The following is a 144,179-nucleotide window of genomic DNA, read 5'->3' on the forward strand; positions in this document are numbered from 1 at the left end:
AGAAACGTGGATGTATTTTTGTCGTGCCCATGTCTAAACTATCAGATTGCCTATCTGTCTGCCTGTCTATCTATGGCCAGGCGCCACTTCCTGTGAGGACAGGCCTTGTCCCTACCAATGAATGATCTTCTTCCCAAGACACAGCACCCTCTGTAACACTCTTGTATTCCTTGATACACATTTTTCTCCCGACTCTGGGCATAGATTTAACAGTCCTTTTTCGAAGATAGAGCTCTCCTATTAGCCAGACACATTCACATGTCACGATACTGACACTAATGTTCATTGTCTATACATGCTAAACCGCTTTCATGCAGATCTGATGTGGTGGTGTTAGTAAGGGCGTTTGGGGGGACATATCGGTGGGTCGTGTGGAAGAAAACACGGCACTTTATCAGTTCGATCACCTCCTCCCAATTGTGAATCAAGCAGTGAGTAGAGATACGGATGACTGTGATCCTCTTTTCATGTGTTTTCAAATTTAAGTGGAACTGATCCATTTTCTGACTGAATATTAATGAAAAAGCGAAAATCGACGTTTCGATTGGAAAAAGTTATATTTAGTTTAATTTACCCCAACTCAGCAACATATACATTCCCTGTGACACCTCTCAATGCACCCTCATCCCTCACCAGGAAGACTCCACCTCTCCTCCCCATACATCACATTCTGATCACCAGTACTTGCACTCAGCAACACCTGGCGAACGGAACCCAAACTCGTTACAAATCATCTCTCCATTATTATCATCATAGAAAAGCAATCCTGACCAGTATAATCACGCTTCACGTACACAGATTACAAGAATGCAAACTGGGCAGAATTCGCTGAATAAACAAAGCAACACTTCAGCACACTAAACAAAACACCCATCATCAACATCAACGAGAATATTACGAAACTTCAACATCATACTCAGTGCAGACAAACATCACATTCCACAAGGCAACAGAAGACGTTACAACCCGAACTTTACACGGGATATTCTCCGCCTCATAAGACAACACGACATACTTAAATACAACCCACCTCTCCCATCCACACTACACCATCACATTGCTTCATGAACTAAAAAATGAGCTCAGTAACAAAACAGTACAAAGAGAACGGAAAACTGGATGGTCTTTGTAACAATAATTAATCTCTCCACAGACACCTCTCAGCTCTACAAAATACTTTCGGTATCACCAAAATACAAACATGCACTTCCAAGACCCACTCTACCATCACCTCCAACACCCAACACATTCCTTCCTAGAAAGAACAAGCAAACATACTCGTAAACAACTACGGAAACATAAGCCACTTAACAAAAAAAAACACTGTATCTGAAAAGCAATCCTCTCAACAAAGTCCATTCCTCTCGATCGCAATGCAACCTCCTTCACTCCAGAACATATTATACATAACATTCTCAAGAAAAAAAAAAATGTACAAGCACAGGGCTGGATGGTATCATCAACCTACATCTGGAACATTTAGGACCACAAGACGTCCAGGCCCTAACAATCATCAGCAACTACTCATATGTACACTAGCATTCCCAACACTTAATAACATGGAATAATTGTCACTATATTAATACTCTCTCCTTTGTTCAGATCCACAACACAACTTAGCACGCCATCCCAAAAAACTGAATGCCTCAATCTCTACAAAGTTATTTTCCATGACCCTCTTGCTCCTTCACATGAATTTACAGTACTGCACTATACAAAACGCTTACTGACATATCTCACACACCAAGCTTCGGATGACATCAACTCTGCTAAACCACAGTACAGCACACGCTTCTTACAATAGATATTAGTAAAGCCTGTGATGCTATCCCTCGATGGAAACTTATCATGATATACAACACTAACACGAAGAACAGCACCAAACGTTGGCTTGCCAGCTATTTGTCTGGCAGACAAGCACGTGCTACATTCCAGTGCAAGTCATCACGAACACGAAATTTCCCTAGCTAAGTTCCACTGGGCTGCTTTCATTCACCCACACTCTTCCCACACTTTAGCCACTAACAAATATTGCCACTTATGCAGATGAGATCACCATAACAACCACACACCACATTACAGACACAACCTGTACACTGCTGCAGAAATACCTCAATACACTGCAGATCTGAGTCTGGAACAATAGGCTGACTATCGCCCCAGTCAAATCCACCACTGCAATCAACACCAGTAGTAAGCATGAACACTAGTGCTCCCCTCCCTTAAAACTTAAAAATGTACGTGTGCCATATACCCCTTCCTTGGAGTGACAGATGACACCGGACTCACCTTCGAGGACTATATACAAGACACCAAGAGGCAATACACCACCAGATTCAGTGCACTCAAGACAAGTATTGGGCCAGACCTTGGGCAACAAAAGGAAACACTGTCTTTACAAACAATACATTAGATCACTGATGTTCTACATCTCCTTGCATTGGCCTCCCATCCTATCTTATACTCAGTACAACACCATGTAAACCATACAGAACAACACCCTACGTATCACCACTGGCTGGACCAAAACCATTCCCACAGCTTATATACAGTACACTATGAAACTAAAGTCCTCCCTATCAGGGACTACCTTGATCTGAATGGCCCACGGTTCTATGTAACGGTCTATGCCAATACACAACACCCTTGTCATCACTTGACAGAGGAACACAACGCACCTGGACACATAAAATAATCACCACAGAAACATTATCAAACCCTCTACTCAACAACATTCCATCTCCTGATATTCCAGCACTAGCAACGAAGAAACACCTACATACTCACTTCACGTGCAGGGTAATACAACTTCTTGATTACAGCACTAGCACTATAATGCAATCCCCTCCTCCTGATATCGACCCATCAAAGGTTTCCTAAAACTGAGATGACCGAGTTCATCTGGCAAGGCTTAGGCCAGGCCATCAGCCAGCCCTTCACAGGGTACCATCTTAGATTCGGGTTGGAGAGAGTCATGGATTACACCTTCCCTGCTTGTAGAGTAAGTCCACACAACATAAACACACATAATGGAGCACTCCACAGCATATGCCACTCGCAGACACATCAACGAAATAGGAAGTCTATGGGACAACCCTATAGGAGGAGTTGCTTGCCTGAGGTCGACAGGTCTACTCAGTCAGACAGACTGGGGTTATACAGTACATCCGTACCTTGGTGATTTTCCTCCTTTTGCAGCTTCTCCTTAGCTCAACTGCGTAATATGACAATACTACAGCTCAACTGCACGTTTTTGTCCACCTCACATCACTGTGACTATAGTCGCGGCGCACGACTATGACGTTGTCATTATCGTACAAAGGCAACCTACCTGTCAAAAGCGCGAACGATTTCGTATCATATTATACACGAATTGTATTATTATACACGAATATATTATGCACGCATATAATTATACAGAAACATAGTATGAACGAATTATGTATCATATTATACACGAAATCGGAAGCACAGTTGATGGGGAGGTTGCCAGGGCACGATAATGACAACCTCACAGTCGTGCGCCGCGACTATAATGCTACATTCTGGTGTTCTTCCACTGTTACAGCTCAGCAGTCAAGGAGGGATGGTAATTTGGGGGGGAAAGGTGAGGAGAATATAGTGACATCCACAAGTTAATATGAAACAGTGGATGGAGTGGAGAGGTTTACTAGTGAGGGGTTTGTGAACTGGAGAGAGAGCAGCCTGATAACAAAGAATAAAGTTATATGGAGGCGATTTGTTTGTGGCCTCTCCTTCGGGATTAAAATATCTAGCTACGGTCAAATAGATAGACTTGATACATTACGAACTTGCGGAATTTATCAGGAAACATGTTTCGAGACTTGAGGCGGATGAAGCCTCGTGTGGGGGTCCATGAGGTCACCTGCACCACCTGATCACCGGTGGGGGTGTATGGCAGGTGTGCAAATATTCCACATCTGTAATATGCAATAAAAGTTTAATAAAAGAAACATTAACATCATATTCCATTTATGAAATACACGATATTCCACATCCGTAATACACGATTCCACATCCGTAATACACAATAATGTTAAATAAAAGAACTTGTTATATTCCACATCTGCAGTACACGACAATTATGACATAAAGGAACATTAACGATAATCATCCTTCACTGAAATGTAAGCAGTAATTCAACAAGTAACTAACTATAACACTTTTACTCTAACTTGGCCCAGGTCCTTTGGCCATTGATTTCAAATAGCTTAGTGGCAAAAAATGGACTATGCTCAGTATGCTTTCCATAGCACTTCTTCGTGACTAGCACCATATTATAGTGTTCATATTTTGATAAAACTCAACGATCAGGATGGAGAGATAGCAATTTTAGGCCAAACTAGCGTAAAAAGGGTGATAACCATCCCCCATAACACTTTTCTTAAACACGCCACACCAGCATATTCCAAGTTACTCTGGTGATCCCGTAACACCTCATCCTTAGCGATTTATTTTGCATGTTTCACCTTAACGTTCTCTATGGTTTTTGTAGAGCTGTAATATTGACTTTGTATGCTTAACAAAAGGACGACCACGAAATCTCCAAACCAGCTTAGAATGTCGGTATCAAATCATGGAATGTTATTGTTCCTTCACTGCGGTTTAAGTGGTGATTCAGTAAATGTATAGATAAACCTAAGTGTAATATTTTTCCAAAAAATAATGCTTTCATCAAATGCTGCTTGTTTCACTTATAAACGTTCGTAGTACCCAATGCTCTCCTTAATGCCAAACAGATTTATATTTCAACTACATTCAGGTTGCTCATATCTACACAACATTCTCAAAAAACTTACTCTCCGAGTTCCTTTAGGAGGGTTGGGAAATAACTCTGTTGGGTGCCACCTTTTAAGAAACAGCAAAACGAGATGGCCAGGCGGTTTACTGGCTCATTTCTCATTAGTTACTTATGTGACTTTCCTTCTACACTGATCTCACTCGAACACTAACAATCCTCTTCTTATCTTCATCTTCAGTTTCTCACTTAAGCCCAGGTGTGATGCTCCTAGAGGTATTCCCTATCTCTATTCTCTCCCTTACCCAACACTCCTATTCAGCCCAAAAGTGGGTGTCGCATAGTTTAGAAAGGCCATACTTGCCATTGTATTCCCAGACTCTGCGCTCCCAATTTCCACATACATTAAAAAAATAAAAAATAAAAATACAAGCGACCATAATTAACGCCAGTTGAAGTCGTTGAATATGCTTCTTATATGTTTCATGGATTTTAATGGGGACTAGAAAAAGCATGATCTTTTACATTTACCGCTCTGGTTCGATTATACATGTTTGCTATCTTAACATAGCTGTTACCATATTGTGTTAAAGTTGTGCATCTTTCGCCACAAACTTAGGCGGGTGTACAGTATAAACTTACACGGGTGTTCGTGCAGACATATCGATACTGATGGCCATGGTGTTCATCATAGAGAATGTCCAGTGAGAGGCGAGCAAAGCCCCGAGGTCGTCCCTGGGCAGGCTAGTGAGCACCAGCAGTCTGGTGGACCAAACCAGGAGGCGGCCTTTGAGGGACCAATGGGCGAAGGCGGCGAGGAAGGCTGGGTCGTCACTCACCACCACCACCGTCACGCACCATGACACCTGCCGCAGCTGATGACGTCACCAAAGGTACACTTTATCTGTGTAACCTACCCACTTCAGCATTATAACAGCGATCTACCCACTTCAGCAGTAATGTGACAGTGACCTACCCACCTCAGCAGTAATGTGACAGTGACCTACCTGCCTCAGCAGTAATGTGACAGTGACCTACCTGCCTCAGCAGTAATGTGACAGTGACCTACCTGCCTCAGCAGTAATGTGACAATGACCTACCCACCTCAGCAGTAATGTGACAGTGACCTACCTGCCTCAGCAGTAATGTGACAATGACCTACCCGCCTCAGCAGTAATGTGACAGTGACCTACCCGCCTCAGCAGTAATGTGACAATGACCTACCCGCCTCAGCAGTAATGTGACAGTGACCTACCCGCCTCAGCAGTAATGTGACAATGACCTACCCGCCTCAGCAGTAATGTGACAGTGACCTACCCGCCTCAGCAGTAATGTGACAATGACCTACCCGCCTCAGCAGTAATGTGACAGTGACCTACCCGCCTCAGCAGTAATATAACAGTGACCTACCCGCCTCAGCAGTAATGTGACAGTGACCTACCCTGCGAGCCTGGCCGACCACCCAGGAGAGCTGTGCCTGCGTCACGTTATCGTCCTGGCCGCCCACACCCACACCAAACACACCCACACCCAACCACGCTCCAGCATCACCCATGTACTGTAACACAACATAAAGCTATTACAATCCACGAATGCTGGACAACAGTAAAGAGTCACACTGTACACTGGAACATACAAGCTTCATTAGGGTTGTAAGAATTGCCTAGAATATTTACTAAATATGGAATTCAATCACAAAGACTGAAAACATGAAGATTTGTGTATAAATTTCTTTCTGACTGTGTTTGGGTTATTATTAAAAAAAAAAAAAAATACATACTCCTTTTAGTAAGAGAGAGAGAGAGAGAGAGAGAGAGAGAGAAGGTTGATGAGTCTGATACTGTAAGTATGAGGTACTTTATTTCTGACGACAAGTGTGGGTACTGATGTGACGCCATCTGACAGGAAGATAGGGAAACACTTGTCCAGTTCTGTTTCCCTGAGCATTGCCTCCATTGCCTCACTTGTATACTCTGCCATCGCCCAGATGTCTGTGAAGGCAAAATAGGAATCAGCACTATGACGCGGTTCATTAGTGAGGGAGATAGAGAGAGAGAGAGAGAGAGAGAGAGAGAGAGAGAGAGAGAGAGAGAGAGAGAGAGAGTGTGTGTGTGTGTGTGTGTGTGTGTGTGTGTGTGTGTTCTTACCTTACCTAATTGTATCTTTACAGGAATGAGTCAAGCTCGTACTGTCCAGTGTCTTAAGCCATATTTATCGTAATATCCTTAAATTTGTGAATTGTTTTGGCACACACTATTTCATTCGGTAGTGCATTCCACTGATCAATTACTCTGTTTGGGAAACTGAATTTCCTCACGTCTTTATCACCTCTCTTCTTATACAGTTTTTTGCAGTGTCCTCTTGCTGATGCTTCCCCATATGTTAAGTAATCATTTATGTCTATTTTCTCCTTCCCTGATATGCATTTATATAGCATTATCATGTCACTTCTTTTCCTTCTCTCCTGTAGTGTTGGTAGATTCAGTTTATTTAGTCTTTCTTCGTAGCTTAGATCCCTTAAGCTTGGTATTCATCTTGTAGCGGCCCTTTGAACTTTTTCAATCTTGTCTATGTGTTTTTTGAGATGAGGACTCCAGCCTACTGATGCATACTCCAGGGTTGGTCTGATGAATGATGTTATTATCCTTCTTAGCATGTCTTCATTTATGTATGTGAATGCTATTCTCATATTTGCAAGCAGTGTATACATGTTCTGTACCTTCTCACTGATGTGGTCAGCCGGAGATAGTCTGTTATTGATAATCACACCTAGGTCCTTCTCTCTTTCTGATGTGTGTAGGGTTTTATTTCCTATCGTATAATCCCAATCAGGTCTTTTTCCACTTTTACCAAACTTGATTACATGACTTTTGTCCACATTGAATTCCATTTGCCATGTATTACTCCATTCATGAAGTTTATTTCATTCTTCATGTAGCTCTTTACAAGAGTCTGTATCAGTAATTCTCCTTTGTATTTTTGCATCATCTGCAAACATATTTAGATAGCTTTCATTTCCAGTGTTACTGTCTATATCATTTATATACACTAAAAACATGATTGGTGCCAGCATTGAGCCCTGTGGTACTCCACTAGTCACTTCTTTCCATGATGAGTAGTTTCCCCTTAGTACTGTTCTCATTTCTCTTTTTATGAGAAAATCTTGCATCCAACAAAACAGTTTGCCTCGAATTCCTCTTTGATGGTACAGTTTCCATAAAAGTCTTTGGTGTGGTTCTGTGTCAAATGCTTTCTTGAAATCTAAATAGATACTGTCCACCCATCCTTCTCTTTCCTGTATTGTGTCTGTTACTCTGTCATAGTAGCTCAACAGATTAGTAACACATGATTTTCCTTTTCTGAAACCAAACTTTCTTTCTGTTATCATATTGTGTTCTTCTAGATGATTTACCCAAGCTTTTCTTATAAGCTTTTTTAATACCTTGCTTACAACACTGGTCAGTGATACAGGTCGGTAGTTCAGTGGATTTTGTCTGTTCTCTTTCTTGAATAAGGGGACAATATTGGCTTTCTTCCAAATATCAGGTACTTTACCTTGACTCAAGGATTTCTTGAATATTAAAAATAATGGTTTACTTAACTCCTCTGCACATTCTCGTAGCACCCAACATGAAATTTCATCAAGACCATTTGCTTTTCCTCTGTCTAATTTACTTAACTCCTCCTGTATTACTTTTTCTGATATTTGTATATCTGGTAGTATGTGTGGACATGCATGTTCCACATAGTCCCTCTCAATTTTTTTTCTTCTTCTGTAAAAACTGATTGAAAATTCTTATTCAGCGCTTCACAAATATCTTTCTCTTGTGTATAGGTGATTCCCTCGTCTGTAATGGATTGTATTATAAATTTTACTTTGGTTTTGCTTCTGATGTAGCTGTAAAATAGCTTCGGTTGATCACTACTTTTATTTATTATATCCTCCTCAAACCGTTTTTGGGCTTCCCTCCTTATTCTTGTATAATTGTTTCTTCCCTGTTTGTAATTATTATATGCCCTTTCACTATTGTGTCTTCTGTATCATTCCACAACAAATCTCTTCTTTCTTTTGATTTTTTACATTCTGTATTGAATCATTTCTGTATTTTCTTATCTGCTTCTTTGTGTTGTGGGATGTACTTTTGGACTTCTATTTCATAAAATTCACAGAATTTTTTATATACAGCATTTAAATCTTGTCCTCTAAGCTCATTTTCCCAATCAACTTATAAGAAATACTTCTTTAGATCGTGATAGTTTCCCTTTTTATAGTTTAGGCTCTTTTTGTAAGTTTCATTGCTGTTAACTATGACATATGCCATCCTGAAGTTGCAATTTAGTACTGCATGGTTGCTTTTGCCGAGTGAAGGGTGATATATTAAACTGTCAATATCATTTTCTTGCCTAGTAAATATGAGATCTAGCATTAAAGGTACATCGAGTCCTCTTTTTCTGGTGGTTTCCCTCGCATGTTGTGTTAGGAAAAACTCTTGCACGAGATCCAGGAGCTTTTGGTCCGAACAGCTTTCTTGGCTTATTATATCTAGTGTATTCCAATTATATTTGTATTAAAATCTCCAGTTAGTATAATTCTTTCCGATTTCTCTTCCATTTTATGTAGTAATGCTCATAAACTCTGAATTGTACTCTCTGCCAGGTCCTCATATTCGTCTCTTTCCCATGTGTTTGATCTGGGTGGCATGTACAAATTGGCTACAATTACTTTCCCTTCAGATGTGTTGATCTCTACTGCAATCACTTCTACTTGTGAGGGTATATCTAGTTTTATTTCATTGACTTTTAGATTTTTCTTAGTTAATATTATAATTCCTCCTCTTTTTTTTTTAAGTTCCTATCTCTTCTCCATATATTATATCCCTCTAAGCTTAGGATGTCATTTGATATCCTTGGTGTTAATTTTGTTTCAGTTAAGCATATTATATGTGGTTCATTTTCTCCGACATAATCATTCATCTCTAATAATTTAGATACCATTCCATCCACATTTTAGTACATCAACTTTATCATCTTGTTTGTATTCTTGTCATGACTTGGTTCTACTGCCTTCCTCCTTTTTATTCCCTCCTATTTATGTACCACTTTCATACCTGCAATCCTATTACTTTGTAAAAAAAAAAAAAATGTGTTCTTCTCCTCTTCTGATCTTCCCTCATATTTTGTTTTTGCTTCCTTCCTCTTCTCTTCAGTAATTCCAGTTCCTCTTGTGTTAGGCATCTTTTTATCCATACATTTTTTTTTGTGTGTGTATGTATGTGTGCGTGTGTGTGTGTGTGTGTGTGGGTGGGTGGGTGGGTGGGTGTGGGTGTTTTAGTCCAATGGTTAAAACAAAAAGCTGCCAAACTCGATTACTTACATATATCCTCCATTAATCCCCTAACCCCTCTACACAATGAGATGTTATACGACCTGGTCAGGAAGAGCTAGACGAAGGAAGCTCTATATGTACAATCAAAGACGTAAGTCGTGTCGTGAAATCTGGTGAAAATATCACTGACAAAACAGTGGGCAAAGATAACCCACTCTAAGCGGGCCAATCGAATTTTAGCCTCTCCTGTTCAACCTGCATACACAAAAGAGGGCTCTTATCTGGTTAGAATCTAATAATACCATCTCTCACCATGCTTTGGACACAAATTAAATTACCCAGACAATAGAAATAACTCGATACTAGCGCAAGCATAATAAAAAAAATGTGAAAAAATCATATTTCCTTGTGAAACCTCGAAAATCATATTTTCTTATTAAACGTCATAGTATGTAATGATTTTGTTCGTCATACACATATTTAGTCATTTCAAACCATTTCACCACCACTGAAATTATGGGGGGGTGAAAATCAGGATATTTATTAGTGCTGTGTTTTTTCTCTCCTTTGCTTATTTTTCATCAGTGTGTACTGTTACATAGCCTATGATTTCATCATCCTTTGTGTAATTCTAACGTACAGTGTGCTGCCTGTTTGATCACGAGCGTGTTCTGCCTCAGTCCCCCCCTTCTACCGTTATAGTAGAGTAAGTCGTCCTTTCTGTTGTTCAGAGCGGGATTGTCAACTCTTTGTCCCCATGGCTTCATTTGCGCGTCCTTCTTACAAGTTGTATCAAGCTCTGCTGGCCCCTATATAATGAGCTCAGTCTCTGCATCATTGCAACTTAGATCTACTCCTCATTTTGTTCACATCTCTGTCCTCCCCTGTACAGTTATTATTGTGAGTGCTCCGGAAGTCTCCAACCATCTAGCAGCTGTGTAATTTGAGTATAACTGTTATTGCATTTTTTCCTTGTACTGTATAGCATAAGGTGTTGATTTGTAGGCCTAGCGAATTTTTTTTTGTAATTTATGTAGAATTCATTTTGTCAGCCAGTTTTAATATTATTTTGTATCTGTAATAATTCATCTTGCATTAACTGAGCATTACCCAGTGTATTTTCATTTTATCAGGGCTGACTTAGGTAAATTTACTCTTGCTAATTTCATGTTAATAGAGGCTATTGCAGTTAACCATATATTTAACCTGTTTTTTGCCATTACATTATCCTTATGAGTCCTGAATGTTTTGATGTTAGTTTGAGCATTAAACTTTAACTTGTAATTTTACCTAACTCTTTGTTTTGAACCTGGAACTTTACGGGACAGTAGTGATTTTTAGTATTCTCACTTAAAGTGTACATTATCTTTCTCTGTTCCGTAACATAAATTTGGCGACCTCATATCAGGATATTCAGGATATTATCATAAGGATATTGCCTGATATTTTGTGACTGTTACTTATTCATGATGTCTACTATTACTACACTTCATGAAGCCAAAGATTTTTTGTCAAATGTGCAAACAGTGTTGGATGTAGAAAACAGAACAAAGAATGAACTTAAGCTTGTTGCTCAACAATTGGGAATTGCAGTTCACTCTCATCATTCTAAAGATCAAATTGTTGACATGATTAATGAAAGCTTGTTTAATGTAACTCCTCCAAATGAGCGAACGCAGATTGAATTAGCTAAGTTACAGCTAGCCCTGCAGGAGGCTCAGGCTAAGGAGGCGGAGTCTCGTGTTAAGGAGGCTGAATTTCAAGCAAATGCTAAGGAGGCTGAATCTCAGGCTCGGATTCAGGAGGCACAGATACAGGCACAAGTTGAACTTGCCAGGATTCAGGCAGACCATGAGTATCGCATGAAACAAGGTGGAACTGGATCATCTAGCTCTGATGATTTTGATGTGGCTAAAAATGTTAAACTTGTCCCTCCTTTTAATGAATCTGATTTAACAAAGTATTTTCAGTTGTTTGAGAGGGTAGCTACAGGTTTTAATTGGCCCAAGGAGTATTGGCCAGTACTCCTTCAAACTGTCCTCACAGGTAAAGCTCAAATAACTTATGCATCTATGCCTCAGGATCAATGTGATAATTATGATGTAGTTAAGAGCTTGATTCTTAAGGCCTATGAGCTTGTTCCTGAAGCCTATAGAGTAAAATTTAGGACAACTTACAAGCAAGATAAGCAATCCCATGTTGAGTATGCAAAAATCAAAGAAGATCTGTTAGAGCAGTGGTTAAATTCTAAGAATGTGGATTCTGATTTTGGTAAATTTAAGCAGATGATTTTGCTGGAGGACTTCAAGAGGTGTATTTATAAAGATGTAAGCCTATATCTTGATGAGAATAGAATAGATAATTTGTCTGATGCTGCAGTTTTAGCTGATGAATATGTTCTCACTCACAAGAGATATTCTAAAGAAAAAGGGAAAGCTGAGAGTAAGTACGTTGCCTCTACTCAGAGTACAGGTAACAGGAAAGAGAATAAAGATGATGTTTCTCAGGAAGTAAATACCAGCTTCACCTCTAGATTTCAGAAAAGTAAATGTACTTATTGTAGTAAGCTTGGTCATACTACGGAGAAATGTTTCAGGAGACAGCGTCATGTGAACAAAAAGGAGTCTTTAAATATTCAGTCAATTGGTCTAGTGTCCACTCTTGAGAGTTCCCAGAATTCTTTAACTGAGTTAACTGAACCTGCTTTGAGGGGTAACTTAAATTCTCAGGATGGAGCTCCTCTTTTGAGCAGTAACGTGGGTGACACTCTCAAGAGTTCATGTGCTAATTTCCTGTCTGATGGTTTTGTCAGTCCTCTGGACAGTAATGACAGGAAATCAGTTAAAATATATCGTGATTCAGGTGCTTGCCAATCCCTTATGCTGACCAGTGTTCTAGGCTCTAATGTTAATTCCTCTGATGAAACTGTAATCTTACAAGGTGTAGGGAAAATTACTTCTCTGTCCCTCTGTGCAGAGTGAATTTAGGGTCTGGTTTTGTTAATGGTTCCGTTATGGTTGGGTTGGTTGAGACACTCCCAATGTCAGGTGTAACTTTCTTACTTGGAAATGATATTGGTGGAAGTCAAGTGTGTCCAGCTCCTCAGTTGTCTAGTGAGCCAATGGCTGCGACCCAGGATTGTGATGTCCCTGATGTGTTCCCTGCATGTGCTGTCACTAGGGCTAAGTCTAAAGTTACTGGTGATTTAGAGGATAATGATGATGATGATGTTATCCTAGCTGACACTTTTCTTGCTAATTTGGACCACTCACCAGATGAGGCAGTACCCCGTAGTGTTGATAATTTGTCTCGTCAAGAGTTGGTTGAGTTGCAGGTTGCTGACCCTGAGTTGAAAGGTCTAGCTAACTCTGCTTGCGGTGAGGAAGAGTCAGCTGGTGCTTCTACTTGTTATATAAAGTCAGGAGTACTTATGAGGAAGTGGAGACTCCCAACAGCATCAGCCGACTGTGAATGGGAGGTTGTACATCAAGTTGTCATCCCTCGTGTTTGTAGGCAGGATATCATTAGAGTGGCTCATGATTCCAGTTTGGCAGGACACCTTGGAGTGAGGAAGACTGTGGCACGCATTTTGAAACACTACTACTGGCCAGGTATCTTCAGGGATGTTTCCTGGTATTGTAGGTCTTGTCACACCTGTCAAGTTGTGGGGAAGTGTAATCAGACCGAAAAGGTTGCACCTCTAGTTCCCATTCCTCCTTTTGAGGCGCCTTTCACCCGTGTGTTGGTGGATATTGTGGGCCCTCTTCCTAAGACTTCTTCAGGATTTTCTTGTGTTGACCCTGATTGATATGGCTACTCGTTATCCTGAAGCCATTCCACTTAGAAATATCTCAGCAAAGAACGTGGTTAAGGAAATGCTAGGGTTCTTCATAAAGTTTGGTCTACCCAAGGAGGTACAGTCAGACTGGGGAAGTAATTTCATGTCAAACGTTTTCAAGCAGTCTCTGAAAGAGTTGGGCATCACCCAGATCACGTCTTCAGCTTACCATCCCCAGACCCAAGGAGCGTTGGAGAGATATCATCAAACACTCAAATCGATGCTCAAGAAATACTGTTTGGAACATCAGAAAGACTGGGATAAAGGTCTTCCATTCGTTGTATTTGCTGCAAGAGAATCTCCAAATGAATCACTGGGCTTCTCACCTTTTGAACTACTGTTTGGCCATGAAGTAAGAGGACCCCTTAAGCTACTCAAGGAATGCTGGCTGTCTGAGGAAAATGACGTCAACCCGCTGGAGTATGTGATGAAGTTCAAAGAACGGCTGTCCACTGCTTTACAGCTGGAAAGAGAGAATTTAGGAGCTGCTCAGGAGAAGATGAAGACTTGGTATGATAAGAAGTCCAGGTTACGCCACTTTCAGCCAGGAGATCAGGTTTTGATTCTGCTACCAGTTCATGGGCAACCTCTTCAAGCCAAGTTTAGTGGTCCTTATTTCGTGGAGAAGAAACTCAGTGATGTCAACTATGTCATCGCCACACCAGATCGTAGAAAGAACAAGCAACTTTGTCACATCAACATGCTAAAGTTATATCACAGGCGGGACGAAAATAATCCAGTCTGCACTGTAGCTGTTCCACCCGAGTCTGCAAGTGAAGCTCTCCCATGTAGTATGAGCCTGAGTGATAGTTTGGGGAAGAATCCTGATATCATGAATGATCTCCAGACTAAGCTTTCTCATCTACCTCCCGAGGAAAGGCAGGAGTTTTCGGCATTACTGCAGGAGTACCCGCAAGTGTTCCGTGCCACTCCAGGAAGAACTACTGTGTTGATGCATGATGTCAATGTTGGAGACGCAAAGCCAATTAAACTGCCTCCTTACCGTGTGAACCCAGTGAAAGTTCCTCTCATCCAGAAGGAGCTTGGCTACCTGTTGGACCACAAGATGATTCAGCCCTGTCAGAGCGAGTGGAGTTCTCCTGTCACTCTGGTCCCTAAGCCAGGGGGGTCACAGCGGCTTTGCATCGACTACAGACGTGTTAATCAGATAACCAAAACAGACACTTACCCTCTCCCTCGCGTGGAAGATTGCATAGACAAGATCGGAAAGGCTAGGTACATAAGTAAGTTTGATTTGTTAAAGGGATACTGGCAAGTACCTATGACTGAACGTGCTAGGGAGATCTCATGTTTTGTAACACTAGGAAAGACTTTTGCATGTTCGGTAATGCCATATGGTATGAAGAATGCACCAGCCACATTTCAGAAGCTCATGAATGTTGTAACAGAGGGTTTGGCAGGGTGTGTTGTTTATATTGATGATGTATTAATCTTCAGTGACAACTGGAAAGATCACCTATGCCATGTCAGTAAATTTCTTGAGCGTTTAGTTCAGGCTAATCTTGTAGCTAATTTATCAAAGTGTGAGATTGGTCAAGCTAAAGTTCAGTACCTCGGGTACGTAATTGGTGATGGGCATGTTGCACCACCAGCAGCTAAGGTTCAGGTTATAAGTGATCTTCCCAGACCTAAAAGTAGGAAAGAGCTACAAAGATTTTTGGGAATGGTAGGTTATTACCGGAGATTTGTTCTTAACTTTTCAATTCTTGTGTCACCACTTACAGACCTACTGAAAAAGGGAGTTAAATTTGTCTGGACCGATAACTGTGAATCCTCTTTCAACAAACTTAAAGCTATTCTATTAAGTCAGCCAGTGCTCTCTACTCCAAATTTTGCTAAGCCTTTTAAGATGGCTGTTGATGCAAGTGATACAGGAGCTGGGGCTGTTTTGCTGCAAGAGGATGATCAGGGTATTGAACACCCTGTATCTTATTACAGTAAGAAGCTCACTCCACCTCAAAAGAACTATTCAACTATTGAGAAAGAGCTTTTGGCCTTGATTTTGGGTTTACAGCAGTTTTCATTTTATTTGTGTTCTGGTTTTGACCCCATAGTCATTTATACCGATCATAACCCACTGAAATTCCTTAGTAAGTTTAAAGATAAAAATCAGAGATTGACAAGATTGAGTCTACTTCTTCAGGAGTATTCATTAGACATACAACATGTCAAGGGGAAAGAAAATGTTATTGCAAATTGCTTATCTAGACTTTAGACAGATTGTTTTAGAGTAATAAGAAATTTCCTTTGTAAATTTGTTTTTCTTTGTGGGGAGGTGTTACATAGCCTATGATTTCATCATCCTTTGTGTAATTCTAACGTACAGTGTGCTGCCTGTTTGATCACGAGCGTGTTCTGCCTCAGTCCCCCCCTTCTACCGTTATAGTAGAGTAAGTCGTCCTTTCTGTTGTTCAAAGTGGGATTGTCAACTCTTTGTCCCCATGGCTTCATTTGCGCATCCTTCTTACAAGTTGTATCAAGCTCTGTTGGCCCCTATATAATGAGCTCAGTCTCTGCATCATTGCCACTTAGATCTACTCCTCATTTTGTTCACATCTCTGTCCTCCCCTGTACAGTTATTATTGTGAGTGCTCCGTAAGTCTCCAACCATCTAGCAGCTGTGTAATTTGAGTATAACTGTTATTGCATTTTTTCCTTGTACTGTATAGCATAAGGTGTTGATTTGTAGGCCTAGTGAGTTTTTTTTTGTAATTTATGTAAGATTCATTTTGTCAGCCAGTTTTAATATTATTTTGTATCTGTAATAATTTATCTTGCATTAACTGAGCATTACCCAGTGTATTTTCATTTTATCAGGGCTGACTTAGGTAAATTTACTCTTGCTAATTTCATTTTAATAGAGGCTATTGCAGTTAACCATATATTTAACCTGTTTTTTGCCATTACATTATCCTTATGAGTCCTGAATGTTTTGTTGTTAGTTTGAGCATTAAACTTTAACTTGTAATTTTACCTAACTCTTTGTTTTGAACCTGGAACTTTACGGGACAGTAGTGATTTTTAGTATTCTCACTTAAAGTGTACATTATCTTTCTCTGTTCCGTAACAGTACGCAATCATTTTGCAAAATTTGGGGGGCTTCATTGCGAAGCATATGATGGAGTTAGCAAGGAAAAAATTACACTGGCAGGTGCGCCAGACGTTTCTCTTTAATTTTTTTTTTTTTTTTTTTATAAATAAATTTTCGAAATTTGAAAAAAATAGTGCCAGTGCCGGCCAATGGGTCCCGACAATTTCTGGATCAACGGCCACGGGGGGCTAAAGGGGCCATTGCCAGGTAACGAGTAATTGGCTAGCATCCCAAAAACGTACAGACACAACTAGGTCAGAGGCTAGTCATTGTGTCTAGATGTGGTCAGAATTGGTTAATTCAGAAGGGTAAAAGTGCCTGCCACAATTGAACAAAACTGCTACGAACGCTGAGCCAATCTTCATAGGGTTGCGACTCAAAAACTAAAGAAGAGAGGGGAAAAAATCGTTGTAAGACTTCTGATGGGGAATGGCCTCAAGAGAATGGCCTCAAGATTATGCCTAAAAAAGTCATAGCTTTCTATCCCCAGTAGTAACGCTTCTACAGCTCAAAACGTGAAAAGTACAAAAAAGCGTTTTTCGGTTGTTGCTAAGCAATGAGTAGTTGTCTTGCAACCAAAACCTTCTGGACACAACTAGGTCATAGGCTGGTCATTGTGTCCAGGCTTGGTCAGAATCGGTTAATTCTAAGGGGTAGACGTGCCTACTAAAATTAAAAAAGAAAAAATAAACGGTTCTTCGGCCATGGCAAGGCAACGAGTAGTTTCTTTTTTTATGCAAGGAAGAAGGAACCAAAGGCCACAAGCCTGCAAGCTGTTCCTTCAAAGAAAAAAAAATACAAAAGAGCCAAATCAAGATCCATTCATTTCGAGATGCCTGGACACACTGCATTTGAAAGACTGGAGACCATAGGAAGTAGGAAATACAGACAGAGGGAGATAGTTCCGGAGTTGACCTGTTGCATAAATGAAAGACTGGGAGTAACGGTTAACTCTTGCATTAGAGAGTTGGACAGAAATGGGATGAGAGTTTGTTGCTAGACGGGTGGTATGCGCCCGTCATAGAGGTGCAGGGATGCTCAGACAGTTCAGAGGAACAATGACCATTGAAGTAGTGAAAGAAGAGAGATAAAGATGCAAGAGGTTTGGTAGGAATCGGTTGATTTTAAAGGGTAAATGTGCCTGCCACAACTAAATAAGCCTACAAGAAAGAAAGAAAATGTGACTAACAATCAGGGCAAGATGGAGCTGGCCAAAAGACAATAGTTTTGGTGCAGCCTGGTTTATGTCGAATGGACGGTTGGTAGCAATGACTTGAGTTGCCATTTGCTCCAGGTGACCGGCCCGTGGATGCCAGCATATTTTTAGTAACTAAACGAAACTAATCTACATATTAAGTCTTTCTTACTTGTTTTTACTTAGTATATGGATGCATTTCTCTTCTTTTTATTACCAAACCCGGAATGTTACTGTTCAGTTACCTAAATAAGTGTTCGAAAGTCAGTTCTCCATCTTTGTTAACTGTAAATAAGCTAATCAAGTTGACTGTTGTATCCTGGGACTGACACCGTTTAATACTGTTGTAAAACAAAATTGACAATAGTGTTCAATGCATGGGAACTAAGTTATTGTATTATGATCATCAATTATTTATTTATTTATTTGTTTATTTTAGAATGGCTGGCAAACTTCATCCCACAGACGAGTTCTAACACATAAACCAGACCACCGAAGTCTATACACGACTGTTCGTGTCCTTTGTTGTAGGTGCAGTTCTCTGGGAAATATTTTGCCCCAGAGTGGTTCTGCTCTTTACTTTAATATAGTCATCCCTGGTTAGAAGCAGAGGAAAACCTGGAGATCGTTAATAACTATTCAAGTGGTTTTTATAACCCAGAAATTACGTTCTCTTTAATAATTCATCTTATTAATCAATTAAATGCTACTTTGTTTAACCCTCGTGGACAACTATATTGTAAATACATGTAATGATTTGGAAAGTTCCATTGACCTAAATTGCGTCTGCATGGTAGATGACGTGTTCTGAGGACGAAAAGCCCTCATATAAAAGGCAGATGTAGGTTTAAAATCTTTACATAGATAAAGGGAATATTTGGTTTGGCTTTAGTTTAGTTAAAACTAAGATTAATTAGTTAGATTCACCTTGTATATATCATGATGTAATCTAACTGTATTTAGCATTGTAATTAAATAATAGCTGGCACCTCTACAATTCTATAAGGAACTAGAGGCTCATGATGTTTACTCACTCTGCTCTTAGACAAGGTTCAAGTGGCATGCTGTACATATGCACCTCAATGACGGTTGGCAACCCAGGCAACCGACCTAAAGATCGGGCTCATCATCTGCTGTCCAACTCTTTCTAGCTAAGTAACCTTTACGAATTGGCCAATTCAATGGGGAATTAGCTGGGAGATAGGAGAATAATAATTAGGTGAGTTAGAGTATCAGTTACAGTACACCTAAACCTTCTAAGAGACTTATGTGAATTTACTTATGGACATATTTTTTGATGTCCTATGACTGAGGACCTACAATCTGTTTACTAGAAATTTTTTCCTACATTTTTTGCTGTCCTACAAGTGAGGATACCGACTTGTATAAATAAATATTTCTGACATTTTTTGGTGCCCCGAGTGAGGATACCGACTTGAATAAATAAATTTCTGACATTTTTGGTGCCCCGAGTGAGGACAGCAGATATGTGCAGAAGCACTGAATGTTTTTAAAGTTGCGTTCGTTGGGCATAGCCTACTACCACGTTCAGTTCAAGTGGGTGACGTGGAAACACGTATATACCGCGCTTCGGGTGGAAGGGCAAATTCCTTTTCCGACGATGGAAGGCTAAACGCCGTATTAGATTGGGTTCATGACCGCACTATCCTTTTCCTGGGAGGAAACGATATTCATAAGGATGTGGAAGTTAATGATATTGTCGAAACCTTTCTAGCCATGGTAGAAGCCATAGAAAGTTCATGTAAATCTTTGGTAACCATAACCGTTCTTGAGCCTAGAAACCTACCATATGGTTTTTCAGTCTGCTATGGTACGTATAAATTAATTAGCAGAGCTGTGAACAGGAAGTTGCAACGAATTAGGAAGAGAATGGATTTTATCCACTCTAATGCAAAGCTTAGTCGGTAGAGAGGTGGCCTGCAGTCCTACCGGACCCAGGTTCAAATTCCCGCTGGGGCAGGGAACAGTTTAAGGATTTGAATTTAATAAAAAGCAGTCTTGACTCATCTACCAGAAGACCCGCCAACATGTCGTAAAACTACCCCCGCTAATACCAATACACCAGTCCTGTATGAGACAACCCTAGCATGTATTTAATACGGACGGTGGGTGTTAGCGCCGAAGTGGTGACATGCAGAGGTGTATGGTATGTAGGAGGACTACTGGGCCTTGAGCGCAGGCTGTGAAGCCTATGCCCAGTGTCGGATACATAAAAAAAAAAAAAAAAAAGCAACATTAAAAGCCGATGGTATACACTAGAATCATCATGACAAAGACGCGGTTCTGCAGAAATTTATAAATTATATAGAACTGAAGAAAGGACAGTTCTATGCTACACAAGCTATGGGTGGGCCTATGGTATACGAGGAGATAAATATTTCTGAGCTCAGGGCATATGGGTATTTTGGAACTTGAGGGTGGGGGTAAGATATAACCCTAGAGGTTTAACAACCCAGGGGGATAGGTTTGATATTGCAGACCTAATCCCTACACTCTTCAAAATGTAAAATAATTAGATAATTACTAAGCTGGGGTAAATTGTGGTTGAAATTCTTGGTTAAATTATTAAATTAGAAATCAGTTCAACACGTCTGTTTCCTTGTTGCAAAGATATGCTAGTAGTAAGGCAGGATGGGTTAACAAGAGCCATAAACGATTGCAAACAATCGTTAGACAAAATACCCCTGTCCAGGGAGAAATCAAATAGTCTCCTGAATATACTGAAGGACCGATGGACTAAGTATGAACGTTATGTAAATTTAGAAGTGGCCATAGTAAAAGCTGATGATAAAGATCTCCTAGAGTCGAAGACTACTAAATTTGAAGGTAAATTAGAAGAATATTTAACCGTAGTGAAGTTATTAGGGTCAAAATTGGCTGAGACTGCAGCGGAAATACAAGTTGTGGAACAGCAGAGTAAGGCTGTACTACCACGAACTACGCTTCCGGAGTCTGATGGGGAGCAAAATTGGAAATCCTTTTGGGATCCATTCAAATACTTAGTTCATGATAAAACAGATCTCCCTAATGCAAGCAAACTCACTTATCTGTTAGGACAGGTCAAGAGAACGCCTTACAAGCTCATAAACAAATTACCAGTGGAAGAAAACAATTATGAGGTGGCCTTGACTATCCTTAGACAAAACTACGAAGACAGGAAGCAGGTTATTACCTAATTACTGAAGGCTCTAACTGAATTATTCATACCTAAACAGGATTTTGATTCCTTGCAAAATTTTAGAATTGCAATGAGTTGCAATTTAAAGGCTTTAGGTACATACAAAAATATTAAGGCGTCAGATTGGGTGCGTTCTAGAATTGTGTCCTTAAAGCTTCTACCAAAAACCAAGAATGCCTTGTATGGTGGGTACCAAAAGGATAATTTCTCCTGCGAAGAGATTGAGGAAGGCTTGATGCAACTCTGTAAAAATTTGCAAGGAACAGTAAAACCCACTGAGATTACACAGAAGACTGAAATAAAGAAAAAAATCACTAACCAACTGGTTGGAAAACCTAAGTCCGAGAAGGCTAAGTATGTGCCTAAAGAAGAGATAGGTACTTTCCTTAGCTCTTTAAAAACTGAGCATAAAATATTAAAGACAAGGAATAGACAAGCTGATGAAAATAAGGAAGTAAAACCTTCCAAGGTAAAGAACAGGAAAGTTTGTACGTTTTGTGGTGAACAACATTCCAGTGCATCTTGTCAACGTTATCCTAATTATGCTTCTAGAGTAGGAAAGCTTCAGAAACTGGGCTGTTGTATAATATGTATGAATTCCGAACACACTTCCGCGGACTGCAAGACAAAATTAAATCTATGTTTTAAATGCAAAAAGGATCATCATCATAATGCTTTATGCCCAAGGATGAAAAATGAGGTTCCTAAACCCGCAAGTGTCAATATGACAATTGCAAAGGGGAATACTCCAGTAGTAATTCCAGCTGCAGTTCCAGTAGCAGATGTGAAGGTAGTGATTGAGAATAGAAACCTGTTAGTATGTGCTCTTTTAGATACGGGTGCTCAGAAAACCTTCATTTCTGGAGATATTGTGAAGAAATTAAAGTAACCTCTTATTGGCAAGGTAAATCTAGCCATTACAGGATTCTTAACAACTAAGGAAGCTCAGTCTTTTGATTTAGTTAGGCCTGTAATACAATTAGGCAGATAAATATGCCGCATAGACAAGTATATACAAAAAAAGGACTAAAGGAAACCTCTGATCATTTAGAAAGCTTTGGGATAAAGTTGGCTAAACGGAATGTAGAATCAGATACTGTGGGTCCCATAAAAATGATAATTGGTTCTGATTACTGTGGAGGATTCTTACATAGGATTTTCAAGAAGAATAAGGTACAGCTGTTCAGGAGTCCAGGAGGTAACCTTTATAATGGGTCAGTTGCCTTTTCCAAAACAGGTTAAAGGAAAGGCTAAACTAGTAGACTCAGTCTTTGTTACCCCCACACAGTCGTTGATGGTAGCTAGAATAGGTGCAGAACTAGAACTTACTCAGATAAATGACTTGTTGGATGAAAATATTGAACCTGTACACATATTGTGGGACCTAGACAGTGCAGGAATACACTCTGAAGAGCCAATCCCTGAAGATAAAATAACTTTGGATTTGTATAATCAATCTATGGTATTTAAGGATGGACAGTATTGGGTAGGTTTACCATGAAACTAAACCATTCGGAGTTACCAACAAATTACCACGCAGCTAAGGCTCAGTTAAATTCTGTTCTAAGAAAGTTGAGAGATTAACCAGAACATCTAACCATATATGATAGTATTATAAAAGATCAATTAAAGAATAAATATATAGAAGAGGTAGAATTCCCTGTTAACCACAAGGAAGGACATTATTTACCACATCACGATGTAAACAAGAACTCAGTAACTACTCCCATGAGGATAGTTTTCAATTGTAGTAGTAATGCGTCCAAGGGATCAACTAGCTTGAACGACTGCCTATACTCTGGACCTACACTAACAGAGAAGCTAGGGAATGTGTTACTAAGATTTACAGAGAAACCTTATGCTTATGCAGCAGACATTATAGTCGCGACGCACGACTCTGAGGTTGTCATTATCGTACCCTGGCAACCTACCATTCAAAAGTGCGTCCGATTTCTTATCATATTATACACGAATATATAATACACGAATCATATTATTATACACGAATATTATATACACGAATATTATATACACGAACATAATATACACCAGTCACATGCGTCTCATTTTATACATGAAATCAGACGCACTTTTGAATGGTAGGTTGCCAGGGCACGATAATAACAACATCAGAGTCGCGCGCCGCGACTATACCAAGGCTTTTCTCAGAATAGCACTGAGAGAGGAGGATAGGAAATGTACAAAACTCCTCTGGCTTCATGATCCTCATAATGAGGATGGTCCATTGAAGACTTACTGTTTCCGATCAGTGCTTTTTGACTCTTGTGCTATTCCTTTCCTACTTTGCAACACTGTAAAGTATTATTTTGAAGATGTCAAATGCCCAGAAATAGGGCAGGCTTTTTATATGGATAATTTGCAAGGTGTTGCTGATACAAAGTCGGAAGCATTGAAGGGTTATGAAGTAGCCAATTCCGTGTGTGGGATGGCAAATTTGCCGTTACAGAGCTGGAATACAAATTCACCGATTTTGAAGAATAAAATACAAAAGGCCTATCCAAATAATTACATTCTCAAAATTCAAAATGTGTTAGGTCTTAACTGGGATACAATCGCTGATGAAATAAGTTTGAAACCAATTAAGTTCTCTGATGTCACTCTCACCAAGAGGTCTTGTTAAGTCAGGTCTCCATGTTATTTGACCCATTAGGTTTGGTTAGTCCTATAGTTATTAGGGGCAAATGTTTAGTGCAGGAGGCTTGGGGGGGAAAAGTTAGACTGGGACACAGAATTAGGTGAGACATATGTGGAACAATGGAAACAGATTAGAAAGGAGTTTGAAACATCAAGCATATGTATACCCAGGAAAATGAACAGTAATGAGAAGTCACACTTACGCATATTATGTGATGCTTCTCAAAGGGCATGTGGAACAGTAGCTTACTGCGCAACAGGACAGGATGGTAAGATTATTATGTCCAAAGCCAGAGCTGCGCCAATTAAAAGAAGAACCCTACCTGAAGTGGAACTGGCTTCCATAGAAGTAGGAACTAAACTGGTCAGGTATTTGACCACTACTCTTGATACTCAGTTTGAGGATATGGCCTGACAGTGAGAGTTGTCTTTACTGGATAAGGAAGGAGGACAGTAAAATTCCTTTCGTCCACAATAAGTGAAGACTATTAAAGAGCTGTCTTCCAAGTTTAAACTCATGCATGTATCCTCTAAATAAAACTCGGCTGATCTGCTCTTGGGAGGTTCGACTGTAAAGAGACTGATCAAAGAGAGCTTGTGGTTTAAAGGTCCTAAATGGTTACTCACTAAAGACTGGCCTGAGGTTGGTGTAGTAAACTTGGAACCTGTATTACCTGAGCAAGGAGTAATTGACATTAGTAGATTCTCATCAATAAGACAACTTATTAACATTACTAAATTAGTTGTTGAATTTTTGAATAAGAAAGTGGGGTTTCAGAAGTTAGATCTCATGGAATATTGGCTGAGAAGGATACAAGGAAATTATTACAGAGAGATATATGACCTTTTTGGCCATGGCAATGGGAACAAGAATAAGCTGATATGAGATTTAGGATTGTTCTTAGATGGAAAGGGTCTAATTAGATGCCAGGGCCGAATAATAAAGGCTAATTTGCCTCTCCAAACTAAACATCCCATTATTATTATCCAAGAGTGGATATTTTGTACAGTTAATTGTAAAGGAAGCCAATGATTTGACTTCACGGAGGTGTGCCGCAGACTTTGGCCCGAATCCGGGAAAGGTATTGGATCCCTAAAGGTAGACAGGTAATAAAGAAGTATCTCAAAGGTTGTATTACATGTAGGAGGTATGAACAACGACCAAATGACTATCCAGGACCACCAGCCTTACCAAGGGATTGGGCAAAAATAAGTCAGCCCTTCAAAGTAACTAGAGTTGATTACAAAGGGGCTATAACTGTTATGGGTGAGGGATCTCCCCATAAGGTTTATATGCGTCGGTTTACTTGCACCTACACAAAGGCAGTCCATCTAGAAATGGCAGAAGATCTGAGTTCAGAGACATTCCTGAACGTATTTCGAAGATTTGCCGCTAGAAGGTCTTGTCCTAATATATTAATAAGAGACAATGGAACCATTTTAGTTGGAGCAGCACCTCTACTTTTAAATATAATGAATGACCCAAAGGTTAAGTCGGTGCTGGGAACCCGAAATTGTACCTGTCAGTTCATAGCTCCAAGAGCACCATGGCAAAATGGATTTACTGAATGAATGGTTGGTATTGTGAAGAACTGCCTAAGGAAAACTATACACAGAACTAAGATCACAAGAGAAGAGTTAAGAACAGTGATAAATGAAATTGAAACTAGGATTAATGACAGACCCCTAACCTATTTACATGACACTAACATTTCGATTGAGGCATTGACCGGCTAAGCCCCATCCAGTGCCTTGTGTGGATATCCAGATGATCCTACCAAAGAAAATAATGAATTAGGACAACATCTGCGGGAGGGATATCAGTTACGTCCGAAAAGGGTATTAGATACTTGGAATTGACATTGGAGCGAAGAATATCTTTTGAGCCTACGAGAAAGATTTTATGGGGCTCAGGCTGCCAGTAACAAGTCTGTTACAAAAAATAGGTGATGTGGTCTTAGTGAAAACAGAACAACCAAGATCCCAGTTGCCATTAGCTAAAGTGATCTCCACGCACCCAGATTCAGAGGGGGTGCTGAGACTCATAAAAATAAAATGTAGGGGACATACCAGCAAAAAAACTATTGAAAAGCTGGTACCCCTTGAGTTAGCGGCTACCTCAGGTACAGGGGATGGTGGAGACCAAACGGGTCAAGATGCCCGACCTAGAAGGGCCGCAGCACAGGGTTCTCGAGACCTATGAAGAGAACTCCTGGCTAAGGGTCACATTACATGATACAGCATATCATTTTTCGCCCCGGCCCCAAAACTGTGGGAAATATTTTCTCCCAGAGCAGTTGCACTCTTTACTTTAAAATAGTCATCCCTGGTTAGAAACAGAGGAAAACCTGGATATCGTTAATAACTATCCAAGCGGTTTTTATAACCCAGAAATTACGTTCTCTTTAATAATTCTTCATATTAATAAATTAAATGCTATTGCATTTATCCCTAGTGGACAACTATATTGTAAATACATGTAATTATTTGGGAAGTTCCATTGACCTAATGTACATAAACTTTTACCCGGTCGTGGTGTAGTGGTATGCTCCCTGGCTGTCACCTGAGAGTTCCGGGTTCGATTCCCGGCATATTGGTAATATGTTGGATGATCTTTCCTGTGTACAGTACAGGTTTCTCTCTTCATTCTGACTTGCCGTAAGAGCTTGGGAAAAGCATCTACTTGCCCGAGTGCCAGGGGGTTAACTCATCCTCTTCAGGCCCACAGTGGGGGTGGAGGGACATTGGTTACAAGATTGTGACAATGTGAGTTAACTTTTACCTGGTCGTGGTGTAATGGTATGCTGCTTGGCTCTCACCTGAGAGTCCCGCGTTCGATTCCCAGCATACTGGTAATATGTTGGAGGAGCACCTCACTAGATTTCGAAAATTATTGTTCACTCTTACGTTATTTATCGCAATGAAGTTGTTTGATAGTGTTTGCAATAGTACGTTCAGAATTTTCGCGTTTGAAGTCTTTTATTATTATTATTATTATTATTATTATTATATAAGCAGTTGATTCTTTCTTCCCTTTAAAGTTATCGAGCCCCAGTCTGCCACTTGTCAGCCATAAGCACTTGGGGATTTACGAAAAGCACACCTACCCTATTTGAGCTCATTCGTTAACTACATTACCAGTACTAAGATCATACGGAGAGGATGGAGGGTGATATACTAACAAGGAAAGTATGTGAGAGAGGTGGAGGGGGGGAGAGGGAAGGGTAGATGGAGGATGAGATGGAGTGATGGAGTAGAAAGGTACACACACTCAAAAATATCGTTACACCTTCTGCTGGAAACAAACTGACACCACAAATGAAACATTTGATAACCTTCCTCCAACCCTACTGAGACAGCTGGATCATTCAACAGGAAACTCGTCGGTGTCCCCCGTAACGATGCTTTTTTGAGTGTGTGTACTGTACACCCAGTAAAAAAAAAATATCGGCACTCTTTTAGTGTGATAAAATATGACACCGGATGAGAGCTCTGAAAATAAATTCCTGTATTAATGTGCCTGGTTGGTAACCCTTATCTGCTGTTCCTTAGGTCGTATTCATCGGAGGCTCCGTACCACTGTGTAGTAATCTGTCTATAAGTCTTTTACCTTACTTAGAGAGTTTGAGTAGCAACATATTCTTCATAAAAATTATAAACGAGGATGTTACTCTGTAATGCGCAGAATAAATCGTTATACCAAAGGAGTTACGAAAGAACTTGAAGCCACTTTCAATCTGAGCTCTAGGCTTGAGCACTCCGTGGCGTGTAACTGGCAGCGTTGCAATTTTGGCGCGGTAATCCCAATTTCTAGCACACTGAAACATCATTTAGCGTATTTTACACATGTATGAAACTGCGGCAAGTGCACTATCTTGCACTATTATTTAAACTAATAACGTGCTTCTTAGTGAGCTGAATGCTAATTGAAAAAAGACTGCCGTACTGCATGCCATGTCCTTGTTACCGAATTGGGGGAGAAAATGCTGAGTTCGTATTTACAGCTGAAGTTCATTCATTTAATCTAGTAGCATTTTAATAATTTTGTTGGTTGCTTCCTTGATCTTACTGGCATAATTAATTGACAATTCTGCTAGGGTTGTCATACGTCCGGATTTTCCCGGACATGTCCTGCATTTAGGTGTCAAAATGTTCGTCTGGGAGGAATTTTAAAAATTCTCCAAAAGTCCGGAATTTCAGCTTCCATCACATTTTCTCGAAAATGTAATATATCATTAAACTCTGTAATGAAGAGAGAGAGAGAGAGAGAGAGAGAGAGAGAGAGAGAGACTTTCGTTGTTTTCGTCAGCTGGTAAGTGTTGCCAACTTGGCTGGTTTAGTGCTAGCAGCTAGCTAAAATGTTCTGCCTTTGCTTCTTGTTCAGCCACAATTTTTTTTTTTTTTCATACTTAGTGTTGTTATAGCCAAAAAATAAATGGTAACTGCACACAATTATTGGCTTAGTTTCCATTTTTACACTGTACCATTTGTTATTCTTATGATCTTGCATCTGCGGCGTTCTTGCATTTTACAGTCAAAATCTTGTCATTTCTGTAATTTGCCTGTTTTCCAATATATCGTAAAAAATTATAAAGGGCGCTCCAATCTGATTGTGCCTGTTCAGGTTTATATCAAAGGGATTGTTGGGGTTTATTGCTCACGTAATGCCACTCAGGGATGAGTGAGGCTGATCACACTTATCTTAAATGTCAGGATGATCGATCATGGATGGATTGATGCAATACAGTAGCACTGATGTATTTACACACACACACACACACACACACACACACACACACACATATATATATATATATATATATATATATATATATATATATATATTATCTATATATAAATTATATATAAATATATATATATATATATATATATATATATATATATATATTTTGCCAGATGCCTCAATCCCGTTTAGATTGGCCACAAACAAAACGCCTCCAAGTCGCCCTGTCCCCCGCCATTTCACTGCCCTGCTCCCAACTCACATCCCCGTCTCTCATATACCTCTCCACCCCATCCCTCCATCTCATTCTCGGCCTCCCCCTCCCTCTTCCCCCCTCCACCTCACTCACATACACTCTCTTCGTCAGTCTTTCACCCTCCATCCTCTCCACATGGCCAAACCACCTCAGTGTGTTCCTCATAACGCTTCCTATCGCATCCACATCCACACCACAACGCTCCTTTATATCCTCATTCGTCAGCCTGTCTCTCCATGTGACTCCATAGGCTCCTCTTAAATAACTCATTTCCACTGCTATCACTCTTGACTTGTGTCTTTCCAACAACGTCCAAGCTTTCACTTCCATACGTTAGAGTTGGTATCACAATACTGTCATGTAGTAACTTTTTCACATTCATGCTCACTTCCCTGTTTCTTATCACTGCTTTCAAAGAACCAGCAACCTTTCTTCCCTGCTGTACCCTTTCAAGCACTTCACCTTCCAAACGTCCATCCTTACTCATCGCACTACCCAAGTACTTAAATGTACTCACATTTTCCAATTCCTCACCATCCAACCTCGCTGTACATTCACTGACTTCACCTCCCTCGAAGACCATCACTTTACTATTCCCTATATTCAGCTTTAGATTCCGTTTCTTACACACTCTTCCAAACTCATCCACCAAGCCTTGCAGCTCCCCTTCGTCTTCACTCAACAACACAGTATCATCTGCAAACAACAGTACAGGGAGTTTCCAAACACTATCCTCTCTGACCAGGGCCACTCCAACATCCACTACCCTACCTTGTACCTTTTTTATTACCCCATCCATGTACAGATTGAACAACCATGGAGACATGACACATCCCTGTTTCAACCCAACCTTCAAAGAGAAAAATTCACTTAGTTCACCATACACACGCACTGCAGCCTTAGCACCATCATAGGCTACATACTCTTCACAACATTCAACAACTTCCCATCTACTCCATATATTCTTAATACTTTCCACAATCCTAGTCTATCCATCCTGTCATATGCTTTTTCCAAATCCATGAAAGCTGCATACAACTTCTTTCCTTTCTCTAGAAACTTTTCCACTAAAGAACTAAGAATGAATATCTGATTTACACAACCTCTTCCCTTCCTAAAGCCTCCCTGTTCTTCTCTAACTAATTCCTGTTCTTTCTCTAACTCTATCAATAAGTATCCTACCATACACTTTTCCTATTATACTAAGAATATAAATGCCTCTATGATTACCAGACACATCTTTTTCCCCTTTTCCTTTGTACAAGGGAATAATTATACCTGACTTCCAATCCCCCGGGACTCTACCTTCCTCCCAGGCCAATCTACACATCTTCCACATCCATTCTACTACATATTTCACCACACACTCCATCAATTCCTGGGGCTTTCCCCAATTTAACTTTCTTCATTGCTTCCACAACTTCTATCCTACTGATTTCTTCTTGTCTTTTCACCTCCCTCCTTCGCCCAGCCATTCCCCAGCCACTTATACTCACATTACTTCCATCTTGTATGTTCAACAATTCCTTAAAGTGTTCTCTCCATCTGCTCACTTTTTCTTCCTTCTCCACTAGTAATCTACCATTTTTATCTTTCACTCCCCTGCTAACCTCACTTCCACCCTGTCTTATTCTCTCCACCTCTTTCCAGAACACACACACACACACACACACACACACACACACATATATATATATATATATATATATATATATATATATATATATATATATATATATATATATATATATATAAGGGTTTCATAATACCAAAAGCCCAAAGTTTGTGTTGGGGGGGGAGGGGAACATGGCTTTCAGCGGAGGCATCCGCGGTATTTTGACTCTTCAGATATGGCAACCCTAAATACTGCAGCTGTCCATATTATCCAATACATTTCTTTGAGCCTAATACCAAACTGTAGTGGTGCTTTCTTGTCATAGCTTTATATTGATGGCTGAGAGATGTCCAGTCTGTCCCTGGTTAATGGCGTAGTATATTTGAAAAATAAAAACCTAGTGCTACAATAGGCTACGATACTGGATCATCAGTGTCAGTGAGGTTAAAGTTCACGGTTTTTTTTTTTTTTCCAAATAATTCCACTTAATGATTTCCAACTTCAATTCACTGTTCTCACAAGAACTGGAGCTGTACAAACTTTACTAACTGCTATTATACTTAATGCTTGACAATATTTCACTGTTATTACACTTAATGGTTGTCAACATTTCACTGATATTACACTTAATGCTTGACAACACTTCACTATCATCACACGTACTGAATATATACAATCTTCACTGACACTGGACTACACTCAAACTGAACCAAAAACTGACTGAAACGTGAAATAGTCTCCATTCCACCCCATCCTTATATAACCTTACATTTTTCGAGAAACTCCTAGATTCTACGAGAACAACAGTTGCCAACTCTGAGATATCAAAACATGCCAGAGTTTTCTAACATTACATAACACTCTAAATCATTTACCATTCGAACTTAAATCACATAATATAACAAGCAATCACTTAAAACATTATAAAGAAAAAGTGCAGAAAAATTTATGCATAACTTACAAAATAACTACGCTCACAAACAGCAGGCAAACTAGCAACTCGCTAGTACTGGAACCAGCCTACCATAAACACTGGGAAACATCGAGATGCTTCTCGAGCACCTAACTGGGAAATCTCGCATCTTAACAATATGATTGTGGTATGCAAGATCAAGCTGAGAGGAGCGAGGTGGATCAGGAGAGAGAGAAGCAGTCAGGGAGAAAGACTGAAAATTGAGAAGCTGAGGATCAAAGAAATGGCAGATGATTGCAGGACCAAAGTAGAGGAGGAGTTAGAATCAGTAAACTGAAATGAAATGGAACTGGACAGCTTGTGGAATGCATACAGAGATTGCTTAGTTAGGAATGCTAGAGCAGTGTGTGGTGTGGCAAGAGTAACAACAAAGAAGAAAGGTATGGCATGGCGGGATGATGACGTTAAGAAAGCAGTTGAGGAAAGAGGAAGAAGTGGCTAAAGTGGTTACAGGACAGGGGTTCAGTTGAAATAAGAACTGAATATACTGAGAGCAAGAAGCACATAAAGAGATTAGTGAACAGGAAAAAGAAGGAGGTAAATAATAATCTAGGATGAAAAATGAATGGTGACTACTCTGAAAATAGGAAGTTAGTTTGGAAAGAGATGTGGAAATATAGAAGTGAAAGTGGAAAGAAATGTGATTGTGTGAAGGATGTTGGTGTTATAGTAGATTATTAACCCACTGGGATGAAATAAGGACCAGATGTAAAGAATATTTTGAAAGCCTGATGAATGGGAATAGAGAGAGCAGAGTGCGTGTAAACATGATTGGTTTTGGAGGTATGCAGAGAAGGAATGGAGTGCCAGGAGACGTGACACTTGCACAGGTGAAAAGTGCTGTGGAGCGACTGAAAAATTGGAAAGAAGCTGGGGTTGATGGTGTAAGCAAAAATGATCAAATGTAGTGGAGAGAATGGAATGAAGTGCTTGCTGGAGACACGTAAGTAGGCATGGATGAGTGAAACTGTGCCAACAGAGAGGAAAAAGGCTATGATTGTACCCCTGCACAGAAATAAAGGTGAGTGAAGTGAGTGCAAGATATATCGTGGCATAAGTTTATTAAGTGAGATAGGGAAGGTATGTGGAAGAAATATTATAAATAAGAGAGATATCAGAAATCCAATGATTGATGAACAGGGTGGCTTTGGGAGTGGCAAAGGATGTGTGGATCAAATATTTGCAGTGAGACAGATAGCAGAGAAGGCATGTGAAAACGACCATAGTGTGTTTATGGCATTCATGTCTCTGGAAAGAACATACGACAACGTGGACAGAGGATTGTGGAAAGTTGTGCACATGTACAGTGTAGATGGTAAGCTGCCAGGTGCCGTCAAGAGTTTTTATGATGGCAGTGAAGCATGTGTAAGGGTTATTGGGCATCTAAGTGAATGGTTCACGATCGGTGTGGGCGTGTGACAAGGTTGTGTGATGTAACCATGGTTGTTCTCTCTCTCTCTCTCTCTCTCTAGATAGATAGATAGATAGATAGATAGATAGATGTATGGATGGATGGGGTGATGAAAGAAGTAAAAACACGAGTAATGGAGAGGAGGATGGCGTTGGTAATGAATGGTGATGGATGGAATATCTCAAATTTGTTGTATGCTGATGATGCAGTGCTACCAGCAGATACCAGCAAGAATTTTGTAGGCTAGTGCAGAGATTTGCCGATGTCCGTGAGCGTCGTGCCTTGAGAGTAAATGTAGAAACGAGTAAATTGATGGTTATTGAGAGAGCAGGTGACTCTCCGTGCGATGTTTACAGTGAATGCAGAGAGACTGGAATTGGTGAGAGAGTTCAAATACTTTGGTACAATGATAGAAAATAGAGGAAAATGTGCAAAAGAAGTGGAAAGTAGAGTGAGACAGGAAACAAAAGTAGCTGGTGCAATAAAGGCCTTGATAAGAAAAATAGGCTTCAGTGTTGCAGTTGCATGAGGCTTACAGTCATGAAGGAGCGTTAGTGCCAACTTTAACATATAGATGTGAGACTATGGTGTGGCATGAAAATGAAAAGTCATGAGTGGGAGCAGTGGAGATGGAACTGCTGGAGTACAGAGGTTGGATAGATACGAAATAATGTGATTCGTGAAAGATGTGGAATGAGGAAGTCGGTGGACACCAGAATCGAAGAGAGTGTACTGAGATGGAATGGTCAGGTGGAGAGAATAGATAATATTAGAGTGGTGAAATATTTATATCTGAGCGAATTTGGAGGAAGGAGGAGGCGAGGTAGGCCAAGGAGAAGGTGGAGAGATATGGTGGATGAGTGTGTGAGGAAGAGAGGTTTGGAAGTCGGTGAGGCTTGGGAACTGACAAGAGATCAAGCTGGCTGGGTGAATGTTGTGAGGAGCAGTGCATGATCAGGGATTTGGCACCTCTTTTTAACGTGGGAGCGTCCGGACTGATCGGACACGTTAATGTGAAATTACGGAATGTGGTGAATGTTTTTGGCGTATCCAATAGAGCCAGAATTCAGGCGGCTTAAATGATGAGTGAATGGAAGCGTGGCCCATTGGATTGGGCAAAATTGGGCTGTCTGGACACTGCTACTCCTCACCCTCCCCTAGGGTGGGAAAGGAGGTCCAGATGATGATGGTGATGATACATGTGTGTATATATATATATATATATATATATATATATATATATATATATATATATATATATATATATATATATATATATATATATATATATATATATATATATATATATATATATATATATATATATATATATATATATATATATATATATATATATATATATATATATATATATATATATATATATATATATATATATATATATATATATATATATATATATATTGTAGGTGGGGGCGCTCACCATCCACTCACTCGATGTAGTGCTGCTTTGGGTGTCTGCCCTCTCCTCTCTTCCATCCTTCCTCTTCTGTCTTCCTTTCCCTCACTCTTTCTTGTTTCTTCAGCCTACGGTGACTTTACACTCCCTCTCCTGTCTTTCTTTCCTTCATTCTATTCTCTTCCTTTTGCCTATGGGTGACTCTACACTGAGTGACAAAGCCAAATGGTTTCCTGTGCAGCATGAACCCATTTACCTGTATTATGCTGGGTGGTAACCATGTAACCAAATTATGGTGCCTGATGGTTTAGTGGGTAATTAACCCCTACACCACGGGGATGTTTTTGAGCTCCTTGCGCGTCCGGCGAGGATGTTCGCACTTCGACTGACTTTTTAAAAATATTTGCCAAAAATCAGTTATTAGTCCTAGAATATTAAAATTATATATGCATATGGCACATACGTGCAGCTTTCTCCTGGGATGTTTGTTGAGCCTTCGTCATCTACCCTAGGACTTTTGGAGACTTCTGAAGTTGAGTAACGAAGTCTCCACTTTACACTTCCCGATACCCTGTAAAATGGTTACCACTGCCTGATATTATAACTACAAACACTGTTCTATGAATTTCAAGTAGTTTGGAATCCATATTCCAAAAAAAAAACACACACACCGTGAAAGCAATGTGAATTACGAGCGCATACGAGCTTTCCTCCCGTGCTGGTTCCTCGATGGTATTTTGAGGCGGAGGTGTCGTTTATTATTTATAAACACACTCACACTTTATATTCCTAGTACTTTATTACACTTATTTATATATACAATATTTATCTATAAGTTTCTTTCAGTACTAGTAGTTTATTTTCACTCCAGGCATTCACTTTCACATTCTGTATACTAGCGTAGAGAGCAAAGCTGTCACTTTCACTTTCTTATTCCCAGTATTCATACATGCTAGAGCGAAACTTTCCCTTTCCCTTTCATTACTCCTAGTATATATACTTGTATTTTTATATTACTACTTATTTACATTTCTATTTACATTCTCTATTTTATTTACATCATTTACATTTCTATTTTATTTACACTATGTTGTGCACTGTCACTTGCAGTAATTAATATAACGATTTTCCACTGTTCAGTTATATTTACATTCACTGCTTTCACTTGCTGTTTACACATTATTTACATTTCCACTTGCACTGTTTTAGAGTCACCAGAAGGATCGTAGTCACTGTCCATCATTATCATTGATAAATTAGCCAGTTCACGTTCCACAGCAGTCACTTATCTCTTTACCCCTTTCCACACGAGGTTTAGTAGGGGTACGGGTCACAGGGTCCTTTGCATGGGGCTAAAAAGCGGCAGAAATAGACAGGCACGAATCCGACATGGTTTCACCTTGAAAGACAACAGTAAACTGAATGCTGTGGCCTAGGGGCAGTGAAGGGTTGCCAATGTCAGCGTGGTGACAGCTGCTAATATATATGCTATGAAATGATTGGCAGGAAATCTAGACAATACATAATAAATTAGGTAGTTCTAGGTGAATGTAAATATCACTTAGGCTTCTCCCTTCCTTTCTTATATATATTTTTATTATGAGAACAGGTCATACAGCATATTTCAAGGGGAAATAGACAGGGAAAATTAGCGAACGAGTGCACATGAGGTGTTCCCAGGTGATAATTAGCCCATTCCAGATGTATGGCAGTATCAATAACCTTTTCTCTTTCTTTTATATATTATTTTTTATAAGAATAGGGCAAAGGGCACATTTCAATGGATAAAATGAGTGGAAAAACCCATCCAGCATTAGTGTAGCACAGCGCAGCTGGTCAGGTGGGAGGAGAGGGTAATGGAGGGGAAGTAAGGAGGGGAGGAGTCAAGGACAGGAGAAAAATGGATAAATTGTCACCAGTGGATGGGAGTACAGATGACATTAGCATAACTGAGTATAGCTGGACACTGGTAGTACTGATAGATGATACAAGCCACCACTTGAAAGCCTGGGCGAATTCAAAATAACACAGAATCAGAAAGGTGACGCCCCGCGGTATGATCCCTTGCTCCCGAGTGTCACAAAAGTGACGCCCCGTGGTTAAGGGGTTAAAGGCAGGCCCTAAAAGCTTGGCTTCAGTTACAGATTTCCATTAAAAGTACGATGCTATATATAGTAGAAAACGACAGTACATTGAAAGAAAATGGCTGGTAAGGGAGAACGGATATTAAAGATTGGCACTAAGGAGAGAATAATAAATTCCTAAAGGGGAAGAATGTAGATGTAAAAAGGAACATGACATAGCTTAGAGATATAATGCTGTAGTATAGTTCTTTGAAAATGGACGTGTTTAGTTTAGTTTACCATCAATCCATTCTATAACTTCTGATAGTGGTTGTCACTGTGTCACAACATGCCAGATTATCCCAAAGTGGTAACCTCGGATATGATGGGCATCAAGAAGATTAATAGCACTTTGATTTCTATATTATCTAGTGGATAATGCACTGAGCCTTTCCTTCGAGCATTATGTTCATAGCTATGAATTATTCGTTATACACGACATGGAGCTACAGGAGTTACATCTGGAGAGAGAGAGAGAGAGAGAGAGAGAGAGACTCAAGTATACCAATCTGAAATGCACACGCGGCGGGGTGAACCCGACACCACCACCCCAGGAGGAGAGATTGAAGAGGTGATACACACCCCACTAAGAGACCACGGAGGGACTAATTTACCTGACCCGATGACTCGGCATCAACGACTTATGTCGCTCGTTTCTCGGCGCCCCTCTTTTGTGCAGCCAGACAACCCGGCAGTGTACAGGGAAAGTACACTACTCTCCAACAGAGGGAACACTCACCAGAATCGGGGTGGGACTTGCAGAGACAAGCTCCCAAGCACACCCTCGGATGCCGAGTCCTTTGGAACGGCCTCCTATTTGACTGAGGACTCAGGAGGAGCCTCTAGGGTTGCTATCCCCCTATGTCGACGGACGGAGGGCACGCTCCACTGGAGCTGTGGCAAAAGCCAAGAGACTACACCCGACCTCTTCCTCCCGATGATGCAAGTATAGAACCTTCCCCGATGGAAGGAGGGCACTCTCCACCTGAGCTGTGGCATAAGCCATGAGAGAACGTCCGACCTCATCCTTCTGACATCCCAGGGACAGGTGTCTCCTTCCCGATGAATGGAGGGCACGGTCCACCGGAGCTGTGGTGAAAGTTGAGAGAGTACGCCCAACCTCTTCCTCCCGACATCTCAGGGGAAGGAGACTCTAGCCCTATGGCAGGAGTGCAGACTCCGCCGGAGCCACAACGACCACAGGGACAGCCCTACACGTGCCTGCTCCCAATCGCCAGTACCGGTGGTGTCCAGGAGAGGCTCCCCCCCAACCTCTACCGCGTCCCTGACCCTCATAGGAGCGCAGGCAGTGCCCGACGGGGCTTTCTGACGGGGGGGGGGGCCACCTCTGGCTCGACCTGCCACCCCTGTGGTACAATGAGGCACCCCTCCCCTCGTCTCTCTCCCCGAGAGGTGGGAGTCTCTCCCCCTATAGGCTCCCCACCCGAGTCCGGACCCAGCAAGGCATCCCCGAGGCCCAGTGTCCAGTCCCTCCAGCCCCGTCCTCCCCTAGTGCTGACAGGCTCCGCCAGGACCAGAGGCAGCAGCTCACCTCTGGCAGCCTCCCTCTGCCACCGAGGCCGCAGCCCCCGGAGTCAATGGGCCACCCCAGGTGTCCACCACAGCAGCAGGGCTTCTCCCGGAGTTGGTGGCCGCAGTCCCTCCCTGTCGGCCACCCCTGACGGGCTTGAAGCCAACCCCTCCTGGATGCCGCCCTCTTCCCAGCCAACCTTAGGCCAGGCCTCCCTTGGTCCCTCCCCCAGACCCCAACAACGACGAATGGCCAACAATGTGCTGCTCATCTAATGGCCCTCTTCGGCCCCAGCCCAGAGAGTCCTGCCTCCCATAGGGCCAAATTGGCTGGAGAGCTGCCCCACACACCATCCTGCTCCCCTCAGACTAGTGGCAACTCCAAGGGCCACCTTTTCCTGTGCAGCTCCTCGGACGGCCTGCCTCCCACAAATGGCCGCCACCTTGAGCTCCCAACATAGGCCCCTCCACTTGTGGACCATGTTTTCCCCTCCAACTGAACTGTGAGTAATATGTCTCGTAACTTTCCACTCTCCCAGTGTGGTGATCCCAACCCCTAGTGAAGCAACCAGTGTGATGCTGTCCCCTATCCCCCCCGGAGCATCTCCCCAGTGCCTCCTTCCCCCGTACATCCCAACTACCCTCCCCTTGGTGTCCCCCCCCTGGTGAACCGTGTACCTGTGACTTACAAGCGGAGTATCTCACTCCATCCATGGGCTGGTTTCCCCCGGACAGTGCAAAACTCACCCTGTGTCACTCGCAGAAAACAACAACACCCCAGTGCATCCTTGTTCAGTGTTGTCGCCCCCCTTCTCTCCCCCTGTCCCCTGTCCCCATGGAAAACAGTCCCTCCATATCCTCACTAATACCCCCTCAGGTGTGACATACTGTATACTCTTGTCCTGTGTGACGTGGCATAGTCTAAGTCTAGCTACAGTCGTTCTATTTTATGAAGGCAGTTTGGGTGGGGTGATCTGGGACCTCACACTGTGAGCTCTCTTGCCACATCGCCGCTGACACACATGTAATTATTTGTGCTCACCTCTCTCTATCTCTCTCACTCTCCTATTTTAAGCTAGTAACTACTTATAAATGAATTTTAAACACTCTGTATAGATGTAATTCAGTAAAAAAGCTATAGTATAGCATAAATCTCAAGACTTGTCAGAGTCGCTTTTGTGACGTTGTCAGGTGGTGACATGAGGGATAGCCCTGCATGAGCGGGTCATACTCGGTCAGTCTCCCGCATTGGAAGCTATTAAAAAAAAAAAAAAAAAACGCATCTATAGACTTTTACCTCAGGGGTGGTGTGTTAAAAAAGTCGAAAACAAGAGAAAAAATTAAGAAAATACAATTAGTAGTAGTTAATAAATATGAGAGAGAGAGAGAGAGAGAGAGAGAGAGAGAGAGAGAGAGCACATGTGTGGCGACGATGTGGCAACGGAGCTAACAGAGTGAGGTCCCACAGCGTCCCACCCAAACTGCCTTCTTAAAATAGAACGACTGTAGGGTTTCCTTCTATGTCACGCGGATATATTATATTAGCTAGGACCTCGTCTATGTCCCGTGAACCCTTAGGGTTAAGGACCTGACTATATGAGCTGTCTCTGTGGATATACTGGATAGTTTTGTCTGTGAATATGCCGATGGTGCTATGCTTGATATATTTGTGAGATATTACCTGTGACACTGTGTGTATGCCAGTTAGACTCCAGGAAAGTGTAAACCCATATAAGAGACATGTGTGCTGAACTAGTTGGACAGTGATTGTCATAAACATTGGTGCAAGTTATTGTGTATTCCCAGCTTTGGCTATAGCATTGTGTGTGTAATTGTTCTCAGATAATGTAACAGTGTATCTTTTGACCCATGGTGTTTGTGTTTTTCCTGCCTTGTTGATATTGATCCAGTCAGGAACAAAGAAACCAGGGCTGCACCATGTCTGGGCCCGAGAAGTCGGGGCACAGAATACGCTGCATAACACTGGTGGCTAGCAGTGGTTCTTGACCCAGGAGTGGAACAGCAAGGATCGGAAAATCCGCAAACATTTTGGCCAAACCACATGTTCAGCTTCCTACGTTCGCCTCGAAACTTTATGATATACACACATGCATGGTTATGATCAAAGCTATATTAGACATAAATTTTGAGAATGACCGAGAAAAGATAGCAGTCACGCTCCCCCGCCTCAGAAAGTCTGTTTCAAATATTCCCACTAAAATAGTCCCGGAGCTGAAATGGGACCAATTTCAGCAGATCGTAACCCAAGATGTCACACCCTCGTTAGGGAAAGTTGCCACCTTCTCCCAGCTAGACGCACTCATTTACGATGGGAACCTTGATGACACCCTCATTCAAACGCGGTCTCGTCGCCACCGCCTACCCGGAGGTGGATCCACAAAACTGGGACCAACATGTATTTAATACCCTGCTAAGAATACTCCAGTGTGGTCTGGGAACATTTTACCATTTACGACCTGACTTGGAACGTTGACAGGGACATCCAGTTGGTGAGGCGCCTACTCGCAGCCCGCATGAACCCTCAGCAAATAGGTGCGGTAAGCAGAGTCCCCACCCGCAAGCCATCCCCCAACAAGCCACGAGCACCCACACCAAACCCACCGCCCCAGGAGCCACCAGCCCTACCCCGGGCTGACCCCACCAGAAAGCAACCTACTCCCAGGGAAACTTCCAACCTCATCTCCATTAATCCTGGGGTGTTCATGGCATGCAGCCACCACTGCCCCATAAATGACATTAGAGAGCAGCGGAAAGCTGCACGGTGGAGGGCTGCTAACCAGGGGCGCAGAAAGATGTTGGCCATCGAGGATGACCCATAAGATGAACCTTACCCCCCGTCGAGACCCACAACACCGAAGAGGCTGACATAGGCGGCGAGGGAGAGGCCACCTCACCCCAACTGGATTTTAAGGGCCTCCCCCGCACCTCCCCACAGTGGCGGGGGCCACCTCACACAAGTACTGCCCCCCAGCCTACGACAAGGCCAGGCTGAACGTGGTGAAGGCCCGACTGCTGGCTGATACGGGAGCAGCCAGGTCGTGCCTATACGACCATTTCTACTCCCGTCACGCCAAAGCTTTCAGCCCTCTCCTCCCCACCTCAGCCCACCTTGTGGACGCGGGGGACGGCCCCCTGCCAATCGGGGGACAGCCCCTGCCAATCTGTTGGGGGACACGGGCTCTCTGTGTCCAGACACACAAGAAAGCAACCGCCCAACACCAGTTTATCATATTTGACTCCTCTTGCTGTGTCTACAATGGTTACTTGGGGTTGGATCTGCTACAGAAACTCTGGGGCAACATCAATTGCCATGGAAGGTGGTTGCATTTCCACAAATCACCAGATCCACCCCCTCAACCTCTCTGCACGTGCCACACTGTAACACCTTTTTCTCCCCCCCTTCCCCCCTCCCCCCTCTCTCCCTCCTCCCCCCCCAGCCCATCCCCTACCCCGGCCACCCCACCCCCCACCTTTCCTGCCACACTCTCCTCTGCTGTAACTATTCCTTCCCACCATGAGGCGTGGCTCCCTTCGCACAGACCCGCAGGTACCCATGTAGTATTCTCCCCAGTTGCACCAGCAGGCGCCACCACCTTCTACCTTCTCTCCCCCACCTTCCTCCCCCTGCACCTCACGGTAGTCTGTGCGGGTAACCTCTCCACCTCACCTCCCCAAGGGCCTAGTAGTGGGCGAGATGGAAGAAGCAGAGCTCCGTGCCACACTCCCCTCCCCCACCTCCCAGGCCCTACCCCCACGCCCCGACTATCTTTCCCCACAACAAACCGCTGATCTGAGATGCCTCCTCCTGGACTTTCAGGACATCTTCTCGACGAGATCCATAGACATCATCCACACCACCATCCTGCCCCATGAGATACACACGATGGGCCCCCCCATCCGACAGCCTGCTCGCCAGAAGAACCCCACGCAATGGGCTGAGGAAGACCGGCAGGTCCAGGATATGTTAGATGCCAGTGTAATATCTCCATCAACCAGCCCTTGGTCCTCTTCTGTCGTCCTCATAAAGAAAAAAGACAGGACACTACAATTTTGCATGGACTACCGTCGCCTAATCGATGTCACTATCAAAAATGCCACTTCTCTGCCAAAGATCGAGATCTCCCTGGACTCTCTCTACGGGGCATCTTGGTTCTCCACCCTGGACCTGCAATCAGGGTACTGACAGGTCACCGTGCATCCAGAGGATCGAGGAAATACCGTCTTCTCCACCAGCAATGGGAGGCACTATGAATTTAATGTGCTCCCCTTCAGCCTCTGCAATGCCCCAGCGACATTTTATCACTTGATGGAGTCCAATGCTTAGTGGCCTCACCTGGGAGACCTGCCTCGCCTACCTCGATGATGTCATCATCTTCAGCAGAACTTAGGCCGACCATCTCTACTGCCTACGCCAGGATTTTTCCAGAATACAACACGCTGGGCTCAAACTACAGTATGCCCATCCAAGTGCGTCCTCGCCAAGAGGTCAGTTTCCTTCCTAGGACACATCATAATGAAGGAAGGCATCGCTCCCGACCCCGAGAAACTAAGACCCATAGCTGACCTCCCCCTACCCCGAAACGTGCACAAGAGCTGCACGTTCATAGGCCTGGCCTCTTACTACCGCAGTCTCATAAAGGGGTTCGCTACCATTGCCAAACCCCTACACGATCTCGCCAATAAAGGGGAACCATTTAGTTGGACAGAAGACTGCCTCCAAGCCTTTCGGACCCTCAAAGACAAACTCATCATGGCCCCTGTTGTGGTGCTCCCAGATTACACTCTCCCATTCCGCCTGTACACCAGCATCTCACTTTTAGCCATCGGTGCCATACTAGCACAGGTACAAGACAGCAGGGGACACATTATTGCCTGTGCCAGCCGCCCTCCTAACCAGGCCAAACGGAACTATGCAGCCACTAACCCATTGACTGCGGCTGTATCATATATGATATATGAGTCCAAATGGCTCTGACTGCGGCTGTATCATATATGATTTCCTGCTTTCAAAAATTCCACCATCAGAAATGGCATGAAGTAAATCAGCTAGCAACTCATGGGACCTATAGAATATTGCCATACATACATCATGCATTTTTACGGGGAGTAGAACTCAGCTCAGTTACCTACAAAATGAAGAAGGTAATGGTACGAAATCTTCTCCATGCCGCCGCTAGCAGTAGCCCATCCAAATATTGGATGAAATCTCTTGATGAGTGTAGTGATGATAGTGATACGTTGTTAGACGATGACAGTGATGGTTCAGATGCTGATTTACACCTTACCTGATCGCAAGATTGACACTGATGACACAATGCAACCATAATACATCGTTCGCCTGGCACCACCACACAGGGAATATTTATTACTTCACGGACCTGTTTCAGGGGTTATTTTTTTGTTTCCTGTATTGTGTTCTACACCATTGAACTCGGGATTTTTTTTTCTGTCTTTTGACAGTATTATTTTTTTTTCTAATATTGTTTTCTAAATAATTGAAAACTGCTGCACACGGGATGTACATGTAAACAAATACTGATGCAGTGAATGGGCTAAGCAGGAGTTCCTCAGTATCATCTGGGCACTCGAATACTTCTGCGTATACCTGGCGGGCACCCATGTTACCATCATTACAGATCACCAGTCTCTGTAATGGCTCTGCCAATCTGACGCCAAAAATGCACAGATGATCCCCTGGAGTTAGACCTTGGAAGAATTGACTTTGACATATCATACAAACCCGGCAAACTCCACACGAATGCAGACACCCTCTCCAGACTTCCTGTAAAAAACATCCAAGCTATGCCCACCCTCCTGCAATGTTTGTAGGCCAAGGATCGCCCTGACTGGATGCCTGACCACCTGTTCTCCAAGCTGCAACGGCACGGTGACCTCCTATACATCCCCTCCAGCCACATAGCTCTTGACCCCGAGGCCACCCTGGACACCCTCACCCCTCTCCACACCGACATCGGGATACACCTCGACGCAAAGAAATTGCTATGGGCATTCAATGACACCTTCTGGGCCCCACACCCCTCCAAACCAGTACAACAGGTAGTACAAGCCTGTTGAGCGTGCACCCTCGGAAAGAACACCACTCACACACCAGGCCCCTCTGGCCGTCTGTTGGCCAGCAAACTGTGGCAGCTATTGTCAGTCGATGCCGTCAGCATCCTTCAACCTAAATCATTTTTTTTTTTTTTTTTTATAACAGAACGGAGGAAGGAAAAACAAATGAGTAAAAAAAAATAATCCATACACCAGATTACTGGTGTCATCTGTTCATAAAATATCTGTAACAGTTAGACTTGAACAGTTGTGGGTTGAAATTTGGAGGGAAAAAACTCTAGGGCAGCGAATTCCAGAGAGATGCAGTTCGGGGAATGAAAGAATTCTGATAGGCAGAAGTTCTGCAATATGGCTGAATGACATTCCAGTCATGAGTGCTACCAGATGCCCGTGTAGCACAAGGGAAGGCATGGAGAGGTGGCATCATGGACACAACTTCGTCTGAGCATTTTCCAAAAAAATATCTGTATAATAATGCAAGGGATGCAACATTCCTTCTTACTTGCAGGGGAGGTAGTTTATATGTAATGGCAGGGTTGTTAATTATTCTAACAGCTTTATTCTGAATTTCGTCTAGTTGTGTTAATGCAACCTCTCCACAACCATTCCACAAGGGTGAGCAATATTCAAGCTGAGAGCGCACATGACTCTTATAAATTATAGCTAACTGCTCATCGGCGAAGAAGTTACATACTCCGTACAATAATCCAAGTTTCTTTGAGGCGGTTATAGCAAGCGATCTGACATGAGAGGCCCAGCTGAGGGCACTGTTAACCCCTTAACCGCGGGGCGTCACTTTCGTGACGCTTGGGAGCAAGGGATCATACCGCGGGGCATCGCTTTTGTGATTCTGTGTTATTTTGAATTCACCCGGGCTTTCAAGTGGGGGCTTGTATCATCTATCAGTACTGACAATGTCCAACACTAGTCAGCACTCCTAATCTCATCTGTACTCCCATCCATTGTTGACAATTTAGCCATTTCTCCCCGTTCTTGACTCCCCTCCCTACCCCCCCTCCATTACCCTATCCTCTCGCCTGCCCGGCCATGCTACGCTAAGTAAATCTTCCCTGGAATTTTTCACTGATTTCATCCATTGAAATAAGCCCTATGTCGTATTCTTATACCAAATAATATATACAAGAAAGAAATCAGGTAAGTGAGAGTGCCATACACCTGGAATTGGCTAATTATCACCTGACAACACCTCACGTGCACTCGTTCGCTAATTTTCGCTGTTTTTTTCCCCTTGAAATATGCCGTATAATCTATTTTCGTAATAAATATACATGTAAGGAGAGAAGGGAGAAGCCTAACTGATATTTACATTCACCTGGAACTACCTAATTTATAATGTATTGTCTAGATTTCCTGCCAATCATATCAGTGCTACACAAAGCTGTTTCAAGATTTAACATTGGTAGCTCTGATTATATATCTCCTAAGTAGGCCTCTAATCTATTTTCGTAATAAATATACATGTAAGGAGGGAAGGGAGAACCCTAAATGATATTTACATTCACCTGGAACTACCAAATTTATAATGTATTGTCTAGATTTCCTGCCAATCATATCAGTGCTAGACTTAGCTGTTTCAAGAAGTAATATTGGTAACTCTGAATAACCCCTAAAGCAGGCCTCTAGGCTAGCTGGCCTGGCCCCTGCGTTATCAGTGTAGTCTCATCTTCCGAAGTGAGAGGACGTATGTTTCATCTTGCTGACTTCAAGGCCTTTTTTCACCCCCATGCAAATGGCTCTGTGACCTTTACCCCCTACTAAACCTCGTGTGGAAAGGAGTAAAGGGCTGACAATTGATAAAAGAGTGACTACGATCTTTCTATTGAGTAAAACAGTGCAAGTGGAATTGTAAATAATGTGTAAATAATGTGTAAACAGCAAGTGAAAGTAATGAATGTAAATATACGTGAACAATGGAAAATAGTTTTATAAGTTATTTCAAGTGACAGTGCATAACACTGTAAATAAAATAGAAATGTAAATAACGTAAATAAAATAGAGAACGTAAATAGAAATGTAAATGAGTAGTATTATAAGAATACGAGTATATACCCTAGGAGTAATGAAAGTGAAAGTTTCACTCTAGCATGTCTGAATGCTATGAGTTATGAGAGTGAAGATGAAAGTGACATTCACTCTCAATGCCAGTATACAGGACGAGAAAGTGAATGCTACGTATTTTACTGAAAGAAATTGAATCCCTACAGTGACAATAAACTAATACTACTGAAGGAAACTTATGGATAAAGACTGTAGATATATATAAGTGTTATATAGTAATAGAAATATAAAGTGTGAGGGGTTTTATGAATAATAAATGACAGACTACCATGAGCGAACTAGTGCCAGTGCGACGATCAGACGCGCTCGTAATTTCCATTGCTTTCACAGTGTTTTTTTTTTTGAGTAAGGATCCCAAACTACTTGAAAATTGTAGAATAGTGTTTATAGTGTTTGTATCTGGCTGTGGTAATCATATTACGGGTTGTCGGGAAGTGTAAAGTGGAGACTTCGTTACCCTACTTCAGAGGTCTCCACAAGTCCTACGGTAACCGACGAAGGCTCAACAATCATTCCAGGAGAAAGCTGAAGGTATGTGCCATAAGTATATGTAATTTTATTATTCTAGGACTAATAACTGATTTTTGGCAAATATTTTTTGAGAGTCTGTCGGAGCCCAAATAACCCCGCGGCACACGCAAGTAATTGGTAAACAAGCCCGCGGTGTAGGGGTTAAGTGAGACGCCAAGAATTTCAATACTTTTCGAGATGGGAATATTAGTAGCACTGAAGGTAATGTACGAATCTGGCAATATCTGTCTATTAGTAAACTGTATATATTTAGTTTTACTAGCATTAAAAGAGACAAGGTTGTTTTGTCCCCATTCAGTGATTGTAGATAGATCTTGATTTATGGAGATGGCTGTACTGAGCTGAGAGGTAGAGATATTAGACTTTGTAAATGGGTGTCTGAGTGTGAATGAACTATGTAGTGTTGAGTCATCTGCATATGAGTGAATGGGATTGTGGGTGACAGATAAGAGATCATTAATATGAACCAGAAATAGGGTTGGCACCAGAACTGATCCCTGCGGCACGCTGGCATTAATTGAGTGGAAATTGGAATATACATCATCTACTTTTACTCTTATTTTCCTGTCACTAAAAAAATCAAAGGAACAAAAGACGTTAGTCCATAGCAAGGGAGTTTGGACAGCAGGGAACGGTGCCATACTCTGTTGAAAGCTTTAGAGATATCAAGAGCTACTGCATGAGTTTCTCCAAAAAGATTGATGGATGGTATGAGTTAAGAGACTGAGTATGTCAATGGTGGATCTTTCGTGGCGAAAACCATATTGTCTATCACTAATTAAGTTGTTGGATTCAAGATGTTTAACAATGTGCTTATTAATTAAATTTTCAAATACCTTACCAAGAGAAGATGTGACAGCTATTGGTCTGTAATTGGAGGGGTTAGACGAACTTCCTTTCTTCGGAACTGGGTGGATATTGGCTTCTTTCCATGAATTTGGGAATAAAGAAGTACGTATGCATAGTCTGAATAATTTAGCTAGGACAGCAGCAAGTTCAGGGGAACACTTTTTCAAAACAATTGACGGAATTCCATCTGGGCCTGGAGCTTTGTTGATAGGTAAATTGTCTAGGATGGATTTTACGTATCTTGTCTGTATTTTAAGTGGGGCAATTTCGGGAGAATCAAGTTCCAGTACTGGGACATTCTGGCTGGTATCGTCTATGGTAGAGTTTCTGGCAAAGGTACTGGCAAAGATATCTGCTTTCCCACGTGGGTCATTTGTAATGTCGCCATCTGAAGATTTTAGTGGGGGAATGGAAGATGACTTGTTAAAGTTATTATTGAAAGAATTAAGAGTTGACCAGAATATTCTATTGTCATTAGGGTTGCTAAGTAGTTTTGATGCTTGCTCTTGAAGAAAGTTTGATTTAGATAGATTTAATACAGCTTTTGCATGATTTCTATAAATTTTAAATTGGGAGAGTGATTCAGATGTTTTTGATTTTAAGTAAGAGTTATATGCTAATGACTTTTGGGCTGTTGCTCTGGCACAGTTGCCATCAAACCATTTTGGAGAGTTCGATCTTTTAGTGAACTGTTGACGTGGTATGAATAAATCCATACCAGCTAGTATTAAGTCGCAAATGTGGGACTGGATAGAACTGGGATCACTAGAGAAGAAAGACTGTCATGGAACATCAGCACGATAATTTCTAAATCCATCCCAGTCTGCCCTATCAAAGTGCCATTGGGCCACCCTGACAGGTTCAGAACGGGGAGGTGTGGGAGGGTTAACTAATGAGGCTTTGATGAGATTGTGGTCAGAGGATCCAAGTGGTGACAGTACCTCTATTCTGTATTGATCTGGATTATTTGTCAGGAATAAATCCAAGAGATGGGCATTATGGTCAGGGTTATCAGGTATTCTGGTTGGTTGCTTTACCAACTGGGTGAGATTAAACGATTCCGCACACAGCTCGCACTCTAGACCAGCGTTGTCAGTCCGGGCAGAATGCAATAACCATTCAACATTGTGTATGTTAAAATCACCCAAAATGGTAATTTCGGTGCCAAGGGCAAGGTCAAGGTTAGTCAACTGAGTGGACTTGGAATCAAATACTCTGGGTTCCGAAGAAGCATTGGGGGAACGATAAACTACGCAAATATATTTGGTAATGTTTTGACAATTTAATTTATATAATGAGTAATCAAAACTGGATAAAGTGAATTTTATAATAGTGTCAACTGCATAATGGGATTTGATATAACAACAGGTGCCGCCCTCGTTACGGAAGTTTGTAAGGAGATGGTAACCGGGAAAACAAAATGGAGATATATCGGTAAAGGGTGAGATTTGTGGTTCTGTGAGGAAAAGGGCCAAAGGGGATATGGACTGATGGAAGAAATGAACTGAGTTTAAATTTGTGGTAAGGCCGCGGATGTTGGTAAAGAATAAGGCCGCACTGTCACTTCTTCGTCGACGAGCATTCCCAGAGATAGCAACAGTTGCTGCCGGCACAGTCGCTTGATGGCGACCAGGAGGACCCTGTGCCGCCAGCCCTACCCTGCCGGTGGTGGCAATCCAAGGTACCACCTCATTTGATAGTATGATTGCAGTGGCCATTGCTAAAGACGTGAATAAAAGGTGTGATATGTTATGCACATGTAGTGCGGTGTAGACAGTTGAAGGTACAGGTATTATGAGAGCATGCTGGCCTATTCTCTGTGTAAGTGAATGCACTGAAAATGTTCAGCAAAGGGAGATAGTCAGCATCAAGTCCTGAGGGCTGGTGAAACGGGAGCTCCAGCTCTCCTTATCACCAGCTTGCCATCAACCTCGGGAGTACTGCCCTGTTCGACTGGTGCTACAGTCTACTCCGTTATATCATTATTTTTGTAGACACTTACTCTAAATTCCTGGTAGCCTGCCCGGCGAAAGAACATCACGCCCTTGCTGTCACAGATGCCCTGACTCACCACGTATTCCTGTACTTTGACATCCCTCATGCCCTCCATTCCGATAATGCACCCGAATTTACAGGAAAAATCTGGAAAGAACTATCTACCATTTTTGGATACAACATTTCCCATTCATCCCCATACTGGCCACAAGGGAATGGTATCTGTGAGCGTAGTCTTCGCACTCTGCTCAGTCAGGTACAGACCCGCATTCAAGCCACACAGAACGATGACTGGCCAGCGCATTTCAAAATCATACAGTGGGACATGAACACCTCCCCATGTGATGATGGCATCACGCCGCATGAACGGGTATTCAGCGAATCACCCCTACTGCTCCCCCTCTGCCACCACCTCCACCCTCCCCCCAACCCTACCTCATCCGACCCCCTGCTCCACCTTAAGCGGAAGCTCCAGCACCTACAGGCCAACCAAGACTTAGCCCCAGATACCACCCCTGCCAACCCCTACAAACCAGGTGATCTTGTCATGGTTGCCACTCTACCTACCCCACAAAAGCTCGCCTCTTGCTATACTGGCCCCTACAAAGTAATCAGCATCCCCAACCCTTACCAAGTCACCATCAACTACCACAACACCAACCGCACCTACAGAAACCAACACGTGCGTTGCTCTCCAGCACCAGACGCACCATCCCCTCAGCAACACAATCTACCGACCCCGCCTCCACCCCTCCCCCAAACACCGGAAAATTCCTATGCCTGCTACCTCTCCCCTTCTTTCTCCTCCACCAACACCCCCAGTGCATCCACCACCCCCACACCAGCCACCACTTCTCCATCGCCCACACCTGGCCCTTCGACTTCCTCCCCCTTCCCACTAGCCACCCCCACCCCACCCCTCCCCTCGGACCCTGCACCCTCTCCTCGCACACCCCTCTCTTCCTCTCCCCCTCCCAGTGCCGACCCCCATCACACCCCGAGCCTCACGTCCCCGCCTGCCCCCACCACCCAAGCCCACACCTCACCACAATAAATCTCATCACCACCATCACTTTCCACATTGCCTCCACCCCCATGCCCCCCATGCATCCTCCCTCCACCCATCCCTCACCACCCATGCCCATTCTAACAACCACCTGCACCCGATCTGGCCGCCTATCCCGCACACCCACCCGCTACACCCACACACCCTCCCTCTTCCACCCCCACCCCTAATACCACCACCCTCTTTCACAAATCATGCCGTCCCCTGGGAAATACCCTAATTGCCCGCCCCACTAAGCTGGTCCGAGATAGCCTCATAAAAGCACAACTACACCCGCCCTCTCCAAGTCTCTATCCAGACTTCCTCCTGCCCGCCCCACCACTACCACCTCAAATGAAAATCGTTCTCATCATCTGAACCCCACCCCAGAGGAGCAAACGCCGTATCCACGGCACGAACCAACTGCTCTGCCTCCTGTGACAAGCGCCGATGCCTTCGTCCCTCACCGTCATATACTCCCCGTACCAACCCAACCAGCAGACCACCCACTGGACCAACTTCCTCCATCACCTCACACGATCACATCGCACTGCCAACTCTGACACGTTCCAACTCCAGGCACGGGGACATGACGTTTTCACCCATGACGGTTGTGAAATGCATGCATGGTGGGGTGAACCCGACACCACCACCCCAGGAGGAGAGAGTGAGGAGGTGATAACCACCCCACTAGGAGACGACGGAGTTGTTAGTTTCCCTGACCCGATGTCCCAACATCAACGACATATATCGCTCGTGACTCAGCACCCCTCTTCCCTGCAGCCTGACCACCCAGCAGTGTACAGGGAAAGTACAACACTCTCCAGCAGAGAGAACGCTTACCAGATTCGGGGTGGGACTTGCAAAGACAAGGTCCTAAGCACATCCTCAGATGCCGAGTCCTTTGGATTGGCCTCCTATTTGACTGAGGACTCAGGAGGAGCCTCTAGGGTTGCTATCTCTCTACCTCGACGGACAGAGGGCACGCTTCATTGGAGCTGTGGCGAAAGCCGAGAGATTATGTCCGGCCTCTTCCTCCCAATGTTGCAGGTACAGAACCTTCCCCGATGGAAGGAGGATATGCTCCACCGGAGCTGTGGCGAAAGCTGAGAGAGTATGCCCGACCTCTTCCTCCTGACATCTCAGGGATAGGAGACTCTAACCCTACAGCAGGAGTGCACACTCTGCCGGAGCTGCGACGACCACGGGGACAGCTCTGTGGGTGACTGCTCTACATTGCCAGTACTGGCGGTGTCCAGTAGAGGCTCACCCGACCTCTCCCGCGTCCCTGACCTGCATAGGAGCACAGGCAGTGCCCGACGGGGCTGTCTGATGGAGGGGGCCACCTCTGGCTCTACCCGCCAGCACTGTGGTAGAGTGAGGCGCCCCTCCCCTCGTCTCTCTCCCCAAGAGATGGGAGACTCTCCCTCTACAGGCTCCCCACTCGAGTCCGGACCCAGCGAGGCATCCCCGAGGCTTGGTGTCCAGTCCCTCCAGCCCCGCCCTTCCCCAGTGCTGACGGGATCTGCCAGGACCAGAGGCCGCAGCCCACCACTGACAGCCTCCCTTTGCCACCGAGGCCGCAGCCCCCGGAGTCAGTGGGCCACCCCAGGTGTCCAACATGGCAGCAGGGCTTCTCCTGGAGTAGGTGACTGCAGTCCCTCCGTATCGGCCGCCCCTGACGGGCATGAAGCCAACCCCGCCTAGACACAACCCTCCTCCCGGCCAACCTTAGGCCTGGGCCTCCCTCGGTCCCTCCCCCAGACCTCGACAACAAAGAAGGACCGATGATGTGCTGCTCGTCTAATGGCCCTCTTCAGCCCCAGCCCAGAGAGCCCTGCCTCTCGTAGGCCCAACGTAGGTGGAGAGCGGCCCCACTCGGACTAGTGGCCACGCCAAGGGCCACCCTTTCCTGTGCAGCTCCCCAGATGGCCCACCTCCCATGCCTGGCCACCACGTGGAGCTCCCAACGTAAGCCCCTCCACCCATGGGCCGTATTCTCCCCTCTAACTGAACTGTAGGTAACAGGTCTCGTGACTTTCCACTCCCCTAGTGTGGTGATCCTGACCCCTAGTGAAGCAACCAGTGTGACATTGTCCTCCACCCCGAGCATCTCCCCAATGCCTCTCTCCCCCGTGCGTCCCTCTACCCTCCCCTTGGTGTCCCCCCCCTGGTGAACCGAGTACCTGTGACTTACAAGCGGAGTATCTCACCCCATCCATGGGCTGGTTTCCCCCGGACAGTGCAAAACCCATGTCACTCACAGAAAACAGCAACACCCCAGTGCATCCTTGTTCAGTGTTGTCCTCCCCCTTCTCTTCCCCTGTCCCCCATCCCCACAGAAAAGTCCTTCCATATCCTCACTAATACCTCCCCCCTTCCCCCCTCCGGTGTGACATACTGTATACTCTTGTCCTGTGTGATGCGGCTTAGTCTAAGTCTAGCTAGGGTTTCCGTCTATGTCATACGGATATATTATATTAGCTAGGACCTCGTCTATGTCCCGTGAACCCTTAAGCTTCAGGACCTGACCATACGAGCCGTCTCTGTGGATATACTAGATAGCGTTGTCTGTGAATATGCCGATGGTGATTTACTTGATATATTTGTGAAATATTACCTGTGACACTGTGTGTATGCCAGTTAGACTCCAGGAAAATGTAAACCCATATACGAGACATGTGTTTTGAACTAGGTGGACAGTGATTGTCATAAACATGGTTGTGTAATCTCAGCTTTGGCTATAGCATTGTGTGTGTAACCGCTCTCTGATATTGTAACAGTGATTGTCATAAACATCGGTGCAAGTTGCTGTGTATTATCAGCATTGGCTATAGCTTTGTGTGTGTAATTGTTCTCAGATAATATAGCAGTGTATCTTTTGACCCGTGGTGTTTGTGTTTTCCTTCCTTGTTGATACTGACCCGGTCAGGAACAAAGAACCCAGGGCTGCACCGTGTCTGGGCCCGAGAAGTCATGGCACAGAATACGCCGCATAACACAACCCACACCGCATATTCACAGCTTCTGTGCCAGTGATAGTTTGCAAAAAGAATCGAAGCATGGGGTGCTGATAATTGTTTTAGAGGGTGTACAGCCAGGAAAGTTCTGCATTATACACTCACTCACCACTTCGAAATAGTAAATGTGAGACAAGTGTTAGCGAAGCAGTAGCCAGCACTCATAAATCTGGTAACTGTGTGAGAAGGATGGGGATGGAAGAGGGAGGGGTAGGAACTATCAGCTCCCCCTATGCTTTCCTCCTCCCTTAACCCCTTAAGTCCTAATCGCATCAATTGATGCAAATTGAGTTTTATGCCAATGTGCCTAATCACATCAATTGAACGCGGTCTGTAAAAAACTGCAGAGAACTTGCTCCACCCCATTTATGACGTACATGGCTTCAGGCCAATGAAAACTCGCCCTTCATGTTGCGTGAGGGGGGATCGGACACCCCCTGGCGGTGGGGGGGCACCCTCCTCTTGGCCGCCTCCATGCCACCCACTACTCCACTCTCTCACGCCCTCCTTGTCCCCCATCACTCTCCCACCCCTCCACGCAACTGCATCGCTCCTCCCACAACAACCTGCGTCCCTTCACACCCTCTCTTGCTCCTTCTCCCTCCCTGCTAGCCTCGTTCCCCGCCCAAACCCCACCCCATCTCTCCCTTCTTGTCCCTCACTACCCTTCCAACCCCCAACAGGCCCCCGAGTGTCAGGCCTGATGAACGTACCTGTTTCCTGTTATTTCTACATCTTCCCAAGTTTTTTATGGGGATCTGTTGGGCGAGGTTCTTCACTTTTTGTACATATTAGGTAAATATATTATACCCTCTTGATTAAGTTGTCCTAATTAGGGACGACAGCTGACATATATGGAAATGTTCCTGACTCGTCTGGTTCCCTTTCATATACTGATGTCCCCTATATTAGGTTGTGCCTCAACTGACAGTCACCAGGTGATGAGTGCAGGTATGTAACGTAGAAAGGCATTACATATCTGCAGTCGATGGTGTTCTGTTAGTCGAGGTATTTTTACCATTAGTACAGGTCTAGCTATTTGTCTCTGTAGGATTTAGTATAGGTTAGCGATTTGTCTGTTAGGTGGTTAGTTTTAGATTAGGTATTTATGTTTATGAATAATGTAAGGTCAAAAAATTAAAAAAAAAAATAATAGAAATTAAAAAAAAAATAATAAAATAAAATAAAAAATATTATATATATATGTGTACGTGTGCATGAAAGTGCGTCTGTATATATGCATGGAAGTGTGTGTGTGTGTGTATATATATATATATATATATATATATATATGTATATATATAGCCCGACGCCCTAATCCCGCAAAGGGTGGCCGCAGACAAAACGCCTCCAAGTCACTCTGTCACCCACCATTTGACTCCCCTCCCCCCAACTCACCCCCCCTCCCTCATATACCTCTCAACTCCATCCCTCCACCTCATCCTCGGTCTACCCCTCCCTCTCCCTCCCTCCACCTCACCTACATACACCCTCTTAGTCAGTCTTTCATTCTCCATTCTCTCCATATATATATATATATATATATATATATATATATATATATATATATATATATATATATATATATATATATATATATATATATATATATATATATATATATATACTGTATGTGTATACGTATATATATATATATATATATATATATATATATATATATATATATATATATATATATATATATATATATATGGCCTTAATGACCAGGGGCTTTGGCCCCAATGGTTGATAGGCCAGAAAAAAAAAAAAAATCGCCTCATTCTGTTCATTTCTCACTTCGTACCTACCAGTTTCTGTACGTACGTAGTTGGAGAATGCTATATGTTGTACTACATACAACGCATCTTATTATTATTATTTTTCTCATTCTCCCTACCTGCCCAGATTAGCACGTCTGAGTAGTGTCCGTCTGTGTTAGTTTTCGAAAGACTATGAGGCCTTGTAGGGCTACTCCCCACACCTGTTCCATCTTCCCACACATACAAACACACCTGTTTTCATGGCTGGTGTGATAAATTCCAATGAAATGGAGAGTTTCCACAAGAGAATTTGGTTGTTGCCGAAACTGTAATGATAAGTGTGATGAAGTGTAATGATAATGTGATAATTGTAATGGTGTGATAAATGTGTAACGAGAAGTTGGGACAGTAAAAAGAGAAATAGGAAACAAATTATTGTTTTTTTTTTTTTCCTTTCTTTATGTCCTTGATGGTTATAAATAATTATATGCGTCTGTGCTAGTTTTGGAATGACTATGAGGCCTTGTAGGGCTACTCCCCACACCTGTTTTATCTCCCCACACCTACATACACACCTGTTTTTATGGCTGGTATGACAAATCCCATTGAAATGGAGGGTTTCCACAAGAGAATTTGGTTGTTGCCAAAATTTTTCTCCCCAAGTACCACCAAGGCCTTGTAGGCCTACTCCCCACACTAGTTATCTCCCCACACCTACATACACACCTGTTTTCATGGTAGATGTTACAGAACACAATGAAGTGCTTTCTTTTCATGCGAAAAGCTGGTTATTTCCAACCCCCGTACCTATAGGCCTACTCTCCACAGCCTACTTTATCTCCCCACAGTCTAGTAATCTCCCCACACCTACATACACCTGTTTTCATGGTTGGTGTGACAAAACACTTTGAAATGACCTGTTTCAATAAGAAAAATAGGTAGTTATCAAAATTTTCATGTTTTCGATTGTTTTCGAGGGGTAACTATCATAAACTTTTTTGAACTTTTGACGCGCGATTTTGCGGTAACCATTAGGCCTACGGGTTACGGATTGCGTTGTCAGGTGTGAAAATTCTTCCTCTTTAGCCAAAACACAGTCAATTTGCCCTTGGTGAAAGTCGCCAAAACACCCCCGAATTGCGGTTGTGAGGGGTACCCTGCCTGAAACAATTGCGGTCTTAAGGGGTTAACCTCTCCCCTCCCACACAGTGGTACCAGACGTTTGAGTGTCTAGCTACTGTTTCACTAGTGGTTGTCTCAGGCATAGAGGTCCGAACTGGCAGGCAAGTTTGGAAGTGGAACTTTCCCCGGGTGTACATGAAAGAGCAAGGTATATGTTGTGGGAAGGGAAAGTGAGGTGGAGGAGGGGAAAAGAGGGAGTAGAGATGGACTAGAGAGATATGAGTGAGGGGGGTATAAGCTGGGGGTAGAGAAGCGAAATGGCAGAGTACAGGTCGACAAGGAGGCGACAAGCATCTGGCTATAGACAGATAGAAAAGAAAAAAAAAAGTATGATAAATGACTGAACATATTCCGTCTTTGGACGGGGTCTATCTAACCTTTAACAGTGAAAAACTATACTCTTCTTGCTCTAGCTTGGCCCAATTTTTTTTTTTTTTTTTTTCAGCCATTTCTATGGCTTCTTTACTACCCTCATCATCTAGTGCCATTCTATTTTTCCAAGAATGCACACAAAATGGACATGGTAGTTTTAGGTCAGATTGAAGTTAAAAGAATATAATATTGAGTGAGACGGTACTTCGTTTCAATAACACTGTATCCCACACATATATAAAACCTCAGCTCTAGATAATATGAGCGTTTAATATAAAAAAAACTACCATGGGTTTCAGAGGCAGTGGAACACTGGTTTTCGGCATTAACTTGTTATCAAAGCGCTGGATTACGATGATATTTTACTAGGGTATGTTTCACACCCCGACCTAACTGGCGTCTTTATGGATTATTAGTAACTGTGGAGACTTAAGGGACTTATAAGAGTAAAATAAGCATGTGAGGTGACAGAATGAGCCATAGCTCGTGCGAGGCTAGCGTGACGTATAGTTATGATGTTATGTAGGCACTGGCGAGGTAACCACGTAAACACGAGCCCGTAAATCCCGTCATCATCGACATGGAATAAAAGTTACCGTGTGCTATGTTGTTTAGTTCATTTGTACACCTATCACAATATATCCAAATTCTGTCTCCAGTTACTGCAATGCATGCCTCTATTACATGCATATATGTATTATTGGATCAATGGCCGTAGGTTTCATATAAATGCTTTGTAGTTATATTATTACTGATTTTTCTTGACAGTTCATATTCAGATAACGTTATTAAACAGGTGCCTCCTTACTCTCCGCTGAACTAGATATTCCACTGTGACGATAACAAGGAACATGTCATGTGTGCAAAGTAAGGCAATCATGTTACTTATATATGACACGTTTCGTCACTTACACATTTGTAATGTTGGAAGTGTACTTCAATCAGGGGATATAGGGAGCTGTACACCTGAAGTGGATGGTATGTCCATATATGATGATAACATTACAATAATTCATATCCCTGTGTTAAAAATGGAAGCTTCCTTATAGGCCTATACGAAAATACCAGGCTTATTTTTCAAATATAGGCAACATTTCCATCTACCAAAGCAGGCACCCACCCTTTCCAGTATTTCACCCATACTATGATTAGGGGGCGGTGTCTATTATGGACAACGTCAAAGTGACGTCACGATATGAGAGAGTGGGCGGGGCATTTCCCTGTTAGCCTCGCTCCAGCAATGGGTAAAACAGTCGCCTCGCATGCTTATTTTCCTCTTATACGTGCCTTAAGTCTCCACAGTTGGTAATAAACCATACTGACACCAGTTAGGTCGGGGTCTGAAACATACCCTGGTAACATATCATTATAATCCAACGCTTTGATAAAAAGTTATTGTCGAAAAACACTGTTCCGCTGCCTCTGGAATCAACAGTAATACATAAGTAAACAAACAGATAAAAGTGACTGTGAACAGACCTGAGAGACGGGTAAGGAAGGTGGGAGCCTGGAATCCATCTACAGCGGTAGCCATGACCCCCATGACAAACAGGGCAGGGGAAGCAACCATCATTCGCCTTCACCCTCCTGACAAAATAAATTAGGTCAGAACAGCAACATATTTTCATCTGGCTACCAAACACGATATTCTGTATCGATTAACCCCTTCAGGCCGATGCTTCAGGGGCGTACCTAGAGATTTGGGGGCCCGGGGGGCTAGGGTCTTTGGGGGGCCCCCCTCCTGGAGGGGAGGCCCCGCAAAGAACCTAGCCCCCTTAATTCTCAAAACTTATCTAATATCTCAGCCGGGATTGTCAGGGTGATAAATATATATATTTCTAATTATTAATAAAAAAGCTGTAAAATTTTTAAGGCTTTTGGGTGCCCCCCTTAATCGGGGGTCCGGGGAGCAGTTTCAAACAGCCTCCCCCCCCCCTCCCCGCCCCCCTCAGGTACGCCACCGTGATGACTACTTGGTCCAGTTACATGATTTTATTTAACATATTTGCCTTCGTAGCATACAGTGGCAATACGCTCCCCCCTCCTGCCCCTTCCACAGAAGAAAAAAAAAAATCAAAAGCCCATACCTACAATTGCATCAATTTTAGCCTACCAGATGCTCTTAAAAGGATTCATCAAGGAACCTTCTAGTTGAGGGGTTTGAGTCTGACCACTACGGTTCACACTCTAATATGCTATAATTCCAGCCATGTATCTGTCTGTCTGTCTGGGAAGCCCAGACGAAACTGGAAAACGACTGCGAAGAAACTTGGCAGGATGGTTGCCGCTGGGTCACAGATGGGTCCATTTCAATTTCAAGTGAAATTTTCTAAAGGAGTTTTTGCCCCTTAAAAATTGCCCCTATTGGCTTTACATCGCACGGTACACGTAGAGCGGGGGTTGTTCTGAGCAGAGGCTGTTATTCGTCGGTCTCGTGCAGAGAAGGTGCGGTTGAAAAACGGCTGTCATTTGAGCTGTGAAATATTGCACAGAATCATGTTTTTCTCGACAAATTGCACATACTTGGCATTGTTATAAAATTCTTTGTGCAATAGTGCAAAAACTATTACAAGTAGATGCATCGTTTTTCAGCCAGTTGTGTATAATTGAAACAACTAACGCGTGAGAAAACAAAATTCGCTGAAAATTGTTCTTCACCACACAAATACATTTGAAATTTAAATAGAAGAATATAATTTGGTACCGTTTGCACACGTGCTATGTTGTGCATTCAGCTGTGTAAACATATTCCCCATACATTCAGCCATTCTGTTGCAACTGAAAAGTGACTGCAACGAACCCGCGTAGGGCAAACGACTGAGATTCGAGAGACAAGCCCGGGAGCCCTCCTCGTAAGGGGGACCACGGTGGTACTGGTAAGGGCAGAGGTAGGGTTGCCATACGTTCAGATTTTCCCGGACATGTCCTGCATTTAGGTGTCAAAATCTTTGTCCGGGAGGAATTTTGGAAATTCTCCAAAAGTCCAGAATTTCAGCTTCCATCACTTTTTCTCGAAAAATTCAATACACCATTAAACTCTGTAATGACAGAGAGAGAGAGAGAGAGAGAGAGAGAGAGAGAGAGAGAGAGAGAGAGAGAGAAATTTTCGTCAGCAGGTAGGCTAAGTGTTGTCAACTTGAATGGTTTAGCACTAGCAGCTAGCTAAAATGTCCTGCCTTTTCCTCTTGTTCAGCCCCGAGCATTTTTTTTTTCATACTTAGTGCAGTTATAGCCATAAAGCAAATGGTAATTGCACACAGTTCTTGGCTTAGTTTTCATTTTTACACTGTAGCATTTGTTATTATGATTTTATCGTGCATCTAAGACGCTTTAGTATTTTTGAGCCACAAACTAGTCAATTCCGTACTTTGCCTGTTGTCCATTACATTGTAAAAAAAAAAAATACTGTGGTACAGTACAGCAATACTGGTATGCGTGTGTGTATATATATATATATATATATATATATATATATATATATATATATATATATATATATATATATCGATTTCATAAGGCTAAAGGCCCAAAGAGTGTGCTGGAGGCGGAAGGGAGGGGAGCATGGGTTTTAGCGGAGGCGTCCTGTATTCTGACGGTTCACATATTGCAACCCCAGGCAGAGGGCTCAGGTGAGAGGATGGGGGAGGCTGGACTGGGGTAGCGGATGCAGTAATATGGGAGTGAGGAGATGGTGACTAGTTGCCATAACAGGAATTACAAGTTGATCATGATGATCGAATTTTGTTCTGGTAGTCACGACATGGATGATGATTTATACTTCTGCACGTGGCATTTTGATAAGGTTTTATAACATATCAAAATTTTCATGATCAATGTTTATGTGTGGAACATCAGGCAAACAAAAATCATTTTTAACTCGTCTGTGGATGTATGGCACTAATACAGTTTCGTATATTTTTAGATTAACTTTATTAGCAATGATATTTAATTGACAACCCTTTTTAGTAGCTGTTTCACTATGAATGGATGTCTGAATATTTATAAACCCGAGTAGCTGTGATCAAGGAACTTTTGACCATGATTACTATGTCATGTGGCCTCCCCTCAATAAAAGTTATCAATCGACATTAAATACCGTCATTATACCTGAGGATGCCAGCCATGTCAACACCTCGTTTCATGGTGAAATGATCACAAATGTGTATATACCATTTTACTAAGGTCACATCCTCATCATCCTTACTATAATACAGTCAGTAGGCTGTATATTCTTTCAAATGATAAATAAAATAATTCCTGGTATTGACAGTCATGCCACCTTTTTATCCCCAGATCACACCAATGTTCCACAAAGATATTCCATGCACGGGGTTCCAGCTCAAGCTCTCGGTCTGTATTCTTGTCAGTTAAGGAAGCTCCTTAACATCCCTTCCTTACCGGTTTATTTCTGGGTATGGCTGGTTAATTTCCTTTTATACGATATTTATGCAGAGTATGGATATATTAGAAAGTAACACATAAGAGGACGGTAAGTTATAATAAGGAAAATGAATCAATTAGGAGGAGGTATTAGGGAGCTTCTTAATCAACGGGAATACCGGCTCTGGTCAAGGAAGGGTATGGAACGCATCCCCTGCACAAAAATGTGAACTTCGTTGGTACTGTCTTTGGTGTCGCCCCTTAGCAATCAAAAAGGGAATAATTCTGTCTCGTCACAAACCATACCTACCAGTCTACCTAATTGTTACCAAGGACACTGAATAAACCGGACAGTGTCGACGTAAATCAGTATATGTGACGGTTATATGTGTTGTTACCTTAACACAGATATACAACCAACACCATACCTTTGGTTACCGCTGGCGATTTTGGCATAGCCGCCTTTGAGAGGCATTTTTACACCCAAAAATGAAAATGTTTTTCCAGTGTTTTTGATTAGTGTCATAAGTTTATGTATACATAAAGTTTTTGTATCTAACATTAGAACTACCGTACTTGAAAGTTGAAAGTTTTGTCATTCTTTTAACTAAATAAAATTGCATTTTAAAAATAATTAAAAATATTAATATTGGAGTATATGCGGTCTAAACCACACTAAAGACTGCAAATTATCCATGCTTTATCGTGGTACAGCTACAAAAGTATACTGCCAAGGTTTCCATGGAAAATAATGCTGTGATTTACCAAAAAATAAAATAATGACTTCTTGGCAAATCTAAACAATAAATTAGAATGGCATTCAGTAGAGCGCAAACCTTCGTCAACGCCCTATCTAGCAAAGTTAAAGTGAAAAAGAAATCCTGGATCCGCACCTTTATCCGAATCCGCGCCAAAATTTAACGCAGTGTATTCTGGACCAAAGCCCATTCTTCTACCAAGTTTCGTGGAAATCCGGCTAGTAGTTTTTGTGTAATCTTACTCAGAAACCAACCAACCAACCAACAAACATACGGACAAGGGTGAAAACATAACCTCCTTGGCGGAGATAAAAATTTAACTGTAATGGGACCACATTCTATCATGTTCCTTGATAAACAGAAATTATCCATTCTATATTGTGTTACAGCAACAAAAGTATACTGCCGACGTTTCCATGGAAAATAATAATGTGAGAGTCCAAAAAATTAAATGATGACATCGCGGCAAATCTGAAATATAAAATATATAGTTGCAATGGGATCAAATTAATAATGTCCCTGAAAAATAAAAATAATATAACTACAGTTTATCTACTGTATCTAACACTGACATACCCTGTTGTACACCTTCTGAGTGTGATATATCTTGAAACAGGGGATGAGGCACGGTGCAGGTTTATTGATACATTTATTGCAAAAGTATGAAGTTTGCTTTCTTTCACATTGTCCCTTACCTTTCAGGTTACATTTTGATGGCTCAGCACTGCACACAAAGCAGTTTGGCTCATGTTTCTTGTTTTCAGATTTGGATACAAAATCTATCTATCTATCTATTACCAGATGCCTTTATCCCATACTGGGTGGCCACAAACAAATCGCCTCCACGTCGCCCTGTCCCCCGCCATTTCACTGCCCTGCTTCCAGCTCACACACCCATCTCTCATATACCTCTCCACTCCATCCCTCCATCTCATCCTCGGCCTCCCCCTCCCTTTCTCCCCCTCCATCTCACTCACATACACTCTCATCGTCAGTCTCTCACTCTCCATCCTCTCCACATGGCCAAACCACGTCATTGTGTTTCTCCTAAACATCTTATCACATCCACATCAACACCACAACGCTTCTTTACATCCTCGTTTGTCAGTCTGTCTCGCCATGTGGCTCCACAGGCTCCTCTCAGATACGGTAACTCATTTCCACTGCTTTCACTCTTGACTTGTGTTCCTCCAACAACGTCCAAGTTTCACTTCCATAAGTTAGAGTTGGTATCACAATACTGTCATGTATTAACTTTTTCACTTCCATGCCCACTTCCCTGTTTCTTATCATTGCTTTCAAGGAACCAGCAACCTCTCTTCCTTGTTGTACCCTTTCAAGCACTTAACCCTCCAAACTTCCATCCTTACTCATCACACTACCCAAGTACTTAAACGTACTCACATTTTCCATTTCCTCATCATCCAACCCCACTGTACACTCGCTCCAGAAAGTATCGGTGCAAAATATGTGTTAAAGAGGAAACAGGAAATTGCTTTTCTGTCCTCCCACATGCAGGCATCCAAAACGATAGGTGACTGCTATATCAGATACCTCTTGTGTCCTTCATAATGAGTAGGGAATGGCCGTAAATGTTACAATTTATACGGGTATTAACGAGCTGTCACTGCCAAATGGTCGAATCATTCCGGATGGCAACGGACCCACAGTGCACCGATACTTTCTGGAGCGAGTGCACATCCACTGACTTCACTTCTTTCGAAGACCATAATTTTATGCTTCCCTACATTCACCTTTAGATTCTGTTTCTTACATACTCTCCCAAACTCACCTACCAAGCCTTGCAGCTCCTCTTCGTCTTCACTTAACAACACAATATGATCTGATAACAACGCTACAGGGAGCTTCCAAACACTGCCCTCTCTCATTAGGGCTGCTCCAACATCCACTGCCCTACCTTGTATCTCTTTTATAACCCCATCCATGTATAGATTAAACAACCCTGGAGACATGGGACATCCCTGTTTCAACCCAACTTTCAAATAGAAAAATTCACTCAATTCACAATCCACACGCATTGCAGCCTTAGCATCCTCATACATACTCTTCACAGCATTCAACAACTTCCCATCTACTCCATGCATTCCTAATACTTTCTACAATCCTTGCCTATCCACCCTGTCATATGCTTTCTTCAAATCCATGAAGGACGCATACAACTTCTTTCCCTTCTCTAGAAACTTTTCCACTGAAGATCTAAGAATGAATATCTGATATACACAACCTCTTCCCTTCCTAAAGCCTCCCTGTTCTTCGCCAACTAATATCTCTGTTATTTTCGTAACTCTGTCAATAAGTATCCTGCCATATACTTTTCGTATTACACTTAGAAGATAAAAGCCCCTATGATTACCACACACTTCTTTTTCCCTTTTCCCTTTGTGCAAGGAAATAATTATACCTGACTTCCAATCTTTCGGGACTCTACCTTCCTCCTAGGCCAATCTGCACATCTTCCACATGCTTCAGCATTTCACCACAGACTCCATCAATTCCTGGGGCTTTCCCCATTTTGACTTTCTTCAATGCTTCCACAACCTCCATCCTACTAATTTCTTCCTGTCTTCTCACCTCCCTCCTTCTCCCAGCCATGCCCCAGCCACTTATATTCGAATTACTTTCATTCTCTGTGTTCAACAACTCATTAAAGTGTTCTCTCCATCTGCTCACTTTTTCTCCCTTCTCCACTGGTAATCTACCATTTTTATCTTTCACTCCCTTACTAACTTCACTGCCACCCTGTCTCTCTCTTTACCTCTTTCTAGAACATTTTCCTACAGTCCCTCCACTTTACACTCAAATTCCTTCCAAATTCCTCATCCACTATTTTCTTTCTCTTACTAATCTTTTCACCTCCCTCTTCCTTTCTACACATATCTTTCTCTTCCGTCTCTTAACTTCTTCCATGCCCCTCTTTCTTATCCATTCATTATATGCTTTCTTCTTTTGTGCCACAGCCTGTCTCACCTCTTCATTCCACCATGCGTTCCTTTCACCCCATTTCATCTTCTGTTCACCCCACACACCACTTCACATCCTGCACATATTTCTTCTATGAAAATCCTTAGCTAATTTATCCAATCCTCCGATTTCTTGGGCATCATCACAGTGGTTTACCTCTAATCACACCTGAGAGACATGCATGACAGAGAGGAAAAAACACCGTTCTTCCCATGCTAGGCCTACGCCTAAAAACGATCTTTTCACAATAACTTTATCACCCACGTTTATCACCCAGGTATACATTTTTCTAATATAAATTCAAACAGGATGAGCTACAATAACTTGCATATATATACCTGTACTGTATACCTCCAACAGATAGATTATATGTGAAACACAGTGAGACAACGATAATGGATAGCAACACCTGATCAGATCCCAGCAGAAAACACTTATTTCGTATACTGGCACTTTATTCTGGCATTGCACGTATACTGACGGTTAGCTATGTGAATTGATCTTGATGTTATTTACATAACTAGCATAAATCTTACTTGAAGGAGGCTAAAAAAAAAAAAAAGGTCCAAGCTGGAAGAACTCGAGCGTGTGGGTGGTAGGGGTGGGCAGAAATCGAACCCAGAATCGATTCTGTCGAATCCACCTTAGCAATCCCGGATTCGATTCCAGTTACAGAGATTCGACTCTGCCTAACAGTGACTGCAGCCACCACTCGCTAGGCACGAGCCATGAGAGTCCCAGAGGGATCATGGATTCATGACTTGACGTGTCAGTTCTCAAGGGAGTCACAGGCAGCCGGGCACGCTCTCAGTCGAGTCACTACTCAGTATACTCGGACTCGCCTCACTGGTAGGCAACAGCCAGCTACTATTCATATTATCATTGTAACTGTATTATGTGATATTGATTTTAAGTCATTACTATGTGATATTGCTTTACTAAAATGTGCAATAAAGTTTTCTTATAAAAGGTTATTTCATTTCTATTCAGGGTACCGTAAGAATGTAGAACAGCCATAGAGATAAGGGTGAATGTTTTCCGAAAATGGACCAATTTTGTATTTAATTCAAATATTTTTTGTTATTTATATATAAGTATTATCGAACAGCCGTGGCTGATAAGCTGCTTAGTAAGCGCCTGAGGGCGAGTCTGACCAGTTTGGTGAACCTTGATCCCCTACTTCCTGTTTGGGATATGGCTGCACTCGGCGCACCGACTCCACTGAGCCACTTACCACCATATACTTCCTGGTAGGAGAAAGGTAGAATCTGGAATCGAATCCGGCGAATCTACTTCCTTAAAGAGTCGATGCTATCGAATCCAAAATTAGCGAATCTTCCCCAGGCCTAGTGGGTGGTGCGTGGGTGGCCAGACAGGGGTTGAGGCAGGTTGGATGTAAACACTACAAGTGCTGCCACCCGACACTGGTGACAGCCAGAGCAACTAGTGTCACGGCCACTGCACACTCAGGCGAGAATGGTAGATTAAAGTCGTGTAGGTTAAAAAAAAAAAATAATAATAAATAAAATGGAGAAAGTGGACTACAGTCGAGTCAAGGCATATGGACTTTTTTTTTTTTTTCCCCCGACTAAGAATGTGCAATGTAGCGAAAGAGGTAATGTAACTGATGAAACATTAAGCTGCCTTCCGGGTCCCCTGGTCATGAAACCAATATTTTTACTTACTTTTTTTTTTATATTTTTTATTTAACTTATTTTAATTCTTGTGAATTTTTTAATATCGTTGACTATAAAACAAGAGAAAAGGAATAATAAATGATAAACCGAACCTAACATCTTAATTCGGCTACACCAAAAAATCGCTACTCCACACTAACGCCTGAGACACAAATAGCAAAACCTAACTAGATATTCATTTCCGACGACTGATGTGTAATGCCTCTCTTCATTACATACTTGCACTCATCACCTGCTGACAGTCGAGGCACATGTATTAATGTAGGGGACATCAATATATGAAAGAGAACTAGAGGAGTCAGGAACTATGCCAAATACATCAACTGTTGACCACCCTTTGTCGTCCGCCGTGATGCGTGTAAACCACGGATGCAGGATACTTTCAAGCCCCCTCCCCCTCAAAAAAAAAAAAAAAAAAAAAAAAAAAAAAATATTTATTTCATTGCTAACCAAAGTAACATAGCTTAATTAGAACAGTTTTACATATATGTGGATGAAAATACTGTAATTGCTGTGTTGGATTCAGCATACTAGACCCTACCTCAACCCTACTCAGGGCAGGAAAATGAGGTAGGATGATAATGATATGTTGAAAACTTTATTCAGTCTGCTACAGTTCGTTCACCTTGAACTGACCCAGGTTTTCTTCATATCACAGCTTATTTCACGTGGCTCAGTGGCAGGAAAAAAAAAAAAAACAATACTACGGCTCTGCATTCTTTCCATAGCATTGCTTCGTGACTGGCATAATATTCTAGTGGTAATCTTTTATCAAAACTCAGTATTAAGAATAGAGTGATGGTGATTTTAGGTCAAGTTAAAGTGAACAGTGTATAACACTCTTCAAAATCATACGTACTTTGAATCTGTAATCATAAAAGTGATGAAATTCATCTTAGCATAACGCACACTAATTGTCATGGTCTTAATAAAGTCTAGGAGCGGCAATGTCCTTTCACAGTATATTAGATGAGAATAATACCTTTAAAATCCATAGGCTACATAAGAAATCACAGATGAAATAATCAGGAGTGTGTTGGGAAAATATCAACCTTAACATCTGAACCTGCCAACTCGTACTTAACGTGATTGTGTTCTTCTTACACCCATGATGACAAACAGAATAATGAGCTGCCAAAGAAAATGTCCTTAATCTTACACAAAGGTTGCTGACACACCGTCCTCCACCTACAAATTCTTCCACATTACAATTGATTCAAGGAGTTAAAAACCTGGAGATAAATTTACAGTAAACATACTGTCACAGCAGGCCTTGCTAAAGACAAAGGGATCCATCTCCTTCAACCCCCCACCTTTAGTCACCTTCCATGATACGCTGAGAATACGTGGGTAGGTCTGTATCTTCCCTTCTCACACCCACTTACCGTCGTGGAACCCGAGCCAAAAAATATACTGTTTCCAAACACTCACTGCACCACCCTGGACCCAGGCAAGTTATAACAAAGGCCCGTATCGTCGTCGGTTTAAGATGCTCCCTGACATCTTTTCCAAAGCGATTAATATTCCTTATAACACCTTAAATTTCCTCCTGTGTTTCGTGTATATCCATATAATATCGTCCTACTTTACATAAATATGGTACAGAATGATAATAACTAGCCATATATAAAAAGTAATAGCTAAGGAAGAGATGCTAAGCACCATCCTTAACTGACGATAATACGGACGTAAAACTCGATGGTGTGGTGCAGACGGACACATTCAATTTTGTGTGTCTGAGGAGCAATGCCCGGCTGCGAGAATTATGATACCTACAGACTGAAGATCTTTTCCTCGTGAATATACATCTGTTTTAGCCCAGTCTTGACCGTCTTCAGGGAAAACAATGGGATCTTCATAAAAAACACAGTTATGGTGTATAGATATAACTCTACCGTTTCATCCATTCACGGGATTGTGAAATGAAGATACAGTGTCTGGCTGGGTTCCGGTCTCATTTGGTCAGGAGGGACTGGATCGTGATGCACAAACACACTTAAGATCAATTCCCTGTCGTAGCTCAGGTTTTGATACGTAGGAGGGACAAGGAGGCTGTAAAATCATCTTTGTCCTGTTCTAACTTCATAAGTGAATCATAAGGTACGACACGAAAATTGGAGCAGGTTATAATTCTTTTCTGCAGGTAGGTCAAGAAAATGGGTGCAAAATCTTCCCTTGTATAGCTCTTCCTGTAAAAATATAGCTAAGTTACGCCCGGAAATCGATCGTAAATGTCTGAGAATCTCGCCCATGGGTCTCATAAACAGTGGTGTTGAGGAAGCTGTGGCCACATCCTTCTTGGTGCATAACTCACACCAGTCCTCGAGGAACCTGGCCTACGCAGTTTGACGAGGTAGCGACTTGTGAATGACGTTTGATCCTGCCATCGGTGGATCCAGCGGTAGATGGAGGACTCGCTGGCTCCGGTCGTCAGTGAGATATGTCGCACTGACGCCCCACCCAGCCACATCAACACGAGTATGGAACGATCACCCATAACCAAGCTGCTGTCGGACAGTCTTCGCTTCATTCTGATACTCTGCCAGACAAATTTTAATGGTACAGTTATTACATAAACGCATGAACGTAAAAGTTATATCATTTTCTGCAATCTTAAACTATAATTAACTGTTCTGTATAAGCCCCATTACGTAATCTGAAAACCAACTCCTCTCTTATTTAGAGAGTGAGAAACAAAAAGTTGGTTCATAACGAAATCCCATGGGCAAAGCTTAGGCTTAGAAATTTAAATTTTATCTAACCTTATTTTTTTTTATTCATTAATGTTCCTCCAAACTATGCAGTTCTGTTTTCATGGTTTCCTCATCCCACTCAATAAGCGTTATAGCTTACCTCATTCCCCTTCACGCATAACACTCTCTCTCTCTCTCTCTCTCTCTCTCTCTCTCTCTCTCTCTCTCTCTCTCTCTCTCTCTGTAAGTATTCAGAATAGTCGAAGTTCTCCGAATTAACCATCTTCAGTATGTCTCATGAACACTATTTTTCTCGCATCTTTTTTTCTTATTCATCTGTGTATCTTGCAGTGTAATGCCGCATCACCTCCGGCTAATATATGCCTTTCTGATGATACGCGTCAGTAACTCTTTTTGAGGGACTGACCTCGAGAAATCAGCATCCAAGTTTGTCCCTAGTAGCTGATTACTGACAGGAAAGGAGAACCAGCACTGACACCTAAGCAACAGTCCGAGTCAGAATGTAATGGCTCAAACGAAGACTGACAAATTCATCGCGATCAGAGAAAGGAAAAAAAAAAAAAAAAAACGCAGGTTGACGCTCAACCATGTAGGCAACGAATCAAGAAGAGTACTATTTGCCTACGTAGCTACGCAGGCATTTATTTATTCATTTGTATATTCACGGCTTAATTACAAACATTACTGGCACTGAAATACTTCTGAACTTGATACGTTGGACAGTTTCTTGGGAGCAGACTAGGGCACAGTCTTGGTGAGTTCTCGTTGCTGTTTTATAGCTCACAACAGCGTAAATATGGATGACATGTTGCTGTTGGTGCCAAAAAAGTAACTGTGTTGTTGTGTTCAGAGAGAAGATTCAGTCTACTACTCTTGCCGATATTAACTAGATTTATGAATATGAAACATTTGGGACAAAGGTGTCCCTCTACAGTGACACGACACGGAGAGCATAGCCACTTCACACCTGCGTACAAGTGTTATCATGAGCCTGTCACAAGGAAGCCATTAACTAAGAGGGAATGACTAACAAAGGTGTGAGGGGTGAATCCCCCGACGTAGCCACGGTTGGTAGTTCGAGCCCGCACCAGGGTGGCGTATTTCTGGTGAGTGACGTAGTGGTCTCTCCAAGGGTCTCTCCTTACCCTGCATAGTTATGGTCCATTGGCCTAGCGCTGGGGATTCACCCTTCAGCCCTGTGTTAGTCATTCCCCCATAGTCTGCAGCAAGGTGATGTGTTTGCATGAGCCTGTCCCTGCATGCATCCTATCACTGTTATTTACGGTGACGAAATTTTATTGTTTATTCTGGCTACAGGCAGATGTTTTATTCGGCTTCCGGAGCTTCTCCTGCAGTGGATGGGGTAATTAAGATTCAGAAGTCGAAAGAAAAATAATATTCTGAGGGTAACATTCAATCTGTTCCTTGTAGCTCAACGAAAAATTCAATCATTTCAATGTAAGAATATTAAGACTGTCATTGTTAATTATGCATAACGCCTGGTTACTTAAATGTAGGTACCGTAATACTATGATTATTTATGGTTATTTATTTTGATGTATGATGCGTTGACGTAGATGGCAGTACTGGCCACGTATAATTATCCAGTTAACTACTTTTAGCACGATGGCGACTTGTGTGTTTATTTTTATGGTTACAAACTTATTTTTGCCACCGATAGACATTTTATAATGATTAAAAGTTTTCCTCTGTAGTGAAGGTGATAATGAATGTTATTTATCATAGTTCTCCAGTGTTTAACTCAAATTCTCAACTCAGGACAATTATATATTTGTATTTCACAGTATCGTCTAATAACAGCAAAAGCCTCTCGAGATGAGACTAGTTATTATTCTTAAGAGATTCATTAGTAGAGAAGTTAACAAATCGCCTATAACCTCTCTAGTTCTAACAGAGTCTTCAAAGCCGAGCAAAGCAGTTGAGGGATAATACTAAAAAATAACAAGAACGAAGGAGAAAAATGAAACATTCGTATTAAAGAGATTATCAGAGTGATTACGTAAGTCTTAAGGCCGGTATTTTCGTCGTTTAAGGACGCTCCCTAACACCTTTTCCGAAGTGATTATTTGGTTTTCATTACACCTTCCTATCTTCTTCTGTTTAACATAAATCCTTCCAATATCGCCATACTCTGCATAAATAACGTACCAAATGATATTAACCCTAGAATGCTAACGTCAGCTTTGAAACGTTACTAACCATGGGAGAATTTTACCCAATTTTAGGAAATTAATTAAAAATACATTCAACCTTTTTTTAATCTAATAACACGGTAAGAAAACACAACCCTCACACTTCCTTTACATGCAAAAAAGAACACACAGTATCAAAAAATAAAGTGACAAGTAATTAAAAAAAAAAGTAAATAAAAGGACCATTATTTTACCTTCCAATCTATAACACGGGAAATATTGCCTCAAAGGACATTAGCTTTGGTCAAGATTATTATTGGTCCCTGGATATTCAAGCTGGGTGTGTCACTTCTCTTACAAATCATCCTGGCTTCAAAATGTCACGGGAAAAAAATATTGCCTGCATTCCTAACGTTGGGTAAAATTCCCTTCAATCCCCCCAAACGAGGGGAAATATGGGATAGAGAAAAGGCGCACTACCTGTCATGGCAAGAGGCTAGGATGACCTGAGCACTTGTGGAAGGACAGCTGCCTACCCTTCCTTATCATGCGGCAAACACAGAAAAGATAAGACGGTGGGGAAAATTTACCCGACGTTAGCATACTAGGGTTAACCAGACTTATCCAAAAATAAATCGCTAGAGAAGAGGCGTTAGGGAGCTTCCTTAAATGAAGACAATACAGGCCTAAGAGCACTGTTTTCGTCATCTTAGACCGTTTTATAGTTTTTTTTTGCTAAACTCTCTCTCTCTCTCTCTCTCTCTCTCTCTCTCTCTCTCTCTCTCTCTCTCTCTCTCCATAATGACACCTTGATATTACCCTCCATATTAATCCTGTAATACAGGCATAGACAAAAATATATATTAACAACAAAAATTATGAGATAATATTAACGACTCACGTGCGTAAATAAACCGATAAGGAGTGTGGCACGTATTCCCGTCAGGTAAGAAATCTCCCTAACACCTCCTCCTTCGCGATTTATGTTTGCATATGGCTGATTAATATCGTTTTGTACTTTATTTATGCAGAGTATGGTGATATCAGAGCAATTTAAGTAACAGAGAAGTGGACGACAAGGTGTAATGAAAGAATAAACAGCTTAGGAAAAGATGTTAGGGAGCTTCCTTAACTTGACATCTATATGTGAGAGCGCGTCAGACTAAGTACTCGTAGCAGGACGTATTTGCTATAGTTCGTTCGCTTTAGCTTGACCCAAATTTTACTCCTTGTGCAGAATATTTCGTCAAAGTCTCTGGCAGACAATGACATTAGAGTGACTATGCACCCTTTCCATAGCACTTCTTCGCTAGAGTCATGTTTTCTTGCGTCAGTCTGTTGCTACGAGTCAGCATTCAAGATGGAGATACGGCAATTTTAGGCGAAGGTAAAAGAAAGTATGTTCTCTCTCTCTCTCTCTCTCTCTCTCTCTCTCTCTCTCTCTCTCTCACACACACACACACACACACACACACACACTTACCTTCCTGTGTGCGTCTCTGCCAAATCTCGACTTTCCCTGTTGAAGCTGCTCCTCAGAGTGACTGGGGCTGCGTGCGACCTGTTATTTATACGATAGGCAGCGATACGTGGCTCTGCCCACCCACCCACCAGCGACACACACACAATGAGTCCATCCATCCCCACTTACAGATAAACACACACACACACACACACACACACACACACACACACACACACATCGACATTCTCCTGCGCCTGTCATATTACTGATGATCATGAAAGTGATGATAATGATGAAGCAGCGTGACGTCATCAGATATATCCCCAATGAAAGTCAACATTTGTAAATATCCCACGACTAAGAGAGAGAGAGAGAGAGAGAGAGAGAGAGAGAGAGAGAGAGAGAGAGAGAGAGATCAAAGTCCATGATTATCTCCGTTTTCTGTGCATATGCGCTACATTATAATCGTCTCTGCACTCCCTCCCTGTACCCCGAAATAAAGATGACGGATTACAGCCGTGAAAATGAAGTTGCAGTCCACCGGGATCCAGTCCAGATGAGCCCGGGTCCAACATCGCCAACAACAACAACGACGACGACGATGACGACGGCAACAGCAATAATAATAATAACAATAACAATAACAACAATAAAAATACAATAACAATAATAACACTAACGACAAAAGCAGTAACAATAACAGTAACACCAATAACAATAACAGCAATAACAAGAACAATAACAATAATAACAATAACTAGAACAACAATAACGATAACAACAGCAATAACAACAGTAACAACACTAATAACAACAACAATAACAATAGCAATCGTGGTAATAATAATAATAATAATAATAATAATAATAATAATAGCAACAACAGCAAAAACAGCAGCAGGAACAATTGGGGAGGCGGTGGCACAATCGGTAGAGAGTTGGCCTGCAGTCCTGACGGACCCGGGTTCAAATCCCGCTGAGGCAAGGAACAGTTTAAGGATTTGAATTTCATAAAATCAGACTTTACTGATCTACCAGAAGACCCGCCGACATGTCGTAAAAATACCCCCGCTAATACCAATACATCAGTCCTATATGAGACAGCCCTAGCATGTATTCAGTATGGACGATGGGTGTTAGCGCCGAAGTGGTGACATGTAGAGGTGTGCGGTACGTAGGAGGACTACTGGGCCTTGAAATCAGGCTGTAAAGCCTATGCCCAGAGTCGGTCACATAAAAAAAAAAACACCAACAGCAACAACAATAACTGCAACAAGAACAACAACAGCAACAATAACAACAGCAATAATAACAATAACAGCAATAACAACAATAACAATAACAGCAATAACAACAATAACAATAACAGCAGCAACACTAATAACAATAACAACCCTAACAATAATAATAACAATAACATCGAAAACAATACCATTATCAATAACAACAATAATAGCAATAACAACAATAATAACAAAAACAACAAGAATAACATAACAACAATATGAGCAATAACAATGATAATAACAGTAACAATAACAACTACATATAACAATAACACCAATAAAACAACAATAACAGTACCAGGATTAACATCAATAACAGTAATAACAGCATCAACAAAAACATCAGTAGCAATAGCAGCAGCAACAATACCTGCAACAATAACATCAACAAGAATAACAACTGTAACAACAATAACATCAACAATAAGAAAAACAACAACAACAATAATTAAATCTGCTAAAATCTGCTTAATTTCTGTTAACATCTTCACTTCCTTGATTATTATTATCATTTTTTTTACCATTTGGAAACTGCTTCATTCTTGCTACCTTCAGGCGATTTTCTTCAATATGGGGAAAATTTCTTGTGAGTAAAGTGCTGTTGATGACTCAAACAAACCACTCGTGATGAAATGGCCTCCTAAGATAAATAAAATCATGTGGCTATAGGAAAAATGCGGTTTTAAAAAATGATGGCAGAGACTGAATAAAGTAAAAGGTCATTTGTATTATTCCTTGATGTAGTGCAAGTACGAAATTAATGCATTTCCCCGTAAGAGATGAACTATACTTCTGCCGTGATTAATTCTGATCATTCATGTTTCTGTTAAAAAGATAAAATAAAAGATTAAATAAAAATCACATTAGTTTCTTTTACCTATTTTAATGCATCGTACTATTTTTCTTCTACATACGCATTAGTAAGTTTATGTACGGCACGAACAGGTGCGAAACGATAAATTTCAACTTAACAGAATTTAATGACATCCAGGGTTGTATTCTACTCAGCGTTGGCGGTTCAGTAGTATCGCTTTCCTTCCAGTATAGTGAATCACACATATACAGTATATATTAACATGTTATTATCCCAACTATGTCAGCAATGAAGAAGAAAAAATAAATACAAAACTATGTTATGGTACAGTTGCGGAAAGGAGTTTCTACACCCCCGCTACTACCTCTCTACCCTACCCCCTGACCAAATATGGCAGAGTGGCAGTAGTAGTGTAAGTTTCCATGAATGAATGGGCCTCGTCCTGTTACGTGGGACGGGAGTGGTGATTGGGTTTTGCTATTGTTGATGCCGTTAATAGTTTGCAGTATGGCCTTAAAAACAATTATGTGACTCCATGAATCATTACCATAATCAATAAATGCAAAGTGAATGCTAATACAAAAGGCTTGAAGTAATATAACTGTATGGTGCGCAGACAGTAGCCATCATACATCAGCCAACCTTATCACACCAACGTAGAGTCTGGTGAATTCGACCTGCTTCTTTGTGCAAGCGATTCGAAACGTCCATGGACGACACGTATGAAGATTGATTATAAGGTTAATGCAAAATATATGCCAAATTACTGGTTGCAGTCCATCTTCATCAATACAGATCAGACAATGATTATCCAGGTGACCGATAGGTGAGACCCGTGGTAGTGTAAGGAAATTTTGACAATATGATCAAATTATGATATGCAGTTTAAACCGATATGACACGCCTAGCAAATGCAAAGGAGACACATACACATCATGACAAGGAGTATAAGAAGCCCATTTGCAACGTTATTTCCAGTATAATGGACATCATTTTCTTAGGGTTAGACACATATACTTACTTACCCGCCATCGAACGTTGACATACCTGATATCCTGCGTCTACTCGTCCTGTATACAGCCTATATTTATCATCATCATCATCATCATCATCATTAACCATTTAGAGTCCACTACTGAACAAAGGCCTCCCTTTTCCTTTGCATGAATTCCTTATTAGGGCCAGTCTGTGCCAGGTTTTGCCTACAATCTTCTCTATTAACTCCATCTCTTATATGGTCGTTTTCTACTACGTTGCCCATCTCGTGGAATCCAGTCAGTCAATCTTTTACTCAACCGGGTTTCCTATACTGCTACGTGATCTGTGCATACATATATACAGTATATATATATATATATATATATATATATATATATATATATATATATATATATATATATATATATATATATATATATATATATATAATTCAATGATACTTATCATTATATATCCAAGTGCATCCCCCGAATGAAACAAAAACATAGGTATGCCATGATTAGTATTTTCACCTCCTCTTGTCTTGCGAAACTTACTTACGTGAATCTTAATTCACGACTGAAATTAAGATTATTTATAGGCTACTAATACAGTATTGTCTTTATAAGTATATGCAGTGCAGTCCCAGGCAACATATTTATCGATAAACTTAACGCGGGTTGCCATTGGTCAATCATTCCCCCCCCCCCAAACCTAGGAAACAACTCCGCTGCTACCTCATTCTTCACTCGAAATAGTTGTTTAACCCACCACCGCTTTAAACTCGTAAGCAGATAATATATACGGAAAGCATTAGTCAAATGTTCATAACGTCAGCATTAGCACACCCGTATATATAAATATCATTTATTTATCCATATCATGTTTCATGTATATATGACTGATTACATGTAGCACAATATGCTCAGGAGGTCATAACAATGTAACACATTAACCCATTATAATTTTATTAGATAATTATCTAATAAAATTATAATGGGTTAATGGGTTAATTATAATTATATAATGTTTTCCAGCGGAAGTCGCAAGGATTTATTGCCACATGGCATACTATTTTTTTTTCCTGCACACCTTTCTAAATACACTATACAATAGTTAATAAACAACTATCCTAACTGGTCAATGTTACCACAATATAACTCTGTTATCTATCTATCTAGCTATTGCCAGACACCTCAATCCCGTTCGGGGTTGCCACAAACAAATCGCCTCCACATCGCCCTGTCCCCCGCCATTTCACTGTCCTGCTCCCAACTCACACCCCCCTCTCTCATATATCTCTTCACCGCATCCCTTCATTTCATCCTCGGCCCTGTTATCAAAAGTAATAATATTTACATTGCTGATGCCCACGGCACCACATGACATTCATTCCCCCACATCCGACACCCCATTCACCACACCCACACAACCTGATCACACCATCCACCACACCCATACAACCTCACATCCCATCCCCCACACCACCACTACCACTTCATACCCCATCCCCCACACACACACTACCAGCACCTCACACCCACACCACCTGAAACACACAAACACACACCACAACCATCTCACATCAACATCACCATCACTTCATACGCCATCCCCCCCACACACAGTACCAGCACCTCAAACCCACACCACCTGATCACCCCATCCGCCACACCCAACCACCTCACATCCCATCCCCCACATAACCACCTCACACCCACACCACCACCACTTCATACCCCGTCTCTCACACACTCATTACCAACACCTCACATCCACACCACCTCTCACACAGACACACACACACACACACACACACACACACACACACACACACACACACACACACACACACACACACACACACACACACACACACACACACACACACACACACACACACACACCACAACCACCTCACATCCACATCACCGTCACTTCGCATCCCATCCCCCCCACACACACACTACCAGCACCTCACACCCACACCATCACCACTTGATATCCCATCTCTCACATACACACTACCAACACCTCACACCCACACCACCTCACACACACACACACACACACACACACACACACACACACACACACACACACACACACACACACACACCACAACCACCTCACATCCACATCACCGTCACTTCACATCCCATCCCCCCCACACACACACTACCAGCACCTCACACCCACACCATCACCACTTCATATCCCATCCCACCACCCAAACACACTACCAGCACCTCACACCCCATCCCCCCCACACATACCACCACCACTAATTTTATACTTAACACATAGTATATACTTCTTGTATATAGGTATTTGTGTATGTAAGCAGATTACATTTATTGGCAATGAACTTATAGGCCTACTCCTAACAAATGTTGCTGTGGATGGAAGAATAGATGCAGAAGTGAAGTTTAGAATAAATGAAGTAGGAAAGGTGCTGGGAGGAATGAAAAAAGTGTTTAGATGTCGTTCGCTTAGAATGGATGTAAAGAGAAGGCTGTATGAGGGTGTTGTGGTACTAACTGCATTATATGGGGCTGAAACATGGAATATGAGTGTATCAGAGAGGAAAAGTTTGAATGTAATGGAAATGAGGTGTCTGAGGAGTATGCGTGGAGTGACGCGTATGGATCGAGTGCGGAATGATGAAGTGCGAAGGAGAACTGGAGTTGTTCGGGAGATGGCTGGTAGAGTTGAGCAGAGGGTGTTGCGATGGTTTGGGCATATGGAGAGAATGGATAATGAGCGACTGGTGAAAAAGATAACTAGATCTGATGTGAGAGGTGTAAGGCTGAGAGGAAGACCACAAATAGGATGGATGGACAGTGTGAAGAGAGCGCTGGATGCGAGAGGGATGTCTGTTGAACAAGGAAGAGTGGCTGTGCGTGACAGAAATAAATGGAGAGAAATTGTGAATGAATAAGTGATGACGCGGCCCTGAGGGGATATTCTCCTGCATTTGGTCTGATCAGCTATTTCAGGTCAGGTGCGGGTAAGGGGATGAGTCTGTTATGATGTGGCAGGGGTAAACCAGCTCTGCTGTCGGGCCCTGCTGCGGATGTCACTGATTGCAATTTGATCATATTGTCAAAATTTCCTTACACTACCACGGGTCTCACCTATCGGTCACCTGGATAATCATTGTCTGATCTGTATTGATGAAGATGGACTGCAACCAGTAATTTGGCATATATTTTGCATTAACCTTATAATCAATCTTCATACGTGTCGTCCATGGACGTTTCGAATCGCTTGCACAAAGAAGCAGGTCGAATTCACCAGACTCTACGTTGGTGTGATAAGGTTGGCTGATGTATGATGGCTACTGTCTGCGCACCATACAGTTATATTACTTCAAGCCTTTTGTATTAGCATTCACTTTGCATTTATTGATTATGGTAATGATTCATGGAGTCACATAATTGTTTTTAAGGCCATACTGCAAGCTATTAACGGCATCAACAATAGCAAAACCCAATCACCACTCCCGTCCCACGTAACAGGACGAGGCCCATTCATTCATGGAAACTTACACTACTACTGCCACTCTGCCATATTTGGTCAGGGGGTTGGGTAGGGAGGTAGTAGCGGGGGTGTAGAAACTCCTTTCCGCAACTGTACAATAGGTGGAATATATGCATAAAACTCAAAGAATAAGACTTCAAACTGATGCGTTTTCTCATGGGGTATGGGACACTTCTGAATGTTTTGCCATCGCACCACAAATGCCGGATTTCCCAACAACAGAAGCAGCAGAGATCCCAGGATTTGGATGGTGTTTTGACTCCTAAATTCTGTGATGTTGTGTGGTGTAGTAGTAGTAGTTGTTCCCTAGGCAGTCTGGCCGAACAGCCCCGAGTCCCTTAGGAAGGCCTGTGGTAGGTCTCCATATTATAATTGCAAATCATAATAGATAGATAGATAAATAGATAGATAGAGAGACAGATAGAAGCAGGAAGTCAAATGATGAGAAGGTGTTGTGTTTGCGAGAAGCGAGCAGCGCTAAACATGCTTACACGGAGGAAAGCTGACGACAGCGGCCAGTAAGGAGATGATGCAGTTAGCTGTCAGCAGTCCTCTCGTGAGAAAGTTCTGTTGCCATGAGGAACATACGTGACACACACACCCTACTACACCAGATTTTAGGAAAGAGAGTTTAGAAGGAGACAAGCGACCCTAGAGAGAGGTCGAGACGGAGATTAGCCTTAGAACAGAGAGAGAGAGAGATAGCGAGACAGGGAGGTAGCTACCCAGGACTTATACTATTATACCTGTTTAATATTTCCAAGACAAATAAAAATAGTCCCATACTATTCTTTACCTCTCCCGTCACTACATGACATCTGGTGGGGAAACTACTACAAGATATAAAAGCCGCTCGACCACAAGTCTAAAATATACGCCTCTACAAGCAAATACAAAGTCTTTATGACATTTGGTAGCAGCGAACGTATACGAACCTCGTCTACGAATCAACATTAAATTCCTACAAAATATCAAGATTGAAAACAAGAATATCTCTCTTAACCAACAACATAACCGGCTCCTGACGCTTCTCTCCATCCCCCTCCGTCTCCCAGATCATTACGCTGATGCAGAGGTCAAGAGATCACTCGACGCCTTGCAAGTAGCTTAACGACAAACCAGCAAATCTGCGGACATCGTCTCCGAATTAAAAGCAAATTTCTACAAAAGCAACCGAGACTACAAGATTAGCTTCAGTTCTACAAAGTCTTTATGACATTTACAATCAACTACAGCCATCTACAATCAACTACAATTAACAACTCTACGTCGTCTGTATAATCTTCTACACGCACCTACAAGTAGCGGCAGTCTTCATCCCACAACGAGTAAATCACAAGAAAAAAGGACCAAGAATACATCAAGAAAGAAAGAAAACAAACAAACAAACGAAGAGTGAGAGACGACTCACAACTCATAACCACCAGACCTCACCCTCCTCTCTCTGCTACATCCACCAAACCCCCAACGCTTACGCAGGTGTGAAGAGGTCAATGCACGCAGCAAAACATCAAGTCCATATTCACAACTCGTCTTACTCACCCGTCTTCACTCAAGTTACTCATCGCTACTCATTCACTCACCACAGCTACCAGTGTGGGAAGTTGAGGTCATCATGCGTGCTTGCTGAACAGACGCCACGTCAGTCAACACACCACCTGCACCACCACTCACACCATTTCCCACCACGGTAAAAATTAGTGAGTTACATAGTTACTTCATTTATACAATACACAGTGATAGACAATAAGCTTCTGCACAAACATATAAAACGTGTTGTATAGTTACAGCTTAAATACACATACTTACTTCAGTTATCTGCATAACTCAAACACTAAATAATCACCAACAATAAATATTCTACACTGTATATATTCATTCATCTATTATAACATTTATTTACTACCAACGAGTGTTACCATTTATACCTACGTAAAATACGTGTTTCATACATACAACTATACATTAATTATATCTACAAAGTAATAAAGAAAATATACCATCACAGATACTCAGTGAGCAATTAAAAGAACTGTATTTAACATTTATTAATTAAAGCTACCTAGTGGAAACATACAAATTAAGTTACAAGGTAAACTAGAGAAAAGAAAAAAATGGCCAACACAAATGCCGTTAGCAAGAGTGAACATCTTCAACACAATCGTGAAGACAATGATTTCCACACAGTGCTGACACACATATTACCCACGATAGGTACAGGTGAACAACAAATCAGTGTGTATAGTTAATACTGTATATAGTGTATATATTTTTTATATAAAATAACAAAATATGGGACTATATAATATCATTTTCAGTAATATCTGTGCAATATAAACTAAACTTTAAAAAAGTATCTCAAGGAAATTAGTCAGCAATTATGTAACCATGAACAACATGGAAAAAGTGTACACAAGCAAAGAAAAACAAATACCACATAAACTACAAACAAAAAAGCAAATTGTGTCTCCACAAACAAGTGGCATGACACATCATCACTATCATCGACCGCAGCATATGTTAGGACTGCAGTTATTACAATTATGTTACTCCATATTATAATTAGGTAACTACAAACAATATGTACCAATTTATGTGACAGTTGCATTAACAAGATGTAACTTTTATGTAACTTTAACTACAATTATGTAACTACAAACGATAGGTAACAATTATGTAACGACAAACGATTGCATTATGTTACACTAACTACAATTATGTACCTACAAACGATATGTAACAAGTATGTAACGACAAACGATTGCATTATGTTACACTTTGCCAATTATGTAACAGTTGCATTAACAAGATGTAACTTTTATGTAACTTTAACTACAATTATGTACCTACAAACGATATGTAACAATTATGTAACGACAAACGATTGCATTATGTTACACTTTGCCAGTTATGTAACAGTTGCATTAACAAGATGTAACTTTTATGTAACTTTAACAACAATTATGTACCTACAAACGATATGTAACAATTATGTAACGACAAAACAGTTGCATTAACAAGATGTAACTTTTATGTAACTACAATTATAAGGCCAACACAGTTATGCATTAACACAATATTTGGTAACAATTCATAAAATGTTACAATTATGTAGTACCACAATGTTAGTACAATATTATAAGTCATACAATTATAGCACAATTCTATATTACCAGTATCATCATACAAGTTAGGTGAAATATTAGACATTACTAAAGTGATAACTCAAATATGTAATGTATAACCTAGCAGTATTACCATTGCACAATTATATGCGTACGTCTGTTGTACATGCACGTCTTACAAAGTGTTATACAACAATCATTGCATTTATTCCAATATGTATTCAATTTATTTAAAAATGTAATATTACTGAATAATCACTATTTACTATATTATATGTATACAATATTCATACAATTTACTTTTACAGTATTATGTATTTCACTTAATTAGCTTATAAGTTCATTATAATGTGTATGTAGTATGTATCAATATGTTATAACTATTAAATGTCGATGGTACGCCATTTTTGCGCGGCTGAGCAATGTGGTAGGTCTCCATATTATAATTGCAAATCATAATAGATAGATAGATAAATAGATAGATAGAGAGACAGATAGAAGCAGGAAGTCAAATGATGAGAAGGTGTTGTGTTTGCGAGAAGCGAGCAGCGCTAAACATGCTTACACGGAGGAAAGCTGATGACAGCGGCCAGTAAGGAGATGATGCAGTTAGCTGTCAGCAGTCCTCTCGTGAGAAAGTTCTGTTGCCATGAGGAACATACGTGACACACACACCCTAGTACACCAGATTTTAGGAAAGAGAGTTTAGAAGGAGACAAGCGACCCTAGAGAGAGGTCGAGACGGAGATTAGCCTTAGAACAGAGAGAGAGAGAGAGAGATAGCGAGACAGGGAGGTAGCTACCCAGGACTTATACTATTATACCTGTTTAATATTTCCAAGACAAATAAAAATAGTCCCATACTATTCTTTACCTCTCCCGTCACTACATGACATCTGGTGGGGAAACTACTACAAGATATAAAAGCCGCTCGACCACAAGTCTAAAATATACTTCTCTACAAGTAACTACAAAGTCTTTATGACAGGCCATGGCCGAGACCGGGCTTTCCCACAAAGCTCTCAAAGAGTGTATGTTGTGTTGTTGGCGTAGGTGATTGTGTGCAATGCATTCTTCTATAATGTGCTTAATAGTATGGGGTGCTGTGTTGCATCCTGGACAGGCATCAGCGACGGAGTCATCCAGCCTCTTCTGGTAGCTTAAGAGGGCTGGATGGTGCCCACATCTCAGCCTGGCCAGGTGGACCCTGCCCTCACGAGGAAGATGGGATTCAGAAGGGTGGATGTCAGGAGGCCGTGAATGCAACTGTGTGTTCTCTTTAAGTGACTGAATGGAGCGGCTAGTGATCTGAGTGTGGATATGCTTCTGGAAGCTGGTCTGAAGTGGGCGAGGGGGGAGAGATGACAGTATTTGTGTATGGTATCGTGTGCTGGGTGTTGTTTTGATGTTCCTTGGTGTGGGTGGATGTGCTGCCATGTACTGTAGTGGATGTTGTGGGTTTGTGGAGGCTGCAGCAAGAAACTGGGTGCCTCTCATGTCTAGGTGATCCTTGACTTTGAGGACTTTGGTTTCTTGATGTATGTGGTCTGTGGGTGTAGTAGCTGTGCAGCCCGTGATTATTTTTAGGGCCTTGTTCTGTATGGTCTGTAGAGTGTTGTAGTGTGTTTTGGTCAGGCTAGAAGCCCAGGCAGGGCTTACATAATTCATCACTGAACGTATGTGTTGTTTGTATACTGCGGTGGTGGTTTCTTTGTTGTGTCTGAATGTTGTATGGGCAAGTGACCTCAAAGCATTGAGTCTTGGTGTTGTTTTATTTTTAATGTTTGTGATGTGTTGTTTAAATGACATTGATGTATTGTATCCCTGCTTGTCGTAAAAGGCGACTAAAAGGGTTTGCGGAGGGTTAGTGCCCCTCCCCGGAAAACAACTAACTAAAAAAACAAAGAAGAAGCCTTGGACAAGGACTGACCAAACGATGACGACCCAGGACCGGACAAAGGACTTGGTAATGAGTACATGGAATGTAAGAGGAGCGAATGATGAGGTGAAAGAGAGAGAGATTGTCCAGGTGCTTGAGGGTGCGAAAGTGGATGTATGTGGAATAACTGAAACAAAATGGAGAGGAGAAAGTGTGAGAGAATGGGAGTATGGATGGAGTATATGTGCAGGAGTAGGTGAGAATGAGAGGGCAAAGGAAGGAGTATGTATAGTTGTGAGTAAAAGATGGAAGAGGAGCATAAGACAGTATGGATCAGTTGGGTCAAGGACTGTGTGGGTAAAGTTGAAAGTTGGAATACAAATGTGGGCGATTGTGTGTGTGTATGTGCCAACGCAAGATCGTGCTAGAAGAGTGAGAGAAGAGTTCTGGACAAATGTGGAAGTGTGCATGGAAAAGTTTGGAAGGAATGAGAGAGTGTTTTTGATTGGTGATATGAATGGTAAAATTGGGAATGTGAATGTGGATGGAATAGTTGGTGAGTGGGGTGTGCCTGCTGAGATAGATGAGAATGGGAGTGCGTTAGTGGACATTTGTGCTGGGAGGGGGTTGGTGATAGCCAATACCCTCTTCAGGCATAAAATGATCCACAGGTATACATGGCGAGTGATGAGAAGGGTGGGTGGTGAACTGAATGAAAGGAAGGCAATGATTGATTATGTGTGTGTGGATGAAAGGATGCGAAGATGTGTAAAGGATGCAAGAGTGTAAAGAGGTTGGGGGAGTGGACTTTCTGACCACTACTTGGTGGTGGCCAGAATTAGAATGCAAGTAAGATGGAGGAATAGAAGAAGGGAAAGAGGACAGGAAGGAGTAGTTGCAAGAAGAGTGGAAAGTTTACAAGAGGATGAGAAAAAGGCAGAGTATAAGAGAGAAGTGGAGGAACGATTGGGCAAATATGAATTGGAGCAGATGGGAGACGTGGAAGGTGTGTGTAAGATATTTACAGAAGAAATATGTGCAGCATGTGATGTGGTGTGTGGAAGGAAGAGAAGACGGAGGGGGGTGCAAGGAACAGCGTGGTGGACTGAAGAGGTGAAACAGGCTGTGGCACAAAGGAAGAAAGCATACAATGAATGGATGAGAAATAGGGGCGTGGAAGAAGTTGAGGGGCGGAAGAGAGAGTTATATGTGGAAAGAAAGAGAGAGGTGAAAAGATTAGTAAAAGAGAGTATGAAGAGAGTGGATGAGGAATTTGGAAGGAATTTGAGTGTAAAGTGGAGGGACTGTAAGAAAATGTTCTGGAGAGAAGTGAAAAGAGTAAGACAGGGTGGAAGTGAAGTTATCAGGGGAGTGAAAGATAAAAATGGTAGATTACTAGTGAAGAAGGGAGAAAAAATGAGCAGATGGAGAGAAAACTTTAAGGAATTGTTGAACGTAGATGATGGAAGTAATGCGAGTATAAGTGGCTGGGGAATGGCTGGGAGAAGGAGGGAGGTGAGAAGACAGGAAGAAATCAGTAGGATAGAAGTTGTGGAAGCAATGAAGAAAGTTAAATCGGGGAAAGCCCCAGGAATTGATGGAGTGTGTGGTGAAATGCTGAAGCATGGGGGAGAGATAGTAGTAGAATGGATGTGGAAGATGTGCAGATTGGCCTGGGAGGAAGGTAGAGTCCCGGAGGATTGGAAGTCAGGTATAATTATTCCCTTGTACAAAGGAAAAGGGGAAAAAGAAGTATGTGGTAATCATAGGGGCATTTGTCTTCTTAGTATAATAGGAAAAGTGTATGGTAGGATACTTATAGACAGAGTTAGAGAAAGAACAGAGAAATTAGTTGGAGAAGAACAGGGAGGCTTTAGGAAGGGAAGAGGTTGTGTAGATCAGATATTCATTCTTAGATCTTTAGTGGAAAAGTTTCTAGAGAAGGGAAAGAAGTTGTATGCGGCTTTCATGGATTTGGAGAAAGCATATGACAGGGTGGATAGACAAGGATTGTGGAAAGTGTTAAGAATATATGGAGTAGATGGGAAGTTGTTGAATGCTGTGAAGAGTATGTACGATGGTGCGAAGGCTGCAGTGAGTGTGGATGGTGAACTAAGTGAATTTTTCTCTTTGAAAGTTGGTTTGAAACAGGGATGTGTCATGTCTCCATGGTTGTTCAATCTGTACATGGATGGGGTAATAAAAGAGGTACAAGGTAGGGTAGTGGATGTTGGAGTGGCCCTGGTGAGAGAGGATAGTGTTTGGAAACTCCCTGTACTGTTGTTTGCAGATGATACTGTGTTGTTGAGTGAAGACGAAGGGGAGCTGCAAGGCTTGGTGGATGAGTTTGAGAGAGTGTGTAAGAAACGGAATCTAAAGGTGAATGTAGGGAAGAGTTAAGTGATTGTCTTTGAAAGAGGTGAAGTTAATGAATGTATAGCGAGGTTGGATGGTGAGGAATTGGAAAATGTGAGTACGTTTAAGAACTTGGGTAGTGTGATGAGTAAGGATGGAGGTTTGGAGGGTGAAGTGCTTGAAAGGGTACAGCAGGGAAGAAAGGTTGCTGGTTCTTTGAAAGCAGTGATAAGAAACAGGGAAGTGAGCATGGAAGTGAAAAAGTTACTACATGACAGTATTGTGATACCAACTCTAACGTACGGAAGTGAAGCTTGGACATCGGTGGAAGGACACAAGTCAAGAGTGAGAGCAGTGGAAATGAGTCATTTAAGAGGAGCCTGTGGAGTCACGTAGAGAGACAGGCTGACGAATGAGGATATAAAGGAGCGTTGTGGTGTGGATGTGGATGTGATAGGAAGCGTTATGAGGAACACACTGAGGTGGTTTGGCCATGTGAAGAGGATGGAGGGTGAAAGACTGACGAAGAGAGTGTATGTGAGTGAGGTGGAGGGGGGAAGAGGGAGGGGGAGGCCAAGGATGAGATGGAGGGATGGGGTGGAGAGGTATATGAGAGAGGGGGGTGTGAGTTGGGAGCAGGGGAGTGAAATGGCGGGGGACGGGGCGACTTGGAGGCGATTTGTTTGTGGCCACCCCAAACGGGATTGAGGCGTCTGGCAATAGATAGATAGATAGATAGTATGTTACACCAAGGATTTTGTGTGTGTGTGTGTGTGTGTGTGTGTGTGTGTGTGTGTGTGTGTGTGTGTGTGTGGTAGGGGAGTGTTCTTTATGGTGAGGTGTGAGATGTGACTGTGTTCTACTGTCCAGTTTGTGAGAAGAGTCAATGTAGATTTGGCTGGGGCTATTTTGAGTGTTGTGTGGTATGGTGTGGTGTGGTGTGCCTATCTGGTGTTTCTTAAGTACTCAGATATGCCAATGGAATGCTTTTGAATTCTGAAACAACTTTTCCAGCACAAAAGCAACAATTCCCAGAGCCCCACCCAACAACTGAAGCAACAGAAGACCTTGTATATGCGTGAGGGTAAAGCTGATGAATTTCCTGCTGTTGTTGTCTGTTGCATCCTCCTGAATATCTTTTTTCTGCATGTCCTCTCGCTGTCTGATTCGGCTTTCTCGAGCAACCGTTGTCAACGTCTCCTTTTTCCAGTGCTCGTACAAACCTGCCTGGGCATACTGAGGGCCACCTGATGGATTATAAAACGAAGAGGGAAACATCATCTTCATCATCATGCTTTTCAGCAAACACAATTTCATCTTCATCTTCATTTTCAACAACATCATGAACAAAAGCAAGAACATCTTTATCTGTAATATCATCATCAACAACTTCATGTCCATCGTTATCATCATCATCATGAACATCATCATCACCATCATCATGAACAACATCAACAACAACAACAACAACAACTTTATCTTCATCCTCCTCCTCCTCATCATCATCATCTGTACTTGAACCAATTTCACAAAAGATTTGAAGACTTAGCTTAGCAAATGCCTATCTCTATGGAGGCACAATATGAAATAGAAAACATGTAATAGGCGTCCACACTGAAGGTGTGGAACGTGTTCAAGCGAGCGAGCGAGCAAGTCGGGAAGTGCTGAGTATTGACTAATGTTGCTCATCATCTTTCTCTGAATTCCTGATCTGAAAATACTGAAAAGAATTTATTAGATTACACCAAAAATATTCCCTCACATTTCCTAAAACCAATACTCCTCTTGGATTAATTTTAGGTCTTGGGTTTGGTACCTGGCAGGTTAATAATGACTTTGCTTTTTGCTCACAAAAATTACTTACACCTAATCTGTCGGTGCACTCTGATTCAAATCAGGAATCAGAAATTCAGGGTTTCATTTGTCGATCAGGGTATTGTATTAGTTTGACTCGGATTCAGTCAAATATTTCCAACAAAAGATTATTATTATTTTTTTTTTAAATAACAGAACAGAGGAAGGAAAAACAAATGAATAAAAAAAAATCCATGCACCAGATTACTGGTGTCCGATGTTCATAAATTATCTGTGACAGTTAGACTTGAACAGCAGGAGGTTGAAGTCTGGAGGGAAACAACTCTGGGGAAGCGAGTTCCAGAGCGATGCAGTTCGGGGAATAAAAGAATTCTGATAGGCAGAAGTTCTGCAGTATGGCTGAGTGACATTCCAGTCATGAACGCTGCCAGCTGCCTGTGTAACACGAGGGAAGGCATGGAGAGGTGGCACCATGGACGCAACTTCGTCTGAGCATTTGCTGTAGAAATATCTGTAAAATAACGCAGGGGAGGCAACATTCCTTCTTACTTGTAGGGGAGGTAGTTTATTAGTAATAGCAGGGTTATTAATAATTCTAACAGCTTTGTTCTGAATTTTGTCTACTTGTTTTAATGCAACCTCTCCACATCCGCTCCACAAGGGTGAGCAGTATTCAAGCTGAGAGCGCACATGACTCTTATAAATTATAACTAACTGCTCGTCTCTTATAAATTATAACTAACTGCTCGTCAGTGAAGAAGTTACGGACTCTGTACATTAATCCAAGTTTCTTTGAGGCGGTTTTAGCAAGTGATCTGACATGAGAGGTCCAGCTGTGGGCATTGTTAAGCGAGATGTTGAGAATTTCAATACTTTTGGAAATGGGAATATTTGTAGCACTGAAGGTAATATACGATTCTGGCAATACCTGCCTATTAGTAAATTGTATATATTTAGTTTTACTAGCAATAAATGACACAAGGTTGTTTTGTCCCCATTCACTGATCGTGGATAAGTGTGTTTTGAAAAGGCAAAACCTCGTTGCTCTCAGCAATCGTCAGAAAATGCTGCTGCAAACTTAGTGTTACTTCTTGCACAGCCGGCTGTTACACTGATGTGCCTTATAAAAAATAGTTTCCTCGATATACGGAAAAACTAGTGGGAACTAGGGGTTGTCTATGAAATGAAAATAATTGAGGATTTTCATGCGATTTCCAAACTGGTGTCTGTCTTTCTTGTGACTTCAAAATTGGCTGAGATATCCAAAAAAGTTTGCTACTGTACTACAGTTTTCCTCTCGACCCCTACTCTCTTTTTTTTGCAGATGCAATAAATCTTTCGCTCGGGTTCATATGTCAGGGGTCCAAACTGTGACGAAATTTGGTGGTCTCACTGGTTTCCCTCACTTCAACTATAAATAGGATAATTCCTTGGATTTTGATGTACTGAAACTGATGCCTTACATTATGCAACAAGCTCTGTCCTGGCTTCCTTATTTTACACAGTTTCCAAAACCAAATATATATATATATATATATATATATATATATATATATATATATATATATATATATATATATATATATATATATTATTTAAGGATTTCCACTGTCCGACTATCATATGGGGTGGCCCATATGTAACGTTCCCCATGGCCTTTTTTGTGTGCTGGACAGACGGCTCACTCAACCTTATCAACCCTGCATCATTTATTCAATCCTACTTCCCACAGCCACTTTTATGCTATCTGTTTTGAGAACCCACTCCCACTGCTACACCCATGGCCACACAATCAGAACGAGATGTCCTCGCAGTGCAAGCTAACCCAGAGCGCTATCTCCATCCGTCAGAATCCAGGGACTGGTTAGCAGCTGGATTCTATTTACATTATCTACACTGCCATATACACAGTTGCTGGTGAGAAAGACTGCCATAGTTCATGCCCAGGTATTGACAGGGAGAGAGTGTGTTCAAGGTCACGCATTTTCAGACAACTTATAAACAATTGTATAACTTTATTATCATCATGTTTGCTTCAATGGCTGGCTTGTAGGGAGCGTCGTGAGGTATTGGCCAGGCTAAGAGGAGTTTCAGCAGACTCCCCCTTCCCAGATATAAGAGGGAAGTGCCGTCCAACCTCACAAAGTGCTGGGATACCGTCAGCTTCAAATTAAGGCACCCACCAACATGAGAACGCCTTTAAGTTGAAAGACAGACAGACAGACAGAGACTAGTATTTAAAATACCATCATTGCAGGACAATTACAAACTGAAAGCTATAACCTCTGAATGGCAGAAAAGATATTTATATTGTTGAGAAGTGGGATTTGCTAGATAGGAAGTACTGGAAGGTTCTCAGTATTTCTTGTATTTCTTGATTATGTGTTGGGCTAATGTTTTGCCCGGCGTGCACTATAGGTGCAGGAAATCTACGAACGAACGAACGGGGTTGCAAGTTAGCCTGCTGTTCGTGAGTGGAGGTAATTTGTAAAGTTAAACCTTATTTTTGTGCTCTTTATTATGTTTTATTTATCTGATTGTTTGTTAAACTATGTAAGTTTATCTCAGTTTGCATGCTAAATAATTTAGAGCATTACATTGTATGAGAAAGCTCTGGATATTTTGGATGACTTTGAGTTGGTTACTTGGTTCTCTGAGAATGTAGTAGATCATTCTAGTATAAAGGGAGTGTGTATAAGGATGGAGAAGGGACAAGGGGAGCCTCAGTTCAGTTTGAGTTTAGTTCAGTGTCAATGTAGTTAATGAAGATTGTATAGCTCTGATGCTTGTGATAACAGTGAAGTGAAGTTGGCAAGCATTAAGTGTAATTATTTTGAAAATAAAGACAGCAAACTTAAGAAGCCAGTGTTTATTTACCATGCCTGAAGTGACCTTGTTGCACACCGAAATGCTGACCATAAGAACAACTCACTGGGCAATGTCCTTCCTACACTGAACTAATGCTGTTGGAGCCTGTGGCAGTGTGGGTCAAGGATGTAATAGTGGTGTCAGGAGTGTGGATTATTAGAAAAGTGCTGCAGTGAGATAAACCTTCGACATGGAAGTAGAAGGTGTACAGACAAGAGGCCAAGCTAGGCAGGAGAAGGCTTGTCTGGCAGAAATTGTGAAGCTATTACAAGCACAAAGTGTACAACTACATGCACGAAATAAAGAACAGAAAGAACTCAAAGAACAGTTACAAGCACAAAGTGTACGTCTTCAGGCACAGAATGAAGGACAGAAAGGACTCAAAAAATATTATGCCACAAAATGAAGAACTGAAAGACCAATATGAACAGCTTCAAGACGCCTTACAGGAAGAAAAGACAGAATTACAATTGAGGATCCAAGGACAGCTAGATGCTTTCATGGGGGAAATGAAAGAACAGTAACAGTTTAAGTAGGAAGTTGATGCCAGGCTAGAGCAGCAGAAGTATGTGGAAAGAAATAATGTGATGGAGTGTAGACATCATGTAGATGACCAGCTGAAGCATGAAGACGACCATTTGAAGATAATTAGTGAGAGAATTGAGGCTGTAGAAATACTGTACTGCTAAGCCTCAGGATAGTGTATAGGGAGCACATGAAAAAAATAGACAGTGTATGGTGGATTTTGACAAATCCCAAGCATCAAAAGGTAGAAATAAAGGGTTGAATAAATACTGGTCAAGAGCCAAAATGGTTTTGACTTATTCTCACTTGTTTCTAACTTGTTACACCCACTATCTAAACTGACCCTAAAATATGGCTATCACGTAGCCTTGATGGACCACATCATAAGTGAGGGAAAATTCCATGAAACATGCAAATTCATCAAATGCGTCAGTAAGCCTATACAAATAATATACTTATTCTTTAATTTATATCATATACTAAGCACAAACCGATATATATATATATACAAAACATTATTACATGACCTTTGCACATTAGAAGTGCCTCTGTTTTTGCATTTGTAGGAGCAATTACTTTCACGCTGTAAAGTACAATAGTCGCTCGTCATGTCTGGATTGAATCAGCCTTGATATTGGCTCTCCATTATGACAATTTTGTGGTGAAACCTTTTACCACGTTCATCACTGATATTGCCAAGAATAAACAGAAAGAAGTCCAAGCGATAATGGAAGAAATTTATCTAGAGTGACATTCAAGCACCGAGTGCATAGTAACTCTTCACCATCTTGTCCACAAGCTCCTCATAATTCGATGCTCGAAAATTTCCTAGGTAATTCTTGGTAAGAACCATGAAGCTCTCCTATGCAGCACTTTTCAGCTCAGATAAACTCTTTACAAAATCCTGATCGTTGAGTAAAAGATGAATTTGAGGGACTACTAAAAAAAAAAAAATGTACTTTGGCCTCAAATACAGTGCCTTGGAATTTCGTTAGGAAGCAGTGAATGCCAGCACCATCTTGATCCATGGCCTTCACAAAGTTCTTCATCAAAGTTTCAAATGAAGTGGAGGCAACAATACCTTCTCCGGGTCAGCAAGAGGTTTGTTAAGACAGTTGAACCTTTCAGTCATATCTTTCGGTCACACTGGGCATTCCTTTTGTGTGTAACGCCTAACGTCTGCTCTGCTGTCCCATGAACAGAAAAACACACATGTCTATGTGTAACCTTGCTATAGTCCTAGAAGCAAACAGGTCACTTTCAGGTCCCCACAGATGCTCCAATGATGTGTTTTGTAGCCAGTAGAGGTCAGCAGAGTACTCATAGTTTCATAACTTGCATTCACTCCATGGGCATGCACAACTGGAACAGAAGGAAGCTCATTTCCATTATGGAGAAGGACTTCCTTCAGTACATTCTTCCGAGAATCTATGAACAACCGCCCTTTTTCTTTTTGATAAGGACAAGACTTACAAAGGGGCTGCATTAATGATACAACATCATAACAGTAACAAAGCATGTCATCTATCTTGAAGTACACTGAGAGATTTTCATGTCTATGATGGAAGGTGGTGGTACAAACTCCACCTTGTAGCATGTTCCATTGCTGGAGTTGAGATCCAAGGAAATCATTTTCCTCTTTGAGGGAGTTAAGGTCTCCTATAAGGTTATGCAGCTCTAGCTGACTGATGAGGTGTGGCTCCATACTCTCTAAATCTTCTTGAAAGTCAGCATCCATGCAGCACTCCTCCTTACTAGGTTCTGATTCACTTGTGGTGCATATTGGAGGATCTGGAACTGGATGCTCAGGGTGATGAGGTGCTTGCCATAGAGATGGTACGCAAGGATACCAGATCTTAGACCGAGTTTTCACTGAATTCCCTTTGGTGTTAGTGAGTTAAAAGTAGCAGTCAGGACAGTGATCATTTGGTTCCACCAAACCATTGCTGCAACAAAAGGGATAACCGATGGCCATTCCGCCAGGTTTACATCGACCCTGCATGTAATATGGGGTGCCCACATCTTGTCTTGATTATCATCAGAATATTTGAAGCAATGTTTGTAAGCACTTTTAACATTCCTTTTAATTGGTCTCTTCAGGCTTTCGGGTGTAAAGAACCCGGAGATGTAGCAGGAAGAGTCTGATGCATTCATACAGTTGCGGTGCTTCATTGCTTGCCAGCACAGATCAAGGCACTATAACAGTAAAGAAGCCTGAAATTAAATAATAGCAAATATAAGATTACCATTGCATACACTGCGGTAAAAAAAAAAAAAAAAAAACTGCTTGGTGGGAAAATTTTACCCGACTTTCGAATGTGGCTGATTCACTTTGAGTTGGTAAACATCTTGTGATTCAGGTACTTAACTGAAACTGATATAACTGCCACAATTACTAGCTGAATCCAATTTCGCAAGGCATGTCTATTTCTATGATTGGAGTCAAATCGGATTTTCCAACACACGAGCAGATTTTCCTATGGTATAATGGTTCTCGGGAACTGAACGTGCCAGCAAAAAATGTATATTATATTCAAAATTTTCAGGTTCACGTTGCCTAAAATCACCTACAAATATACTAGAACCATAGCACTTTTTAAATTTTGTCGACCAGTGATAATCAGAATGCAGAAGTTTTAAGTCTTGGGTTTCATTATGATGCCCCAGTTTTTAGGCCCTAGACCAGCGAAGTGCACGGTTATCATGGGAGTCCAAATAATAAGAAACCTCAGGAATTTGATGGTAGAGCATCTCGGGAAGCTTACCATGCGCAGTTTGAGTTACTTGCTGATCAGAATGGTTGGGATGATAGGCAGAGGGCAGTGTAACTTGCTACTATCCTCAAGGGTGCCAGAATGGAGATTCCTGGGTAGATGTCAGTGGAGGAGAGGAACAGTTAGCAGTCCTTAGTAGAAGTACTGGAGTGCAGATATGGGACCATGTATCAGACTGAGGTTTACAGAGCAAGATTCTAGAGCTGTATGTGGGCTCAAGGCAGAACCCTACAGCAGCTTGCTCATTACCTGGAGAATATGGCACAATACGCATACCCTGGAGCAGTACCTAACCTCATGGGGCCGATCTCATTAATGATCTTGATAATGCAGGGTTGAAAATGCAAGTGAAGGAAGCACGACCCAGAAACATGAAAGAAGCACTAGCTATGGCTCTAGAAGTCGAGTCCTACATCAGGTCCAGTACTTCCACTTTCCAGGCAGGTCATGAGGCGGGATTAAAGGCAAGGAAGGGGGAGGTACGTGAAATAGAAAAATTTGAAGGAAGTTGTTGATACTGTGAAAATCCAGGACATCGGAAAGGGGACTGCTGGAAGAGAGAACAGGAGATCAGAGGAGGTTGCTGGTTCTGCGAGAAGCCAGGACACAAGATGGTGGGTTGTTACAAATGGAAGAAGTAGCAAGAATGGAACAGTGTGAGGAATCTCGATAGTGTGGTCGTAAGTACTAGTAGGGAGATAGGGAAGTCGATTGTGGATCGTCAAGCACAGCCAGAATAAAGTCGTGAGACTTTGTGTCAAAGAGGTGAGTTACAACACTCTTGGGTTACGGAGTTTTATTTCACATTTATATCAATAGTGAGTTACAGCCTAAAGGAGCGTGACGGCCTAATGACCCTAGTGTCGGGCCTTTTCTCTAGCCCCTCTCTCCCCTTTCTGATCTGAAGGGAATCTCTCCGACATTACATACAGCTTGGAGAGGATGCGTGTGTGTGATGTAGTGTCTGGTAGATTTCCATTCACGTGGACTAACCAACTATGGCTGGTAACCCCAAGTGTTTGAATACGTCATGAAATTCTTGGTCTTCTGGACTACAAGGATGTTTGAAATACATCATATGGTTAACGATTCTTGATGGTCTGGGACAACAAAATTGCGGATTGACATTATGTGAATTGACATTCCTAGTAAGAAGCTGTGTACATCTCCAGCAGACACTATATCCTGTACATCGTGTCAATGAGATATTATACTAATGCCTATATAACGCCTGTATAATGTCTACATATCACTCGGTCACGTCCACTCTCATACCAACGACAGCAAATATTGTCATAACATATTAATGCATCCTATATACACATTATACTCAGTTTCTAAGTGAAATATATAATAATATAAAAGTTACATGATTGGGATAATGTAGTCATTGTAATTATAAAATTGTACATGTATAATATAATAGTAATATTAAAATAATACAATGGCAAGCCTACAGTAAATGTGAGAAGACTTGCTGTGTACATAAATGAGATGATAGTATAATTAAAGTAAACCTATATTATGTGTAACCCATATTTAGTTATTTTATATATATATATATATATATATATATATATATATATATATATATATATATATATATTTACACTATTTACTCAGTCTGTCCCACTTGTATAGAACAGTTCTTAAACACTGATTCCAGGTTAGCAATCCTTGCTTCCATTCTGTGCATTGCCAAAATTAATACAGCAAATATGATGGAGAAAATTACAAAGATGACTGGAGCTGGGCTGTATTCATAATATGGGTTGAACATAATCCTACTGTATTCTTCCCAAGGTTGTATTGCCTGATTTATTACTTGCATGGTTTCATACTTGGGTGAAGTCAATATGTGCACTTACATTTAAGTTCATCCTAGGTAATGGTTGTAAGTATTTGTATGTGTGGTTGAGAATGGGATAATGGTTTTTAGTGGGCAATGCGGATAATGTAGGTGTCAGAACTGCACAGTAATCTGGTGAGATGTATAAAATAGATTCTGATGTATGGGCTGGAGGTGTGTCTGGGCAAGTCACAAAAACTGATATATATATATATTTTGAGTGAAATAGAAGAACTGTGAATGTCCAATGCATTGATGATGGATGAGTTTATCTGGAGCAAATGTGAAGTTGCAATGATGAGGGATGTCATGATCTTTTATGATAGCCATTTCACAAGGGACTGTCTCAGCTGGCTGAAACGTGAAGATGTACGCAGGACAAAGATGAAATGCATGTAATGATGTGCGACATTTGTGTTCAATTGTTGTTTCACTAGTGAAAGTGACGGCGTCCTGTTTCTTGGAGACCATGTTGACTTCTGTTTTGATGTTGATGGTGACTAATGAGTCATCATTCTTAGAAGGAAAAGGGTATATTTGATAGACTGTGAAAAAATCATCTGTTACGAACGGTACATGAACTACTATTGATGTTGTTGTGAGTGTTGCTTCCAAATATGGATATTATAACATCAGATTTCTTTCCTCAAACAAATATTTCAAACAGTGCTAATGTATTCCTTGACTAATTATTTCTCGGAGGTTGTGAATGGGTAGTAAATTAATGGTGATCCTTCCGTTACCAGCATTAGCAATTCTTTTCATGAAAGATTGATACTAAGCTCTAGTATTAAGTAACTGTAGTATTATTATGTCAGTATGTTCTATCATCACACAGAGATGTTGGAATAGTGTATTATTACCTTCTAGTGCATTTATTTCTTCCATAATTCCTAGAGTTTGATGCTTCTGCCTTCCTTGGGTTCTTTACCATCGTCAGCAATGTGTTCTGAGTGTCAGCCAACTTATGTTGGTATGAGAGAATTTGTGCTATTTTGTCTATCTAACCCTCTATATATTACCAGATGCCTTCATCCCATACGGGGTGGCCACAAACAAATCGCCTCCACTTCCCCCTGTCCTCCACCATTTCACTGCCTTGCTCCCAGCTCACATCCCCCTCCCTCAATTACCTCTCCACTACTTCCCTTCATCTCATCCTTGGCCTCCCTCTCCCCCTCTCCAATCCCACCTCATTCACACAAACTCTCCTCGTTAGTTTCTCACTCTCCATCCTCTCCACATGGCCAAACCACCTCAGCATGTTTCTCCTAATGCTTCCTATCACATCCACATCCACACCACAAAGCTCCTTCACATCTTCATTTGTCAGTCTGTCTCTCCATGTGACTCCACATGCTCCTCTCAAATAACTCAATTCCAATGCTCTCACTCTTGACTTGTGTCCTTCCAACAAGGTCTAAGCTTCGCTTCTATCTGTTAGATTGGTATCACAATACTGTCATGTAGTAACTTTTTCACTTCCATGCTCACTTCCCTGTTTCTTATCACTGTTTTCAAGGAACCAGCAACCTCTCGTCCTTGTTGTACCCTTTCAAGCACTTTACCCTCCAAACTTCCATGCTTATCCATCACACTACCCAACTATTTAAACGTACTCACAATCTCCATTTCTTCCCCATCCAACCTCACTGTACATTCACTGACTTTACTTCTCTCGAAGACCATAACTATACTCTTCACTACATTCACTTTTTGATTCCTTTTCTTACACACACTCCTAAACTCATCCACCAAGCCTGTCAGTTCCCCTTCGTCTTCACTGAACAACACAGTATCATCTGCAAACAACAGTACAGGGAGTTTCCAAACACTGCCCTCTCTCATTAGGGCCACTCCAACATCCACTGCACTACCTTGTATCACTTCTATAACCCCATCCATATACAGATTGTACAACCATGGAGACATGACATCCCTGTTTCAACCCATCCTTCAAATAGAATAATTTGCCCAGTTCACTATCCACACGCACTGCAGTATTCAACAACTTCCCATCTACTCCATATATTCTTAATACTTTCTACAATCCTTGTCTATCCACCCTGTCTTTCTTCAAATCCATGAAGGCCGTATACAACTTCTTCCCCTTCTCTAGAAACTTTTCCACTAAAGATCTAAGAATGAATATCTGACTAACGCAACCTCCTTCCTTCCTAAAACCCCCTGTTCTTCTCCAACTAGTTCCTCTGTTGATTCCCTAACTCTGTCAATAAGTATCCTACCATATAGTTTTCCTATTACACTAAGAAGACAAATGCCCCTATGATTATCACACACTTCTTTTTCCCCCTTTCCTTTGTGCAAGGGAATAATTATACCTGACTTTCAATTCTCTGGGACTCTACCTTCCTCCCAGGCCAACCTGCACATCATCCACATCCATTCTACTACTATCTCTCCCCCATACTTCAGCATTCCACCACACACTCCATCAATTCCTGGGGCTTTCCCCATTTTGACTTTCTTCATTGCTTCTACAACTTCCATCCTACTGATTTATCCCTCTTTTCTCACATCCCTCCTTCTACAAGCCATTCCCCAGCCACTTATACTCGCATTACTTTCATTCTCTATGTTCAACAATTCATTAACCCGCTGCATGCCGGCTACTCCCAGCCCTAAGTGTCATCCCCATGCCAACCAATTTTTGATGTTTTTTTTTTGGCTAAAATATAGATTTTGATGTGAAAAAAACGAATATGACCATAAAAAAACTCAACAGAGGCTTGAAGTGCGTTTTTTGTAGTCTCCCTGGCTGCCCGCAGGTGTGAGCAGGTGGGGAGTCCCCAGCGGCTGTGAGAGAAAACCCGTTTTCTATCCAAGGTAAACTCAGGTATTCTTGCCAGCGCGACTCAGGGAAGGTATGGGAATGGTCTTAACACTTTTCTGTCCACATCTCACCCACAAAAAAAAAATCTTGTTTCATAAAAAAATCGTTTTGGGGGTATAAAAAATCACTTTCTCATGCAACATTATACGTATCACTGTGAATGCATTGTCTTGCAGTTACGAGAAAATATGCATAACTTGACTTCACAATGTACAGCCCTTTCACAGTAAATTATTTACAACATGCCTTCAGTATACACAGACATTACCAGAGTATTTTTGATCCTCTCACTGTGAATATATCGTCTAACACTTACGAGAACATACGTAAAACTTTACTCAACAACGTTCAGTCCTTACACTTACGAGAAAATATTTACATGTCATCACTGTATGCAGAACTTATAATAACACTTCCCGAGCATCTTTTTTCGTAGTTACAACACTTTTTGAGCTTCTTTTTATCGCTCGTCATTACCACACTATTGTTTCTCAGTAGTTAGCGAGACTGTGGTACTCCTCCAAGCATGGGTGTACACACAGTCCTACATCACACTTAGCACACATATACCTTGAGTCCTTCCTCTGAGTACGTGTATTTACATTGCTGTTTGCACACACGTGACACCTCCGCTGGGGATTCTGCCGTTTTGCACTTGGAGGGACGATTTTGGGGAAGTGTCTAGAGGTGAGGCAGAGAGGTGTGGCGGCGGTGTGGCAGTGGTGAGCAGCACTTCTATCTTCCCCATATTCCCCCATTATCTCCCGCACCAGCTCGCGAATATAGCCCTCGAATGTCTCTTGGATGCCAGTGGTCTGTGCGTGGAGATAGTGAGCGTTGAGGACGGTGATGTCGAGGAGATGGAAGAATAATATTTTATACCACTTCATCGTGGGCCAGGCACGGTCAACACTAGAAAACATTGGGTCTGATTGATCCACCTGTCACATATTCATGTTGTACTCCAAGACAGGTTCTGGTTTCCAGACGTGGTGCCGCCCTTCTGTCCTGTAATCTATACTATCTGTGCGGTGTACAAGGGGCCGATGAACAGACGAGAGGAGGAATACTTTGCGGTTGTGGTGCCATGCTGTTGCGAGGATATTATGTGCTTTGTAAAAAACAACCTCATTTTTCTGAAGCTTCCTCCCAACCTTCACCATGTGTCAATGGTTCTTCTTTACAGTGCCGCACAGACCAGTTTCGTGCAGGTGAAGGTACCTGGTGAGAAGAAGGCTTGTGTACCAATTATCGAGGTATAAGATGTGCCCATGATGAAGGTATTCCTCGATCATCGTTTTTACCACAGCCTCTGAGAGTCTCAAACTTCTATCTTCTGTGATGTCCGTCTGAACACCTGTGTACAGGACTATGTCCTGCACATACCCTGTCTTGCAGTCGCACATCACGAAGATTTTGAAGCCAAACCTGTCTTTTGCCGGGGATATACTGACAAAAAGCAATATTACCTTTCCATAGTACTAGACTCTCATCTATGTCGAGGTCTCAGTATGGAGAGAAGGAGGTACGGAATTTCTCTCGAAGGTGATAAAAAACCAGTCGTATCCTCCTCATTCTGTCCGTGTTGTTCGCGTTAGCAGGGTCAAGGGTGTCAAAAAAATGAAGACGGCTCAGGATGTACTGAAAACGATTCCTTCCCATCACCTTACCAAAAAATGGTGTCACCATTACTGGATCCACAGTCCAATATGAGGGAAGCTGATTTTTTTTTTCAATATCCCCATCAAAAGCACAAGTGCTAGGAACACATACATTTCACTCAGAGTCAAGTCAGGTTCAAACAATCAGCTGTGTCGTGTCTGTGTTGTTCCCCCACGTTCAAATGCAGCAAAGGTGTTGGTCAGGGCCACAATCTTCAAAACAAACTCCACAGGAAAGTAGTTCCTGAAAAAGTCAAGCCTACTGGAGGTATGGTGAAGTTCAGGGACACTACACCTGGCCTCATTTTCGTGGGTGAATGGGTGAATGTGGGGGACAAAGTCACTACCATCCTCCCACTCCCATGTCGTTTCCTCCTCCTCATCATCATCGCCTCCGTGTTCCTCGGGCTATGGGGAAACAAAGGGAAGTGTGGGGAATAGGGGAAGAGTTTCACATGAGGTGCTGGGTGTGGGGAAGGCAGGAAGACTTTGTCCTGAGGTGCTAGGTTGAGCTGGGTCACGGGGAAGCAATGGAAAGCAAGGGTGAGATGAATCACTCTCCCCCAACAATGGAACTTTCCCAAATCTTCCACAGTTCCTCCTCACACTTTCCTTCCCACATGATGAAATTCTTTTCCTCCCCAACCACCCCTCAACTGCAGGACTACCTTCCTCCTCCCTTTCCTCCTCATCGTCGTGATGTGAAAGGCGACGACGTGCAGGTGGCCTCCTACCACGTGTTGCCCTAGTGTAGCCCACATACCTGGATTTTCTAGGTGAGAGAATTTCGTCATTGCTACTACTTTCCTCCTCAGGCTGGATGTAGTCCTTATCCTGCATGTTGTCATCCTCCAGATCACTTTTCCCAGTGTAGGGAACCCTCAGGAGGTCCTGAATCTCCTCGTCAGAGAGACCGCTGCGAGACATCACTGCACTGCATGACTGACACAAGCAGAATGAGGCAGAGTGAGCGTGAGGCAGGAGCGCGTGGGTGTATGGGTCAGGCCGCCTGAGTGCAGATAGAGGAAGGGTTACCCTACAAGCATTCCAATTTTTGCGCACCTAGCTTGAAAATTGTGGTCACAATGAATTTTTGAAATCGATACCATTTTAAAACGGCACTGGCACAGAGCGCGCAATTACGTCAGACTGTTTTAAAACGGCACTGGCATGGGGTGGGTTAAAGTGTTCTCTCCATCTGCTCGCTTTTTCTCCCTTCTCCACTAGTAATCTAACGTTTTTATCTTTCACTGCCTGGCAAACTTCACTGCCACCCTGTCTAACTCTCTTTACCTATTTCCAGAACATATTCTTACATTCCCTCCACTTTACACCCAAATTCCTTCCAAATTCCTCATCCACTGTCTTATTACTCTCTCTTACTAATCTTTTCACCTCTTTCTTCCTCTCTACATATAACTCTCTCTTCCATCACTCAACTTCTTCCACACTCCTATTTCTCATTCACTCACTATATGCTTTCTTCTTTTGTGCCACAGCCTCTCTCCCCTCTTCATTCCACCATGCTGTTCCTTGCACTCCCTTTTGTCTTCTCTTCACCCCACACACCACCTCACATGCACATATTTCCTCTGAAAATATCTTGCACACACTTTCCACGTCCTTCTTCTGCTCCAGTCCATATTTACCCAATTGCTCCTGCACATCCCTCTTATATTCTGCCTTTTTCTCATCCTCTTGTAACTCTCCTTGCATCTACTCCTTCCTCCTGCCCTTCCCTTCTTCTATTTCACCATATTACTTGGACCTTGATTTTGACCACCACCAAGTGGTGATCAGAAAGTCCACTCCTCCAACCACTATATACTCTTGGATTCATTACACTCCTTTGCATCCTTTCATCCCCACACACATAATCAATCATTGCATTCCTTTCATTTAGTTCACCACCACCCTTCTCATCACTCGCCATGTATATCCTGTGGATCATTTTGTGTCTGAAGAGGGTATTGGCTATCACCAACCCCCTCCCGACACAAATGTCCACTAAAGTGCTGCTATTCTCATGTATCTCAGCAGTTACACCCCACTTACCAACTACTCCATTCACCTTCACATTCCCTACTTTACCATTCGTATCATCAGTCAAAAACACTCTCTCATTCCTTTCAAACTTTTCCATGCACACTTCCACATTTGTCCAGAACTCTTCTCTCACTCTGCTTGCATGACCTTGCATTGGCACATGCATACACACATTTGCCCACATTTGTAGTCCACCTTTCAATCTTACCCACACAATCCTTGAGCCAACTGATCCATACTCTCTTATACAGGGTGATCCAAAAAAAACTCCTACATTTCGAAAGGCTGTAGCACTGGCAGTAGTGAGGCGGGAGGGATGGGACTAGAGTCTGTTGTTAGCCCAACCCCAAACGTCCTCAGTAGCCAACATGTCGTGGTCAGGAGCACGCCGTGCGTTTGCTGTCAAAGCGTTCTTCACAAATAACTGTTCCGTGATCGCTGTTCAGAGGGCCTTTTGAAAACGTTTCAGTATTCCATTGAACCAAAACGTTCCAGATTGGAAAACCATGTTGCAGTGGGTTGAGAATTTCAGGGCAACAGGCTCAGCTTTGAAAACAAAATCACCTGGTCGACCTAGGAGCGCTCGTATGCCTGAGAATATTGAAGCATTAAGGTGATCTGTTGTGGAGTCTCTGAAACGTTCTGCGCAGAAGCATGCTTTAGCTGTATGGATATCCTGGGAAACTGCAAGAAAAATCTTACACAAAGACCTTCACTTCCATCCATACAAAATTATGGTTGTGCAAGAACTCAATGCGGGAGACTGGATAAGCCGCAGGGAGTTATGCAAGAACATTCTGCAATGTGTTCTGGAAGATGCTGTTCTCTTGTGCAGTGATGAAGCTCATTTTCACTTGAGTGGCTCTGTAAACAAACAAAATTTTCACTATTGGTCTGAAGAGAGCCCTCGCATGCTACACTAAAGACTGTTGCACTCCAATCGAGTGACTGTGTGATGCGCTGTTGCCGATGTTGGCATTGTGGGTCCTTATTTCTTTGAATAGGGTGGTGTAACTGTTACCATAACTTCTGACCATTACATTGATATGCTCGCAAACTTTTTAAGGCTACAACTCAAACACCTTGAGCTTGAAGAACTCGATGTGTGGTTTCAGCAAGATGGAACTACAGCACACACAGCTCAAAGATCATTGCAAGTGCTGAGGGAAATGTTTCCGGATCGAGTGATCTCGTTGCGTGGTGATGTTGGGTGGCTTGCCTGTTCCCCTGACCTCGTCCCTTGTGATTTTTTTTCTTTGGGGCTACCTTAAATCATGAGTGTATACTCATCGACCCCAAACTCATGAAGCTCTTAAGGTTCCTATTTAGCAGGAGATAGCCGTTGTTCCACCCGACATGACCCATCGAGCCATGGCAGCCTTCAGAAATCGCCTCCAAGCGTGTATAGACAATGACGGCCACCATTTGGAGGATGTCATCTTTAACCCATTGACTGCGGCTGTATCATATATGATATCTGAGGCCAAATGGCTCTCACTGCGGCTGTATCATATATGAATTCCTGCTTTCAAAAATTCTGCCGTCAGAAATGGCACAAAATAAATCAGCTAGTAGTTCATGGCACCCTATAGAATATTGATATACATACAGTACTCAACAAAAATATTGGGCGCCCGGTGCCCCCCCAAAAGAAAAAAAAATCACATGGAAAAAACAGGTAAATAATGCATTATAATTATCTTTGATGCTTGGTAGGGTGTTCTCTGCACCTCTTCACAGACAGGAGACGTTGTGGAAGTGAAAGGGCCAGGTTCCTCAGGTGCTGGGGTGATATATTATCCCAGGACTCACGAATGGCCACTTCAAGCTTAGGCAGAAAGCTCATGTCCTTCCCTTGCAGATCCTTTTTTACGAGGTACCACAGGTTCTCTATCGGGTTGAGGTCTGGGCTATTGCCTGGCCAGTCCTTCATGAAGGATACCGCGCAGTCCCAAAGCCAGTTGGTGACAGACTTCGCGGTGTGAGCAGGTGCACGGTCCTGCTGAAACACTTGTACACCTGTGAGCTCAAAGGGCTCAGGTAGATAATCACAAAGCAACTCCAGGTAAATGTTCCGATTCACTTTGTGGTTCCTGGGAAGCACAACAATCTTATCCAACCCCTTACCAGAAAAACAACCCCATACCATAAGCGAATCTGGGTAGTTAACTGTGCTTTCCACATAACGGGGGTCACCACCTCTGCGCCGGTACACTTGCACTCCTCCGATTAAAGGTAATGATAAACATTGCCTCGTCAGACCACAACACAGTCAACCACTGCTCCTCTCCCCAGTTAAGGTACCTGTTAGCAAAGGCAAGCCTATGAAGTGTCTAGCAATTGTAAGAAGAGGTTTGCCCACTGGCCTGTGGCTGGTGTAACCAAGTTCATGGACTCTTCGAGAAACAATGCGCACTAAGACCTCGCCAAACACTTCCGGGTTGCTCTTCTTAAGCCTTCTTGCAGTCACACGAGGATTAGACTCCACTGCACGTTTCAACACATTAACAGACCTCGGGGAGGTTTTCCTGGGCCTACCAGACCGTGGCTTCTTTGCAGGAATTTCACCACTGTTTTCCACTCTGTAATAGGCACACCACTTCTCCACTGTTACTCTTGCCACATCAACGAAATCAATAATTTCCTTCGTGGGGTGGCATGCCTCCTTTAGAACAATGATCTGTGATATTGTTTCACTCGACAATTCACGGGTAGGGGCCATATTAAAGTACTAAAAGCCAAAACACAGCGGTTCACTAGGTAAAGGAATTGCGCAATAAGAGAGGGAGATGCAGCCTCTTTAGCTAGCCCCAAAATGTTGCCTAAAATTGCTCCACCTAGGTCGAACAAACCTAGGTCCTGTGTTACTCTCAGCTGATGGGATATCCTGGATCATTGTTATCATTCCGTGCTTTGCCTGTTCTAGCTTCCAGTCAGTTAGAGTAATTACTTCGACTACTTCCTGTGTGGGGTGATCATATGAAGAAGGGCGTTTTAATACTGCTTCCAGAGTTCTAAGTGGTCCTGATATTTTCTGTAACATTACTGGTATGTTTTGCAATACATCCAGACTAATTTCGGTACATCCTGTACTATTGCTGTTGAGGCTGTCGGGGCGATCAGGCACCCTTGTCTGATTATACGTTGAGGGTGTAAGTGAGGTGATCCTCATGAATATCAGCAGGAACATGATCCACTGAATTATTCGCCTCATCTTTACCTACCGAAAGAACAATTGTATTAGATATCTAATCCACTGTTGTTAGCAAGTTTTGCTAAGGGTGATGATAGTGATGATGAATAATACAGATATCTTAACCTGTTTAATCCTATTACCTATAAAAGGAGTCTAAATCGATTCCTAAGTCATGTAAATGCCTTATTATGGTGAGAGCTGTATTGGCTGCACCTATGTTTGTCTGTTTGGTATGCGACCGCAGTTTATTTTGATGTGTTAATTGCTTCAGGCTTATTTTCACCGTGTGTACTAGGGTTTTCGGTCGTGTTCGGTGTTCTATATTTCCAAGCAAAATTTCTTGAGACTTTTTTCAGTGATCAATATGTATTTCTTTTTCTTCGTCGCTCGACAGTGACTTAATCACTACCTTATTAGCTCTTCTCATAATTACCCTGTATGGACCTTCAAATTTCTGTGACAGTTTGTTGTCTCTAGTGTGAATGAGGCTATGGACAATATCACCTATGCTGATGTTTGATTCTGTTGCCTTCTTATTAAATGATTCTGTCATTTCGTCCATGGACATCATTAACTGTTTCTTTATCTTTGTGTATTTCTTGAAATTCACGTAAGCGAAGTTGAGGGTAATCTTCATAATTATTTACGGGAATTGGAAGTCAGGTATAATTATTCCCTTGTACAAAGGAAAAGGGGAAAAAGAAGTGTGTGGTAATCACAGGGGCATTTGTCTTCTTAGTATAATAGGAAAAGTGTATGGTAGGATACTTATTGACAGAGTTAGAGAAAGAACAGAGAAATTAGTTGGAGAAGATCAGGGAGGCTTTAGGAAGGGAAGAGGTTGTGTAGATCAGATATTCATTCTTAGATCTTTAGTGGAAAAGTTTCTAGAGAAGGGAAAGAAGTTGTATGCAGCTTTCATGGATTTGGAGAAAGCACATGACAGGGTGGATAGACAAGGATTGTGGAAAGTATTAAGAATATATGGAGTAGATGGGAAGTTGTTGAGTGCTGTGAAGAGTATGTACGATGGTGCGAAGGCTGCAGTGAGTGTGGATGGTGAACTAAGTGAATTTTTCTATTTTAAGGTTGGGTTGAAAAAGGGATGTGTCATGTCACCATGGTTGTTCAATCTGTACATGGGTGGGGTAATAAAAGAGGTACAAGGTAGGGTAGTGGATGTTGGAGTGGCCCTGGTGAGAGAGGATAGTGTTTGGAAACTCCCTGTACTGTTGTTTGCGGATGATACTGTGTTGTTGAGTGAAGACGAAGGGGAGCTGGAAAGCTTGGTGGATGAGTTTGGGAGAGTGTGTAAGAAACGGAATATAAAGGTGAATGTAGGGAAGGGTAAAGTGATGGTCTTTGAGAGAGGTGAAGTTAATGAATGTATAGCGAGGTTGGATGGTGAGGAATTGGAAAATGTGAGTACGTTTAAGTACTTGGATAGTGTGATGAGTAAGGATGGAGGTTTGGAGGGTGAAGTGCTTGAAATGGTACAACAGGGAAGAAAGGTTGCTGGTTCTCTGAAAGCAGTGATAAGAAACAGGGAAGTGAGCATGGAAGTGAAAAAATTACTACATGACAGTATTGTGATACCAATTCTAACGTATGGAAGTGAAGCTTGGACATTGGTGGAAGGACACAAGTCAAGAGTGAGAGCAGTGGAAATGAGTTATTTAAGAGGAGCCTGTGGAGTCACATGGAGAGACAGGCTGACGGATGAGGATATAAAGGAGCGTTGTAGTGTGGATGTGGATGTGATAGGAAGCGTTATGAGGAACACACTGAGGTGGTTTGGCCATGTAGAGAGGATGGAGGGTGAAAGACTGACGAAGAGAGTGTATGTGAGTGAGGTGGAGGGGGGAAGACGGAGGGAGAGCCCGAGGATGAGATGGAGGGATGGGGTGGAGAGGTATATGAGAGAGTGGGGTGTGAGTTGGGAGCAGGGCAATGAAATGGCGGGGGACAGGGCGACTTGGAGGCGATTTGTTTGTGGCCACCCCAAACGGGATTGAGGCATCTGGCAATAGATAGATAGATAGATAGAATTTGCTCGTCTTCTAAATTCTCGTAAGGGAGACGTTTGTCTGACCCGTAAATGATGGAATGAGGTGTATCTCCTATTGATTTATTAATGGCACAGTTAAGTGATGATTAAACTGTGGGGATCCAGTAATCCCAGTCTGCGTAATGTTAATTGAGAATGTGCCGTAGTACATCTAATGTTTGTTTATTCTGACTTTCTACCAATCCATTCGAAGCTGGATGGTAGGCCAAGATATTAACCTTCTCTAAATTGTATTGTTTACATATTTCTTGCAAAATCTGAGTTAAATTCACCACCATTTTCGTTTATTAGCACCTTTGGTGTGGTAAACCTACAGATTACACTATGAATGAATACCCATGCGACTGTTTCTGCTGTCTGTCCTTAATTGGAACCAAGATCGCATATCGTGAGAAATGATCAGTGGCAACAAAAAATTATTGATTGGGATTGGTAGTCAAGGGTAATTTAAGTAAATCAACTGCGACAGTGTCCCACGGTTGTCTAGGTACAGGATATCGTCCTATAGGTGTCGGTGATAACGGGTAACCTTTATGTTTCGCACATGACTCACATTTGCCTATCTCATTATGTATGGCTTTGCATAACGTTGACCAATAATATGACATCCGGGCCTGCCTGACTGTCCTGTCCTTCCCAGGATGCCCTGCATGTGAACTATCGTGTATTACCCTTAAAATGTGAGGTATCATTGTACTAGGAATAACTAACTGCCTAATATTTTTTCTATGGTTTGTTTGTCCTGGATTTACCCTATATAACGCATTGTTTACCATTGTGAATTGTCTAAGTGGTACCTGTAACTTGGATGATGGTACATCATCGCCTGACTCGAGATAATATATTACTTTAGACGATAATGGGTCCTGTCTTTGTGCCTGTGAGATTTCTTGATTTGTGGGGATCGTTTCATCATTGTTGGAGAATGATTCACGTGGAATTATTGGAGAGACACTGGCTAGTGGATTCGTGATAATGCATCTGCTGACATATCTACTTTACCTTTTACGTAGTGAATATTTACATTGTAATTTTGGATTATTCATTTCCATCGTGTTCTCCCAGAGAGGAGTTTGTCTTGGAACATGCCCACGAGAGGCTTGTGGTCTGTGTATAGGTGAATTTCCTATCCGTACACGAGGTCAAGAAATTTATGTAGGGCAAATATTTCCGCATGGGTTTCCAAGTCTGATGTACAGTAATTTTCTGTACTCTTTTTATGTGTCTACCGGCAAAAGCAATGGGTTGGTATTTACCTCGTTTATCCTCCTGCATCGATACAGCATATAAACCTTTGAGGGAGGCATCTGTGCAAATTATGAATGGTTTTGCGAAGTTAGGATAGGCCAAGCAAGGTGTACAAGTAAGTTTATCTTTTAATTCATTAAATGCTAGTTTTTGTTCCTCTTGCTACTGGAATACAGCATTCTTTTTTTAGTAGAACGAATAGCTGTTGTGCTATATGAGAGAAGTGGTTAATAAAGGGGCGGTAATATCCCGCTAGCCCCCTAAATTGTCTTACTTCGTCTATATTTGTTGCTTCTGAGAAATCCCTTACGACTTGTATTTTGTCCCCACACGTGTGAATACCTTCGGCATCTAGTCTGTGGCCTAAGAATTTTATTTCCTTAAAGCAAGATTTGCATTTAGACAACTTAATTTTTAAGCCAGCTTCAGCAAGCTTTAGTAGGAGCTGGTCTAATTTCTCTAGATGATCATTAATAGCTTGAGTTGCTATAATAATGTCATCTAGAAAGACAAATGTTCCTTTTTTCAGCATTCCAGACAGTACGTTATTCATTAATCGTTCGTATGTGCCAGGTGCTGTCCTCAACCCCAGTGGCATTCTTTTATATTGGTAATGCCCTGTATTCGTGGAGAAAGCAGTGTATTTGCGTGATTCTTGTTCGAGGCTAATTTGGTAATAGTCGTTGAGCAAATCGACTGTGGAGAATACATTATTTTCTGGTCCAGCATTTTGTAAGACATCACTTAACAATGACATAGGAAACCGGTAGGGGACTGTGTACTGAACCCATTGGAGCCCAGTGTCCCCAGTATTGGACAGAATTGGGAATTTTCAAACTTTTATAAAGTAGGGAACCCCCGGGTTGGGACCTACGAACTTCACGACTATGAGCCAATAGGCGGAAGGCGGTACGCTTAGGACCCTCCCAGAAAAGGGCCTCGCCCAGCAACTCTTTGATCCAATGGGTTAATGGCAGGCAAGTAGATCAGTTTCTTTAACCCATTGTAGCCCAGTGTCCCAGGTACTGTACAGAATTGGGAATTTTCAATCTTTAACCCGCCCCGTCCCGGCAACTTTTCGACCACTGGTACCCCCCAATCCCGGGCAATTTTCGACCTTTTTTTTTTTTGCTTAAACTTTCGCTTTTGGTCAGAAACAATGGCCGGTGGCAAGAAAGTGGTCCCTGGGGTCCCTAATTAGCTTAACCAGGTATGCCTTGGTCCCACCTGGCCCCGTGTTCTCCCTATGCGGTGTGAGCATCAAACGTTTTCTATGGTATTATAAGTTTGGGAAACCAATGAAAGTAAGTAGAAATGAATTTATTACAAACATAAAAACATGTGATAAAAGAGTATATTGGATTTTATACAAAAATAGAGCAGAAATAACCATTGTACCATCGTGAGAAACGAGCAAAATCGGCCAACTTGGTTCCCATGAATCGCTAACATTCTAAAATCATGATACATATAATTTTTTTTACTTACATAATACTTCTACAATAACATTATACCATTTTACATTATATTGAACTGTTTTTACGTATTCACAGGCCTTTTGATAACATTTAGCGTAATGTTAGCGCTTATTTACGTAGTGAGTGAACTCGCTGTGACTGATGTTTCAACTCGTATTGTGCTTTTTCTACTTACATAATACTTTTCTAATATTATTATACACTTTTCAACTTTATAGAACTGTTTTGAGATTATTTCAGGCCTTACGTAAATATATAGCGTAATAATAGCGCATAATAACACACACGGTGAAGTCGCTATGACAACTATTTCAACTTACAACCTATTTTTGTACTTATATAATAATTCTCCACTAACATTGCACATGTAAACACTTGATATAATTGATATCACATCATTTCTGAACGTACGATGGAACTTAGCGTCATATTTGCGCGTACTTACACAGGGAGTGTTATCGCGATATCATTTGTTTCATCTTACACAAGTAATCAACTTATAAAATACCTTACTACTAACATTACAACATCATCCACTGTATATAATTCCTATCACATACTTACTGACCAGAATGTGGGTGTACTCGTGACATCAATTATGACAACTTACAGTAATGTTCAACTTATACGTTTTATTCATGCTAACATTACACCCGTTTCCACTTTATTTCCTTGCTATCACATATTTACTGACCAGATTTACACAGTGGGTGTAGTTTTGATAACAATTCTTTCCACTTACACTAATTCTCATCTTATACATTACTTTTCTGAAAAAATAACACCCGTTTCAACATAATATTTGACTTAGCACCTACTGACTGGCCTTACCATTATCATGAGCGTCATTTCGCCTTCCCACAGTTTCAGAAGTGTACGAGAATATGATATTTCTTGAAACAAGGCTGAAGGCACAACGCAACATTGCACTCGACACACTCGTATCTTGTGTCTTTTCTCTGCGTTGATGGTCTGACTGTCGAGTGCTTACATACATGGCAGCGACGCTGGGGTTTACGACGGTTTGGTTCGGAAGGGATTGCGCTGGGGTAGTGGCGGGCTGCAAGACGTAGGGGAGTCTGAGCAGCACGGGGGGTGCGGGGGCGGTGTGGGGGTCCTTCCTGGGCATGCTTGGCGATTATTTCACGTGCCAGCTCCCTCACAAACCCCTCAAAGGTCTCGGATACTCCGGTGGTCATTGCGTGCAGGTAGTGGGCGTTCAGGACCGTGATATCGAGCAAGTGGAAAAAGAGTTTCTTGTACCACTTCATCGTTGTCCTGGCACAGTCAGCACTTGAAATAATCGAGTCTGACTGATCAACTTGCCTCATGTTCAGATTATAGGCCAGTACAGACTCTGGTTTCCATACGTTGCGCCTCCTCTCGCTACGGTGATCCACGGAGTCTGTGCGGTGCATCAGGGGGCTGTGAACAGTTGATAGGAGGCAAACTTCCCTGTTGTGGTTCCACAGGGTTGCAAGGATGTTATTGGCCTGGAAGAAAACCACCTCATTCTTGTCAAGTTTCCTCCCTATCTTGACCATATGGCGACGGTTTCTCTTGACTGTACCACAGACTCCGGTGTCGTGTTGGTGGAGGAACCTAGCGAGAAGAGGGCTAGTGTACCAGTTGTCCAGGTACAAAACATGACCACGATGAAGGTACTCTTGTATCATTGTCTTCACCACGGCCCCAGAGAGTCCTATACTCCGATCTTCTATTATATCTGTCTGTGCGCCCGTGTACAAGACTATGTCTTGCACATAACCAGTCTTACAGTCACACATAACAAAGATCTTGAACCCGAAACGGTGTCTCTTGCTGGGTATATACTGCCTAAAGGAAATATTGCCTCTCCACAACACAAGACTCTCGTCTATGACGAGGTCTCTGTAGGGATAAAATGAGGAGCGGAACATTTCCCGTAAATGATCAAATACCAGCCTAATTCTCCTCATTTTATCGGTGTTATTTGCATTGGCTGGATCATCTGCATCAAAAAAGTGGAGGCGGCCGAGAATAAACTGAAATCTATTACGACCCATCACCTTTCCAAAGAAAGGTGTTAGGATGATTGGGTCCGTTGTCCAGTAGGCAGGAATTTGATTTTTCCTCACCACACCCATCAAGATAACCAGGGCAAAAAATAGGAACATCTCTGATATAGTAACGGGAAAGTCATACTGTTCTGCATGCTTGCTTGTGGTTCCTAGGCGTTCACTTTCAAGGTGCTGGGATTGTGAAAATATATTTGTCTGTTCTACTATGCACCCAACAAACGCCTCATCAAAAAACAAGTTGAAAAAATCTAAACGTGATGACCCAGCATTTACACCTGGAGCCATGCAACCTGACCGCCACTCCTCAGTGAACTGGTGAATGATGGGAGTAAAATTACTCCCATCCTCCCAGTTCCACGTGACACCACCGTCTCCAGCCACGTCACCATCGTCCCCTTCGTCAGGGTGGGGAGGTGAGGGTGGTGGGGGAGGTTGGGGAGGTGGAGAGCGGCGCCTCTCATCACTCGCACTTCTCTTCCCTCTCCCTTTTCCTTTGCCCTTTCCCTTCCCTTTCTTTCCTTTCCCCACATCCTGGGGCTGTGGGGAGGAAGTTTGTGAATATTCAGGGGCGAAAGAAGTGCTGGGGAGTGACTCAACCTCCTCTCCCCTAGGCCTACGAGCACCACGTGCTCGTCTTGCCTCCCTAACACCACTGGCCCCTTCACCCCGCACTACCCCCACACCACTCTCACTTTCACCCCGCGCTGCCACCACAACACTTTCCCTTTCTCCCAGCAATCCCACCACACCACTTGCTACTTCCCCAGACAAAGTACTTGAACCATACCTTAGGTGTCGTCTCGCCCCACCTTCTGATCCACGTGGTGATATTTTCTCCTTTCCCAACCACTCGGCGATATCACGTCCTAGGCCTCCGTCATCCTCATCGTCCTCATCCTCGTCCTGATCAGAATCGTGATGGAGAGATAGCTGTGCACGTGGTTGGGGAGCAGGCTGGCCTTCCCTTGCCTTACGGTATGTCACATACCGCGTTTTTCGAGGCGAAGGGACCTCCTCATCACTGCTACTTATTACTTCCTCTGGCTGGACGTAATCGCGATCCACCACATCATCATCGAGTGGAGAATCACTGTCTCCAGTGAAGGCTTCCAGGACGGATGCAATTTGCTCATCTGAGAGACCTTTCCGCGCCATGTCTGACCTGGGTCACTGCTGGCAGGTGAGTGACCGAGACAAGGGCGAGCGCGGGTCATGCGGGGTCTAGGACGCTGCCTGCCTGGCGGCAGGTAGGGGAGGCTTGGGTACCCTGGCGAAACGAAAATCTCCCGCGAATTTTGAAAATTGTGGAAATTATGAACCTTGCAATTGCAGGATGTTGAAGTACGTCCTCGGGACTGGCTGTGACAAAACGTGAGGACGTGGAAGTACGTCCTCGGGACGGCGCGGGTTAATAAAGTAGGGAACCCCTGGGTTGGGACCTATGAGCTTTGTGACAATGAGCCGATAGGTAGAGGGTAGTACGCTTAGGACCCTCCTGGAACAGTGCCTCGCCCAGCAACTCTGGAATCCAATGGGTTAATTTATGACTGGAAAATCGATCAGTTTCTTTAACCTGCTGGAACCCAGTGTCCCAAGAATTGGACAGGACTGTGAATTTGTTAACCTCAAAAATTAGGGATCTCCTGAATAAGGACCTATGAGCTTCACAACTGTGAGCCGATCGGTGGAAGGCGTATGCTTAGGACCTTCCCGGAACAGTGCCTCTCCCAGCAACTCCGGGATCCAATGGGTTAATGCCTGGCAAGTCGATCAGTTTCTTTAACCCATTGGAGCCCAGTGTCCCCAGTATTGGACAGAACTGGGAATTTTCAAACCTTACTATAGTAGGGAACCCACGGGTTGGAACCTATGAGCTTTGCAACTATGAGCCGATCGGTGGAGGGCGTACGCCTAGGACCCTCCCTGAATAGTGCCTTGCCCAGCAACTCTGGGATCTGATGGCTTAATTTATAGCTGGCAAGTCGATGAGTTTCTTTATAGAAACTGATCAACATGCCTGCCATTAACCCATTGCATCCCTGAGTTCCTGGGCAATGCACTGTTCAGGGAGGGTCCTAAGCGTACCACCCTCCGACTATCGCCTCATAGTCGCGAAGCTCATATGTCCCAACCCGGGGATTCCCTACTTTTTTATGGTTTGAAAATTCCCAGCTTAGGCCAATACTGACGACACTGGGCTCCAATGGGATAAGAAAACTGATCGACTTGATTGCCATTGACCCATTGGATCCCAGAGTTGCTGGGTGAGACACTGTTCCAGGAGGGTCCTAAGCGTACTGCCCTCTGCCTATCGGCTACTAGTCACGAAGCTCATAGGTCCCAACCCGGGGGTTCCCTACTTTATAAAAGTTTGAAAATTCCCAGTTCTGTCCAATACTGGGGACACTGGGCTCCAATGGGTTAAAGAAGCTGATCGAGTTGGCAGCCATTAAACCACTGTATCACAGATATGCTTGGCGAGGCACTATTCCGGGAAGGTCCTAAGCATACTGACCTCGGCCTCTTGGCTCATAGTTGCTAAGCTCATTGGTCCCTACCCGGGGGTTGTCCACATTTTTAAGATTTGAAAACTCTCAGGTCCTAAGAGTACTGCTCTCTTCCTATTGGCTCATAGTCGAGAAGCTCATATGTCCCTTCTGGGGGGATCCCAATTTTATTAAAGTTTGAAAATTCCTAGTTCTGTCCAATAGTGGGGACACTGGACTCCAATGTGTTATCGACTTGCCAGACATTAACCCACTGTATCCCAGAGATGCTGGGCGAGGCACTGTTCAGGGAGGATCCTAAGCGTGCCGCCCTCTGCCTCTCGGGTCATAGTCGTGAATCTCATCATTTCCTTCCCGGGGGATACCTATTTTACTAAGGTTTGAAAATTCTCAGTTCTGTCCAAGACTGGGGACACTGGGCTCTAATGGGTTTGAGAGACTGAGCAACTTGCCAGCCATTAAGGTGATAAGGACGTGATCAGAGGAGCCCAATAGAGAGAAAAGATTAACAGTGTATGCAGAAGGATTAGTTGTAAGGAAGAGGTGAAGTATGTTGGAGCTCTCTCCAAGGTGGTCAGGGATATATATATATATATATATATATATATATATATATATATATATATATATATATATATACACGTTTCCTAGCATAACCTTCTTTCCAGCAGCTAGTATGGATTCCACCAGGGTTGCTCAAATGGCGATCATCTCGCCATTCTTTCTAATACTTGGTCATCCTCCTTTTAGGATTTCGGTGAATGCTGTACTGTTACACTTGACGTTTCTAAGGCTTTCACTTGCGTCTGGCATAAATCTTTAGTTTCGAAACATTGCTATTACTGTTTCTATCTTTCTATTTGTACCTTCATCTCAGACTTACTTTCTGGTCGTTTAAAGCTGGTGTTGTAGACGGCCACTTTTTTTCTAAAGTTGTTAGTAACGGAGTTCCTGAGGACTCTGTCTTGTCACCAACTCCCTTCCCTCTTTTCATCAGTGATCTTCCAGGCGGCACTTATATTCATGCCCAATTATTTGCTGGTTACTTCACCATTCACTCTTGCATCTGCTTCTTACAACGTCCATCACAGCAGTTACTTCAGGATTCAGGTGAACTAAGCTGACTCTGTGCCTTCTTTACCCTTGCGAAGTTGTTTTTTTACAGAGTACGTCTGTGTGTGGAGTACATCCTTCATGTATGGGGCCTTCCTACATACTTATCTTCTAAATAGGGTGGAGTCAAAGGTATTTTTATCATACCAACTCTTTCTATTGATACTTCAATCTTTGGCCTCTGCTCTTCTGAAGTGTCTTTATGGACCCCTCCCCCATGACGGTGAGTGCGTAGCACCTGTCTGACAACACACTGTCACTCTTATTCTGTCCAGACTAATGGAAAAGTTAACCGATTTCTCAGTCGTGTTTGTACACAGCAGGTCAAACCTGAACTGCTTTTCTTTGTCAGTATTTCTTTCTGCCTTTGACCTCCAGTCTTTTGAGCACAATGTGTCCAGACAACTTGAAATGAGCAGATCATTTTTATTTTAAAGGAATATTTTGTAGGCTTTTAGTCTTTTCTTCTTTCTTCACTGTATAAGGCAATTAATAATCGAATAAAGAACTCGCAGACATACGTAAAATCTGGATTGTATGGTATATTTCTCTGCACAGCTGCAAGTGTTTAGCTAGCAATTTTAGATTTCGTAATGTCTGGGTCGTATCGATCTACACGCTGTGGCTAGAGACTGGCCAGTAAGAATTTCATTTCCCCACCAAACGGTATCAGTTCATGTTCATCACACCTGTATTCATTGATGTATTGGCTGGTGAAGGCTGGTGAATATTCCCTGAAAATATATTGTGTAGCCACGTGACCCATTAGTACTAACCGGAAAAGAAAGTAATCTATCGATATAGGTCCAATAATTCCAATTTCAAAGAAGTGGTCATTGTCGCCCCACTTATTAAGGTTCAAGAAAAACAAAATTTTCACTTCTCTTTTTTAAAATTTATTCGTGTCTATCTTGAGCTTGAGTTTTTTTGCTTAACTATTCAAAGATCTATAACGCAGTGGAACACGCATTACAATCAGCTTGATTATCGCGAGTGAAATCCGAGCTTTGCAGAGTTAAACACATTTTCAAGAATAAGTGGCCGTTGAACGTTAGCTGCGCAGTAAACCTCGAGTCAAATTCTATTTTTCTGTCATTCTGTTCGTTGCCTCATCACAAACGTTCGTCCCGGGGTCTAGGCTACTCAGGCCCGACATTTAATGCGGGAGTGATCAGCACTGCTCATCCTTGAGTGTTACTATGTGAGCAGTGTTTAGGGCACACCCCTTTAAAGTGCTTTAACCCACTGAAGCACAGCAGCTATGTGCGTTGACCACTGAGCATTATATGGACATTTTAGCTCACTGCCGCAGTTCACTCATATAGATGAAATAATCAGTAAACGTCAGATAAGGCAAAGTTCATAGATACAATCGTGCTTGTTTTTCCTGATCGGCAGTAGGATCTGTGGTTTATGCACCGTAAGAGACAAAGGCCCGTGGACGGACCTAACTCACATAAGACATGAGTTACGGAAGCTGTGACAAGGATAGCAGAGACACAGTAACCCTTGTGTCTGAGGACCCCGACGCCCACGTGAAGGACCACAGTAAGTAACACCCACACCCACACCCACACACACACTCACACATACATACACACACACACACACACACACACACACACACACACACACACACACACACACACACACACACACACACACACACACACACACACACACACACACACACACACACACACACACACACACACACACCTACACTTGTATTGATCTAATGAGATTTAACATCACTCAGGCGGACATCGGTTTAGCGATTTCCAGGGGTAAAATAGTCATGTTTAAATATTATCTAATCATTTATTAAAACTATCCTTCTGTCTGTAGTCGGACATGTTAACTAATACCATAAAATACCATTGAGAATGAACACTGCTGAGTTCACCGACGGCAATCAAATGTCAACGTGACATTAAACTAAGACACTAATTGGAAGTATTATGTCAGTTCTCATTAAGGAACTCTCATAAATACACAGCTGCTCTACATATGTTTCATAACCAATACCTTGAATAATCTGGCGTTCATAGGAAAGCTGCACGCTCGAGCATAGGTGTGCCGGTCTGGTCGAAGGTGGTACAAGCGAGACTGGCAGTGATGACGAGGAGTGTCCAGCTGAGTCATAGTGAAGGGTAATGAATGTTACAACAGCAATAGGCATGGCCGGACTAGGTTTGTGTGTGCTGCTCAGCTGAGTCGTCGTTGCAAGTAATATTGGCAGGACTAGTAACGTGCAGAACCTGTTTGTGTGTGTCTAAGATGCCATGTAACGTGAGGTTGGCTGAGGCAGGAGTGTTTAACATCTCTTTAGACCTGATGGGAGCCCTCTGATTGCTGGCTGGGTCCTGGTTAGCAACACGATTCATGGCGGTGCGTGCCCATTATGTAGAGGTGGCTGAGGCAGCAGGCTACTGGTATACAACCAAGGTTGCTAATACCCGCTACCTGGCAACCTCGGCGGTTAGAAGACACATAAACATCTTACACTAATAAGGAGATAATTAGTCCACGGACACCGAATGTGTCCTTAGGAATTTCTTAAATCGTTCATTATTATACAGTACATTAAATCATTATCATCACCATCATCATCATCATCATCATCATACCTATATTGTATCACATATATAACATATCATATATCATATCATATTATAAATAGCATACCAAGCCGTATCATATCACATATCATATATCATATATCATATCATATCGTCCATAAATCATCATAATCAACAGATTAAGTTAGTCCACTACAAGACAAGGACCACTCTTGGTTTTCTCTCTGACCAGTTGGCTGTTATCCTGATCAATACAATCCCTGCAAATCTCCGAATATAACTGCCCCATTTTTTGCTTCGTCTCATCCTCTCACTCCATCCCTTGGTTGCCACTTGCTTACCCTGTTTCTCCATCTATTATCTGCTCTACGTATATCGTGACCTCACATTCATTCATGCCTTTTTAATCCTCTACATTCGTGTGCTCCCTTATCCAAGAAACTCTGTTTTATCCCTCCATTCAGAACTTAACATAATCCTTTCTTTTTCTTACTCCTAGATTTACGTTCCATGGAATTTGTTATAATCCACGTTTCCAATCTACAAGTTGGAACAAGGAGGACACATTCATTGGATGTGTTCTGACTTTAGGGACACATTCATTGGATGTGTTCTGACTTTAGGGACACATTCATTTGATGTGTTCTGACTTTAGGGACACATTCATTGGATGTGTTCTGACTTTAGGGACACATTCATTGGATGTGTTCTGACTTTAGGGACACATTCATTGGATGTGTTCTGACTTTAGGAACACATTCATTGGATGTGTTCTGACTTTAGGGACACAGTCATTGAATGTGTTCTGACTTTAGGGACACATTCATTGGATGTATTTTAACTTTAGGGACACAGTCATTGAATGTGTTCTGACTTTAGGGACACAGTCATTGGATGTGTTCTGACTTTAGGGCTGTCGCATATTCTTGATGAAGTTATTATTATAAAAAAAAAACAATATATTCCTTCTCATTCCCAGTCTTTCCTTGATTGCCATGAAAAATCTTTTAACAGCTTGCCCGACTTATTTGTATTTTTAGCGTATTGTTGTTAGACTTAACACTAAGTAAATTTTTTTTAGTCATATTCTTGTGTGTAGCAGTGGGTACAGTATTTATTTTACAAACATTTGTGGTCTGTTGGTTAGCAGGTGTGATGGTTAGTGCAACTACTTTGTGTCCCACAGTATAAGGTAGCAAATCCCTACCGGCGAAGGATATTCCACTGACAGGAATTTTCCATAATGATCATCATCGTCATCCCCACCCTCTTTTTGTCACACAAGGATGGGGAGACGTAAGGTCCAGAGAGCTTGAAAAATAAAGAAAAATAAAAAAAAGTCAGAGGGAGAACTAATCAACACCATGCCCAGCTAAGTGGGCCACACTCTCATCCACGCACCATTTAAGGCCTCTGAATCTTGACTCCACCTCACAGCTATAACTTTTCACACCAAAACACTTCAAATTACTTATCGGCCAGAGTCAGTCCGATGACTATCAAACCATTGAATAAAAACAGGTGTGCCGAACACTCACCATATGCTCATCTGTAGTGGGAATATATGGTTTGGAAGAGATGGAGAAAGTGTAAGATATAATTACAAAAGATATCTGTGTGGCATGTGAGGTAGTGAGTGGGGTGAAGAGAAGAAGTAGTGAGGCGAAAGAAACTGAATAGTGGGTTACATAGGCGAAACGAGCCGTGGAAAAGAAAACTAAATAAACATAATTAATCGATGGGGCAGCAGAGAAATGAAGGATATGGAGACAGGAAAAGAGACATCTGTTGAGAAGAGGAGAGAGAGAGAGAGAGAGAGAGAGAGAGAGAGAGAGAGAGAGTAAAAAAAAAAAAAAAAATAGAAGAGCTTGGGAGAAATTTGAGTGTAAAATGAAGGGAATGCGAGAAAATTTTTGGACGGAGGTTAAGGAAATAAGACAGGGTGGTAAGGGAAGTGGTGGAGGGGTGAAAATTAAAAATGACAGAATTGTGGTGAAGAAGAGATAAAAAATGATCATTTGAAGATAACACTTAAGGAGCTGTTTAATATGGAGAACGAAAGCAGTGTAAGTATGAATGGTTGGAAATGGCCAAGAGAAGTAAGAGGCAAGAAGGGAGGAAGTAACTAGTATGATGCAAGTGTATGAGGCATAAAAGAAAGTCAAAATCGGGGAAAGCACCAAGACTTGATGGTGTACGAGTATGTGGCGAAATGTTGCAATAAGCTAGAGGGGAAACAGTGAATTTATGGATATGGAAGATGTCGGGATTGTCCTTGGTGGAAGGCAGAGGTCCAGAGTAGTTGAAATCAGACCTCCTGCACAAAGGAAAAGGGAAAGACAAGTGTACTCGTACTGCAGTCTTAGAGGTGGTCAACTGGTTAATCCGCGGGTTACGAGGCTCGGTATGCGTATCTTGAGCAATATTATAAGAGCTGGTGGCTTGCTAGGCCTATCCCAGCTCTGCAGGACCACCAATTAGATGCTCCTGGATAACTATTGTCCTCCATATAACAGAATCTCTGGACAGATTCAGGACAGTTAATCCAATTGTTGGGGCCGCTACACTTCGACAAGGTTAAGTGGCCCCTTGTCCCAGAGTGTGCCTTATGGTGATAGGCATGTATACAATCGCTCCCTCGCTCGTCACGGGCTCTCAAAGCTTACTTTACTGGCTTTGAAGTGTTCTTGGTTTTTGATGGTAAGCTTTGGAAATGCTTGCACTGTAACTACCTTGTAGTTCATTGTGAGGAAAAGATGGGTGGGCATTTCAAGACTTGGTGAATGGGTTAAGAAATGTATGTAAGGAATGGAGTCTAAAAGTTAATGTAACTAAGATTAAAGGTTTTGTCTTTGCGAAGAATGAAGTCTAGGCGTGCATAATACAGCCGGACGGTAATTTGGATGTCGTCAAATTTATTGGTAATGTGATGAACCAGGATGGAAGTTTACAGGATAAAGTGCATAACAAAATATAACAGTAAAGAAAGGTTGTAGGTCCAGTGAGAGCAGTGGTTACAAATAGAGGAGTATGAAAATAAAAAAATGTCGCTGCATGACAGTATTTCAATCCCTACTCTTACGTTTGGAAGTGAAGCTTGGAACTTGTTGAAAGAACACAAGTCAAGAGGGAGAGCAATGGAAATAAGTTGTATGAGAGGAGCATGTGGAAATAGATGGAGAGAGAGGGAGAAAAATGAAGGAGCGGTGTGGTGTTCGTGTGGAAGTGTTAGAAAGCATCACAAATAGTCTGAGATGATTTGTCCATGCAAAGAGAATGGAGAATGAAGGACTGACTCGGAGAGGAGAGGTGAAGACAGAAGATGAAATGAAGGAAAGGTTTGAAGAGCTATATGAGAGAGGGAGCATAACATGGAGGCGATTTGTTTGTGGCCACCCCTTCCGCAATTAAGGAATCGAGCTATAAACAGATAGTAATCAGTTCATTTTCATGTCAGCTCCCCATGCTCATCAGCGTCCATACCTGTCATTCTCACACACCCAATTACCATATCTGTTCATCTGCATGACCTACAATGCCTCCACCCATCTTCATTTATACCAGTAAAGTGCGCATTGCGAGCGCTTGACGAGCGAGCGAGCGTTTGTACATATATCTATCATCATAATTTTCATATCTTGTGAGGTAGCTGAACAATAATAGAAGAATAATTGAGCTAAAACATTTATTTTCCTGCGCTATCTCTCACTCACACACACCCTTGCTGATTTCACCCCATAAACATAGAAAAAAAAAAAAGTCTATGTAAAATTGTGAGTGCATTATCCAATATTTACTTGTTATAATTCGTGCAAGGGAACAGTGACAAAACAGATCTTTTTTAAACCGATTTTTCATTGTGGAGCATATCAAGTGAAACCCCCGGTACAGTCCCTTGGAAAGCTTGGATTCCCATGGGTTTCTTTGTTATTGGCCTATAAGTAAATATTTAGCTAAAAACAGAATTCATTGAACGTATCTACTATTTGCTGAAAGAATCTCTTTCCTATCTCACATAGTAGAAAAGTTAATAGCCTCTGAAAACCATCTCTGTCGGGCCGGGTCGTGTCAGGCCGGGCTGGGTCGTGTCGGGCCGCTCATTTATCAGCTGAACGTAAGGTAAATATCGCTTAGCTACGCTTGCTCGCATCGCTCGCTGCGCTCCCTCGCTAGTAATAATGTCTTTACCATCTTATTCACACCCATTTTCTCCATATGACCGTGTAATCTAGGCACACACTTCTCAACTATGATGTCCAGAGATTGTCATGCTGCATATATTTCAAGAACGCAAATGTACTTTATATAAACCACTCACCTCACTACACACACATTCCTTATTAACCTCATTTTCCACTGTTCTTACTCCTGACGTTTAATTTTCATGACACACCGAAACACACCATTTCACACCTATATGTTGCTGTGGGCACTAAAGCTCCACCACGCAAACCTTTCGCAGCCACCACACTCAAACCTGTTTCATATCAAGGCCTTCATAACACCAGCCACCTTCCTTCCCTGTACTACTCTACTCTCCACTTCAACTGCACCTCTCTTCTCTGTCACTGTGCCTAGGCCGTATACAGCCTCAATTTGCATTTCTCACCTTTCACGATCATCATACGTTGTGATTCACCTACAGATAAATGACCAATTCCTTGTTCTTATCTACATAAACTTTTAAAACACGACGTTCACAGACATGCACACGCCTTTGAATCAGTCTACAAAGCCCTTACTCGTTACTGGAAAATAACACAACACCATCTGCTTAGGGTACTTCAGATTTGAGATGCCAAACCCTTTAACATTCATTACCATATCCATCCCTCTCTCCATAACTCAATTTTTAAATATCGTTCTCATATTCATATCATTATTTATACTGAACAGCAATTGGGACATCATGATCCATGTTTCACTCTAACAGTAATGTTAGTTCAGTACTTACTCTTACTATTCAATGCCATCATAATTTTTCTTACCAACATTCAACAGTTTTTCTTCCACACCATACACACACAGGACTTTCCTTGTCCCCTTCCCCCTTTTGTTCGAGTGTATTCGACATCCATACTGCTACAATTACCTTACATTCCTTTTCAGCAGCTTTCTGCACTGTCTGTACTGTCCATCTCATATACTACTGATCCACACATCCCCATCATTCCTAGAGCCACCCTGTTCGTCACGCACCGGTCCTTCTGATTTATTCCTTGCCTTATAATAAATCTTGTACATACATTTCCAGCAACACTGGACAGACTTACATCACGATAATTTTGCATTCAGTTTGGTCAACTTTACTCTTGTACACGGTCTGAAAGAACATTTTAGGGAGAAATCTCAGTAACAGCTTGGGAAAGGGTAGCAGATGGCGTGGTGGTACCGAGATTGTCTAGATTACAGGTATATATATATATATATATATAAGAGTTACAGCAAAGAATTCTGCCTTGCGCTAGAAGAATTAGCTGCAAAGCCATCAGGGCGGAATTAAAAAATAAATAAATAAAGAAGGAAAGAATAACGTTATCAGAAGGGCTTCGTGACAAAGGGCCAGAGGGAGTGACAAGACTTTGACTTAGTTCAGTACATTACGAATGGATGAAGTTATTTTTTGCAAGACGAAAACCGGTTTTAGCGCAGTTGCAGGAACAAACGTGAGGAGTGCATCATTCAGCGGTAGATCAGCGACGGTACTCTTTAAAACCCACCTACTTAATGTGGGCGCCATTAGAACAAGAGAGGTTATATCATATTACGTTTATGCTGTTATTAAAGAATACAAGAAAGAAATGTATATTGGTGTGTTTGTAGTCTCACGAAAGCATGATCTAATTTCGATTAAAACTGGTTCATATATTTTCCGTGGGTCTGGGAAGAAATTATTCGACTTTCAGGCTGATATATCAGGTCAACTGTACTGATCAGGATTAAGCTCAGAGTGAGAAAAACATTTCGGGATTTTTTTTTTTTATTCGAGGGAGAACAAACCAAAGGCTTAGGCCTCAAACGTTCCTTCCAAGAAAAAAAAAAAAAACTATACAGAAGAGAGCCAAATTCAAGATCCGTTCATTTCGAGATGCCTGGACAAACTGCGTTTGAAAGACTGGAGATCATAGGAAGTGGGAAATACAGACAGAGGAAGACAATTCCAGAAATGACCTGTTGATAACTGAAGGACTCGGAGTAACGGTCTGCATTAGACAGAAAAGGGATGAGAGTTTGTTGCTAGACGGATGCTATGTGCCCGTCGTAGAGGTGGATGGATGCAAGCAGACATTTCAGAGCAGTGACCATTGAAGTAGCGATAGAAAAGACATAAACAGGCAACAGTGCGGCAAAGAGACAGAGGTTGAAGGGAGCTAGTAAGAGGAGGAGAGTTGATGAGACGAATAGCCTTTGATTCCACCGTATTGAGAAGTGCGGTATGTGGGGAGCCTTCCCACACATGAGAGTTGTACTCTAAACAGGGGCAAATAAAACCCGTGTATAAAGTCGACAACTGTGCAGGGGAAAAGAAGACACGGAGTCGACTTAGCACACCAAATCTCTTGGAAGCAGATTATACAAGAGATGCAATGTGATCTTTCCAAGATAAGTCCCGTGTGAACGAATCCCCAAGCATGTTCAAGGATGATGCAGGATTAAGCTGGATATTATTAAACATTAGTGGGTACTCCTGTGGAAGATGTTGACGGGTTGATGGGTGTAAGAACTGGGTCTTTGATGCATTAAAAACAACAAAATTATTTTTATCCCAGTCAGAGATATGAGCCAAGTCAGACATTAGGTATGCCATAGCCTTTTCCCTTGTTTGTTGAAGTAACTGCTGAGATGGACGTTGCGGAAACCGAAAGGAAAGGTTAAGGGTGGAATCATCAGCGTACGAGTGAATAGGACCAGATGTACAGTTTAGAACATCATTGATGAAAGAAGGAAGAGAGTTGGTGATAGGACAGAGCCCCGAGGAACACCACTGTTTACAGATCTAGGAGAAGAACGATGGCCGTCTACAACAGCAGCTATAGAACAACCAGAAAGGAACCTAGAGAGGAAGGCACAGATAGAAGGATAGAAACCGTAAGAGGACAGTTTGGAAATTAAAGATTTATGCCAGCCTAGATCGAAAGCCTTTCAGATGTCAAGTGCAATGGCAAAGCTTTAGCCAAAGTCCCGAAAGGAGGATGACCATGAGTCTGCAAGGTAGATGAGAAGTTCGCCGGTGGAGTGTCCCTGATGGAACCCATACTGACGATCAGAAAGAAGGTTGTGATAAGAAAGATCCTTTAAATTTTTTATGTTAAGAATAGACATGAAAACTTTTCAGACACAGGATGTTAAAGCAATTGGACGATAGTTAGAGTGTTGGGAATGGTCACCCTTCTTTGGGACTGGCTGAACGAGAGGAAACTTCCATCAAGAAGGAAAGGTACAATTTGAAAGACAAAGGCGAAAGAGTTTACTTAGGCAGGATGTAAGCACAGTAGTACAGCTCTTGAGGACAACTGGAGGGACTCCATCAGGCCCATATGCCTTGTTAGTACTGAGGCCAATGAGGGCAGAAAATACATCAGCTGAAGAAATGTTAGTGTCAGCCATGAGGAAGTCAGAGGGGGTAAGTGGTGGAAAAACAGCACTGGAATCATCTAAGGCGGAATTGGAGGAGAAAGTCTGAGTGTAGAGATCTGCTTCATCAGTAGAAGAAATAGCTACAGAGCCATCACAACAGAAAATAGGGAAGGACGATGAGGTAAAGTTGTTAGAAGAGTTTTTGGCAAGGTGCCAGAAGGAGCGGGAAGAATTCAAGTTGGAGAGTTGAGAGCATTTAGTACGGATGAAATTATTTTTAGCAGAGCGAAGAACAGACTTAAAGTGATTCTGGGCAGAAACATAAAAAAAATGTGATTCAGGAGTGGGTTGGCTCCGATACCTTTTATAGGCCTTCTCCTTGTTGTGGACAGGATTAGAACAAGCTTGATTAAACGAAGACTTTCTTGCATTAGTCAAAGGATATGAGATAGGAATGTATGCTTCCATGCCCGAGAGAATAACCTCCATAATGCGCAAGGCATACCCAGATAGCTCCAGGCCATGGGAACAATAATCATTCCATGGAAAATCTAAGAAGTACTGCCTGAGGGCCTCCCAATCTGCAGCTCCAAAGTGCTGCAGACGACGTTTGTTTGGAGGGTCCACAAGCCGTACCAGAGTGATAAGACACGTTAAGGTAATAAGGTTAAGATCAGAGGAGCCCAGCGGAGAGAAAAGATTATCAGAATATGCAGAAGGATTAGTTGTAAGGAAGAGGTGAAGTATGTTGGAGCTCTCTCCAAGGCGGCCAGGGATATGGGTAGTGTGTTGTACAAGCTGCTCTAGGTCATTAAGGATAGAAAGGGTGAAGGCTTGTTCACAAAATGGATTAGTGAAAGGAAAGGAGAGCCAAAGATGGTGGTGAACATTGAAATTTCCTGGAATGCAGATTTCAGAGAAAGTAATGCCTTATCTGTCTCAGTATCAATACATGGATGTGCATGAATATGGAAAGAAGTTTTTTGAATTTGATACAGATGCATTTTCAGTGGAGGTAGCGGAATTTGATCAAACAGCAGGTGCAGCATTGCTGTGATTTTTGAGTATCCTTCCCGGTTTCTCTTAATAACAGGTAAGTTTGCATGACAGATCTTGCTGTAATGTCCATCTAGTGTGTGGCAAATTAAGCCTCTCCATACAGCTTCCTTGTATTGAAAATCAGTCTGTCATAACAAAGTAAGTGTTACTGATTGTCGCTTGAGGTCACATTAGACTAACATATAACAAATCAAGTGAGGCTGTGTATTCATTCAGAGTGAATTAGAGTGACAGACGGCAAATCAAGTGTGTCTATATATTATGCTGCCAGCATATGTATTATAATAACCACTTCCGCACGAGAAAAATCCCCCAGGGTTTTTCGGAATGTCGTCTCGTTGAAGTGAAACAAAGTTATAACATAACACTGAGCAGATGAATGAATGTTAGTTTTAATCCATTCATTGCAAATGGTCATCTCAAAGCGGAATGTTACTGAACGGTGGGGAAGATATAATAATGACGTCATCCTATTCTTGCGGTAAGCCCGACCGTATAAAGTAAATGAGTTTATTTAAGAGGAGCATGTGGAGTTACATGAAGAGACAGAAAGATAGATGAGGAAAGACCGTTGTGGTGTTTATGTGGATGTAACTGGAAGTGTTAATAGAAATACTTTCAGATGATTTGACCATGTGGAGAAGATGGAAAATGAAACTAACTAGAAAAGTTCATGTGAGTGAGGTGCAGAAGGAGAGGAAGAGAGGGTGACCAAAGATGTGACGGGGTGATGTAGTAGAGATATAAGAGAAAGGGGTGTGAGTTGGAGGGAGAGAAGCCAAAGGACAGAGAATAGGACGAGATGGAGGCGATCTGTCTGAGGCCATCCCTTATTGGATTAAGATGTCTGGTAGCAGATAAACAGACCGAAAGCTTTATGAATCTTGATAACTTTTTCATTGTTACATGGTACCATCAAACTCTTATATTCAGGTTGGGGGTGACCTCTTACAGTGATGCGGCCATAAATCATCTATCTTCAGGAGGATTTTATTTCTCCTTATCTCTTGCTATCACAAATATTCAGCTTCAGTAATGTCTGTCGTTCTGTCCCCCCTTCAAAAAGCAAAATAAGATGTCTAATTGTTTGCTTCTTGTGGTCAGACGGGACAGATGGAGGTGAAGGTGTGGACTACGACGACGCCCTCTGTGCCACGGGTGAGTGAAGCCATATACCAGGGCTGTAATGGTTAGTGAACGCCATACCGTATGGATGGGCTGTAATGGTGAGTACTATACATCAGGGGTGTCATGGAAGTGAATACCGTGTACGAGAGCTGTGATAATAATTACCGCGTAACAGGGTCATAATAAGTAATATATAGGAGTACTGTAACTGTGAGTGTAAAACATATGGAAGGATTGTTATGATGAGTGAACATTATATAGCAGGGATGTAATTATGAATAAGAACTTATTAGGGTTGTAATGGTAAGAGAACATTTCATACTAGGGCTGCAATGATACTGTAAGTGTAAACAAGAGCGGTCATATGGATAATAACTCCTATATCCCATAATTGAGGTAATAAGTAAGTACTGTACTGTACAGCATGGCTGTGATTCTGCTGGAGCTCTGTAAACGCTCCTCCACAGTTCCCATTTTTCTCAATTAAGTGGAGCTCTTCTCTGGAAGCAGATGAATTTCAGTGCTTGGTACAAGGCTAGGGATGAATGCTGGATTTTTTTTTTTATTTACAATAATGAGTTGGGTACATAATAATGTATAATGTACTAGTGCTTGTCCGCAAAAATTTGTGTGACTAACTAATAGCCTTTCCATCACAAATTTTGTATTACCACCATCTTTCTTTCCATACCGTGATTGAGGCCTCAGTGATCATTTCTGACCAAAAAGGAGAAAATTTCATTTTCGCGTGTCGTGATTTCCAACAATATTGCGCCGTCGCGTCGAGTGCGATCGCAAAAAAATTGTTTGGTATTTTTTCTAACATCCTCTGGTCTCACCCGACCGAATGCAAGAAGAATTAGGTAGATATCTATTACCGTTCTCTTGAGAGAAATGAACAAATGCACACACACACACACACACACACACACACACACACACACACACACACACACACACACACACACACACACACACACACACACACACACACACACATCCAGCTTCAATTTATTATTTAGTTGCCATTTACATTATTTAATAATTCAGTGGCATAAAGTGTAGAGGTCAAAGGTCAGTGTCAGAGCAAAGTCAACTTAAACAGTTTTTATCTGATTGTGGCCAAACTTTGTGGAAGGGTTGAAGATACGGTAAGAATTGTAGGATTCGATTTTGAGAACAACCACTCAAAGGCCAAGGTTACAGGGAAAAATTTAAAGGTGAAGGTCACAGGACAAACTTAACCCACACAGATTTGACCTTTTTCTAAACCAGTTATTGGAAAGTTTAAAGGTTCAGCAGAATTAAGTAATTCATCTTGTGAAAAGAGAGGAAGATATCAGTAGGTTGGAAGTTGTGGAAGCAATGATAAAAGTTAAAATGAGGAAAGCCCCAGGAATTGATGAAGTGTGTGATGAAATGCTAAAGCATGGGGGAGAGATAGTAGTAGAATGAATATGGAAGATGTGCAGATTGGCCTGGGAGGAAAGTAAAGTCTCAGAGGATTAGAAGACAGGTATAATTATTCCCCTGTACAAAAGAAAAGGGGAAAAAGAAATGAGTGGTAATCATAGGGGCATTTGACTTCTTAGTGTAATGGGAAATGTATATGGTAGGATGCTTATTGATAGAGTTAGGGAAATAACAGAGGAATTAGTTGGAGAAGAACAAGAGGGTTTTAGGAAGGGAAGAGGTTGTGTAGATCAGATATACATTCTTAGATCTTTAGTGGAAAAGTTTCTCGGGAAGGGAAAAATGTTGTATGGGGCCTTCATGGATTTGGAGAATGCATATGGCAGGGTGGATAGACAAGGATTTTATAAGTATTAAGAATATATGGAGTAGATGGGAAGTTGTTGAAAGTCGTGAAGAGTATGCATGAGGGTGGTAAGTCTCCAGTATGTGTAGATAGTGAACTAAGTGAATTCTTCTACTTGAAGGTTGGATTGAAACAAGGATGTGTCATGTCTTCATAGATGTTCATTCTTTGTATGGATGGGGTTATAAAAGAGATACAAGGTAGGGCAGTAGATGTTGGAGCGGTCCTAGTGAGGGAGGACAGTGTTTGGAAACTCCCTGTACTGTTGTCCGCTGATGATACCATGTTGTTAAATGAAGACGAAGGGGAATTGCAAGGCTTGATGGATGAGTCTGGTAGAGTGTGTAAGAAACGGAATCTAAAGGTGAATGTCTATCTATCTATCTATTGCCAGACGCCTTAATCCCTCATACACGGTGGCCTCAAACAAATCGCCTCCACTTCACCCTGTCCCCCGCCATTTCACTGCCCTGCTCCCAATTCACACAACTCTCTCTCATATACCTCTCCAATCCATCTCACCATCTCATCCTTGGCCTTCCCCCTCTTCTCTCCCCCTCCACCTCACTCACATATACTCTCCTCGTCAGTCTCTTACTCTCTGTCCTCTCTACATGGCCAAAGCACCTCAGTGTGTTTCTCCTAACACTTCCCATCACTTCCACATCCACACCACAACTCTCCTTCATATCTTCATTTGCCAGTTTGTCTCTCCATGTGACTCTACAGGCTCCTCTCAGATAACTCATATCCACTGCACTCACTCATGACTTGTGTCTCTCCAACAAGGTCCAAGCTTCACTTCCATACGTTAGAGTTGGTATCACAATACTGTCATGTAATACCTTTTTCACTTCCATACTCACTTCCCTGTTCCTTATCACTGCTTTCAAGGGACCAGCAACCTTTCTCCTTTGTTTTACCCATTCAATCACTTCACCCTCTAAACTTTCATCCTTACTTACTCATCACACTACCCAAGTACTTAAACGTACTCACATTTTCCATTTCCTCATCATCCAGGTTCACTGTACATTCACCGACTTCAGCTCTCTCGAAGACCATAACTTTACTCATCCCTACATTCACCTTTATATTCCGTTTCTAACACACACTCTCCCAAACTCATCCACCAAGCCCTGCAGATCCCCTTCGTCTTCACTTAACAGCACAGTATTATCTGCAAACAACAGTAGGCTACAGGGACTTTCCAATCACTGCCCTCTCTCATTAGGACCACTTCAACATCCACTGCCCCACCTTGTATCTCTTTTATAACCCCATATATACACATTGAACAACGATGGAGACATGACACATCCCTGTTTCAACCCAACCTTAAAACAGAAAAACTCACACAATTCACTATCCATACGTACTGCAGCCTTAACACTCTCATGCATACTCTTCACAACATTAAACAACTTCCCATCTACTCCATATATTCGTACTACTTTCCACAATCCTTGTGTAGCCACCCTGTCATATGCTTTCTCCAAATCCATGGAGGCCGCATACAGCTTCTTTCCCTTCTCTAGAAACTTTTCCACTAAAGATCTAAGAATGAATATATGATATACACAACCTCTTCCTTTCCTAGAGCCTCCCTGTTCTTCTCCAACTAATTCCTCTGTCATTTCCCTGACTCAGTCAATAAGTGCCCTACCGAATACTTTTCCTATTACACTAAGAACGGAAATGCCTCTATGATTCCCTTTGAACAAGGGAATAGTAATACCTGTTTTCCAATCCTCCGGGACTCTCCCTTCCTCCCAGGCCAATCTGCACATCTTCCATATCCATTCTACTACTATCTCTCCCCCATGCTTCAGCATCTCACCACACACTCCATCAATTACTAGGGCTTTCCCCATTTTGACTTTCCTCATTGTTTCCACAACTTCCATCCTACTGATTTCCTCCTGTCTTCTCACCTCCCTCCATCTCCCAGCCATTCTCCAGCTACTTATACTCACATTACTTTCATTCTCTATGTTCAATAATTCATTAAAGTGTTCTCTCCATCTCCTCACTTTTTCTCTCTTCTCAACTAGTAATCTACCATTTTTATCTTTCACTCCCGTACTAACTTCATTGCCACTCTGTCTGACTCTCTTTACGTCTCTCCAGAATATTTTCTTACATTCCCTCCAGTTGACAATCAAATTCCCCATCCACTCTCTTCTTACTCCCTCTTACTAATCTTTTCACCTCTCTCTTCCTCTCTAGATATAACTCTCTCTTCTGTCTCTCAACTTCTTCCACGCCCCTATTTCTGATCCATTCATTATATGCTTTTTTCTTTTGTGCCACAGTCTGTCTCACCTCTGCATTCCACCATGCTGTTCCTTGTACCCCATTTCGTCTTCTCTTCATCCCACACACCACCACACATGCTGCACATATTTCTTCCGTAAATATGTTGCACACACCTTCCACATCCCCCATCTGCTCCAATTCATGTAGTATTTACCCAATCGTTCCACAACTTCTCTCTTATATTCTGCCTTTTACTCATCCTTTTGTAACCTTTCCACTCTCCTTGCATATACTCCTTCCTCTCGTCCTTCCCTTCTCCTGTTTCTTCATTTTACTTGGGCCTTGATTCTGACCAGAAAGTCCACTCCCCCAACCTCTATATTCTCTTGCATCCATTACACACCTTCGCAACCTTTCATCCACACACACATAATCAATCGTTGCCTTCCTTTCATACAGTTCACCACCCACCTTTCTCATCACTCACCATGTATACCTGTGGATCATTTTGTGCCTACAGAGGGTGTTGCCTATCACCAACCCTCTCCCGGGACAAAAGTCGATTAAAGCACTGCTATTCTCATCTATCTCAGCAAGCACACCCCACTCACCAACTACTCCATCCACCTTCATATTCCCTACTTTACCATAGATATCAAGAATCAAAAAACACTCTCTCATTCCTTTCAAACTTTTCCATGCACACTTCCACATTTGTCCAGAACTCGTCTCTGACTCTGCTTGCACGATCTTGTGTTGGCGGATACACGCACACAATCGCCCACATTTGTAGTCCAACCTTCAGTCTTACCCACACAATCCTTGAGCCACCTGATTCATACTCTCCTATACTCTCCTTCCATATCTTTCTCACAACAATACACTCCCTCTTTTGCTCTCTCATTCACACCTACTCCCGTACATTTACCCCATCCATAGTCCCATTGTCTCACACTCTCACCTCCCCATTTAGTTTCAGTTAATCCACGTACATCCATTTTCGCACCCTCAAGCACCTGGACAACCTTTCTCTCTTTCACCTCATCATTTGGACCCCTTACATTCCATGTCGCCATCTGTATCATGTCCTTTGTTTGGTCCTTAGTCGTCATCTTTTGGTCAGTCCTGGTCCGAGGCTTCTTGTTCGTATATTTAGTTAGTTGTTTTCCGGGAGGGGCACGAACCCTCCCCTAACCCACTTCCTGTCACATAGGGAACACGTGTCGGTTGGTTATAGGGTTACCACCCAGCGTTGTAAATGATTTCCTGGTTTACAGGAAATCATTTGGCTTGCCACTCGATGTAGAGCTACCCTAAAAACAGGGTACCACTACACTAAGTGGGTGGATGATGGTCTTCGAGAGAAGTGAAGTTAGTGAATGTACAGTGAGGTTAGATGAGGAGGAAATGGATAATGAGTGCATTTAAGTACTTGGGTAGTGTGATGAGTAAGGATGGAAGTTTAGAGGGTGAAGTGCTTGAAAGTATACAACGAGGAAAAAAGTTGCTGGTTCCTTGAAATTAGTGATAAGAAACAGGGAAGTGAGCATGGAAGTGAAAAAGCTACTACATGACAGTATTGTGATACCAACTCTAACGTATGGAAGTGAAGCTTGGTCCATGTTGGAGGGACAGAAGCCAAGAGTGAGGGCAGTGGAAATGAGTTGTTTAAGAGGAGCCTGTGGAGTCACATGGGGAGACAATCTGACAAATAAGGAAGTGAAGGAGCGTTGCGGTGAGTCTGTGGATGTGATAGGAAGCGTTAGGAGAAACATACTGAGATGGTTTCGCCATGTGGAGAGGACAGAGAGTGAGAGACTGATGAGGAGAGTGTATGTGAGTGAGGTGTAGGGGGAGAGAGGGAGGGGAGGCTAAGGTTGAGATGGAGGGATGGAGTGGAGAGGTATATGAGAGAGGAGGGTGTGAACTTGGAACAGGACAATGAAATGGTGTGGGACAAGGTGACATGAAGGCAATTTGTTTGTGGCCATCTCTTACGGGATTAAGGCGTCAGGCAATAGATAGACTGATAAATAGATTTTTGGACAAGTTTGGCGAAAGTCAAGGTCACATAGCAAAGTAAAAAATATTCAGCCCTTTGACTAAAATGTGGATTCATGTGTTGCAGTGATTGCCGTTATTATTATTATTTTAATTATTATTATTATTATTATTAAAACTTGCCACAGGTGGGAAGACTCTTTGTCCCATTATTATGATGATGATGATGATGATGATTATGATGATGATGAAGATGATGATGATGATTATTATTATTCAAATTTCCCGCAGGTGGGAAGTTTCTTTGTTTTTGGCATTATTATCAATATATTGATATTCATTTTAAACTTGCTATATTTCAAAGGCCATTTTGGCCTAGAGCCTTCAAACTTGGTCAACTTTGCTGGACAACTGTCAGCTTCTTTTGACTACCGGTAAACATGGTGGGAGTCCATTAACTGGATCTTTGGATATTATCTAAAACACGGAAATATTAGTCAGCCACGCTATTTCAAGAACCGCTTAACCCGCCACGTCTCGTTGACGTATACATACGTCTGAACATTTTGTCATTGTGACTCCTGTTGACATATATAAATGCACCGCAATTGCAAGGTCTGTCATTTGCACATTTTTCAAATTCCGCTTGTGATTTTTGGTACGTATACATGGGACACCTTCGTCTACAAGATGCCATGCAGGGACAATGCCTTACTCCACATGACCTCCCTCCCCCCCGCATGCCATTGTCTTGACAATTCACCTGTTACCAGTGACCTGGCCAGTAAAGACATGTCGTGCCAAGGTACGAAATTCAAGGCCAGAATGATTCCCCAATCAATGACAATGTGGAGGACAAAGTTTACATAACATTAGAGGAAGAAACAGTCAGGAATGATGATCAGGTAATGTTGCCAAAAAAGATCAGGTATGTTGATGTGTCTGGTGAGTGAAACAATACTTATATTGCCTTTATTACTGTGTGAAAACCAATATACTCTCATATTACATATAAATTCGTACCAAATAAATAAATAAATAAATACCATTTATGAATAGTGTGGAATAGTTACCCTCCCACAAAACTCGTTTTTTTTTGGAGCCAGCCTGATAGAAAACCCAGTATGATAAGGGGTACTGCTACGTGTATCCAGTATTTTAAACCTCAGGTGAGCGATTTCTCTATGAATTTTTGATGTTTCTCACCCAAAGTGGAGGTTTGAGCCAAATTTTTTTTTTCCAAAATTGATCGGGATTGGGGGGAGTCAGTGATGGAAAATTGGTCGGGATGGGGCGGGTTAAGCTAGGAAGCTGACATTTTACTACAAAATAGCCTTAAGGGAGATGTAGGGCGGAAGGGAGCATGGTTCCAATCGACTGCTTATTCTCTGAGATCGCCTGAGTGAATAATTGGGTCTTCCAGATTTTTTGGATGTCATCTGATACTCCTTGAAGGATTAAAGCTTGAGCCACCAAACCTGGTGGATGGACTGTGGCGACTTGAGGTTACATATACAGGATCAGTGACCTTGACCTCGCCTGGGCTCAAGATTTGGGACTTTTCTGGATATTCCAGATGTCACCGAAATTTTCATCAAGAAATAAAGCTAGAACCATTATTATTATTATTATTATTATTTCAAGAATACTCCCCCAGTATCCCTGCTTGTCGTAAAAGGCGACTAAAAGGGTTGGCGGAGGGTTAGTGCCCCTCCCCGGAAAACAACTAACTAAAAAAAACAAACAAGAAGCCTCGGACAAGGACTGACCAAACGATGACGACCCAGGACTGGACAAAGGACTTGGTAATGAGTACATGGAATGTAAGAGGAGTGAATGATGAGGTGAAAGAGAGAGAGATTGTCCAGGTGCTTTAGGGTGCGAAAGTGGATGTATGTGGAATAACTGAAACAAAATGGAGAGGAGAAAGTGTGAGAGAATGGGAGTATGGATGGGGTATAGGTGCAGGACTAGGTGAGAATGAGAGGGCAAAGGAAGGAGTATGTATAGTTGTGAGTAAAAGATGGAAGAGGAGCATAAGACAGTATGGATCAGTTGGGTCAAGGATTGTGTGGGTAAAGTTGAAAGTTGGAATACAAATGTGGGCGATTGTGTGTGTGTATGCACCAACGCAAGATCTTTCTAGAAGAGTGAGAGAAGAGTTCTGGACAAATGTGGAAGCGTGCATGGAAAAGTTTGGAAGGAATGAGAGAGTGTTTTTGATCGGTGATATGAATGGTAAAGTTGGGAATGTGAAGCTGGATGGAATAGTTGGTGAGTGGGGTGTGCTTGCTGAGATAGATGAGAATGGGAGTGCGTTAGTGGACATTTGTGCTGGGAGGGGGTTGGTGATAGCCAATACCCTCTTCAGGCATAAAATGATCCACAGGTATACATGGCGAGTGATGAGAAGGGTGGGTGGTGAACTGAATGAAAGGAAGGCAATGATTGATTATGTGTGTGTGGATGAAAGGATGCGAAGATGTGTAAAGGATGCAAGAGTGTATAGAGGTTGGGGGAGTGGACTTTCTGACCACTACTTGGTGGTGGCCAGAATTAGAATGCAAGTAAGATGGAGGAATAGAAGAAGGGAAAGACGAGAGGAAGGAGTATTTGCAAGGGTTACAAGAGGATGAGAAAAAGGCAGAGTATAAGAGAGAAGTGGAGGAACGATTGGGCAAATATGAATTGGAGCAGATGGGAGACGTGGAAGGTGTGTATAAGATATTTACAGAAGAAATATGTGCAGCATGTGATGTGGTGTGTGGAAGGAAGAGAAGACGGAGGGGGGTGCAAAGAACAGCGTGGTGGACTGAAGAGGTGAAACAGGCTGTGGCACAAAAGAAGAAAGCATACAATGAATGGATGAGAAATAGGGGCGTGGAAGAAGTTGAGAGGCGGAAGAGAGAGTTATATGTGGAAAGAAAGAGAGAGGTGAAAAGATTAGTAAGAGAGAGTAAGAAGAGAGTGGATGAGGAATTTGGAGGGAATTTGAGTGTAAAGTGGAGGGACTGTAAGAAAATGTTCTGGAGAGAAGTGAAAAGAGTAAGACAGGGTGGAAGTGAAGTTAGCAGGAGAGTGAAAGATAAAAATGGTAGATTACTAGTGGAGAAGGGAGAAAAAGTGAACAGGTGGAGATAACACTTTAAGGAATTGTTGAACGTAGAGGATGGAAGTAATGCGAGTATAAGTGGCTGGGGAATGGCTGGGAGAAGGAGGGAGGTGAGAAGACAGGAAGAAATCAGTAGGATAGAAGTTGTGGAAGCAATGAAGAAAGTTAAATCGGGGAAAGCCCCAGGAATTGATGGAGTGTGTGGTGAAATGCTGAAGCATGGGGGAGAGATAGTAGTAGAATGGATGTGGAAGATGTGCAGATTGGCCTGGGAGGAAGGTAGAGTCCTGGAGGATTGGAAGTCAGGTATAATTATTCCCTTGTACAAAGGAAAAGGGGAAAAAGAAGTGTGTGGTAATCATAGGGGCATTTGTCTTCTTAGTATAATAGGAAAAGAGTATGGTAGGATACTTATAGACAGAGTTAGAGAAAGAACAGAGAAATTAGTTGGAGAAGAACAGGGAGGCTTTAGGAAGGGAAGAGCTTGTGTAGATCAGATATTCATTCTTAGATCTTTAGTGGAAAAGTTTCTAGAGAAGGGAAAGAAGTTGTATGCGGCTTTCATGGATTTGGAGAAAGCATATGACAGGGTGAATAGACAAGGATTGTGGAAAGTGTTAAGAATATATGGAGTAGATGGGAAGTTGTTGAATGCTGTGAAGAGTATGTACGATGGTGCGAAGGCTGCAGTGCGTGTGGATGGTGAACTAAGTGAATTTTTCTCTTTGAAAATTGGTTTGAAACAGGGATGTGTCATGTCTTCATGGTTGTTCAATCTGTACATGGATGGGGTAATAAAAGAGGTACAAGGTAGGGTAGTGGATGTTGGAGTGGCCCTGGTGAGAGAGGATAGTGTTTGGAAACTCCCTGTACTGTTGTTTGCGGATGATACTGTGTTGTTGAGTGAAGACGAAGGGGAGCTGCAAGGCTTGGTGGATGAGTTTGAGAAAGTGTGTAAGATACGGAATCTAAAGGTGAATGTAGGGAAGAGTAAAGTGATGGTCTTTGAGAGAGTTGAAGTTAATGAATGTACAGCGAGGTTGGATGGTGAGGAATTGGAAAATGTGAGTACGTTTAAGTACTTGGGTAGTGTGATGAGTAAGGATGGAGGTTTGGAGGGTGAAGTGCTTGAAAGGGTACAGCAGGGAAGAAAGGTTGCTGGTTCTTTGAAAACAGTGATAAGAAACAGGGAAGTGAGCATGGAAGTGAAAAAGTTACTACATGACAGTATTGTGATACCAACTCTAACGTACGGAAGTGAAGCTTGGACATTGTTGGAAGGACACAAGTCAAGAGTGAGAGCAGTGGAAATGAGTTATTTCAGAGGAGCCTGTGGAGTCACGTGGAGAGAGAGGCTGACGAATGAGGATATAAATGAGCGTTGTGGTGTGGATGTGGATGTGGTAGAAAGCGTTATGAGGAACACACTGAGGTGGTTTGGCCATGTGGAGAGGATGGAGGGTGAAAGACTGACGAAGAGAGTGTATGTGAGTGAGGTGGAGGGGGGAAGAGGGAGGGGGAGGCCGAGGATGAGATGGAGGGATGGGGTGGAGAGGTATATGAGAGAGGGGGGTGTGAGTTGGGAGCAGGGCAGTGAAATGGCGGGGGACAGGGCAACTTGGAGGCGATTTGTTTGTGGCCACCCCAAACGGGATTGAGGCGTTTGACAGTAGATAGATAGATAAATTATTATTTTCATTATTATTATTATTATTATCATTATTATTATTATAATTATTATTATTATCATCTCTATTATTATTATTATTATTACTATATAAAAAATAATAATAATAATAATAATTATTATTATTATGTGGTAGGTGGGGGTGCTCACCATCCACTCACTCGATGTAATGCTGCTCTCTGGTGTCTGCCCTTTCCTCTCCTCCATCCTTCTTTCCTTCCATCCTCCTCTGTCTTTCTTTCCTTCATTCTTTCCTCATCCTTCTGCCTACGGATGACTTTACACTCCCTCTTCTGTCTTTCTTTCCTTCATTCTTTCCTCTTTCTTCTGCCTGTGGGTAACTCTACAATGAGTGACAAGCCAAATGGTTTCCTGTACCCCCGGAAATAATTTACTACGCTGGGTGGTAACCATATAACCAAATTTTGGCGCCTGGTTGTTTAGAGGGTAATTACGGAGCTCCAATCGGATTGATGCAAGGGGTGGTTGGGGTTTATTGCTCACTTAATGCCACTCAGGGATGAGTGAGGCTGGTCATCTCATCTTAAATGTCAGGACCAGCTTGCCTAGCTCCGGGCTCTTACGCTTCTAATGGGACAACGGAGGATTGGATGATGAATGAATGAATGAATTAATATTATTATTATTATTATTTTTTCTAAATACGATTGCAGTTTGGTGCCCTGCCGTCATTTCTTCACTAATTCACCTTAATTCTGGTATAATTGTTCCGTGGTCAGATATCCTCCAGACACTTTTTTTTTTTTTTTTCCCCTGCCTTTATTGGGTTACCTGGGGTAAGAGGTCCAACCATACAGACAGACACATTTAGAGGAATATAGCATCATAAATCCATACAGTTTACCAAATTGTTTGAGTAGGAATCCGTGCAATGATGTGTTTGTGGATACCATTCTGTATCCTGTCATCACTGCAAAACTGCCGGCCCGTTAGCCCCAGAGTTCAAGTCTTACCAGGTGTAACACCTAGGGGAGGTAACTGTGGTAACCTGGATGATACTGTGGCCTTGTATCCCAGGATATCGGGTGTAAAACCTGCTGCAGGCTCAAAGGCCTAAAATACGGAGATGAGCACCTCAGCTAAGCATCCTCACCTTTACCTTACCTTTACCATACATCCTGTATTCCTTAGGAGTGTGAGTGTTTAACTAGTAACTTCTTATCCTTAATCGTAAAGTCATATATTCTTATTTCATTTGAATATTGATAATATCTGAAGTGAGAATACCTGGGACAAAGAGAAATAAAACACTTGCATTCGAGTTTTGGGTGACAGAATCAATAGAAATCTGTACTACGGTGAAGGGAACATATCTTCCACAGGAGTATCCACTAATGTTTAATAATATTCAGCTTAATCCTGCATCATCCTTGAACATGCTTGGGGTTTCATTCACTCGGGACTTATCTAGCTTGTAAAATCAGATTCCAAGATATTAGGTGTGCTAAACCGTCTCCGTTCCTTTTTTACCCCTGCACAGTTGTTGACTTTATACACGGGTTTTGTTTGCCCCTGTCTGGAGTACAACTGTCATGTGTGGGAAGGTTCCCTGCATACAGTTCTTATCAATAGGGTGGGGTCAAAGGCTTTATCTTCTCATTAACTCTCCTCCTCTTACTGGCTCTGTTCAACCTGTCTCTTTGCCGCACTGTTGCATCTTTATTCTTTTCTATCGCTACATCAATGGTCGCTGCTCCTCTGAAATGTCTACTTGCATCCATCCACCTCTACGACGGGCGCGTAGCACTCGTCCACCAACAAACTCTCATCCCCTTTCTTTCCAACTCTGTAATGCAAGAGTTAACCGTTACTCCCATCCTTCATTTATGCAAAAGGTCAGCTCTGGAACTGTCTCCCTCTGTCTGTATTTCCTGATAGCTATTATCTCCAGTTTTTCAAATGCAGTGTGTCCAGGAATCTCGAAGTGATCAGATCTTGCATTTGGCTTTCTCTTGTATTTTGTTCTTCTCTTGGAAGGAACAGTTTGTGGGCTCCTGTCCTTTGGGTCCTTCTTATTCCTCGCATCTATATATATATATATATATATATATATATATATATATATATATATATGGAGATGCAGTGGTAAAGTGTGCGTTTTCGTACACCGAAGAACGAGGGTTCGTGCCCCGCCAGGGTAATAAACTTTGGGAGCCTTCTTCAGGCTACTTACAGCATTGGTGGACACAAGGGGTGCTGTGATTTAATCAGTGTCGCATATAATAAAGTAGCAAGCTTTGCACCCAGTCGGCTTGCGCGGGCCGATTACACTTGGTTCACGGACTACTCCACACATCCAAAGCCACTCCAAAACTACAGTTACACTTCATAGTACCTAGAGCACTTTCTCACCCTACATACAATCTCTACTAGACAGCCTAAGCCACTTGGGTACAGATACATTGGCTATATCGTCTCCACGCTTCTTGGTCGGGATAGGCCGGTCCTGCAGTAGGACACTCAAACGGCTGGATGAGATGAGATGATATATATATATATATATATATATATATATATATATATATATATATATATATATATATATATATATATATATATATATATATATATATATATATATATATAAAGAATGGATGTAGCTGAAACAGTTGATAGGATAAGATTGAATGATGGAAGGAAGACAGTAAAAAAATTTCAGAATAATCCAGTCCAACCCTTCTCAAGTATGATGTTGTGTTACGATGGAATTATTTGTTACTTGGCCTTTTCAACCTAGGGAAGATCTTCTTTTTGTCCTGAAAATTAAAAGAGCCTATCAGTTAATCTCGCGAACAATGCCCATCAGACATTTATCATTTTTGCTTTTGCGTTGTTTGGCACTGAGGAAACTTTTTTTTTGTGTTAAGCTTTACAAGGAATATTACTTGATACCATATACTTTGCTCACTAATTTTGCATGATATAGACTTACGATCTTTTGAACATAAACTCGAAGCGACAGTAAAGGCTCGATCATTTTAGCCGGGCAATTCCATACTTTTCTTTTAGTAGAAAATATGTACAAACAAAAAGAAAACAGTCATAGATCTTAATGGTATTTTCGAAGCTGTTTGTTACAGAGAAGATTCCGACATGGCATCTGAATTCTGTAAACTGAATGTGAGAACAGCAAAACAAAAAGACTTCCCCAATTTTATAAAAGAGTAAAAGTGTCATAGAGGATTCTTAAGAAAGATTGAATGTAAAACTGTATTCATCGTCATTATCATTATCATCATCATCCCGTCTCTTTTCCCCACCTGGGAAGTTGGCGAGGTCGCGTACAGGAAGTAATCAGAAAAAGCAAAAGAGTATGCTAGTGGGAGAATTAATCAACAACATGCCCGGTGAAATTGGCCACACACTCCATTATAATCACTCATTTCCAGACCCGAAATCCTGACTCCATAGGCAGGTACACAATTGCCCACACGTAGCCTCCTATATTTCCTCCTGTTAGACAGGAATCTAATTCAGACGAAGGCCAAGTTAAAAAACGAGGTGCCTAATGCTTTGTCATATATTCTTCCTGCTCTGCCACAAAATTTCTCCATCCAGCTCGATCCCTTGTTTGTTCCCTAGCCTCGTCAGGGTCTATACTCCTCTTTCTTACACGTTTACTATATCTGTCTGCCTTCTGCTAGGCCTCCCACGCCTCCT

Source organism: Coenobita brevimanus, chromosome 30 (assembly GCF_032717465.1).
Source record: "Coenobita brevimanus isolate Jiangsu-jjx chromosome 30, ASM3271746v2, whole genome shotgun sequence".
NCBI lineage: Eukaryota > Metazoa > Arthropoda > Malacostraca > Decapoda > Coenobitidae > Coenobita > Coenobita brevimanus.